Genomic DNA, 143,134 nt, shown 5'->3' on the forward strand with positions numbered 1-143,134 from the left:
TAGAGAAAGACAAATATTGGTATAACTTACATACGGAATCTTAGAAAAAATTGATACAAATGAACTTATTTACAAAACAGAAACAAACTCACAGACATAGAAAACAAACTTAAGGTTACCAGAATGGAAAGGGATGGGGAAAAGAGATAAATTAGGAGTATGGGATTAATAGAGACAAACTACGAGCGACTTCACTACTTGCTGCTGCTGCTGCTGCGTCGCTTTAGTCGTGTCCGACTCTGTGCGACCCCATAGACGGCCACCCACCAGGCTTCCCGTCCCTGGGATTCTCTGGGCAAGAACACTGGAGTGAGTTGCCATTTCCTTCTCCAGTGCATGAAAGTGAAAAGTGAAAGTGAAGTCATTCAGTCGCGTCCGACTCTAGCGACCCCATGGACTGCAGCCTACCAGGCTCCTCCATCCTTGGGATTCTCCAGGCAAAAGTATTGGAGTGGGGTGCCATTGCCTTCTCTGTACTACTATACATAAAGTAGATAAGGAACAAGGATTTACTGTATAACACAGTGGACTATATTCAATGTCTTATAATAACCTATAATGGAAAATAATCTGAAATATATGTATCTGAATCACCTTCCTGTACACCTGAAACTAACACAAAATTGTAAATCAACTACACTCCAATTTAAAAAGAAAGAAAATCATATAACAGAAAGAATGAACAAAATCAAAGCTTCATTTTTAGAAAAAAAAATATTAAAATTTTTAAATCTCTGGCAAGATTGATCAAGTAAGGGCGGGGGTGGGGGTGGGGGTCCAAATAGTAATAAGTATAAAAATGACAGAGATTAAGTAGGTAACAAGAGTATATTATGATAAAAAACAACATAAATGAAAACTTGCATGAATTGAACCAACTTCCAGAAAAAAAATATAGCTTTCTCAAACAGACACAGGAATAAACAAAAACCTTGACTAATTCTATAATTGTTAAGTCATTGAAACAATAGTTGAAAATCTTCCCAGATAGAAATCAGGTCCAGATTGTTTTACCAGTGAGTTAAAATACACATTGAAGGGCCAAACAATTTCACTTGACATAAGCCAATTCAGAGTGTGGACAAAAATAAATTACTCCCCAACTGATGAAAAGCAAAATCCCGGCACCAAAACTCAACAAGGACGTTATGACAAAGGGGGCTTCCCTGGTGGCTCCGTCGGTAAAGAATCTGCCTGCAATCCGGGAGACCCAAGTTTGATCCCTGGGTCAGGAAGTTCCCCTGGAGAAGGAAATGGCTACCCACTCCAGTATTCTTGCCTGGAGACTCCCATGGACAGAGGAGCCTGGCAGGCAGAGGAAGATTGTAGGTCAGACTCACTCAATAACATAGATGCAAAAATCCTAATAAAGTATTAAAAAACTAAATCCAATAATGTGAAAAAGGGCAATACGTTATGACCAACTTGGGTTTATCCTAGAAGTACAAGCTTGTTTTAACACTAGAAAATCAACCAATATAACTAACCATAGTCATAGTGTTGTGTCACTCAGTTGTGTCTGAATCTTGGCAGCTCTGTGGACTGTAGCCCACCAGGCTCCTCTGTCCATGGGATTCTTCAGGCAAGAATACTGGAGTGGGTTGCCATTTCCTCCTCCAGAGGATCTTCCCAATCCAGGGATCAAACCTAGGTCTCCCCCATTGCAGGCAGATTCTTTACTGTCTGAGCCACCAGGGAAGCATAACTAATCATGCTTTTATATTAAAGAATGATAATATGTTCACTCACTAGATGGATAACATTCATATAATATTCAACATCAATTCATAATTGTAAAGAAATCTTATGAAAGTAGAAATCAATGGGAACTTCCTTAATCTGATAAAGCTTCTACAAAATCTCCCTGCATGTTATTCATTTTATACAGTAAATTACCCCCAATGTTAATAGCTTCATTCAATAATAAACATTCATGCTTTCATGTGATTTCTGTGGGTTAGAAATTCAGAAGCAAGGGTTTCGCACAAGGTTTCAGTCAAGAATGTTGGCCAGTACTGCAGTCTCCTGAAGACTTGACTAGGCCAGGAGGGCCCACTTCCAAGGAGGCTTACTCACAGAACTAGCAAATTGATGCTGGCTGCTGACAAGAGGTCTCTGCCACACTGACCCTGCCATTGGGCTGCTTGAGTAGGCGCCCAATACAGCACTTGGTTTCCAAAGTAGAGCAAAGTGGAAGCAGAAGTATCTCTTATAATCTAGCCTCAGAAGTCGCACATGGAAATGACACCCTCATTTCCACAATATCTTGTTACACAGGTCAACTTTATTCAGCATTGGGTTGAATATATCATTAGGCAGAAATCATTTGAAGGCATCCTGAGGACAGGTTATCACAAAGCTATGACAAATATTTTGTGGTGAAGCATTCAAAGTATTGCAATTTCACAAACAAGACAAAGGTTGCCACTATCATCACTTCTATTCAGTATGGAACTAGAGGTCTTGGCTGATACAGGAAAACAAGAAAAAGAAACAGAAGGAAGAAACAGTCACTATTTTCAGATCATATATTGTATCAAAAAAGAAACAAGAAACAAATACACCACAAAATAATAGAATTAAGGTGAATAATATTATGTTTCTAGATACAAAATCAATTTATGAAATTCATTTTTAAAATTTTAAATTAAAAAAACATTTGTTTTATTTATTTGACTATATCAGTGTCTAGTCGCAGCACTCAGGATCTTTGATCCTCACTTTAGCATGCAGGATTGCAGGATTTTTTTTTTAGCTGCCACATGCAGGATCCAGTCCCTGACTAGGGATCAAACTGGGATCCCCTGCACTGGAAGTGTGGTGCCCCAGCCACTGGACCATCAGGGAACTCCCAATCAGTTGAATTTTTACACATTAGCAACAATGTTAGAAAATTCAATTTAAAAGATGATTTAACTTACAATAGCATAAAAATTATGAAGTACCTAGGAATAAACCTGACAAAATATATCTGAGACCTTGGAGGAGAATATCATAAGACTTCACTGAGTAATATTAGCGATCATCTAATAATGGAGGGATGTATCACCATCATGGACTGGAAGACTCAGTGATGCAAGGGTGCCAATCCCCCCAAATTAATCTGCAGATCTGATAAATTCCAATCAAAAGCCTAAGAGAATTTTGGGAGGAGGAGAGAATTCACAAAGTGATTCTAAAGAACTAGATAGGAGGACTTGCCATACAAAATATAAAGAATGATTATAAATCCCAAATAATTAAACTCTATCTTACTAATATAGAGATAAAAATGTAGCCACTGAAATAAAATGGCCCAGAAACAGACTCATGAATAAACGAAAACTGGACTTATGATAGAGCTGGTAAAAAAGGGCAGAGGAAAAAGGATAACTTTTTTTGATAGGTACTTGGTTATCCGTATGAAAAGTAATTAAATTGGACCCCTATCTTACACCATAAACAAAAATAAATTCTTAGTGAATTCAGAATCTAAATACAAAGGGTAAACTATAATATTTTTATAACACAATATCAGAGATTATCTTTATAACCTATGGATAGGAAATAATTTCTTAAAGAAGCAGAAAAGTTACAAGTTGTTGATAATAATGATAATAATGACAACAGAAACACTAAATTTCATAGAATGTCAGATGCCAACGATTATACGATGCACCACTACTTTTAAAATAGGAAAAATATATCAATTAAACTATAGGACAGTTTTCTTATTAATCAGGGTTTTTAACCTTATATTTTATAAACTTACGTAAACATAGATTTTATTTACGTACATGCATAAGAAAGACAATTTGAGAGAAACAGACTAATTAAAATATTCAATATCCAGTATATACAAAGAATTTATGTACTTCATTAAAAGAGGAAAGACAAATAAAGCCAATAGAAAAAAATAGGTTAAAGATTTGAAATTACACATCATAAAGTACCCAACAGAGTATAAAATACTGCTGCTAAGTCGCTTCAGTCGTGTCCGACTCTGTGTGACCCCATAGACAGCAGCCCACGAGGCTCCCCCATCCCTGGGATTCTCCAGGCAAGAACACTGGAGTGGGTTGCCATTTCCTCCTCCAATGCATGAAAGTGAAAAGTGAAAGTGAAGTCGCTGAGTCTTGTCCGACTCTTATCGACCCCATGGACTGCGGCCCACCAGGCTCCTCCGTCCATGGGATTTTCCAGGCAAGAGTGCTGGAATGGGGTGCCATTGCCTTCCCCGATAAAATACTAGTTGGAATGTAAATTAGTATAATTGCTTTGGGAAATAATTTAACATCGTCTCCTAAAGTGGAAGATGAACTAGTCCTACAATCATGGAATTTCACTTTAGGTATATATTCTAAAGAAACTGCTGTGAATGTGTACAAAAGAATCTATAAGAACATTCACAGCACCTCTGTAATGGACTAGCAAAAGATAAGACACAGCCCAAATACTATCAACAGTAACATGGATAAATTGTAAACTATATATACAATTAAATAGTCTATCACAGTGAAAATGAATGCACTACAGCTATACATTAACAGCATGGATAATCTCAGGAATGTAATGTAATGTTAAGTTAAAAAAGCAAATTGCAGAAGAATACATACAGTATGATTTCATTAGTATAAGTTCAAAAACACAAAACCAGGGGACTTCCCTGGTGGTACAGTTAAGAATCCGCCTTGTAATGCAGGGGATGCAGGTTTGATCCCTAGTTGGGGAGCTAAATCCCCACATGCCACTGAGCAACAAAGCCCCTGCGCCACAAGTTCAGAACCTGCATGCTGCAACTAGGAACTGACGCAGTGAGGTAAACAAACACTAGAAAAAACAAAACAAAAACACAAAGCAAACATTGTTTAGGAATAGAACATGTGAACAGCAAAGGCATGTTAAAGGAAAAAATTCAAGATATTATCTATCTCTGAAGGGGGAATAAAGGAGATAAGCTTGGGATGAGATATAAAGTGCATTCCAAACGTAATAGAATTAGTCTATTACTTGTATTAAGCTACATAGGTGTTCATTTTATCTTGTCTTTAAATTTTTAGTGTATACGTGTAAATTTTATTTTCATATTAATTAATATCTAAAGACAATTTTTAAAAGCTAGATATAATAGTACATATAAGATTTACACCTACTTTGCAAACACAAATGAAACAGTCACATAACTTGAAAGAAAATCTCAAGGAACTTCAAAAAGTCATGATTATACAAGCTATATTTTCTGATCACAATATAATAAAGTTTAAGATTAACAATAATTTTTTAAATGCATCCATTCAGAAAATATAAAATGCCTAATTAAAAAAGATTAGAGCTGAAATCAAGACAGAAATTTTAAAAAAATATGGGATGTGGCTAGGCAGTTCTCACAGAAAAAATTTAAATGAATATACTAGAAATTAATGATCGAAAATGAGTAAAGCATATAATGCAAGAAGTTCTAAAAAGTAAAATAAATTCAAATGAAGCAGATGAAATTAGTAAAGTTAAAGTCAAAATGAAATAGAAAACAAATGATAGGAAGAAGCAACTCATGGAATAACAATCTGAATAACTGTCATTGGTAATCAATAAAATGCAAATTAAAATAAGATACCATTTTTACAAAAGAGATACCATTTCACATCCAATACATTGAAAAAATGTAAAATGTGAAAATAACCACTATAGAATCTAAAGAATCTTTCATTCAGTAAAAATGAAAAAGAAAAAATTGTGAAAACACCAAATGTGGATGAAGATGTGAAGAAACAAGAATTTTCATGTTGCTTATGGGAATATAAATTGGTATGAACACCATGGAAAAATATTTGGCAGAATCTGGCAAAGCCAAGAAAGAATATTTTGGGGACCAACAATTATATTTATAGTTATATAATTTATAGAAACTTTGATATAGGAGTTCCAGGACACATGAATATCTGTGTAAAAAATTCTTAAATATTCACCAAGAAAGAATGGATAAATGAATTTAGTATATTCATGAAAGGTATGTTATGTGGTAGTTTAAATGAAGAAACTAGGTTACATGAATCTACATGAATAAATAACTACAGAAGAAAAAGAAACAAGGAAGATATAAAACTATGTGGCATATGATTGCATTTGTAGAAATATTGAAAACATCCAAAACAATACTACACATTATTTAAGAATACATATATATTAAAGTATAAAACTTGCTTGGGAATTATAAGCACCAAATGCAGAATAATGATATGCCTGGGGAAAAAATGAAGGGAAGAGAATTGGGACGTAGTATGTCAGAGACTTCTAGTATATCTGCTATCCTTTATTTCTTTTTCTAAAATTAAGCAAATAAATTATGACTTCCCTCATAGCTCAGTTGGTAAAGTATCAGCCCGCAATGCAGGAAACCCAAGTTCAATCCCTGGGTCAGGAAGATTCCCTAGAGAAGGGAACGGCAACCCACTCCAGTATTCCTGCCTGGGAAATCCCATGGACAGAGGAATCTGACAGTCCATAGGGTTGCAAGAGTCTGACACAACATAGCAACTAAACCACCATGAAGCAAGTAAAACAAAATGTTTGGATTTGATGGAAGCAAGATGAATACAGATGTTTGTTATGTTTCAGTTCCAAATGATATAGTTTATAATATTTTAAATACTTTCAAATGACTCAAGAATATGTAGAAAACCTGAAAAGACTGATATTTACAAAAGATATGAATATGGTCTACTCAAGACAGCAGCATCTGATTCACATAATTTTATATGAGTTCTAACAAGTCTTAAAGAAATGATAATTTTTATGTTATTTGTATCAGAATTTAGAAAAGGATGAAAGTCCTTCAGTTTGTTCCAAAAAATCTAGCATAATCCTGCTACCAATACCAAACTAGGATGACATTTAGCATTTTATTTATTTATTTATTTATTTATTTTGCAATGTTTAGTTAATGTATTTATTACAGCAGGTCTTTAGTCATTATTGCCATGAAACAGTTGTCATGAAATTTCACAAAATTCTTTCAGCTATTAGTATTAGCTTTTTTTTCTTTTTATGGAGTGACACTTTGTTAATTTATGAAATATTTACAGCGTTTACAAAAAGCAAGAGACTAATAAAATTTCTTATACATACAAAATTTATACATTTATACTACTGCATTTGAGATGTCTTATTTGGTAAACCATTAAGCTATGACATAAAATAATTTACAAAGATATATTTAATCTCTCTTAATTTATTGAAAACAAAACCATATTAGCTATAAATAGACCTTTACAAATCATTGTAAAACACATTAATTGCTTTTTAACTCTAGCCTTAACTTTTACAAATATACTGACTAAATGAATTAGTTCAGATATCAAATAGAACTGCATTTGAAATTGCATTTAATACTACAAAAAAAGAAAAAAACCTGAAAAAGCAAACTGCTGGGTACTTCAAGTAAAAATCTGTAGAACCAGTTTTTATGCACTCCTGGGTGGAAAAGGGTGTCAAACACCATTGAAATTCATAAACACCATACTTTCAAGAATACGCTCAACAAATGTACATCTGCGGCTTTTATTTCAGAGGCTGCTGCTCTAGGGACAGCTCACACATCCAAGATGGTCAACCCGACACTTTGGCAGATAAGCTAGTTTGACTAGAGCAACATTTGCAAAAACATTCACGTAAGCAGCATAATGCATCCAACATCTTCAAACAGTGCTAGAGAAGGGCTTTCCGACATTTAGCATTTTAAAAAGGGAGGCAGGTAGGGCTAAATTTACTTACACTCATAGATGAAATATCTGAAATGATATGTTAACAAATTAATCCAGCAATGCAGTAAAGTAATAATATATCATGAACCAGAAAAGTGCATCCCAGAAATCCATGAATGATTTTGAATTATGAACTATATTGATATAATTCACTACATTAACATAGTAACGGAGGAAAACCTATCATCTCAATAGATACCACCAAGATAATTTAATAAGATCAAAGCCCATAACAGATTTTTTAAAACTCAGCAGAAATATTAAGAAAATTTCTCAGTCTCATGAAGGATACTAATCTACAACAAAAATCATATTTATTTGATGAAATATTTAGCAGCATTTCCACCTAAATAGAATAAGATAAAAATGACTACTTTCAACATTACGTTCAAGTTTAGTCAAAGCAATAAGAAAAATAATTGAGAAATACAAATATTGAAAAGGAAAAGCAATTTGGTAGTATCTACCAGAAAACTAAGCATGTATATACACAAGTTTTAGATAGCTTTGAACACATAGTTTTCCCCATTCCCTACTGGCACCACACTCCATTAAAATGGTGACAGGGAACTTATGGTTGCCAGGGAGAAGAGATAGTTAGGGACTTTGGGAAGGTCATGTACACAGTGCTACATTTGAAATAGATAACCAGCAAGACCTATTGTATAGCAGGTGGAACTCTGCTCAATATTATGTGGCAGCCTGAATGGGAGTGGGGTTTGGAGGAGAATGGGTACATGAATATGTATGGCTGAGTCCCTTTGCTGTTCACCTGAAACCACAACATTGTTAATCAGCTCTGCTGCTGCTACTGCTGCTAAGTCACTTCAGTCGTGTCTGACTCTGTGTGACCCCATAGACGGCAGCCCACCAGGCTCCCCCATCCCTGGGATTCTCCAGGCAAGAACACTGGAGTGGGTTGCCATTTCCTTCTCCAATGCAGGAAAGTGAAAAGTGAAAGTGAAGTCGCTCAGTCGTGTCCGACTCTTCACGACCCCATGGACTGCAGCCTAACAGGCTCCTGCGTCCATGGGATTTTCCAGGCAAGAGTACTCGACTGGGGTGCCATTGCCTTCTCCGTAATCAGCTATACACTGATACAAAATAAAAAGTTTAAAGTTTGGGTTAAAAAAAATTATGACAGAGAAATACACATAAATTAAATGGTACAAATACTGAGGGAGTCTATAAGCAAAGGAAAGATTTCAACCAATATTTGGAAGTTAGAGAATGGATAAAGAAAGGGTAATTAATGAAGCCAGTAAGAGGAAGTTACTGCCCAGAGTACGGAGAGAGGGATACAGCCAAGGGCACTAACCAGTTTGTCAGAATCCCAGAGAAGCTCTTAGCTGGGAAGCACCGGGTACAACAGAGGGAATAAGTGAGATGTGGTGCTTATTAATTAAAAGTCTATTTACACAAGAGTTAAGCCATCAATTTTACTCTCCCTCTGTCAGTCAAGTATATATCTCTCTGGCAAATAAATGAAGAGTTTTCAAAATAAACCAAAAGGTGCAAGGAGAAAAATGGCTCAAAGGCTCAATATGAAAAATGCAGGCTCTAGAGTCACAGAATTCTCCCTCATCTGATATGTGGGATTTGATCACCCAAGAGAAAGGGGCCAAAGAGTTAAATACGAGATTATTCATTTGAATAAGAGTTGGAGGCTTGTTGGAGTCAGGTGTGATAGGCTCAATTGTGATCCCTTAAAGATGTTTTGAAGTCATAACCCTGAGTACCTCAGAATGTGACCTTATTTGGAAATAAGATCATTGCCAATGTAGTTAGTTAAGATGAGGTCATCTGGGGTAGGGTGGGCTCTTAATCTAACAGCTGGTATCCTTAAAAGAAGAGGAGAAGAGACACAGAGAGGCAGACACACAGGGAGAGCACCATAGAAGGACACAAGCAGAGACTGGAGTAATGTGCCTACAAACTATTGTTGTTATTTAGTTGCTAAATTGTGTTTGACTCTTTGCAATCTCATGGACTGTAGCCCACTAGGCTCCTCTGTCCATGGCAAGCAAGAATACTGGAGTGGGTTGCCATTTCCTTCTGCAGGGGATCTTCCTGACTCAGGGATCGAACTCGTGTCTCCTGAGTCTGTTGCATTGCAGGTAGATTCTTTATTTCTGAGCCACCAGTGAAGCCACCTACAAGCTATTACAGCGTTTCTACTTTCACTTTCCACTTTCATGCACTGGAGAAGGAAATGGCAAGCCACTCAGTGTTCTTGCCTAGAGAATCCCAGGGATGGGGCAGCCTAGTGGGCTGCCGCCGTCTATGGGGTCGCACAGAGTCGGACACGACTGAAGCGGCTTAGCAGCAGCAGCAGCAGATTCCCTAAGTCATCTGCTTTAGAAAGCATTTTGCTATCCCATGCTTTTCCTTTCTGTTCTCAGCATTCTTCTCCTTTTGGGGGGAGGCGGGGAAGGACTATTCAGGAGACACTGAGAAGTTCAACTTGACAGAGGTACTGTTTCCTCTCTTCCAAATTTCCAGGGAAGGAAATGTGACTGGCTCAGCTGGGGTGAGTATCAACTTAGTTATGACCACTGAGGGTGTTGGGGAAGGACTGCTACATGGTACAAAATCACTGCTGGAGGTCAGCTATTAGAAGTAAGATAGTCCGTAAAAGCAGTCACCATGAGCTAGGTAGAAATTGCAAAAGTTTTCTACTAAAACTATTATTTATAATAACTCAATAGATATCCTTGTAGGTATGTCCTGATAGAGATTATCTGATTACTTCCTTATGATAAATTCCTAAAGGTAGAATTATTGGGTCAAATGTATTATTATGATTAAAGTTTTAAATTCATGTTATCAAAATTGTTTTTCGTTGGGTTAATTCATACTCCTATCAGCAGTATTACAAAATGACCACTTGATAAAATGCAATTCCTTTGTCAGTACTGGTTCTCATTTTTCTTAACCTTTGACAGTGTGATAAATGAAGCTGATGTCTCACTGTTTTTATCTATCTTTTATAATCAAGAAAGCTGAATATTTTTATTTGCTTTGGGGATATTTTTACTTCTATGTTTTTGAAGCATCTGATTATATAAATCAGCCATTTTTAAATAGAGCTCCTTTTTTCATCCTAATAGCTCTTTATATATTAATATATAAGAAATGTATTTTTTAAGATCTATGTTGAAAATATTTCTATTTTTATTTTTGTTTATAGAGAGGGTTTTTTTTTTTTTGGATGGCAGGTTATATCTAAGAAGACGATTTTACTTACATATGAATTGTCTTCAGATCAACTTTAATAATTGATTTTTAAAAATACTGTGGAGAACAATACAGTAAATATTAACAAATGAATCTTGAATACTTAATTAGTATGAGGTGCCAAGCAAATATGCACTCACGGAAGTCTCTGTTATATTAATGGCGATCTAATTCCATCCTCTTTTAATCATTGTGATAGTTCAGTCTTTGTCTCTTCTCACCTGGATTTCTTCAACTGGCCCTACATTGTCTCTGCCACTAGTTTCAGTCAAGCCATCTTTCATCACTGCCCCCAAATAATCTTTCTGATATACGCATTTCATGTCACACATCTGCTTAACCCCCTTTGAGGGGTTCTAGTTGCCTTCATTATAAAACCCAAACTCTTAGCACAAGGCCCTTCCTCACCTGCATCCTGCCAAATGTCTCTGGCTTTCCTTCTGTCTTCATGTCACAAACACTTCAGCCAGACTAATTATAGTTCTCCAAACGTACCTTGTTGCTTCACAGATCTGCAATACTGTCTGTTATTTCTTCTATATGAACCCCCTTACTCTCAGTCACTACTGCTGAACTCGTTCATTTTTTTAAGACCTACACAAGTCTGTATACTCTCGGAAGTCTTCCTACCTCTCTCTCCTGTTCCTGTATGGAGACCTCTAGGCTGCCACAGCACTCTTCTGGGTCTAAGTCTGCAAGTCTGTTTCTCCCAGAAGACCATCAATGTGGTGAAAGCTTCCTCTCTCCTCATAATGCATGGTCTTACACAAAGCGAGTGTGTATGTCAAAGTTTTAAATGGGGATTAAACAATACAGCAGAGCGTCAGGACATGAATAGCAATCATTTGTACAGTTCCTATCATTTACAGTACTCATTATATTGCTTTTTTTGCATATGCCTTAATTTCCATACTTTTAGGTTTAAAAGAATATTATCAAGCAAATATCTTCAGACAATAAGCTAGAATTGAAGGAAATTAAGAAACTTAGTTGTAAGATGCTTCAATATGTCAGGTGCTGCTACAAAATTCCAGGAGACCTAAGAACATCTTATTTTCAAGTATCTATCATATTGAAAAGTTATGGAATAATGCAATATATTTTATTTTTAGAGGAAAATGCAAATGTAGTTCATTTTTAACTCAGACCCCTGATTTGAGGGCATCAAGTGGATACTCCAAACCTAAAATTTGGAGAAGATGAGAGGAGATTAAGAAGGTAATATAAACCTCAAAATTTCTAAAAGACTAAGATTTGTCCTCACAATAAAATATAAATGATAATTATGTGACATGATAAAGCACTAACACCTTAATGGTAATCATCTTGCAATGTTTCAAATCAGCATGTATCAGATCAACTTACACAATGCTGCATGGCAATTATATATCACTTAAGAAGATTAAAAAGTTGAACACAAACACAAAAGTACTGTGAAACTCATAACCTTATGTATAATCCATTGTACCTCAGATGTGGAGATAACTCCTTTTTCCAGTGTCAAAGTGATTAAAACAGCATTGTGTGTGTGTGCGCTAAGTCGCTTCGGTCATGTCCGACTCTGTGACTCTATGGACTGTAGCCTGCTGGGCTCCTTAACTCCAAATTGAAATAAATCAGAAAGTTGCCAGTTTCTCTGCTAGACTGAAAACAACCCAAAGATTCAGCAAAGTAAGAGTGATGACAATTTATCTTATCATGGTCTTAAAATAAGCGAGAGGTCTTTAGGCCCTAGCATAGGGAGCTGTATAATATTAAATGAGGAAAGCAACTTGCAAAATATAATCTATATAATCTCCTTTTTGTGAAAAATGTTAATATACATGTTTATATTCATATATATATATATATTTAAAAACCCAAAACACCATCCAAAATTTAGTTATTATCCTGGAGTAGGGAGAAGGCAGTTCAGCAAAGGGACATATGCTCTCGACTTCATATGTTTCTGTTAGGCTTAAGTTTTCACAATGAGAAGGCATTAGCCTTGTTCAAAACAATATGGGTATGAAATCTTTACTTTGTGGGAAAAAATTCTGAGGGAGTGGGACAGCACATCAAAAAACTTGTTTTAAACCAGGTCTCCCTCTTCACAGAAAAGTCACCTAAGTCTGTTCTACTTCCTACGAGTTTTTTCCCTCCCCTGGGAATTTCCTAGTCAAGTAACTGTAGAGTACTCTGTCCCTGTTGTCAGGGAAGAAGTTAGGATTGAAATTCATGAGTCATTGTGCCTTGTTTTCCTAGGACTTAACTCTGGGTCTTAAACAGACTCCGTGGCTCCCTTTCTGAAAGATGAAAGAGAGAAAGATTACAAAGGGTACAAACTTTCAGTTACAAGATGAACAAGTTCTAGAGATCTAATGTAGAGCATAGTAACTATAGTTAATAATACTGTATTGTACACTTGAAATTTGCTAAGGGAGTAGATATTCAGTGTTCTCATCACACACATACACACACTGTTACCATGTGAGGTGATGGATGTATAAATTAACTTGATTGTGGTAATCATTTCACAATACAGACATACAACGAACTATCATATTGGACACCTTAAGTACATACAATTTTCATTTGTTAATTATACTTCAATAAAGCCTAGGAGAAAAAAAGAGAGTGTGAAGAACCTAAGGCTATTTGTGTGGGTGTCAAAACTGACTGAGCTTATCTCACTGAGATCCCTTATCTTAAGGGATCTCAAATAAAGAGCTGGAAGATTCAAAATGGACAGCAAAGTTCATGGTCAAAATATTTAAGAGTCCTATGTCTTCTGGCCTGAATAATCCAATAATGAATGGATCTAATAATTCTTTATTTTCAGTTCCCTTTGTCAGTGTAGATCTGGCCAGAGAGGGTTCTGAAGCAAGAGAAATAAAGATGAAGGGAAGGAAACAAAGACAGACCATTGTTTCTGGGGAGCCCTGAGGAAAGGGTGATGCAGACGCTGAAGCAGATGTGGCCACATGGAAGTGTGTTGGGGGCCCTTTGGGTTCCTGTGCTGAGACTCAGGTGACCCTTCCTTTCTAAGTGGAACAGAAGGGAAAACAGCTCTGACATGTGAGAACAAGAAGTTTGGGTGCCCTCTTGGCTTCACCTTAGGGACTTGGTTGCCTTTTGAAATCTCGTCCTTTCTTTGAAGCTCAAATTCTACCTTCTTCAGAAAACCTTCCCCAAATAAGCCTACATGATTTATACTCAGTTTGTAGCAATTTAATACCTTATTAAATGACATTCTTATATTATCACCTTACTAGGTTGTAGGTGTCTTTAAGGCAGAAATCTTATTTTGGTTTTAAAAAATGTCCACGATGTCTAGTGTTGGGTTGAAAAAGTAATGTGTTCAACAAGTAAGTGTTTAATGGAAAAGTTGAAAGGAAGAAACCAACAGGCTCCTAAAGGTGCCCAAGCTTCATTCTAACTTGAAGAATACAGAGGGTTGAGTAATATCCCTGCATTCTCAAATCAGAGCGCTGAGGTTCACCCGGTTCATGGTATATTTTTCTCTGAAGAAAGCTACACTGAATGCAAATGAAGTCTCAAAGCCCTACAAAGTACAGTCAGGAAAACACAGTTCCTTCTAAATCCCTTTGGGGACCAGGCTCCCCTCTCCGTGTGTCTGTGTCTGCAGTGAGTATGCCTGAGTGGGGGAGGCTGGGGTGGGTGGGAGGAGGCAGAGGGAGGAGAGACTCCTTGCAGTGATTATGTGGAGGGGATTTGCTATGTCCCTTCCCCCCCCCACCCCTTTTCTTTGTCCTCTTTCTCTGTGTTCCTCTCTTTGTCCCCTTTTCCTCGTCCCCTTCTTCTGCATTTGTCTGGGAGAGGATCCTGGAGTGTTCTTTTGATCGAATCAATCTTTCTCTGGCACTTGAGTTCTGATTGGCTGAAGGACTTAGGGAGGAAAAAAAAACTTTAATTAAGGAGATAATCTCTTCTTTGGAAGTTTGGCAGCTCCATTTCACCTCCCCTTAACTCTGTTTGGGATCACTTACACACCAAGGAAGTTGGGGTGTGAGGGGAATTCCACCCCACTACCACTGAGGAGGATACTTTTCCGTCTTGCCTCTCTGTCTCCCAAAGTTTAGAATTCCCTATCCTTATTACTCCGAAGGATTAGGATGCTTGTGAAGCCTTCTGTGTGCATCTTTCTTTTCACCTGTGTCTTCCAACTCAGCCATACCTGGTAAGTAACCTGGACTCTTACCTGGAACTGGGAATAGGTAATTGTGTATAATCTGTTGGAGAGAGCTTATTTTCATTTCTAGAACTGGAGGAAGCCTTGGGATCTCTCCGAGGGAAAAAAAAATTGTTCCACGGAGTAGGACTCTTTCTAAATTTACGGTCAGTTTTAGTAAATCTTTAAGATTCTTGGCAATATAGGAATGGATTATAAGATGGGGGGTCCTTACTTTTGTAAATTGCCGGACCACATATATTCAAGTCATTTTGGGGGAAACGGACAGTAGCTCTTTTTACCAAATTCTGATGTCAGCATTGTGGTGAAGAAGAGGTGGTTCAGAGCAAGATCTACTGTAAGCTGAATCTGATCTTTGAGGTGGAGGCGGGAGACAAAATTCAATGGAATCTTATTTTGCACTTTCTGACTTAAATATTTTTTTCAGAATATTCTAAGTAACTGCTCATATCAACACTTCCTAGACACTGAAAAATTTACTCAAGCTACTGAGTTGGTACCAGGTTAACAAACATGTTTGAAATAAACTGTTTTAGAAACATAAACTTCTCTACAAATGTATTTAATTTATTCCTTTTACACATATTTCTAAATTGCTCAGAAAATGAGAAAACGTGTCTGAAAATGCTTTGTAATCTATAAACCATTACACAAATCATAGATGATATTATCATCCTGTTCATTTAGCTCTTGGAAACCATATAAATATCTATATAAGGAAATGTTAACAAGCAAGTATCCAATAACATACAGAAGAAAGACCTGGGAGATACATGTCACTAGGTGTTTGGAATTTCTCCCCAATTAAAATATAAACTCAGTTTCTCTCTTTATCAATTTTAGCCTTGCCCATCTATGTAATCAAGATATAAATCCAATTGCTGCATAAACTATTGAGAAAACAAAAATAGGAATTTCATGGCTAAAATCAGCTTCCTATGCTGGTTGAGAGTGTATTCTAATTTTAAATGAGTAAATCCATCTGTATTAGAGAGTCGATCAGAAGTGTGTCAAATGAGTACAACAACTTGCAAGCTAACACAATAATTTGTAACATCGATGATTATAAACTGAACTACCAAATAACTGGTCAGTTTTTAATTGGCATTTTAATTAAATATGTCATGTTAAAAAAAAAAATCTGTCTTCTCTCTCCATGAGAACAAAAAGACAAAAGGGAGAGGAGACTATTTCAGAGCATTTCTACTGACGTTCATGGTATTCTTCAGCTGATTCAGTATCAGCAAAAGAGAAACACAAGATTCCTTTCCCCAGTCACCAGGGCAGTGTGAAGAATTGTTCTATAAAAATACCTTTACTGTGTGTTCCTTCCCTGCTGGAGGGGGTCATGTTCATTTCATTCCGATACTGACACAGCCACGCTGAAAGGTGGCTGGGTTGCTTGTCTGTCCAAATTCAAGTGTCTGGATTCAAAAAGAGACAAGAAAAAAAGAGATGTGAAAGAAAGTTCTAATTTAAAAACAGGGTTTAAGAACCCCTTCTTGCCTCGCCTGACTTTGAGGAGAAAATGTACAAATCTCCTGTATAATGCAATTAGATTTTAATTGCCTTTCCCCTATAAGCCCCAATTTGAATGCAACATTTATAGTTTGCCAAGAGTCTGATTTGGGTAGCATTTGAAAGTGATTTTTAAGCTTCACATTAAATCTTGATTATTCTTATAATGGAACTATCAGGGTTTTACATAAGGTCATCCTTCCCTTTGTGCCATGAAGAAAAATTTGACCAACCGCAGCCTTTCAGAGTTTCTCTTAATACTTCATTATCAACCTTTTATGTAAGGATCCCAAAAGCATTTAACAAATAGAGAACCACAATTTCTGCTTGGCTGTTCAATTGTAGGCTTTCCTGAAATTGCTGTCTAAAGGAGTCTATCAACAGAAATTCCTGAGCTTGAAAAGGAGAGAATAAAGATGACATTCACCTACAATCTGCAGTTTTACTAGATATCTCAGGGCAAGATAATTAGGAGGAAAAAAGCATTCTCCCCAGTTCCTTTTTGTTGGGACTTATCTGAGAATAATTTTCTTTAATAACTTGAGAATAATATTTTCTTTGAATTTGTTTGTCTTAATCCTAATGGCTTAAGAAAGAGAGAGAAGGGGACTGTATGAGCACATAACACAGCCAAGCAGATGGTGATGGCTATAATGGTGGCCAGAGATAAGCCAATTTGACTTTTCACTTCCAATACTTGTATTTATCTGGAGTGAACAGGCCTAGAACATGTTTTTTCTTAACTTTTACCTTCATTTTACTCCAAATGATGTCTCATAATGATACTAGGTCTTGCTCAGTACTATCCACTTCTCTTTCTTTCTGCTCCACTCAATCACCAAATCAGAAAGATGCACTGGGGGGTAGATGCTAGCCCTGGCTCTGCCCTCATGCTTTAAGGGGGATTTTTAACTACCTCTCCTTCTTTACAAAGGAATTAAACAGGGTCAGTCTCTTTTCTGCAGGAGAGAAAGAACTTATCTGAAAACTTAGGGTTTTAAGGCAGCTTTGAAATATATATTTCCTTGGTTCTCTGCATGTGCATTTTTTTGGGTAACCTTTCTATGGCTCTTGAAATTTCATCTGATAATGACATGCAAAACCCCTGATTTGAGATTATGTGTGTGTGTTGTCAGGGGCGGGGGGGCTTGAGTCCATATTCTCACTGAGTATCATCTATAGTTTATTATTTTTTGCATGTATGTGAAACTATTTTTCATATAAATTATGAATAATAAAACACACTCATTTAAAAATGATTGAATTCATGGTGATTTGTTGCATATTAAGATTTTGTTGAGTCCTTCCCTCTGATAGATATGAAAAGAACAGATGCGATCGGGTGAGAATCCATTCCATCTCGTCAAACTAAGAGGATTCTCATCCCCACAGAGGTTGGGGATTTTCAAAGTTGAGGACATAAAAAGTAAGGTGTGTGAAATTGCTTTGGAATCTGGAAAATAATATGCCAATATGAAAGATTCACATACCTAATAGCTTCCCTGCTCAATAAAAAAAGGTTTATAGCCCATTAAAAAAAAATGGCTTGAGATTTGTGGAGTAACTTGGAGGTGGATTAGGTTGGCAGCTGCACAGTAGGAAGTCCTTCTAAGGGCTTGCGACACGATTACTGAAATTTAATTTCCATTTTGTCGTTGATTTCTCAACAGTGGAGCCATGTATTGTTTCTTTCAGAGTCTCGGTATCTCTTGCCACATATAATAATATTAATATAATAACTATTATATTTACAAAGACTGTGAGGTCTGGAGGAGACACTTCATTACAGCTTTTCTTGCAAAACCAGTTTGCAGAAGCGATGACGACACTGCTCCATGATACATCTTCATTTTTGTGTGTGTGGATGATAATGTGATACAAAGAAAGATCTTCTTTTTATGACATTATAGAAAGAAAATTGGGCTTTCCTGGTGGCTCAGTGGTAAAGAATTTGCCTGCCAACGCAGGAGACGAGGGTTCGATCTCTGGGTTGGGAAGATTCCCTGGAGAGGGAAATGGCAACCCACTCTGGTATTCTTGCCTCGGAAATCCCATGGACAGAGGAGCCTGGTAGACTACAGTCCATGGTGTCACAAAAAGTCAGACACGACTTACTGACTAAACAACAATAATAATAAGCAAATTGGGATATTTTTTAAAAGGATCAGAAGAAAAGAGATTTCAAACCAAACCCTCCCTCTTCCATGGAAAGAGTTTACTTTTTCCCCTTTTTCTCAGCTGGAACAATTGGTTTAATGCTACTCTATATTGGGTAATGCTATTATCTCTGGGACTATTAATAAAATCCCTTTTTCCTGGACTCCATTTGCTCTTTTTTTTTATCCAACTCATATAATCAATTTCTCTTAATCTGCTGGCTGATTATTATTATTATAAATCAGGGCATTTCTAAATGATTTCATCTGCTCACATTTGGATGAAATGGGTTTTTGGCTAAAAGATTCCAAAGATTTCACCAGAGTCTTGCCATCTACTCATCCTTAAAGACTTAGCTCAGGTATTCCCTCCTCCAGGAAGTCTTCCTAGATTGAATTAGCTACCTCTGCCTCCATTTTTCATATTTTGTAGTTTAAAAATAGAAAGTTGCCTGGCTTACTGAAGTTCTTAGTGCTGTATAGCTATAGGCTCCTGAGAAAGAAGAACTTATTATTAGCTTTGGCTTTGTCCCAGATTTGTCTTGGGACACAATCTATACTCAGGAATAATAATGATGTGAACCAATAGTTAGTGAGCATTCACTCTGTAACTTCGCCAAAGACACATAGCTTGTTAGTAATGAGACAGGAATTTGACTCAACATCACTTGCTACACTGAGCCACCAAACCATCCCGTGTCAGACAGGACTGCTTTGTCTCCTCTGCCCATGATTTGTAGCTCAGTAGCCAGAATACTGGACCGTGCTACTTCATACTATGGCCAGACTTTTTTCTCTGTCTGGCACTCCAATTCTTCTGGGAATTTTTAATGATATTAAGTTTAGTCTGACAAACATGCAGAAGTCTGGCACTGAGAAACAAAAGCTTATACCTGGCTAATATTTTAATTTTTAAAAGTATTTCTTCTGTTAGCTTACTTAAATTGTCTCTTACATTAATTATCCATAGAATGCACTTTTATTTCATTCCTTTCATCTCATTGAAAACTATCTTCTACCTCTTGATTTGGATTAGATATATGAAGTACTGGCTTTTGTCCCCAAACTCAAATTACCTGTTCTTTTCAAGACAGCAGGTTTGTGTTTGTATGGAGATCAGTGCAAAAACTTCTGTGCTATCTGTACTGCCTCTGATGTTAAAAGTTTACTTGTAACATAAGGGAGCTAGTTCTGACTATATTCTCCTAAGAATAAATACATATATTTGTAGCATCTGTTAGAATTTCCAGGAGTCCAAGAATGATTATGGGTATCCTCCATTTCATCATTTTTCATTTAACAGCTTTTAAATAAACACTTGGGAATCTTTAGAGCTCTTTTGCCTTTTTGTTATCAAAGTAACTAGCCAATATAAAAACAAATTACCCAATATTCCTAATTTAATTGCACGACAAGGAGACATACAGAATAAATATATAGAGTTGATCTTAAACCAGACACACCCAAAAAACTCTTCCCTATTTCCATCAGAAAGGCAGAGGAGATTTCATAGAGTTTAGAGAGATGGGGCAATACAATTTTTCTTAGGATAAACTCTCATTTTTCAGAAAGCAGATTTTTCTTCCTAGGTAAAAGATCAGGCAGGGTTAATAGTTGGGGGAACTCTGAGCCTGGTTCACATAAACAACACTCCCCACTGCCTCCCATTTGAAATATACCTACACTCTGAGGGCCTCTCGAAAGAAACTACCATCCACTTTGGACAGACTCTCTAGTCTCATTATGAGCCAAACTTTTACGGTTTGTTTTTCTCAATCTTTATTGTTGGCTCTTGTTATTGATCATATCATTTCACTGTATGCTTCTAAGATCAGAGCTTTCTCCAGACCAAGAGAAATCAAACCATAAGGGGATCATTTAAATCCACTATTGTCTGACCAGTTCAAATTCACCTTTCTTAATAGGATATTTTCCCAACTTCAGCATCCTCCGGTACCAGCACAGTGTGAGGCTATGTGCCAGCAGCCTCAAAAAGACCCTGTAAGTGAGACAATAGCTCAATCTTTCTATGTAATTCCCTAAATGAAATTCTTATGTTTACTAGGTCAAGCTTAACCCATCCTTCAGAATGAGAAATTCCCCTTCATTCAAAACTGTAATTCTTTTTTGCTACCATAAATCATAGTCCTTTTGCTTTACTCGGGCCCTCCATGTCAGACTTTGAAGATTTCATTTCATACTAATATCCAACCTAATAAATAGTGATAGTTGAACCATTTTATCCTGTCTGGTATTTCTTCATGTTAATCTAAGGCATATGGTAGAGACTAGACTGCACAGATGGTTGGTTCTGTTCAGACTATTTATTCTGTTGTTTAATTCTATATTATAAACATTTTCTTAGAAAGATAGAGTAGCATATAGAATGACCTGCCATAGTTCAGCTTCAACAGTTATCAACTGCTGGCTCATCCTGCTTCATCTATACTTTTTGTATTATTGTCAACTGCATATATTTCTCTTTGTCTAAACCTTCCATGGTAAATACTACCATGGTTCAAAATAGGCAAAAGAAGGATAGGAAAAGGATTCTTGTGCCTGAGAGATCTTGATAGCCAGTAATTAGAGTGAATCTTAGGGAATATCAAATAGATATGACTGCCCTTGGGGGAAAATCAAGAACACAAATTAGTGAAAAGAGAAAATTTACTCAAACAGATATTTGAGTTTATTTCTATTTGAGATGTGGCTGGTTAGCAAAGGCAACAGAAATTGATAATTGGGTCAGTTGAGGAAAGAAAACTTTTACCATCCATTTGGATTTAGTTCTATTAAGTAATGAAAATGGTACCAAAGTGCCAACGCTTGTCAATTTTCCCACCTTGAACTGGTCACCGAATTGTGTTGTAAGATAATTCTTACAGTTACCATACATACCTTCCTCCTTGATCCTGACATAAACCAATTGACTGATCCATCAATGCAGCTGAGAACATGAATATTTTCTAAAGTCTATACTACAGGGACGAATGTTAAAGATCATAAAACAAAACAAAGTTTTCTGCCTTCGTAACAATCCTAGAAGAGGTTCCTGCAATCCCAGGCTTTCTGGGAAGAGTGGTTTGAGCTGTACCTTAGCAGCTTTCACTTAGAGACCACAGGACAGAGAATGAGTTCAGTTTATTCCCAGTTAGAGTCCTCATTTACATGCTAAGTGTTGAAGTGCTTTTCTGTAGCTCAGTGTTTCTCAGCAGAGTTTGCTACAATACATAAAGAAGGAGGGATATGAGGACAGAAAGACCGCTCTATAAAATATCCTGGAATACAAATGCCTTTTCAGTTTCAAGGGAAAAGATTATCCCTTGAAATTTGCGATTTCCTTGGGAAAGGAATCTGCCTGAGATTGTTTTGCAGAGCTGCGTGATACATCGTCGCCTGTGGGCTATTACTGTGGGCTATTATATATTATCTTTGCCTTTGCCGGTAGTTACTTGGCAAGGGCTAGATCTGAGATATCACGGGATTTTAATATAAGCGTTAAGGACAACTGTTAAAACTGAAGCATCTGTTTAACATTTCTTTCTTTATAGCCGAGTGATGTATAACACTTTTTCCTAGTATTTTAGGGCACTGCATTATAATATAGAAAATTCACATTTATATAAAACAGCTTGAGAATTATTTTTAGAGTTGACTTCCTTTTGAAGAATGAGAGGGAGTTTAAAACCATGAAAGAGATAATGGGGATACGGCCAAAACTACACATTCGTTACTTTTTCCTTTCCTACCGATCTTGAAAAAAACCCTCACTTGGCTCCAGTCTTCACCACAATCATTTCTCTTTCCTTTCACATCCACACTCCTTCAGTGAATCTATGCTGGTTGATTTCATTTCACAACTGTTTACTCGCTGTAATCTGGCCTCTGAAATAGATCTATTTCTCCACTGAAATAGATCTCTCCATTGATATCACCTCTGTTCCCTCCTGACAAATTTTTAAGTTGGAGGAAGCTTATCTTTGAAATACTGAATCCTTCTCTTCCCTTCAAGACTTTAAATATCTTGGGCCTTCTACTTTCTAATCCCATCCAATGACTAAATCGGAAAAAGCCTGATTTCAATTATTTCTACTATACAATGTATAAGAATTAGTCATGCTGGTCACTCTTGGAAAAGCCTGCAATTTAAACTTAACTCTTTCTAGTTGTACAGTGAATTGTTTCTAGCTCAAATCTCCTTAGGTACTATCAGCAAACATAGTAAAAATGTTTGGATCAATGAGATATTATTTCAGTCACCAGTAAGGCTTGCCTTCTACGTATATAATTGTGTGTATGTACATATCTGTGTCTGTGCTCTGCAGGTCCGATGTTGCAGAGGCTAGAGTCACAATAAAATTTGCTCAGGAAGAGCTATCCTTGGGTTTTCCCCGGCCCAGTGGATTTTGTAAATTCCATGAGGTGAAACACCTGGCCGTTAGACATACATTCTAAGAGAAAGTTTTCCACTGTGGCATCTGCCAGCAGCTCCGCTAGTCTGGACCCTCCCCTCAACCTTTCTCCTCCTTTCCCCTATAATCTCTCTGTACCAAACCACCAGCTCCAGCTGAAGATCTGTATCTACATTCATTTACCACCACTTCTCCTCTTCCCTGGGCTTCACCCCAAAGTTATTATTACCAGACTGTCTTCTTGAATCGAGCCAACTAGGGCTTCATGACCCAGAGACTCTCTGTGGACCTCAAAGGGCAAAGAGAAGCCAAACCTGTTACTCAAGGACTTGTGGGGAGAGTGAACCAAGGAGGGGATCAGAGGGCATAGAGATGAAAGTCCTGGGCATTGAGAAGAAAACACCAAATCCTGGAAAATTCTGTTTAGAACCTTTGTTTTAAAAAAAACAACAAAAAACAAACGTGTGTGGAAGGGGAAAAGGGAATCCTAACTTAGAGTGAAGCTATATCAACCACTGGAGTTCTAATGTATCTGGTTACACTTGCCAATCAGTGAGGCTGGCCTGTTAGCTTTGCTGCATGAGACTGAGTTCTTTCCTGGGAGGGACTCTCGTACTGAGGGGATAGCGAGTCGTGTCCACAAACTTAGTGCAGTAACAAGGTCCTGGTCATGCAAAGGGATGAGTAAGTCTGCAGGTAGCATGCTCAGTGCTCCTTCCTGGGCCTGCGCTGGTCTGTGCTGTGGGGCTGTACAGAATCAGGCATGTGTCCTCACGAGGGCTGCCACACCACTCAGAGCACGAGGTGATGCGCTACAGACCTCCTCACGGGCTACGCTAGTTTGGAGAAAGCCTACAAATAAGGAGAAATAAGTAAAACTAATTGGATAGTGTTTGCCCACAATTAGATACAACTAAGAGTGGGCGTGCTGCGACTTTTGTGATTCATGGGGTTGCAAAGAGTCGGACACGACTGAGAGACTGAACTGAACTGAAAAGAGTGCCCAGGTGGCACTAGTAGTAAAGAATCTGTCTGCCGATGCAGGAGACATAAGAGATGTGGGTTGGATCCCTGGGTTGGGAAGATCCCCTGGAGGAGGGCATGACAACCCACTCCAGTGTTCTTGCCTGGAGAATCCCATGGACAGAGGAGCCTGGCAGGCTCTAGAACTTCTGAGCAACTGAGCACGCATGCACGCAGAAAGTTCTACAAAATTGCAGGTTCCCATTCTCAATTAGTTATGTCTGCATGCATGAATGCTAAGTTGCTTCAGTCATGTCCAACTCTTTGCAACCCCATGGACTGTAGCCTGCCAGAGTCTAATACTTAAAAAAAATTTCCTATTTCCTTGCAAAGATGGCACCCTTTGAAAGGGCCACCATATGAAGGGGCTCCAGGCTGGGATCACTGCTTGGGTTCGGCATACTGCAGGCAGATCAGGAAAACTGGGCGGGCTCAGGCCCCAGAAGTTTATCTAAAGGAGTAACTGTGGAGTCTTCCTAAGAGAGCATTCTCTCTAAAGGAAAGGAATTGAGAAGATCAGCTCTTAAATCTTGTCACTGGAATTTGTTAGCAAGCCCCTCAGTTTCAGTCCAGTGGAGGAGGTTGGAGGGTGACCAGGAGGGGGTTATAAGCAAAAACAAAAGAACAGTTTCATGAAACCCTGTAAGACTTGTACACAAACAGCAGTTTTGATACGAAATGGAAAAGTAAAACTCTAAAAGGGGTTAAAAGATATTTGCCCTGACATTTAAAAAATAGACTTTTAAAAGGAGAAGTTTTAGGTTGACAGAAAATTAGAGCAGAGAGTACAGAATTCACACCTATTTGCTCCCCTCCTCCCCTGTACAGTACTCCCAATTATTAATATCTTGCATTAGTGTAGTACATTTGTTTGTCCCTGTTTTTTCATCTCTTGAGCCCAATGTGAACAGCAACAGTGCCCCAAAATGTACTCAGGGGACTTAGTGGTAGATAAAGCAGAACCTGGCAGATATGGGTGCCTGGTGGGCATGAAGCCAAAGAAAGAGTTAGAGCAATGGAATAATAGAAAGTCAGCAGAGACGAGGTGATAGTTAACTGAACCTTTTATGACTGTGGGCAAAACACCCCTAAAACCTCCAAGAAATACCAAGAAATTTTCGGGGATTGGGAGTCCTCAATTAGCATGTGGGAATAAGAGCAAGAGAAATATGAGTTGCAGAAAAGCACAGCAGTAGGGAGTACATGCTCCAGAAATCAGACCGACTAGGTTCCAACTCCGTCTTTACCATTTAACTAGCTGTGGGACACTGACCAACACTCTGCTTCTGTTTCTGTGGCTGTAAAATGGAAGACATACTAGCTTCTACTTCATATAATTGTTGTAATAATTATGTGAGCTTAAAACATGTAAAGCACTAAAAAGAGTATTTTGTGTGCACAGAATAAACACCCAATAAGTCGTGCAGTAACTACTCCATGGGGTTGTTATAAAAAAATGGAAAACGATGACACAGGTAGAGCACCCAAAAGAGTTCCTTATATATCTAAGAGATTCTTATTACTTGTGTGATAAAAATTAAACTTTATATGGGATCAGTTTATATACCGGAGGACTAACCAAAGGAGAGGAAACAACTGTAAAATTTTTATTTGGCAGCGTAAAAGCAAAACTAACTACAGTTATTTATGTAAATTGCTTGCTACTTATGCCTAATTGCTATGAAGCACAATAACAATTATACATAGCATTAAGTGTGTCAGATTAACGTTGCTAAAAGTTTTGATTATAACATCAACCTCTGTGTACATATGCTCAGTGTTCATTGATGCTCTTGTGGAATGATCTGCTAATGTACCACGCTCATCTGCTCACCATGCTAGAAAATTAGTGGGAGCACAGGCTTGCCACAAACTTCTTTCTCATATCCCCACAAATCTTTTTTCAGTCCTTTTTATCCTAGAATTTTCTATTGATTCTGATGATCCTCTCATTATTTTTGCAAAATCTTTTAATTTATTTTTATCGGGTACTTGCTATGTTCAAGGTACTATATTAGGAGCTGGAGGGGATACAATGATAACTAAGACAGCCTCTACTTCAAGTTGAGTATAAGGGAATACAGAAAAACCTTTATATGAGGCAGAAAAAAGTTGCTGTGAATCTTCAAGAAACTGGTTGTGGCTTTTGAGTTAGATACTAATTTAAGAATAAGTAACATTTTTAAAATATTCAGTTCAGTTCAGTTCAGTTGCTCAGTCGTGTCTGACTGTTTGCCATCCCATGGACTGCAGCACTCCAGGCCTCCCTGTCCATCACCAACCCCCAGAGTTTACTCAAACTCATGTCCATTGAGTCAGTGACACCATCCAATCATCTCATCCTCTGTCGGCCCCTTTCTCTCCTGCCTTCAATCTTTCCCAGCATCAGGGTCTTTTCAAATGAGACAATTCTTTGCATCAGGTGGCCAAAGTATTGGAATTTCAGCTTCAGCATCAGTCCTTCCAATGAATAGTCAGGACTAATTTCCTTTAGGATGGATTGGTTGGATCTCCTTGCTGTCCAAGGGACTCTGAAGAGCCTTCTCCAACACCACAGTTCAAAAGCATCAATTCTTCAGTGCTCAGCTTTCTTTATAGTCCAACTCTCACATCCACACATGACTACTGGAAAAACCATAACTTTGACTAGATGGACCTTCATTGGTAAAGTAATGTCTCTGCTTTTTAATAATCTGTCTAGGCTGGTCATATGTTTTCTTCCAAGGAGCAAGTGTCTTTTAATTTCATGGCTGCAGTCACCATCTGCTGTGATTTTGGAGCCCTCCAAAAAATAAAGTCTGTCACTGTTTCCACTGTTTCCCCATCTATTTGCCATGAAATGATGGGACCAGATGCCATGATCTTAGTTTTCTGAATGTTGAGCTTTAAGCCAACTTTTTCACTCTCCTCTTTCACTTTCATCAAGAGGCTCTTTAGTTCTTCTTTGCTTTCTGCCATAAGGGTGATGTCATCTGCTATCTGAGGTTATTGGTATTTCTCCTGGCAATCTTGATTCCAGCTTGTGCCTCATCCAGCCCAGTGTTTCTCATGATGTACTCTGCATATAAGTTAAATAAGCAAGGTGAAAATGTACAGCCTTGATGTACTCCTTTCCTGATTTTGAACCAGTCTGTTGTTCCATGTTCAGTTCTAACTGTTGCTTTCTGACCTGCATACAGATTTCTCAAGAGGCAGGTCAGGTGGTCTGGTATTCCCATCTCTTGAAGAATTTTCCACAGTTTATTGTGATCCACACAGTCAAAGGCTTTGGCATAGTCAATAAAGCAGAAATAGATGTTTTTCTGGAATTCTCTTGTTTTTTTGATGATCCAGTGGATTTTGGCAATTTGATCTCTGGTTCCTCTGCCTTTTCTAAATCCAGTTTGAACACCTGGAAGTTCACGGTTCACATACTGTTGAAGCCTGGCTTGGAGAATTTTGAGCATTACTTCATTAGCGTGTCAGATGAGTGCAATTGTGCAGTAGTTTGAGCATTCTTTGGCATTGCCTTTCTTTGGGATTGGAATGAAAACTGACCTTTTCCAGTCCTGTGGTCACTGTTGAGTTTTCCAAATGTGCTGGCATATTGAGTGCAGCACTTTCACAATATCATCTTTTAGGATTTGAAATAGCTCAACTGGAATTCCATCACCTCCACTAGCTTTGTTTGTAGTGATGCTTCCTAAAGCCCTCTTGACTTCACGTTCCAGGATATCTGGCTCTAGGTGAGTGATCATACCATCATGATTATCTGAGTCATGAAGATCTCTTTTGTATAGTTCTTTTGTGTACTCTTGCCACCTCTTCTTACTATCTTCTGCTTCTGTTAGGTCCATACCATTTCTGTCCTTTATTGTGCCCATCTTTGCATGAAAAGTTTTTTGGTATCTCTAATTTCCTTGAGGAGAAGGCAATGGCACCCCACTCCAGTACTCTTGCCTGGAAAATCCCATGGACAGAGGAGCCTGGTAGGCTGCAGTCCATGGGGTCGCTAAGAGTCGGACATGACTGAGCGACTTCACTTTCACTTTTCACTTTCATGCGTTGGAGAAGGAAATGGCAACCCACTCCAGTGTTCTTGCCTGGAGAATCCCAGGGACGGGGGAGCCTGGTAGGCTACCATCTATGGGGTCACACAGAGTCGGACACAACTGAAGTGACTTAGCATAGTGTAGAGTAGCGTAATTTTCTTGAAGAGATCTCTAGTCTTTCCCATTCTATTATTTTCCTCTATTTCTTTGCATTGATCACTGAGGAAGGCTTTCTTATCTCTCCTTGCTATTCTTTTTTACATATTAATCGAGATATAATTCATGCATTGTAAAATTTACCCTCTTAAAGCGTACACATCAATGGGTTTCAGGATATTAAAAAATCTGTACAACCCTCACCTCAATCTATTTTAGAGCATTTTCATCACCTTAAAAAGAAATCCTTTATCCATTAGCAGCCACGTCCCATTCTTCCACTCCTTAGTCCTTGGCAACTACTAATCTACTTTAAGTTTATATGGAATTGCTTGTTCTGGACATTTGCATAAAAAGAATCATATAATGTATGGCCTTTTGTGTCTGGCTTTCATTTAGAATGATATTTTCAAGGTTCATTCATGTAGCATTAGTACTCCATTCCTTTTTATGGCCAAATAATATTCCATTGTATGAACAGACCACAGTTTATTCACCCATTCATCACTTGATAGACATTTGGGTTGTTTTCACTTTTGGGCCATCATGAATAATGCTGCTATGAACACTCATGTATTACAAGTTTTTGTTGGACACATGCTTTTAATTCTCTTGAGTAAATGCCTAGGAGTGGAACTGCAGGGTCATATAGTCACTCTATGTTTAACCTTTTGAAGAATTGCCAGACTATTCTCCAAAGTAGTTACACTATTTTGTAATCCCACCAGCAATGTATGATGGTTTTGATTTATCCACATTCTTGACAATACTTGTTATAGTTTTTTTAGTTTAGTAGGTGTGAATTCTTGTTGTGTATTTTATTTGTATTTTTATGATAACTAACAATGTGGCTTCCCTGGTGGCTCAGTAGTAAAGAATCTGCCTGCAGTGCAAGAGCCACAGAAGATGTGGATTTGATCCCTGGATTGGGAAGATCCCCTGGAGGAGGGCATGGCACCCACTTCAATATTCTTGCCTGGAGAATCCCATGAACAGACTATTGTTCATAAGGTTGCAAAGAGTCAGACATGACTGAAGTGCCTTAGGACGTGTGCAATGATGTTTGGCATCTTATCATGTAGTTAGTGGCCATTTGTACACCTTCTTTGGAGAAATTTTTATTCAGATCCTCTGTCCATTTTTCTTTCAATTAATTTTATCAGAGTATACTTGCTTTACAATGTTGTGTTAGTTTCCAGTGTAGAGCAAAGTGAATCAGCTATGTGTATACATATAACTCCTTATTTTTTGGATTTCCTTCCCATTTAGGTCACCACAGAGCATTGAGTAGAGTTCCTTGTGCCATACAGTAGGTCCTTTGCTCATTTTCAGATTGAGCTATTTGCCTTTTCACTCTTTAGTTGAAGTGCTCTTTATATGTTCTGGGTAGTGTCTAACTAGATATATGACTTGCAGACATTTTCTTCCATTCTATGGGGTGTCTTTTTACTTTCTTGATGGTGTCTTTTGAAGCATAAAAATTTCTAATTTTGATTAAGTCTAATTTATCTATGTTTTCTTTGGTGACATGTGCTTTTGGTATATCTAAGAAACCGTTGCCCGATTCCAGGTCATGAAAAATTAAAACTGTGTTTTTGTCTAAGAGTTTTGTAGTTTTAGCTCTCACACTTAGGTCTATAATTCATTTTTAGTTAATTTTTATGTGGTATGAGGTAGAGATCCAACCTCATTCTTTTGTATGTGGCTATCCAGTTGTCCCAGCACTATTGGCTGACAATACTAAGAATAGGTAAGATTAATGGAACAGCATAATCAAAGGCATAGAGGCATGAATGCATGGATTTCCAAGAATAGCAACTGGTTAGGCCTGACTAGGGGCTTCCTGGTGGCTCAGACAGTAAAGAACCTGCCTGCAATGCAGGAGATTTGGGTTTGATCCCTGGGTTGGGAAGATCCTCTGGAGGATGGCATGGCAACCCACTCCGTGTATTCTTGCCTGGAGAATCCCATGGACAGAGGAGCCTGGTGGGCTACAGTCCATGGGGTCACAAAGAGTCTGACAGAACTGAGCAACTAAGCACAGCAGAGGCCTGAGTAGAGGACTAGACAAGTAGGGGTGTTTAATGGGAAATGAGGCTGGAAAGGGATGTCGGGTCAGATTATGGAGGGCCTTAAGTGGCCAGAGTTGGAGAACTACAAAAGATTCTTGAGTAGGATGCCATTGGAATCAGGATTTCGGAAGATTGATCTAGCTCAAACCGTACCTGACAGGAAGTGGATAAAAACTGTTAAGTAGAGAGGTTAATCACTAGAGTTCTACAGTGGTTTAGGTCGGGGGCCACAACTCAGGCTGCAACAGTGAGAGTCACTGAGACAATGAGAAAGAAAAGAGGGAACTTGTATGTGAAAAATATTACAAAGGTAAGATACACTCGGGTTTTAATAACTGGTTGGATGCCGAGAATGGATTGAGAGAGACTGGGCGGTGGGGGTAGTGGGGTGGGAAACAGTGAGGTCAGAAGTGGCTAGTTGGCAGGGAAGATGAGTTAACTTTTAAATATTCTGTCCTCCATTGTTTACTGGCTATTTCTATTTCTTTTGGGATTTATGTTGTTCATGTCCTTTTTAAAAAAAAATGTTTTTTTAATATGTAAGAGCTCTTCATGTGTCATATATTGTAAGCATCTCCCCCAATTTGTCATATGTCCTATACAAGTATTATCTCATCTGACCATCTCAATAGCCTCTGAAGTTGCCACATCATAACCCCATCAGTTATAGTTGAGGTTAACTGAGCACAGACTAGTCTCTTTCCCAGGGCCACATAGTTAATAGGTAGCAGAGCTGAGACACCAACCCTCTGGCTCTAGAACTTCCTCTCTCAGGTTTTCTGCCTAATAATAAGGCAAATTTAATAATAGTTTCCTAGAGAATCATCTGTACTTTAAATAAATTTTAAAGAAAATAGGATATATTTAAATCTTTTATAGTATTTTCTTTGCACACACCAACTTAATTGTATGTATTTGTTTTTCTCTTTTCTTGATGGCTCTAGAGATTTGCTGTCTTATTATCTTTCAAAGACAGCCCTATAAAACTGGCTTCTAATTCTTTAACTTTTGCTCTTATCTTTTTTATTTTAGTTCCCTATTTTTCTTACCTTCACTTTGCTGATTTCAAGAACACATAGCAAAATTTTTTTAACTCTTAAAAAAAAAAAAACTTAGAGTTTTTCTCTTAATATAATAGTGACTTTTAAACAGCATGAGAATGGGGAGGCAGGCTAATTATAATCTCCAGGAGGACTTTTTCACAGATAATCTACTATTCTCTTGTCCCTTGTACCAACTGCCCATCCCACCCCAACCTGTGAAGAATATACTGTTTTGAGAGTGCTTTCTAATAGCTGTGTGTTTCCCCCTGTAAGAAAAAAACTCAAGTTTTAACCCATGAGTTAAAACTTCCCATGAGTCTTCATCCCATGAGTCTTCATATGATATTCTCATTGTTAATATTTAAATTGAAGTTATTTCGAAGGTGTGCTTTTTCATATTAAATGGTAAAAATTAAAAAAATAAACATATTGCCCTCACAATCTGAAGCATTCCCAGTAGAGAAGTCTAGCATTTGTTTGAAAACGTAGCTCTGGATCTCAAGATGGAATTCAGGGTTGGAGGTAAAGATTTGGGAGATATTGCATATTCATGGGGTAAGACCTTGCGCATGAATGAAGGATTCTCTCCTTTCCCCATCTCTCTAGATTGCTGTTCCTTCTGAGTTTCCTCAGATGATACTTCTTCCTGCTCCCACCCCTAAATGTGAGTTCCTTTGTTCTTTCATTCAACAAATATTTATTAAATGGTTACTATCCTCGGGCACTGTTCAAGGCATGGATAATATCTGGTGAACAAAACAGACCAAAAGAAAAAAACAAGAGGGAAAAAAAAAAAAACCCTTGCCTAATGAAGCTTACAATCTAGTGGAAGGAGAATATACAAATAAAGATGTAAAACACGGCATTTAGATGATGAAAAGTGCCCTGGAGAAATATGGAGCAGAGAGAGGGAGTGGAAGAAGTTGCAGTTTTTAAATAGATGATCCAGGAAAGCCTCAGAGAAAATGACACGTTTGATTAAAAGGCCAGTGCAAGTGAAGGAACAAGCTATATGGTTATATGGGGAAAGCATTCCAGACAGGAAAGATAGCCCATGCAATAGCCCAGAGGCTGGAGAGTACCTGTTGTGCTGGAAGAACAAGAGGACCAGTCTGGCTGGAGCAGATTAAGTGAAGGGAGAGTAGCAGGAGATTAGACCAGAGGCATAACTGGGTACCAGATTGCACAGAATCTCATAAACCACAGGAAGAATTTGGCTATCATTCTATGTGAGATTTAAGAATCAAAACAAAACACTAGAGGATTTTGAGCAGAGTGGCAAAAATTTGATTTATATTTTAAATGGATCACTTTTTTTATGTTTTTTTTTTTTAACTTTACAATATTGTATTGGTTTTGCCATATATCAACATGAATCCGCCACAGGTATACACGTGTTCCCCATCCTTAAACGGATCACTTTTTAAAGGGATCAATCATTTTGAGCATAGATTATGAGAAGAATAAGGGTAGAACCAAGGGGTTCAGTTAGCAGGCTATAACAACAGTCCAGGCAAGAGAAATGACAGCTTGGACCAGGGTGACAGCAGTGAAGGTGTTGGGAACTGGTTAGAGTCTGGATATATTTTGAACTGGAGCTGGCAGGAGTTGATGACAGACTGAACACAGGATGTGAGAGAAAGGAAGGAGTTAAAGATGACACCCAGCAGCTGGAAGAAAGAACTGTCCTTTCCCTAGACGAGGAAGACAATGGGAGGAACGGATTTGAAATGGTGACAGTGAAGATCAAAACTGTCTGGACATGTTAAATTTGAGCTGCCTATTAAAGCCTGAAGTGATGTCAAGAATATAGTTGGGGGAATTCCTGTGGTCCAGTGGTTAGCTCTCTGAATTTCCACTGCAGGGGTCCCAGGTCCAGTCCCTGGTCAGGGAAGTAAGGTCCTGTAAGCCATGCAGCATGGCCAAAACATAAATAAATAAATAAATTGTGCCTCAAACCCTAGTTCCTTTATATATATATATATATAAAGGAACTTCCCTGGTGGCTCAGTCAGTAAAGAATCTGCCTGCCATGTGGGAGACCCAGGTTCAATCCCTGGGTCAGCTGGAGAAGAGAATGGCAACTCACTCCAGGTTTCTTGCCTGGAGAATTCCATGGACAGACGAGTCTGTTAGGTTGTAGTCCATGAGGTCACAAAGAGTCAGACACAACTGAGTTTTATATATTATATGTATTTATGCAAGTCTGGAGTTTAACAAAGGCCTGAGAAGAGCTGAGAGGGTCCAGAAAGACAGAAACCCTTTGACACCAGCCTGGGTCATGTCATTAGCAACTGTATGTAAAGGGAATGGGAAGCTTACACCTCCATGTAGTAGTAGTATGTTGCTTGAACCACATTCTGTAGAGCCGTCTCCATCTTCCACTGTCTGTTAGCGTCTTTCCTTTAATCATATTACTGTCCCTAGGTGGCACACATATACACTTAAATTCCTTCCTCTTTGGCTCTCCTCACATTACACACTCACTATGCCTTCTATAATCCATATTCTATGTCACTCCCTAAAAGGACATATAAGACTGCAAACTTAATCAATAAATGTGTGGGTTCTGACTGATCTACCCACCAGCCCTTCTCATCTCTCCCCCTCCTAGGGCTTCCCTATTCCCTGACACAACAATATTGGCATTAGGTCAGTTGAAAATACCACAATGATCTCTAAGTGTTCCAGTGAAAACATGAATCACTCACTCTAAATCAAAAGCTATAAATTACTAAGTTTAGAGAGGAAGTTAGGCTTCTTTCCCAAACATTGTGAATGCAAAGGAAAAGTTCTTAAGGAAATTTAAAGTGCTGCTCCAGTGAACACAAGAATCATTCTTATCAACAAGAATGATAAGTGAGGGGCTTCCTTGGTGGCTCAGTGGTGAAGAATCTGCCTGCCAATCAATGCAGGAGACACAGGTTCGATCACTGATCCAGGAAGATCCCACATGCCATGGAGCAACTAAGCCTGTGCACCACAACTACTGAGCCTGCGCTCTAGAGCCTGGGAGCCACAACTAGTGAGCTCCTGTGTTGCAACTACTGAAGTCCACACACACCTTAGAGACTGTGCTCCACAGCAGGAGAAGCCTGCACCCAGCACCGAGAGAATGGCCCCCGCTCTCTACAACTAGAGAAAAGCCTGCACAGCAATGAGGACCCAACACAGCCCCTCCCCCCAAAAAAAAGAATGATAAATTAAACAGTCTACATGGAGACAGGATTAGTATTAGTGGTCTGGATAGAAGACCAAACCAGCCACAACATTCCCTTAAGCCAAAGCCTAACCCGAAGCAAGGACCTAACTCTTTTTAATCCTGTAAAGCCTGAGAGAGGTGAGGAAGATGCAAAAGAGATGTTTGAAGCTATCAGAGATTGGTTCATGAGGCTTACGGAAAAGAAGCCATCTCCATAATATAAAAATGCAAGGGCAGACAGCAAATGCTGATGTAAATCTGCAGCAAATTATCCAGATTCCAGATCTAGTCAAAATAATTAATGAAGGAGGCTAAATTAAACAACAGATTTTCAATGTAGATGAAACAGCCTTCTAGTGAAAGAAGATGCCATCTAGGACTTTCACAGCTAGAGAGGAAAAGTCAATGGCCAGTTTCAGAACTTCAAAAGACAGATTGACTCTTGTTAGGGACTAAGGCAGCTCGTGATATAGACTGAAGTCAATGTTCATTTACCCTTTTGAAAATTCCAGGGCCCTTAAGAATTATGCTAATTCTGCTCTATAAATGAAACAACAAAGCCTGGATCACAGCACATCTGTTTACAACATGGTTTACTGAATATTTGAAGCCCAATATTGAGAATTACTGCTCAGAAAAAAAAGATTTGGTTCAAAATATGACTGCTCACTGACAGTACACCTGAGAACTCTGATGGAGATGTACAGTGAGATTAATGCTATTTTTCATGCCTGCTAACACAACATTCATTCTGCAGTCCATGACTCAAGGAATAATTTTGACTTTCAAGTCTTATTATTTAAGAAATACATTTTTTAAGGCTATAACTGCCATGAATGAGTCCTCTGTACAAAGTTAATTGAGAACCTTCTGAAAAGGCTGCACCATTCTAGATAACTAAGAACATTCAGGATTCATGGGAAGATGTCAAAACATCAAGTTTAACAGGGGTTTGGAATAAGTTGATTTCAATCCTCATGGATGATTTTGTGACGTTCAAGATTTCAGTGGAGGAAATAACCGCAGGTGGAAAGAGAACTAGAATTAGAAGCAGAGTCTGAAGATGTGACTGAATTGTTACAATTTCATGATAAAACTTGAATGGATGAGAAGTTGCTTCTTACGGATGAACAAAGAAAATAGTTTCTTGAGATGAACTCTACCCATGGTGAAGAGGCTGTAAAGATTGTTGAAATGACAACAAAGTACTTAGAATATTACATAAACTTAGTTGATAAAACAGTGGCACTATTTGAGAGGATTGACTCCAATTTTGAAAGAAGTTCTACTCTGGGCAAAATGCTATCAAACAGCACTGCATACTACAGAGGAATCATTTACGAAAGGAAGAACCAATCAATATGGTGAAATTTATTGTCTTATTTTAAGAAATTGCCATATCTACTCCAGCCTTCAGCAACCACCACCCCGGTCAGTCAGCAGACATCAACATCAACGCAAGACCCTCTACCAGCAAAAAGATTGACTCAGGAAGCCTCAGGGGATGGTTAGCACTTTTAACAATAAGCTATTTTTTTTTTTTAAGAAGTTCCCTGGTGGGCCAGGGGTTAAGAATCCACCTGCAGGGGACTTGTGTTCCGTCTCTGCTCGGGAAGATTCCACATGCCATGGGGCAACTAAGCCTGGCCACCATAACTACTAAGTCAGCGCTGCAGAGCCTGTGCTCTGCAACAACAGAAGCGGTGGCAATGAGAAGCCCACACTCCACAGTGAAGAGTGGCCCGTCCCCCAACAACTAGAGAAAGTCTGCATGCAGCAACGAAGACCCAGCACAGCCAAAAATAAATAAATAAATGTCAAGGTTGTAAAGTCCACTAAAAAATAAAGTATTTTAAAATTAGGGTACATACATTGTATTTTTTTAAGACGATGCTATTGTACACTTAATAGACAACAGTATAGTGTGAACATAGCTTTTATATGTACTGGGAAACCAAAAAATTCATGTGATTGGCTTTATTGCAGAATTTGCTTTATTGCAGTGGTCTGAAACCAAACCAGGAATGTCGCTGAGGTATGCCTATATATTTGCTGAAGTAATTCTTAAAACTCTTGGCATCATAAATGAGTCAGTGTATCTCTATTACGCTCTGTGGTTTTTCTCTCTTCTAGGTCAGTGAACAATTTCCTGATGACTGGTCCAAAGGTAAGAAAAAAATTCCTTTGATTTCTTCGGACTTAGCTTAGCTTCTTGACTGAAGACTATACATGTCAATATCTTTTCATTATATCCACATCTTTTATTATACTGTGTATCTTTTAGGCAGAAAAACTGTGGCACAGAAAGGGATACACCCCAAATCACACAGAAAACTAATGTCAGAGCCAGGTTAAGAACTCAGGAATATTGACTCTGAATTTATGGCCAGAATAAAAGTTTTCCTTTGTAGTGTCAGGCTATAGTTAGCCATCCTTCTCAGCACACAGCGGGCAGGCCGTCCTCCATCCTTAAAATGCTGGCTTTCTACTATATGATCTCTAAGAATATTTCCAGCTACAAAATGTTTTCTTCATAGGATGAGAACAGTTGAAAATTCATAAATCGTGTAACTGAGTCTCATTTTGAAGTGAGTACAGTGAATAGAGGTAGTGAGGTCTAGAGTCTAACGAAACACCAGTTTCATTCCTACTTCCACCATTTGCTAGTGGTGGGACCTTGAGCAAATTGTTTTACATCACCTCTCTGAGCTTAGGTTTCTGTTCTATAAAATGGTACCAATTTCACAAGGTTATTTGTGATGTTACATGAGACAGCATATTGAAAGTGCTTACTCTGTAATTAATTTGGAGGAGTGGGAAAGTGGGCAGGAAAAGATGTGCTTAGCCACTTTAAGGCAAATGCCTACCAAGTTCAGCTGCTGTGAGTCTGAAGTTTGACCCCTGTGTCCCTGCAGGCTTACCTGATCTACTCCAGCAGCGTGGCAGCTGGTGCCCAGAGTGGAATTGAAGAATGCAAATATCAGTTTGCTTGGGACCGCTGGAACTGCCCTGAGAGAGCCCTGCAGCTGTCTAGCCATGGTGGCCTTCGCAGTGGTAAGGAAAGCTTCAGCCACAGGTCCCTGGACCACTTGGCCATAGGTTAGGGCCCCACTCTCCAGGGATGGAATCCAGCCCCCTCTTTACCTTTGTTGGTCTCTGCTCTCAGGTCATCTCCCTCTCTAGTATCTTCTCTGTTTTTTGCTCCAGCTCCTCTTTTTCTTTACTGACACCCTCTCTACTCAACAAATGGCCCTTATCTCATCCCCAATCCTATACCATCTGCAGCCTCCTAGCCTCCTCAAAATAGGTAGGTAAGTAGAGGTCATATATTTTCATGCCTCTTAGCCTCTTCCTTTAGCAGGCTCAGTAGAGAGGTACAGAGCAAATGGGAATTGACTTGGAGACCAGATTCCCATACAGAAGATTAAAAAGTGGCCATGCCAGGAAATGATTCAGGACTAGCTAGCACCTCTCAGAAGCCTCTCAGACTTCCATGTTCCAAGAGAAAGTGGGGATGGGTTCTTTACAATCTGACCTTCAGATTCTTCCTCATTTCTTTCTTGGTCTCTTTCCCACTTAAATGCCACCCATATCAACAATACTCTAACCACTAAGTCGTAAAATCTGTAACCTGAAAAGATGGGAAGAGAGAAGAGCTGAGGTGAGACCAGGACTGGAGCAGATCCTGGAAGAGAGTAAGGTACATTATAAAGGTGGCAAGATATTGGGTTCGCCAAACAGTTTGTTGGGGTTTTCCATAAGATCCTGTGGAAAAGCCTGAACTAACTTTTGGGCCAACCCAATAGAACAGAGCAGTGAGGAGGGTATATGATGGTATTAAAGGTATGTCTTTGGGGCTGTAATTCCTCCAACTCACTCAATTTTTGGTTCCTGTCAGCTAATCGGGAGACAGCATTTGTACATGCCATCAGTTCTGCTGGGGTCATGTACACTCTGACTAGAAACTGCAGCCTTGGGGATTTTGACAACTGTGGCTGTGACGACTCCCGCAATGGGCAACTGGGTAAGTAGTGATCTTGGGGGTGGGTAGGGCAGCCCAATGAAGTTCATTTAGGCCATGAAAAGCTTGGCAGGTATTTGGTGGAGTGAAAAAGGGTGGTAGTCATCTAAATCTGAGGAAAATCAAGGTGGACCACTTTGAGCCCAAGCGCTACAGTGACAAACACGGCTGTAGGTAGCTGGGAGCCCTTCTCTCACTGGGAGGTTCCCTTAATTTAAATACAATAGTGATAAAAGAACAGTCCCCTCAACCATGGGAGGGGGGCCCTTCCACAGTGCCTAAAGAAGGAAAGCTACAGGGCTCAAAATAGCCTGGAGTTAAAACTCCCCTCCAGGTCCTCCCCACCGTTCTATACAGAATAAAGCACTTTCTTCCCGGAAGAAAGGAATGGACATTAAGATTACGTTCAGCTCCCAGCCGATCCCAGTCTCTGGCTGGTCTCAGGAATTCCTTGCCCCAGTTGTTGAAAGCTAACTAGTCAAAAATAATCATGAGGAAAAACAGACCCCCTCAAAATAATGTATCTCCGCATATATATGTTTTCCTATATATACCTACTCTCCTTGACTTAGCGCAACAGCCCACTAATCTGACTGCTGCCCCTTCTCGCCTCATTAAAGGTGATCAGTTCCTGTAAAGTGCCAGTCTTTTTTTTTTTTTCTCGAACCTCACCTTCTCTAACTCCCTTACCTTACACCCTTCCCTATCTCATTTCCCCTGTTTACCTCCAGTGTCCTCTGCAGGCCTCTGCCCTCCACCTCAGCTGCCAACTGCTGTTCCATATTACCTCAACTGGCCTCTCTCCCCCTCAGTGTCTGCACCTTCCTCGCCTTTTCCACACTATTTTGTGCCTTCTGGACGTCAACCTCTGGCAGAACATGTGTACACTCTGCCCAAAGGCCAGAAACACAGCCCGTGAAGCAGGCACCTGCCTCCCCTGGTAGCTACTTACATCATGGAGTCCTGAGCAGGGGATGGGCTGAAGTTAGGAGTACAAAGGTGTCAAAAATAAATCTGGGGTGAAACTAATCTAGAGCGAGGGCACTAGCCCCACCTGAATCCTTCCTCAATCCCCCTAACCCACTTAGAACCAGCAGCCCAGGAGGCTCTCTGCGGCCTGCTTAACGGCCTTTCTTCCCACTATGTTTTCCAGGGGGCCAAGGCTGGCTGTGGGGAGGCTGCAGCGACAACGTGGGCTTCGGAGAGGCAATATCCAAGCAGTTCGTCGATGCCCTGGAGACAGGACAGGATGCTCGGGCAGCCATGAACCTGCACAACAATGAGGCAGGCCGCAAGGTGAGTCCTGCAGCCCCTGGAATCAGGCACCTGCTCCATCCACTGCCAGGCCTAGGTGCGGACAGCCTGTCAAGTCTTATCTGACTGGGCAAACGTGGTACCAAGCCGGCTGGCCAGGTAGACTTGCAGGAAGCCTCGCAACTCGACAGAGGGCGAGACTCCCCAGGGGAGCAATCCCTGGCCCGCTCACTCCTGGCTCTCTCCCCAGGCGGTGAAGGGCACCATGAAACGCACGTGTAAGTGCCACGGGGTGTCTGGCAGCTGCACCACGCAGACCTGCTGGCTGCAGCTGCCGGAGTTCCGAGAGGTGGGCGCGCACCTGAAAGAGAAGTACCACGCAGCTCTCAAGGTGGACCTGCTGCAGGGTGCAGGCAATAGCGCGGCGGGCCGCGGCGCCATCGCTGACACCTTTCGCTCCATCTCCACGCGGGAGCTGGTGCACCTGGAGGACTCCCCGGACTACTGCCTGGAGAACAAGACGCTAGGGCTGCTGGGCACCGAAGGCAGAGAGTGCCTGCGGCGCGGCCGGGCCCTGGGCCGCTGGGAGCGCCGCAGCTGCCGTCGACTCTGCGGAGACTGCGGGCTGGCGGTAGAGGAGCGCCGCGCCGAGACCGTGTCCAGTTGCAACTGCAAGTTTCACTGGTGCTGCGCGGTCCGCTGCGAGCAGTGCCGCCGGCGAGTCACCAAGTACTTCTGCAGCCGCGCGGACCGGCCACGTGGGGGCGCGGCGCACGAACCTGGGAGAAAACCCTAAGCGACTCCTCTTCCCTCTTCTCGTTTCCCCGTTGGTCCTTGGCCTTTTTTTAGAGACCCCAGTAGTGAGGAATCTAGGGAATAGGGACCCCACACTACCAAGGCCAGGGATCCCGAGGGGAGAGCTGCTGCATTCTCTGCGGAGCTCGCCACTTTCCAACCTGTTTCCAAGTTTCTCTGCTGTCGGCATCGTCCGCCCACCACACTGAGACCTGACAGAGCTCTGTTCTGAGACTCTGAGCCATTGATCTTGCCAGGACTCCGAAGAGAATGGGCGTTCCTTCTCCCAGTCGTACCTGCCCTAATGCCTGACCTAGCTTGTGGAACTTAGGAACTGGAAGAACCCTTCTGAGATATGCAGGGCCCAGAGAAAGCATGGCTTTTTTTTTTTTTTTACCCATCTTCCCCCCTCTACCCCTACTCCGCTATTTTCTGCTGTCAGCTCTCTGCCACAGCCACACCTTCCTTGGGCAGAGGCCCTCCTGTGCTTCTGATTTCCTAACTACTGGCATAGACTCCCCAAGAATCTCTACTTTTCCTCCCCTTATCCTTCCTTCTTTCTGTGAAAGAGATACTGCGGAAACTGACCCAAGAAAAAGCATGTTTTTAGGGGTTGGTTCCTAGAGGTGGAAGTTGAAGATGGAGGAAGTGATAACGCTTGAGTGCTGACTTGATGAAAACGAAGGGTGCCACTCACCCCCGTCATGTCTCTAACGGACTTTGCCAGTGGGGCAACAACCTTCTTAGACAATCATCCAAGGTGCCCCAGACACATACCCACAACATCCAGGAAAGAGGTAAGGGGAGAGTGCCAGTTTTTTCCTACCCTTTCAAATAAGCTTCTCTGTGCTCCTAACCTACATTCTCCTAGCAACCAACTTTACCTCTACTCTTCCCCAAAGGGTCTTATTCCCCTGAGCCAAGACTGAGATAAATAAAGCTAATTTCCCTTCAGACCCTGGTTTGCACCTCTGAAGACAGGTCATGAGGAATGAGAAGCTGGGATCTCTCCTTTTCACTAACCTGATTCTCAAATAGGCAGGATTCAGAAATTGGATACTTTCCTTCAATATATAAACTTTCTGCAATGAAACTGTTAATAGGAAGTTCAGTACCTTGAACCTTAATTTACTGCAGTCACTGTGACATCTGTTTTTTTTTTCCAGGTATTGAACTTATTCTTGGGGCTATGGGGAAGGGTACATGGAAGATGTAACCTCTACGCCCTCTCCTCCCTCCCACCTTGTCTGGATACTATTCTCCTGTGGGCCTCACTTCCATGATGGCCTAAGTAGTTATCCTGGCCTGACTGAGGTTCATCTGCCAAGTATTAGGAAATCATGCCCATAAATCTTCCACGGATACAGTCACTCAGTGGCTAAGACCCTGCTACTTGTGGTGCTTCTCATTCTCTTCTCAGAAGGAAGCAGTACAGCAGGGACTTGCTGATGGAATGGGGCTCGGGAAGGGGAGAACTAACTCCTGACAGACCCTCTACAGCCCAAGGAGCCTCCCAGTCATCTCCCTCCCCTAGGCTGGTCCTGGATCTGGGTGCCAGGCAACCCTCTGGAGCAGAATGGGCCAAATGCTAGAAGACTTCATCTCATCTCTTGTAGAGGAGAGCACCGAGGAAGAGTAGCTCCAGATCAGCGAGCGCAGAATGGCTCCCATGCTCCAAACTGAGACAACAGCAAGGGCAGAGCTCAAACCCCTGGCCTCACCCCTACACGTCTTCTGGTCCCACTGACACCTACTGAGGAGAGAGGCTCACCTTCCCTCCCTACAGGGTACATGCTGCCCTTCAGGGTGTTGGAGTGCTTCACTTCCAGTTCTATCAGCAAAGGCCTTTTGCGCCTTTCCTCAGCTTTGATCTGGGCCTCCTGGATCTCCCAACTAGCCCTTTGTCCCTAATCAAGCAGCAGCATGCACTAACTTGGCTGTCCCACTTGGCAGAATTGCTTGACAGTGTTCAGTAAGAAAATCTGGAAAGGCAGCTAGAAAATATAAAAGTAAAACCTTATAAAGGAAAGCGACATTCCCCAGGAGGTCTCTCAGCATACTAGTAGGAGAACTATTGTGCTTCATGTGTGACAACTCCAGGTCGGTATTTGAAACATGTCATGCTGCCAGAAAGTTCTTTCACAGGTTATTGTTTTACATTCCCAAATGGCTATGATTGACATCACATTCATTTGTGTCTATAAAGAAAACAATACTGAGCTACCTTAGATCTGGATGGCTTTCCCCCTGCCCCTTACATTATCCACAGATTCATTTATTCATTCAACAAACACCACAGTAGAAATACAGTGGTGAACAACATACTGACCTCCTGCATTCATGGAGTTTAAGTTCTCTCTTATAATCAATCGCCAGTACTGTGTTCCCCTTTATAAATGTGGACAACCAGACTGGCTGCTTGGGAAGACAACTTCAAGGTCAGCGAGTGAAAAATATTTTGTTTTATAGATTTAAATTGATGCTGAGAAAGATGTCTGGCTTGTTCCACCAACTTGTAAGGTACCATGGGGTGAGTTCTCGAACCCAGGCCCCTCCCCTCCTCTTGTGTGCTCCTTAGGAGTCCATCTGTCTCAGCCAGGGGACAGAAGCGGAGGGAGGTCCTGAGAAGTGACAAGGATGCTGGGTGGAGGGTACAAAACACTGTCTCCTTCCTGTCCCTGGCCTGTGAGCCTACACACAGGCAGGGCTTTCTTTCCTTGAAAAGAATCTCAGCCTCAACTGGCCTTAGCAGCAGGTTAGGGCAAAGACATAGACAGGGTCGTGCTCGGTGCTGGCGGTGCTGGGGGTGGTGGGAGGGAAGGGCAGGCCAGGGCACTCGCCTATTGTGGGTCTGGATTGGATGCTTCCACTCATTCATTTCCTTTTAATTAACCCGCATTCCTGGAGGAGAAATATTTATGTTGGCTCCCATAGAGGCAATCTGCAGACTGGAAAGAAGGGGGAAGAAAGCCCGCCTTAGCAAAACAATATCTCTAAAGAGCTCAAGAAGAGAAAATAAGAGAACAAAATGCCATTAAAATAGCCTTCTACCCCCACCGGAGTCAATGAAAACTTCATTTCACATGCTAATCCCCCACTCCGCCCCCTTCCCTTCTCACAACACCTTTCCGAAAGTGTTTGGGAAAAGTCTTCACAGTCAGTACACAGCTCCCCGCAGCTCAGACTTCTCCTTGTGTTAGTTCAGGGCCCCAAGTGGGGCTCTCGCTCCAGCAGCGGCTTTTTTCTCCCCCCCTTTAATTTAAACAAAGACTTCGGAGTTCATCAACCTCCCACTGAAATTCACAGCTGCTGAACAAACTAATCCCCTCTCCCGGCCTTTCTTCCCTTCAATGGGCTCTTGGCTTCAAAGACACTTTGGGAAAGGACTTTGCTGGGGCTCACACTGCTTCATCAATAGAAGTTAGTGCAAGTATTATCTGAAGAGCAAGTGGCTTTACAAACAAATACTGCCTAACAATCCCTTCCTCCCAAACACACACATCTAGCCCGCAGACATGATGCGATCTACAACAGGATTAGAGATCGTACCCCTGGCTTCACACCCGGTCCCTTTGTGTAGCTGAGCTCAGCCCTGAAGTGGTGTGGGGAAAACCCTGGAGCTGAATGTCAGGCACGGATGGAGACACACACACACAGACACACACACACATACACACACACAGAGTGGTGTGGGGAAAACCCTGGAACTGAATGTCAGGCACAGATGGAGACACACACACGAAGTGATGTGGGGAAAACCCTGGAGCTGAATGTCAGGCATGGATGGAGACACATGCGCGCACACACCACACACGCACACACCTCTCCGAGTGGCCATAAATGCTGCAAGGAGAGCACTTAATTCAGTGCCACCTCCTTTCTTCAACTCTCCTGACTTCCTATCTGTCCCCAAGCCTCTCCCTTGCCTTACTGAGGTACAGGGAGCCAGAACAAAGGACTGGGAAGACAGGTAAGAGCAAACTAGGACCCAGAGAAGATAAAAATTGGGAGATGACTGAGGAAACCAAACTAAAGCAGCTTTATTGCACATAAAGTACATCAGGGCTTCAGTGCAGAGTCCAACCATGAAAGTGCAGCCAGAGAGAGAAGGCAGCCCTGAGATGTGTGTGGGGTGGGGAAGAAGGGCCTCCAAGTCTTGAAGAAGAGTGCCAGAAGAGTCTTTCATTAATATGGCTCCTATTCAGAACCAGGCTTCTAACCAAAGAATGAATGGGTCTATATCTTGCCTGGGCCAGGACTCAGGCAGGCTGAGTCAGGGGCTGCTCCCAATGGGCAGTGGTCCCTCTGCTCCTATCCCATAGCTTAAGACAACTCTCAGCAAAAGGCAGTGCACCCCCTTCCACCCTCCACCTCACCTAGTTCACCCTTAACAATGCTGGCAGAGAAGTCCCTTCTTAAAAGGGCCTGATTTCTTTCTCTTGGTTCTGCTCAGCACCCATCACTCATGTCTAGGATTTGTTGAAAGGCTGAGTAGCAGTCAACTCTACCCCAGTCTCTGGGGCTCAGAGAAGTATGGAAACATGAAGTCAGAGGCAAGGAGAAGGTAAAGTCAGGCTCATAACCCACAGAAGGGGAAAGACAAAAGACCCACATGATGGGTTCGGCAGAGGTAGACTTGAAAAAGTGATCCTGCTCACCCTCTCAGAAACCACCTGGACAGAATACCCCTGGGGGAGAAGGCACACTGTGCCAGCCCCTGTTGGAGGATAGTTTTAGGGAAAGTGAAGGAGAACAGGCTGACCGAGCTCTGGGCAGATCCCAGAGGGCCAGGCATAAAGGGGTAGAGAGCAGGCACTCTGCTGGTTCGGAGCCAAGTCTACAGCATCATATACCTGGCAGCAAGGGAGGAAGGCTGGGAAAAACAAACAATCTGTTCCAAAATTCCCTTCCTGCAGGAAGGAATTAAATAACAATAAAAGTGGTCTCCTGGCAGGCGGAGCTGCCTGGTTTAGACGCGCAGCTTATGAGCAATGGTGAGGACAGACTTCAGGACAGGCATGAAGCTGGAGACCTCACTGAAGCTGCTGCAGCCCACCACCTGGGCATGCATCGCAAGGCCCTGCTCAGGGCTTCCTGCATCCACACATCGGGCAATCTCATGGAGCCCGGCCAGCACAGGAGGCGAGAGCTGTGGAAGGATTGGCCCAGAGTTAGTAAACCCAACTCCACCCCTACCCTGGAGGCATGGAAGGGAGAAGCGATGACTCCCTTCTGGAGTTCTGGAGCCCAGTCCAGGCAACATGTCTATATTCTGTAGGGAACCCAGGGTCAGTGAGGCTTATGGGAAGGGACACTGCGTGCCCTTTGGCCAGGGGTGAGGGTGGAAAAGCAGGAGGCAGATGAGAACCACTGAGTGTACTTACTGTCCCCTCGCAGAGCTTGTCATACAGACATTCTAGACGTTGAGCAGCTTCATCTAGCTTCCGTTTTGTCTTCTGCAGGGAGGGAAATGGATTCTAATTCCAGCCCCTAAGCCTAATACTACACAGGACTGTAAAGAATCATGGTACCTTAGAGCTAGAATGACTCAATGCTCTTTCTTTCATTTGACAGAGGACAAATGGAGGCCTGAAGAGGGTAAGTGACTTGCTCTAGCTGACTCAGCAAAGAATGAATGGCAGGTCTCCTCACTACTGATCTCACCCTCCTTCTAGTAGTCCCTGCTGCCTTTCCAAGAGCTAAGTCTCAGTGCTGTTGGGTCCTGCTATCAAGGAGCTAAACTCCAGACCAGACAAGTCTTCCCCAACTCCACACCGACAATATCAAATAAGTATAAGCTACAGACAGCATGTCCAGAGACGGTAAGAAGATTCACACAAGGAGCTGGTCTTACAGTTAAGGGATCCTGGGACCAGCTGGGGTCGGAAGGGAGCATCATGCGGAAGGTTTAGACTCACTAAATCAGTGGCAGATAGGGAGCAGCGCTGCAGAAGTGCCTCAAAGCTGATCTTCAAAGACTGGTGTTCAGGGGGAAGCTCCTTCCTGTTGATCTTGTCCAGTGGCTGCTGACATTGCTGAGGAGGGAGCAGGGAGACAGGAGAGATAGGCAAGCTGTCCTGCTTATGGCTCCCCTCAGGACTAGTCCTCTGTGACTTGGGGTCATGCTGCTCCCACTGGAGCAGAGATGGGGAGGGCCATCCCCCTTCTCTGTAGTAGGGACACTTGGTATCTGCCCCCCATCCCATCTCTTTCAGCCCAGAGTCTGCCTCCAACTTGAGGAATGAAGCCATCCTTCATGCTCCCTGCTTTTCTACACCCAAGAAAAGAAGGTTTCCGAGGGGAAGGAAAACATCATTCCTGTCATCTGCCGGCTGAGTTCTCGTGGGGCTCCGGGGGGAGCATGACTCACACTGGGGACAGCAGGTTGTGAGGAAAGGACCCCTCGAGGCTCAGGGGTGAGGCACATAACTGGAGCAGTAATTGGTGCTGGGGGCATAAATGTCTCTGGCAACTAAAGAGAGAGAAAAGAAAGGCACATGAGTCTAAGCTGAAAGACCCCTTCCACCCTGCTTTGAGGGAGTGGCAGAAACTATGAATGAACAAGGGCACAGAACTGTGAGTGGGGAACCTAGAAGTCAGGAGATGGTGAATAAGAAGGAAGAGGAGGTGGCTGAGGGGAGAAGAGTAAGTGGGGAGAGAGAGGGGACAGAGTGCCCGTCTGAGCATGGGAAGGACCAGGCTGCTTCTGTAAGGAACTAGAGCGTGGCTCATTGGTGAATGTATGAGGGTTGAGTGGGGAGAGATGTATTCACCTTTTTCCTCTGGAGGTTTCCCTTGGGCACTGGAGCATTTTTCAAGGAATCCTGAGGTCCTGCATAGTATAAACACAGGGGTATTTAGGGGCATGACCAGAAACACTGAAATTTTTGGTCTGAAGATCAGTAAAATTGTTTTAGTTGGAGTCTTCCACACACACCCTCTGCAGACCAGCCACACTCTCAGTTGACACTCCTAATCCTAGTTCACTGGCTTGAGGAAAGAGACTCCCAAGGTGGTAGTGGGGAGGGGAGGAGAGGGAGGCCATGGGAGAAGACTGACCTGGGTGAGGAATCAAGATGCCAGTGGTCGGGAGGATACCAGCGCATGGAGTACCTGGCCCTCCTGGAGGGTGGGCCGCAGGGAAGCTGACAGGAGGGGCTGGTGGCTGGGAGCTCATAGGGCTGAAGCCTGGTGCTCTCACAGGAAACAGAGGGTGCACTGGAGGAGCCCTAGGCAGGGGGACAGAGCCAGGCTGCATAATGTTTGGGGGTGCCATGGGTGGAGCCAGGAGAGGCCATGTTCCAGGGAATCCCACGGGATTAGGAGCTTGTGCCCTTTGCCCTTCTAACAGCTGAGGCTGAGATAAAGCTGAAATGGGACAGAGAGGAGATTCAGACCACATCAGAGAGGAATCATGGAGGAATTAAAAAAAAGAAACTGTAATAATAATTAATAATATAAGTGTATTGAAATCTACCATTTACAAACTATTTTTAACTATATTCCTTATTTGACCCTCAAAACAATCCTGTGGGGTTGAAATGAACAATATAACAATCACTCTCAATTTTCAAAAGAAACAAAGTGGCTAGGTATAATGCCCAAAGTACAAAGCCAAGTACTGACAGTATTAAGAATTCAGACTCCAAGCTCCTCCCACTATATGGACATGCTGCTGTTGCTGCTGCTAAGTCGCTTTAGTCGTGTCCGACCCTGTGTGACCCCATAGACAGCAGCCTACCAGGCTCCCCTCTCCGTGGGATTCTCCAGGCAAGAACACTGGAGTGGGTTGCCATTTCCTTCTCCAATGCATGAAAGTGAAAAGTGAAAGTGAAGTCGCTCAGTCGTGTCTGACTCTTAGCGACCCCATGGACTATAGTCCACCAGGTTCCTCCATCCATGGGATTTTCCACTATATGGACATATTACTTCCCAAATCCATGCTAGCCATGCCAGCTATTTTTCTCTGCACTCTGTCTAGCCAGATCTCCACTCAGTTGGTCACTCACCAGGCCTTACCCCAGGGCCCAGAGGCAAAGGCTGTGCTTCCTGGACCCCAGATGGCCTGTAGTCACTTGTATTCTGCATTCTGGAGCCCTGATAAGGGCTAGGATGGGAAGGTGTCAAGGGCATCATTAGTGATGACTGAGGTGTAAAAATCCTTGGCCTTGGAGGTAGAATTGGAACCTGTAGGAAGAGAAAAAAGGATCAGCATCTTGGAAGGGAAAAGAAAGTACTAAGTAACTGAAAATGGAAAAACAACAGGGAAAATGAAACCAAAGCCTAATTTTTTAAAAAAATCAACAAAATGGATAAATCTTTATAAAGACTGACAAAGATAGAGAAGACACAATTCATCAAGATAGAGGATGAAGCAGAGAATACTCCAACAGACCCTGAATCCATGAAAGAGATGATAAGGAATGTTACAAATAACTTTACAAATAATTTGACAACTTAGAAAAATGGACCAATTCCTCAAGAACCACAAACTACCAAAACTCTGCCAAAATTAAACCAAAAACCTGAATGTTCTATAACTATTCAAGGAATTAAACTTGTAATTAAAAATATCCTCCCACCCCCTTCCCCCAAAAGTTTCTAGGTAGACCTAGATAGTTTCACTGGAGAAATTTTACCAAACGCTCAAACAATTGACACAAAGGTTCCAAAATCTCTTCTAGAATATAGAAGGACCATTTCCTAATTTACTTTATGAGGTCAGTACTACCCTGATACCAACACCACAAAATAAAACTACAGATCAATATTTCTCATAAACTTAGGCACAAAAATCTTAGGCACAAAAATCCTCAGCAAAATTTTAGTAAGTCAAATCCAGCAATGTATATAAAAATAATATACCACAACCAAATAGGATTTATTCCTGGTCATGGGACGTGTATCATGATATATTTAAAAATCAATCAACGCAATCCACCATATCAGAAGAAAAATCATTTGATCATACAAAATGATGCAGAAAAAACATCTGACAAAATTCAGCACTGATTCATGACTCAGCACATCAGGAAAAGAAGGAATTTCCTTAGCTTCACAAAGAGCATCTACAAAAACCTAGAGCTACCATTATTCTTGGTTCTGGAAAACTGAATGTTCTCCCTCTAAGACTGGAAACAAGGTTAAGGTGTTCACACTCACCATTCTCATTTTAATACTACAAAAAGGCAAGAGAAATTAAAGGCATGTAATCTGGGAAAAAAGGAAGAGGGACAGCCTTTTTAATAAATGATTCTGGATATCCACTGGCAAAAAAATAAACCTTGACTCAAATTTCACACTTACACAAAAATTAATCCAAAGTGGAACATGGACTTAAAACTACTTCTAGAAAATAACAGTAGGAAATTTAGGGGACCTTGTACTAGGCTAACAGTTCTTTGACTTAACATGAAAAGCATGAACTACAGAAGGAAAACTTTACAAATTGGACCTTATAAAATTAATTTTTTTTGTTGCTCTGTGAAGGACTATTAAAAAGATGAAAAAAAAATTCTTACATAGTTATACACACACAGACACATATGAGGACATGTAAAACCAGTGAAATCTGTGGATAATACTGTCAATTTCCTGGTCTTGCTATTGTATTGTGGTCGTCTGAGATACTGACATGGGATGTGGTGGGTCTGGTATGCATGAGACTTCCCAGTACATTTCATTGTGCCTTCTTGTGAATCTATAATTATTTCAAAGTAGAAAAGAGAGAGGAAGGTTGGGGAGGGAGGGAGAGAAAATGAGCAAGTAGGATAATAGAAAGAGGTGGAGCAGAGGGAGGGACAAAAATGAGGGTGGAAATTAACAGATGGGACAGGATAAATCATCAGAATTTTCCTGCCTAATACCTTTATCTACAATCTCCCTGGATTTTGCTCCCTTCTGGTAGGCTCCTGGTCTCACAAATTAACAGCATCCTATCCATCTGGGTACTGTCCTCTACACCATCATCAGTTTCCATCAATTCTACCTACTAAATATCTCAAATCCAACCTCACTTTCTAGTTTTAGATCACTTCATTTCTTCATCATCTCCTGCTATGTCCCTAACGGTCTCTAGCTTTGCCCTTTCTAGACACATAGCTAATCCTTCCTCTGCACAAGACCACTCAATAGCTCCAGAATGCCTTCAGGGTCGACTCTAAACTCTTGAACACAGAAATACCAGGTCTCTCTTGATCTAACTATACATACTGTTACCCCAGCCTCAACTAACTCATTCCACTGCCACAACACCTGCTTTGTAAAGTCATTAAAATGTTCGTCATTCCTCAAACAGGCTTTGCTTACTTTCCCTTTACTGCCTTGGCAGATGCCATTCCCTCTGCCTGAAATAATCTTTCTTCCCTCCTCCTTTGCTGAAATAACTTTTAATCTTCAAGACTCAGATCAAATATCAGTAAATTGCTTTCCGTGTGATCTCAGGGCTCTTTTATCATATCCCAATCAGGGCATTTATGAATTTTACTGTAGTTAATTTTTACACATCTATCTTTTTACTAGACTATGAGCAAATTAAGGGCAAGGATCATGGTTTGTATACTTTTCTGTTCTAAGTGCCTAGCCGTTGTTCAATAAACAGCTATTTAAAAATAACTGAATCTATGCTTTATGACTGAGGTTCGTGACATTGTACAGGAGACAGGGATAAAGACCATCCCCATGGAAAAGAAATGCAAAAAAGCAAAATGGCTGTCTGAGGAGGCCTTACAAATAACTGTGAAAAGAAGAGAAGCGAAAAGCAAAGGAGAAAAGGAAAGATATAAGCATCTGAATGCAGAGTTCCAAAGAATAGCAAGAAGAGATAAGTAAGCCTTCCTCAGCAATCAATGCAAAGAAATAGAGGAAAAGAACAGAATGGGAAAGACTAGAGATCTCTTCAAGAAAATTAGATACCAAGGGAACATTTCATGCAGAGATGGGCTTGATAAAGGACAGAAATGGTATGGACCTAACAGAAGCAGACGATATTAAGAATATCTTAATATTCTTGCCAGAATATTAAGAATACAAGAAGAACTGTAAGAATACAGGCAAGAATACACAGAAGAACTATACAAAAAAGATCTTCATGACCAAGATAATCACGATGGTGTGATCACTCACCTAGAGCCAGACATCCTGGAATGTGAAGTCAAGTGGGCCTTAGAAAGCATCACTACAAACAAAGCTAGTGGAGGTGATGGAATTCCAGTTGAGCTATTTCAAATCCTGAAAGATGATGCTGTGAAAGTGCTGTACTCAATATGCCAGCAAATTTGGAAAACTCAGCAGTGGCCACAGGACTGGAAAAGGTCAGTTTTCATTCCAATCCCAAAGAAAGGCAATGCTAAAGAATGCTCAATCTACCACACAATTGCACTCATCTCACACGCTAGTAAAGTAATGCTCAAAATTCTCCAAGCCAGGCTTCAGCAATACGTGAACCGTGAACTTCCAGATGTTCAAGCTGGTTTTAGAAAAGGCAGAGGAACCAGAGATCAAATTGCCAACATCCGCTGAATCATCAAAAAAGCAAGAGAGTTCCAGAAAAATATCTATTTCTGCTTTATTGACTATGCCAAAGCCGCTGACTGTGTGGATCACAATAGACTGTGGAAAATTCTTCAAGAGATGGGCATACCAGACCACCTGACCTGCCTCTTGAGAAACCTATATGCAGGTCAGGAAGCAACAGTTAGAACTGGACATGGAACAACAGACTGGTTCCAAACAAGAAAAGGAGTACGTCAAGGCTGTATATTGTCACCCTGCTTATTTAACTTATATGCAGAGTACATCATGAGAAACACTGGGCTGGAAGAAGCACAAGCTGGAATCAAGATTGCCAGGAGAAATATCAATAACCTCAGATATGCAGATGACACCACCCTTATGGCAGAAAGTGAAGAAGAACGAAAAAGCCTCTTGATGAAAGTGAAAGAGGAGAGTGAAAAAGTTGGCTTAAAGCTCAACATTCAGAAAACTAAGATCATGGCATCTGGTCCCATTACTTCATGGGAAATAGACGGGGAAACAGTGGTAACAGTGTCAGACTTCATTTTTTTGGGCTCCAAAATCACAGCAGATGGTGACTGCAGCCATGAAATTAAAAGACGCTTACTCCTTGGAAGGAAAGTTATGACCAACCTAGATAGCATATTCAAAAGCAGAGACATTACTTTGCCAACAAAGGTCTGTCAAGTCAAGGCTATGGTTTTTCCAGTAGTCATGTATGGATGTGAGAGCTGGACTGCGAAGAAAGCTGAGTGCTGAAGAATTGATGCTTTTGAACTGTGGTGCTGGAGAAGACTCTTGAAAGAGTCCCTTGGACTGCAAGGAGATCCAACCAGTCCATTCTGAAGGAGATCAGCCCTGGGTGTTCTTTGGAAGGAATGATGCTAAAGCTGAAACTCCAGTACTTTGGCCACCTCATGCGAAGAGTTGACTCACTGGAAAAGATTCTGATGCTGGGAGGGATTGGGGGCAGGAGGAGAAGGGGACGACAGAGGATGAGATGGCCTGGTTGGCATCACCGACTCGATGGACCTGAGTTTGAGTGAACTCCGGGAGTTGGTGATGGACAGGGAGGCCTGGCATGCTGCGATTCATGGGATCGCAAAGAATTGGACACGACTGAGCAACTGAACTGAATTGAACTGATACTTTATGAAGATAGGAATTTTCATCATTTTTTTAATTAATATATTGCAATCATGCCTGGTACTTGGTAGACACTTAATAGGTATTTTTGAATGACTGAATAAGCAGGGTCTTACCTGGTGAGAAGACTGGAATTTCAGTCTGGGAGAGGATGTCTCTTGAGAGTAGGGGGTAGCTCCCACGACAACCCGGGGAAAAGGGAAAGGGGGAGACTGTTGGCCCAAGACACCAGAACCCTGGGCGTGAAAAAGTCGATCTCTCAGCTGCTGAACTGGTAGCTATAAAAGTTACAATAATGAAAAACTGTGTTAAGTAAAATTAAAACAAGCAAACATCCTCTCTTATAAGCCTAGCCCCACATAGCTTTCAAACCTCAGCTGACCCTCCACATTTTGCCATCTCAGAGAACTCAAAAGATCTCTAACCCCTGCCAAACTTACATCTGCTTTACTAGTTATTTCTCTTTGAAGGTCCAACTCAGCTGTTTTAAACCACTGAGAAGCCTTCTTCAGCTTCTCCAAACAAAGCCAGCCCCTTGCCTGTGAAGTCCCACAACGCTTAGTATAAGCTTCTGTTATGGCAGGATAAATTATTGACATCTGGTTTTCCTCCAAGAGACTGTGAACTTCCTGAAGGACTAGGTCTTATTTATCCTGGGAGCTTTAGCATTTAGCATAGTGCCCATAACACAGAAGTGCTCAGCTAGTGTTAAGATGACTGAAAGAAATGGTTTGCTCTCTCCACATGCTCCCACTTACCTGAGCACAGTCACTGGGTAGGTAGCTCATGGCAGTGGCCAGGCTGCCCTGGGCTGCCAGGAGGTTGGCATACTGAGTGATTCTGTAGGTTGTGGCAGGGCCTGGGCTCACCCCATCAGGACCCCGCAGTAGCTCCAAGCTCCTGTTAAGGACCATCACTTTCTCCATCAGGTCCTGGAGGGACAAAGAAAAGGGCAGTCAGTCCTCATCAACCCACACCCTGCTCTCTTAGTTCAGGCAGCTCAACCAAGAACTTCCCTGCTACGGATACCAGGTGATGATACATGATATGTAAGAGACATAACAGCCAGAGAAGGGCCACTTGGCTTCACTTCCCAAGCTGTTTGGGTCTTACACTCTTGTACATTTCTGCCTCTTCATTTTGGATTCTTTATCTTTTATGCTAATACATCTCAATTTCAGATTCTGTTATCCTTTTATTTCATGTGTGACTTTGTCTCCCCGTGACTGTGATCACCATCTTCTCTGGGCACCCACAGAGTATCTGGTACAACTTAGATTCATAGGACTTTTCATAGACGCTAATAAAAGGCCCAAACTCAGTATTATTCAAATATAGAGTAAACTTATATACCCAAACCTGAAGTGGGAAAAAATTACGAAGTTAATATCCAAGCGGCTGCTACTCAATCTCCCTTGATTGAGAAGGAGGGAAGATGACAGCTTATCCATGGAAAAGGTCCCAGACTTTGAGGGCCCTTCCCTCTTCCCTAAAACTCCTGATTCTATCCTGGATACCTAGAAGACCCGCCTCTGATGTCCCTGCAACCTCCACTGCTAGCCTCTCCTGAAGGCCTGGTATGGAGGGACCAGGGCCCTGAAGTGAAGGGGTACCTGTAAAGCCATGGGGGATGAAGCCGGCTGGCATTTTGCCCAGCACTCCACCAGCCGCTCCACACTCCCTGAGCACACATAACAGAGTCTGGCTTCAGAGGTGAGTGCCCAGCCACTCTCCTGCTCCATACGAGTTCCCAGCCTGTCTGCAGAGAGATAGAAGCTTCTTAAAATGGCACAGCTTCCCTGTCCTTCTCCTCCTTCTCCTGTTTGAAAATAGGTGGGGGACCATGAGCTATGGGACAAGTAGCCACAGTGGCTTTAAGACAACACCAAGGCTAATCCTGCTCTGCAGTGAAGGGCAAAGCTCTTGCACTGAGATTTGACAAGAAAAATTAAAAGAGGACAATTAATGCCTTCCACAGAAAGTAGAGATGCACTCTAGTCCCTGACAACATGGCTTGGCTTCCCAGAGTTCAGGCTGTGCCTCTGTCTCCTCCCTCAGTGTGTCCACTGACTCCATGCTAGAGTCACACCACTCCACCTTGGAGCCAAGGGCCACCTACCACAGAGCTCGGGGAATTTCTCTGGCTCTGAGTATGTCAGCAGCAAGGCCAGAGCCTCTCTCCAGTTCTTCAGGCTACAGGCATGCACCATGTCTTTCCAATTCTTCTGTATAATGCAGGTTAGCAGCTGTAATGGGCAGTGAGGGAAGGAGGCCATCAGCTGCTCATGCAGCATAGGCAGCAGGAGTCATACACAGGGATGTGCTGAGACAAGCCTCTCCTAAGTAGCCTTCCTATTTGACCACTGACTAGGGGCTCGGGGTAAGGTAAGGGTGGTTGAAGTAGGAGGAGAGAGAGGCAGATCCTCTAAATGCCAGTCCCGTAGTGCGGACAGCCACTTGACAAAGTCCAAATAATCCCCTCCTCCTCCTCTCTGCATGGTGGGCAGTTACCGGGGCGATTCCGGTTTTCTTCTTGGCCAAGTAGCGCTCCTGTGCTTGCTTCAGCAGATCTGAGCCTCCAGCCTGGGCCAGGATGATGGCATCAGCAAAGCGCTCTTCCTTCAGACACAGCTCTACGGCAGGGCCCAGTTCTCCAAGCAGGAGAGCCCGGCTCAGGAGTCCCTCCGTGTCTGCAGGCAGAGCATCCCCTCTGCATCAGCCTGCCCTCAGACCGGTACTTTCTGTCCCCACCTCCTATACCCTGCCTCCCTGAGTCTCCCTCACCCCAAACTCCCAAGATTCATTCCTTCACAACAAAATGCAGGGAGGTGTCCAGGGGTGCCCAGGTCCAGTGGTAAATCTCTAAGGACAGAACCCAAGACAAGGGAGGGACTCATGGCAGCATCACAGGTGTACCGTGTGTTTGCTCAACAAGAAGAGGGTCACAGTTCTTTAAGCAGAAAGACAGAAGGATGAAGAATACCTTGGTAGAAGGCCTTCCATATGAAGGATCCATCCATGAAAATCTTTAGCCAGAGAGAGCTCTGACTGGTACAGGACCACCCAGCATTTGCAATCATGAAGGGAAGCAGGAAGCCGGGGACAAGAAGGCAGCGTCCAGGTCTCGAGAATTCTGAGCCCACCTATCCCCACACAGAGGGTTCCTCTCCCTCAGGGTCAGGGTACCTTCTGTGATGGGGATCTCCCACAGAGTCATGTTTTGAGGGATCAGCTCATCAAAGAAGTCTGAGGAGGCCGAGGCTTCCCAGGTGGTATGTTTGGAGGTCTGTACAAAGAAGGACAAAAGTGGCTACTTGGGAAATGAGCCTAGAAGACAGAGAGCTGGCTTAGTCGCTCTCTCTGGGAGTGCTATTAAGAGTTGTCCCTTCAATAGAAATAAAAGAAAAAATAAACAAATGGGATGTAATCAAACTTGCAAGCTTTTGCACAGCAAAGAAAAACAAAAGACAATAAACAGAATAGAAGAAAATATTCACAAATGATGTGACTGACAAGGGCTTAATTTCAAAATATACAAAACAGCTCATATAATTCAACAACAACAAAAAACAACCCAACTGAAAAATGGACAGACAACTTAAACAGATATTTTTCCAAAGAAGACTTACAAATGGTCAACAGGCACATGAAAAGATGCTCGATTATTGAGAGATGCAAATCAAAACTACAGTGAGATATTACTTTACACTAATCAGAATGGCCATCATTAAAACGTCTACAAATAAATGCTGGAGAGGGTGTGGAGAAAAGGGAACCCTCCTACACTGTTGGTGGGAATGTAAGCTGGTGTAGCCAAAACAGTATGGAGGTTCCTTAAGAAACTAGAGTTTCCATATGATCCAGGAATCCCTCTCCTGAGCATATATATGGACAAAACTATAATTCAAAAAGATACATGCATCACTATGTTCACAGCAGCACTATTCACAATAGCCAAGACAGGAAACAACCTAAATGTTCACTGACAGGTAGATGGATAAAGAAGAAGTGATACACACACAACGGAGTACTACTCAGCCATAAAAAAATGAAACAATGCCATTTGCAGCAAGATGAAGAAAGACAAATACCATATGATATCATCTATATGTGAAATCTACATTATGACACAGATGAACTTCTCTATGAAACAGAAACAGACTCATGGACATAGAGAACAGATTTGTGGTTGCCAAGGGGGAGGGAGGTGAGGAAGGGATGGAGTGGGAGTGTGGGATTAGCAGATTCGAACTAATGTACATAGAATGGATAAACAAGGTGCTACTGTACAGCATGGGGAATTATATGCAGTATCTTGTGATAAACTATAATCGAAAAGAATATAAAAAAGAATGTGTATATATATATATATACATACACATAACTAAATCACTTTGTAGTACAGCAGAAATTAACACAACACTGTAAATCAACTATATTTCAATTAAAAAAAAAAGAAGAGTTGGCTCTTAATGGGTAAAGCTAAAAGAATAACCAGGTAAAGTTTGGGAAGTGCTATACTTCATGGTTAAAAGAGCTCCACTCCTAGCTCCAAACCTTGTGGGTTCTGTGTCTCTCCCTGGTTCTAAATGAGTGAGTTTGAAAACTTCCACAGAAGTTGAGCACTTATTGAAAGCAAAGTGAAGGGCTAGGAAGGGGAAGATTCCTTAAGGGCAGGTTTTCTATGCTACCCTAGATGGGGCTGGCTGGGCTCCTTCCATACCTGTATGGAGAAGGCCTGTTGTCTGTTACTGTTGAGGTCATCTCCCTTGGACTGAGGGCTCTCACCCAGCCTCAAATCACTTCTCAACCATGTGGCCACCTGCAGGGAGAAACATATGAATACCACTCTTTCCAACACGAGATCAAATGAATATTAAGCTTTTCTTCCCACCTTCATACTCCACCAACTGGACTTACTGAGATCTTTGTACTATTTTCCTGGGAATCAGAATAACTCCAGGAGGTAAAATCCTCATATATGCATTATTGAAGCCCAGGAAGAGGTATTCTGAGATGGTTTCCACCGGCAGGATTCTCTTTTTCTACAACAAACATGTATTTCTGACGTGAAGGCAGCTTACCTTCTTCTGAAGTTCATCTTTACTGTATCCTAATAGCTTCAGGAACTTCATCCTGGCGTCCTTCTCTAAAGTCACCTAAAAGCCGCAGAACACAGAAGTGTCCATTATATGAATGTGAATGACTCTCTCCTGCACCAGCTGGACGGGGTGCTAGTGTACCCTCAAATGTAGCTCTACCAGAAGTGCCCCCTGAGGCCAACACCATCTCTCCACTCTTTTCCGCAGGCTTGATTCCTGTGGGATTATGGGTAGATGTGTTAACAAATCCTTTCTCCCTTCTGCATGAGAACTGGACCTTCAAATTGACTTCCTAGATCTATTACGCTGGTACCCTGATGAGAGTAAAATGTCAGCTATGTTTCTGCTTGTGACCGATAAATTGCCTCTGGACTGGAACTATGTAAACTATTAATAATTGACGTGGACACCATGCTATGGGCTTCCCTGAGAGCAAGGACTCTTGACTAAACAAATCCCTTGCAGGAACCCTAGAAGTTATGCTTCTGGAGTTCATAAAAGAGATATTGGCCCTTGTGGGCCTGAGGCTTCTAAGCCAGGGCAGCTAACACACCAGCTTGATGTATATCTCATCTCCTTGCACCTGAGCTGTCTTCTGAGGAGCTGAAGGGGAGAACCCTAAGCTGCTGCATGGACTGCAACAAGGGCTCCCGCAGAAGAGAACCACTTGATGCAGTCTTGTGAATCTAAATGGCTAGGTGAGAAGACTCCTTCCAGCTGATCTTCTTCCCTTTCTACTGCCCCATGGCATGGCACTGGAAAAGCCTTCACCTTGGCTCTGGTAAAGTACCCAGGACATCAGCAATAGTAGAAAAAAAGGCCAATGTCACTTGTATTCCTCAGTTCCCCTAGCTACAGAGAGTCTCTGAGCCTCTGGTAAAATGCAGATTTTGTTCCCAGGATGGGTGCTGTATAGGAAAAAACCCAACAGGGTTAAGGCCTCTGTAATCTGGGCCAGAGGGTGGTTGTTGACAGAGGCTGAGGTATCTGGCTTTGGGGAGACACTTCTGAGCAGCCAGCCTTCAGGCTTCCTACCTTCAGAAACTGCCAGAGCATCTTTTCACTTTGCAGTGATGCTTGGTGGATCTTGTTCTGACAGTAATTCAGGAGATTTCCTGATCCGAGGGCCTCCTGCAGCTCAGCTGACTGTGCCAGGAGTTCAGGTTCTGTGGTGACCTGACTGATAAAGACTAGGCGGAGGCAAGGCTGTGGCACCTGATGGACAGGGGTGCTGGGGAGGCCAAAGGTCACCAGCTTGCCCCCAAACTGATAAAGAAAAACAAGAAGGGTAGGGCAAAAATTAACACTAAGTCAGGATTACAGGGGAGGCTATCTATTGGTCAACCCTAAAAGATAGGAAAGCAGTTAAAAAAAAAAAAAAACTCCTGGGGGTGGAAAGAATCAGGAATTGAGTAGTGAATGTGCCCACATCCCAAAACCACCCCTGCACTTTCAGCACCATTAACTTAAAAAGTACAGTCCATGGTACTCATCCTTTTCTCACCTGTTCTGGTACCATCATTCTCCTAGAGTTATATGATAGTTATCACTATCCCAGGTAGGGGGCTTCCCTGGTGGCTCAGATGGTAAAGCATCTGCCTGCAATGTGGGAGACCCGGGTTCGATCCCTGGGTTGGGAAGGTCCCCTGGAGAAGGAAATGGCAACCCACTCCAGTACTCTTGCCTGGAAAATCCCATGGACGGAAGAGCCTGGTAGAATACAGTCTACGGGGTCGCAAAGAATTGGACACGACTGATAGTTATCACTATCCCAGGTAACTCTGGACTAAACTCCTTGTCATTATCACAGTCTTTTTACCCACTGTAGCTGAGCAACAATAAAATCTTCCCCCTTCTTGTTCAGTGTCTCCCATGCCCTGTGCTAGCATTTTCCTCCTTCATCCCAAGCCCTAGACTACCACCTTTTTCCTACGGCCATCCAGGAGCTTGTACTGGTTTCACAAGGCCACAGGAGAGAGTTTAAGCTCCTCTGCCTATAATGCACAAAATCTTTCAAAATCAGGACCAGACCTGCCTCTCTAGCACCGTTCTCTCTGTTCATTCATGTGATCATTCTGTGCCCAGTACATTCCTGCCTCTATGCCTTCATCCACCACAACACTCCCACCTGAGCATCCTTCTCACCAAATTAGGTACTTTATTATTATATAAAGCACCTGGCCCAAAAGCAGAGCCCAGTCAAGCTCCTTTACTCCAGCAGTTCTTCCCCTTGGCTGCACATTAAAACCACCTGGGGAGTTATCCAAGGTCACCAGGCTATACCCCAGACAAAAAAAAATCAGAAGCTCTGGAGGTGGTACCCAGGCACTGGTAACTTTTTTAAAGTTCTTCAGTTTATTCCAATTGTGGTCATGTTAGACAACTACTACTCTACTCCCCAACCATTCACTACTCTCCCTCTTTAATGAGTGTTTTCAGCCAGAATTCTTCTCGTGACTCTTATAGCACAAAATCTACACTACAGGTCAGTGCTAAACACAGCCATCTTAACTTCTGATTTGTATAATACTCAATTGTTCTACAAAGTGCTTATATGTATTCTTTTTTGAATGTTGGATGGCATGGACTGTTTGCTAACCTCTGTTCTCCTAGGGCAGGAGACGTGGGGGGTATCAAATTCTCTACCCTCTTCCTCCTGTTCTTCCTAAGGAGAGATTTCCATTTCTCCTTGGCCCTAGTCCCTAGCTGAGTCTCAGTGGACCACAGACAGAGGGACTGAGGGTTAAGAGGTGATGTTGGTGGGAGACATGCAGGAAAATCCTTCCCTCTGCTGTCCCCCACTGGGAGAGGGGTTGGGTTTGGAATGTGAGAACAGTACATAAACAACGTTTAGGGTAGTGTCCCTCATCCCCCATATATTGTCACGCTGCTAATTTAACTTCTATGCAGAGTACATCATTTGAAATGCTGGGCTGGATGAATCACAAATTGGAATCAAGATTCCTGAGAGAAATATCAACAGCTTCAGAAATGCAGATACCACTCTAATGACAGAAAGTGAAGAGGAACTAAAGAGCCTCTTGATGAGAGTAAAGGAAGAGAGTGCCAAAGCTGACTTAAAATGCAACACTCAAAAAACTAAGCTCATGGCATCTGGTTCCATCACATCATGGCAAAGAAAAGGGGAAAAAAGTGGAAGCAGTGACAGATTTTATTTCTTGGGCTCTAAAATCACTGTGGATGGTGACTGCAGCCACAAAATTAAAAGACCCTTGCTTGTTGGAAGGAGACCTATGAAAAACCTAGACAGAGTATTAAAAAGCAGAAACATCATTTTGCCAATAAAAGCCCATATAATCAAAGCTATGGTTTTCCAGTAGTCATGTACAGATGTGAGAAATGGACCATAAAGAAGGCTGAACACTGAAGAATTTATGCTTTCGGATTATGGTACCAGAGAAGACTCTTGAGAGTCCCTTGGACTGCAAGGAGATCAAACCAGTCAATCTTAAAGAAAATCAGCCCTGAATATTAATTGGAAGGACTGATGCCAAAGCTCCAATGCTTTGGCCACCTGATGCAAAGAGCCAACTCATTGGAAAAGACCTTGATGCTGGGAAAGACTGAGGGCAGAAGGAGAAGGCGGTGACAGAGGATGAGATGGTTGGATGGCATCACTGACTCAATGGACATGAATTTGAGCAAACTCCGGGAGATAGTAGAGGACAGAGGAGTGCCTGGCGTGGTACAGTCCATGGGGTTGCAAAGAGTCTGACATGACTTAGCAACTGAACAATAAGAACAACCCCCACCCGCTAACCATCCCTGGAGGTAAATGGGGCTCTGTGTACATTTGGCCTTGAGTCTATAGGGCAATGGCAGTGGGAGGGTCAAAGGTTTTGAGCAGAGGAGAGGAGGAGATTTACATTCTTTCTCCTCTGCTTTCTATTCATTCTGTTCTTGCTTTGTATTATAACCATGCCTGGACTCTCTATCAGTCCAGGTATGCGGGAAAATCAGATGGAAATGGCAGGCAATTCTCCATAAGTGAGAGTTCAAAAGCAACCAATTCTTTTAGACAGGACTGGCACTGCAAGCAGGGTGAACGGGTTGAGAAGGAAGCTTAGCAAATCACTGCTTGAGCAATAAAATGGAACCTGATCTGAGACTCAGGCAGTGAGAATAAACTTCTTATAGAACACAGCTCCATGCTGGGGACACGGTAGGCTATACACACACACCACACTTACAGCAAATGAAACACCTGCTGGCCTCCTCATCCATTTGGGGGGTTTTTTCAGGGGAGGTATCAGTGATGCTTGGGCCACTTGCTCTGGTACCTGCAATGGTGGGAGAGGCTGGCCTTTGCTGAAGGAAGACGAGATCTGGGGACAAAAGGACACCTGCATCACCGGTGTGGGGTGGTGGCTTAGCAGGAACTCTACCTACAAAGTCCATTTTGGGAGGGATCCCTGAGATACCCAGTCTGGCCCACAAAAGTCAGGACTCTCATATTTCAGGGGGCTGGTAGTAGGATGGGATGCCCATGCAGCAGGCTCCTGGAAGGCCAACTATATTCGATGTCTACAGTGAAGTGTGACACAAAATGTATCTATAGGAGATAGGGAGGTAAGTTCATTCTTCAAAATAGTGGGGGTCCCAGCATGGAAGCCCAATTCCCCTGAAATACCACAAGGAACATCCAAGAACAAGAGTCAAGGTAGAGGCCTCCTTTGTATTTGGCAGGAACTGACATCCTTCCAGGAGGATGGACACTGGTGCAAAGGTTCACAAACCCGGGGTTCCCAAACCCAGGGCCCTAGTCTCCCAAGTCTTCAGGAGTCCCCACTTCTCCCCAGGCTTATGTCCTTTGTTCTCCCACTGAACAGAGACAGTCCCTTCCCTCCAGCATTTTCCACCAAGCCCTTCAAACCTTGTCAGCCTGTCTCATCTGCTGGACTTCCCAGCTCCTACCCATCACAGAGTATAAATTGATCCAGCCATCAAAGGAAGCAGCAGAGAACACCAGAGGGTCCCGAGGGCACCATTGCACATCAAAGCACCAGCTGCTCAGCATGGGTAGTTTATACACCACCTATTGTGAGGGAACATAACCAAGAGGGAAACCCTGACTTAGGTAAGGCAGCTAGAGCACAGAGGTGCAGCTGAGACTGCCCTACCACCCCAGCACACCCACAGAAGGGCCAGCCTACCTCACTGCTCCCCAGGTTCCAGCACAAGATCTGGCTGTCCTTGGCACTACTGAGCAGCAGCTCAGCATCAGCCTGACTCCATGACACTGACAGGATCCCCCTGAAAAGGAAAGGGAAGAGGAACTAACATTTGTTGAATGCCTACTACAAGTAGCGTGCCTTATGTATCTTGGGTAAATGTCATCCCCTCAAAATAAGTAGTGTGGCTTCATTTTACAAATGAAGAAAATGAGGCTTGGGAAGAAATTGAGGAACTTGCAGCAGTCATGCAGCCAGAATCCAAGTCAAATTTCAGAGTGTGGGCACGATGTGCTATAACCACTCTGCCACCCACAGGTCCCTGCAGGATGGCCTGCTTCTCTTCCCTGATTGTAGAGTGGGTGGAAATTCTGAATCAGCATGAATCAGGGAAGCAAGCATTCCTATGGGTGCTTTTAGCCCAGGAGGGTAGTGAGGACCTAACTCTCCGAAGTCCCCAAGGAGTTACAAAGGCATGATCCTTGAGTTAGAAAGAACAGACTATGGGGCTGCTGCTTCTGCTGTAGGCCCAAGAGCTAGAGCTTCAGAGGCAGGCCTGTTCACAGGAAAAACAGGAGCCAATGTTCTTTTATTGAGAAGTCTTGGAGGAGGCAACCTAATTACCTAAGAAATGAGCATGTCCTCAGATCAGAGACTGGGGGCTCTCCCAGAGGAACTAAACATTGGCTCCAATATTTCTCATGACCCTACCCCCACTCGTATGTCTGGAGGTTACATGGAATCTCAGGCTCTTTTCTATAACCTCAGGGTCTACAGGAACTCCTCTTGATTGGAGGTGGGGCTAGAACTGCTTAACTGTGTGTTCACCAGGACGGCTCTGAAGCCGGGGAGAACGTCTGCTAGCCAAAGTGAGGCACGTATTGCCCTCTACCCAGGTCAGCTATGCCCTGCCCTCCACCAAGGATGACATGCTACCTGCTGTGACTCTCCAGCACCTTTAGGGGTGAGGAGGCAAAGCGCAAGTCCCACAGCTGAATTACTGGAAGACGATCATCTTCTGAACAAAGCACCAACTGGGTGGCGATGTCTGGGTGCCAGGCCAGGCCTGAGCAGTGCATCTGTGAACAAAGCAGATCCCAATGGGCAATAGAACCTGACTCTTCTTTTTATGAACCCTTTTTGTCTAGCTGAAATGGGACCTCTCTGAGGGTTTTGTGTCTTTGTGTTTTGTGTCTTTCTTATGTAATTGGGAACACCACAGCCATTGGGGAACAAGTGATGACCGTAAGCAAGGAGCTTCTCTGAGCTTTCACTCTCAATAGGAAATCTACCACAGGGCTGAATCCACACGTGTAACAGCTGAAAGCAGAACCCTGGCCTGGGGAAGAGCAGCTCCAACGCTAGGCCTGAGAGAGACAGCAGAGCGCGAGCCTATATTCTGCCTGTATTTAACTCACCCGGTTGCTGTGATCACTGACTTTGATGATAGGCTCATTCTTCCTGAGATCCCACACGACTGCCTTGCCGCTGGGGTGAGCAGAAGACAGAATGTGTTGAACTTGACGGTTCCAAGAGAGAGCCTTGATATCTTCCAGGGGCTGCTAAGGCAGAATGGGGCAGGGAGTGGGATGAGGACAACCTGTCACCCCTGGACCAAGAGACAGCTGGTCTGCCACTGATCCCAACCACCCACAGAAAAGCCAAGAGTAGACGTGGGGCTACCCAAACCATGCCAGTCTCAGGAAGCTGGAAGGGAAGTTTTCCAGAGAGGATCCTTTAGAAAGTGATGTAGAAGCTGAAAGAAGGACAGGTGCACCTGGGTTTTACTCCTATCCCAAGATGCTCCTGAGAGGACAGAGTCAAGATTTTAAAAAGAGCTTTCTCAACTATGACAAGAGAAAAAGGGAGAGGAGAAAGGTGAGGGTAGGAAGGAGGGAAATATAGACACCCAAGACCCCCAGGGAGAATGAGGCAGACAGAAAAGCCATTGATACTTTAGGGCACAAAATGCTATCAAATTCATACTGAACTTACCTCACGATACTGTATGCATAAGACAGAAAAGCCAGAAAGAAAAAGATGGGGGCCCAGTTACAGACTGACAAGACATGTACACTCAGACACAGAGATACAGGAGACCCCCAGCTACATGGGGGAACAAGACACAGGGACAAAGCTGACCTCTCCACAAAAGGACAAGGGTGTATCTGGGTGTCCTACTCTTGCCCCTGGTTGGCTAAACCCAGGGCCCGGCCTTGCTTAAATCATACTATGATAAACAGTACAGTCACCCCTTCTCTCGGTGTCTTTTACTCCCCTCACTCTTCTTGCCTTCCAGAAACTTCTAGGACAATCAATGACCACAAGCCACTTCCACCCCTACCCCTATTCCCCAACCTCCCACCAGTCCCCACCCACCTCCATCCCTCTATTATCTGGCTGGTAGGCAACATGTTAGTCTGTGGAGCTTTACTGCTCTCCAGTGGTGAGACTGAAATCTGTGCGCTGGCTGCCTCCAGAATTTAATTCTCTCTGGGAAAATCAGCTGCACACTTTTAAGCAGCAGCACCAGGAGCCTCCTCACCTGTGACTTGGATCCTGGGGTCATTGGCACACTCAGGTTATTCAAATCCCAAATGAAGATTTCAGAATCATTGGCCCCTGAGGCCAGGAGGTTGCCCTGTATGAAGGAATATGCCTTTGGAGACATACCATCCCAGGAAGAGATGAGAGCAGAAAAAGGGGAAAGAGACCCACATTTGGGTTCAAAGCCACCCCCGTAACAACCTGGGAAGGCTCAGAGTTACAGACCAGAGGTCACAAGTGCTTCCCTTCAGATCTGTTGCTCCGTGCCTCGCAGGTCTGATCTACTGAGATGCTAGTACCTGGAAAGGATTAAAGTCAAGGGCTCTGACAGCCCCAGAGTGCTTCTGTCTCTGGGCAATCACAGGCTCCTTTCCCGAAGACAAGACGTGGGTCACATTGTACAGAGTAAGCATGCCATTGTCCCCGCCGCCTGCAATGACCCCGGAGGCTTCCAGAAGCCCACTGCCAAAGCTCCCCCAGATCAGCTTGTGAAACCTACAAAGAGGAAGAACTTGCATCAGCGACAACTCAGGTCCACATCAGTCAGTAGAGAACGGGCATCTTTGTCAGCCTCTGCCATTATGCAGGCATCCCCAACTTTAGGGCCTGCCTGTCTCCCTCATTTCCCAGATGCAGAACTGAAGTCTCCTCTGCCTGGCCCTGCCCTTTGGCTGAAAAAAAATACTTCAAATAGATTACTTCACTTAATCCTCCCAACTCAAATAACAATACTTATTGATAAGTTCCTATGTACTAGGCACTGCTTTAAGTGCTTTACATGTATTAGCTGATCAACAATCCCATGAGGTATTTACCTTATTTTCAATTGAGGAAAATGAGGCACAGAGAAGTTACAAAACTCCTGTTATACAGCTAGTAATTTTACTCCTATTTGATGGGGAAACAGTGGAAACAGTGTCAGACTATTTTTGGGGGCTCCAAAATCACTGCAGATGGTGACTGCAGCCATAAAATTAAAAGACGCTTACTCCTTGGAAGGAAAGTTATGACTAACCTAGATAGCATATTCAAAAGCAGAGACATTACTTTGCCAACAAAAGTCCGTCTAGTCAAGGCTATAGTTTTTCCAGTAGTCATGTATGGATGTGAGAGCTGGACTGTGAAGAAAGCTGAGCGCTGAAGAATTGATGCTCTTGAACTGTGGTGTTGGAGAAGACTCTTGAGAGTCCATTGAACTGCAAGGATATCCAACCAGTCCATCCTAAAGGAGATCAGTCCTGGGTGTTCTTTGGAAGGAATGATGCTCAGGCTGAAACTCCAGTACTTTGGCCACCACATGCGAAGAGCTGACTCATTGGAAAAGACTCTGATGCTGGGAGGGATTGGGGGCAGGAGAAGGGGATGACAGAGGATGAGATGGCTGGATGGCATCACCAATTCGATGGATGTGAGTTTGAGTAAACTCCGGGAGTTGGTGATGGACAGGGAGGCCTGGCATGCTGCAGTTCATGGGGTCGCAAAGAGTCGGACACAACTGAGCGACTGAACTGAACTGACAGCTAGGAAGGAGAAGGCAATGGCAACCCACTCCAGTACTCTTGCCTGGCAAATCCCATGGATGGAGGAGCCTGGTAGGCTTCAGTCCATGGGGTCGCTAGGAGCCGGATACGACTGAGCGACTTCACTTTCACTTTTCACTTTCATGCATTGGAGAAGGAAATGGCAACCCACACTCCAGTGTTCTTGCCTGGAGAATCCCAGGGACAAAGGAGCCTGGTGGGCTGCCATCTCTGGGGTCGTATAGAGTCAGACAGGACTGAAGCGACTTAGCAGCAGCAGCAGCAGCAACAGCAACAGCTAGGAAGTGACAGACTCAAGGTTCAAAGTCAGACCCATCTTATGCCAAAGCCTGAGCTCTTAACCATCATAAAATATGGTCTTCTACTGAGAGGAAGATCCGAACTCTTCTACACCTGAATAGAAGCAGGTTCCCTAGGCCAACAGTTGCTGTCCCCTCTTAAATAGGAAGTGAGAAAAGATCTATAGACCTGCCCTTCCCATGCCATGCTCATGTGACTAGTCTACTGGAGCTGCCATATGTATTCTGTGGGCCAGCCTTAGAGAAACAGAGGCATGAAGAATAAATGCACTGTTTGGGAAACACTTTTCTGGCTTTCTGAGCATCTTGCATTCTGGCACACTAGAAAGAGATGGACCCTGGGCTTCCTGGTCAAGAATAGGGTCCCCTGAAAAGCCCCTAGGGAAGGGATGTGAAACCCCCAATGCCTCACAGGTCGTCTTCCCTCCATTTCACAGCTGTTAGCCAAGGATATTTCCACACCCCTTCTGAGAAGGCAGATTTCACACTGAATGATGTCATGTAAGATCCCTAACTGAAATTAAATGTTTCCACACTCTGGGAACAGTCAGCAAAGAAAGTAAATGGGGAAACCAGGCAAGAACCTGTCTAGCCAGTCCTTAGATCAGAGCCAACCTCTCAGAAGTGAAGAGCTGAACACTAATTCAGACAAGGCCAGCATCTGAACAGAAACAGCACAGCTGAACAAACAGTGGGTCTAAAACTACTGTCAGAAAGGCTGCTTTCTAAAGTTACGCTGATGTTACCATGGCAGAAGAATGGTTCCATGCTGGCTCCAGAGGATGCCATGTCATCCAGGGGCTAGAGCTCAGCACGGGCAGAGAACAAGACAGCAGATTACCCAGAGAAGCCTGACATAGTCCACACAAGAAGCAGAGGAAGGTGCACCCAGAGAAACTCACATGGGAATGCAGCAACCTCAGTATGGTCATAGCACATGACATACGAATCAGAGTAAAAGGTACCCAAGACCTCAAAGGAGTCACCACAGGGTTAAAGAAGAGGACCCAGTTACTTTAGAGTGGCTGAACTGCAGAATACAGGGTGTGACAAAATCATTATCCTTTGTGTAGGCATGTAGAAAGTACATTCCTATTGTTAACACTTCAATGAGAGTGGAACTGGAGCCTGAATGGCTGTGATAGACAACACCTGGGAGTAGGGAACACCTGGGAGAGTCTGGCAAAGAAGACTTAGTCGTGTGTGTGTGTGTATGTACAAAGAGAGCACACAGCATGTGAGCAAATGTGATGTCTGTTAGTGTTAAAACATTAACAACTGATGAGTCTAAGTGAAGGTATGTGGGCTTAGTCACTCAGTCATGTCTGACTCTTTGCAACCCATGGACTGTAGCCTGCTAGGTTCCTCTGTCCATGGGATTTCCCAGGCAAGAAGACTGGAGTGGGTTGCCATTTCCTTCTCCAGGGGATATTCCTGACCCAGGGATCAAACCTGTGTTTCCTGAGTCTCTTGCATTGCAGGTGGATTCTTTACCATTGAGCCATCAGGGAAGCCTTTATCATTGTAATATTCTGCAACTTTTCTATGTTTGAATATCTTGAAAACAAAAAGTTATAAAACAAACAAAAAAGATGACCTGAAAATAGGAACTAAAAGATTTAAGGAGAGGTATAGGGAGAAGAGTTTGTATAGGAAAGTGGGAACTTTGAAAACATGAAAATACAGGTGGAATTCTTTGCTAGAGTTTCCCAGGATAATGATGGCAGTGATGGAGACTGTACAGCATCACAGAATGAGAGGAGGCACCTGAAGAAAATACAGCTTCCTTGATTCCCTCCCAGGCCACCTGAAGCAGAATGTCCAGAGTCAGGTCCTTAGAATCTACATTGTTAACAAGCGCCCCCCGTGATGCTAACAAGTTGCCAAGGTTGAGATCCATCAGGCTGCATACCAGCCTAGAACAACAGGAAGTAGCTGAATTCATAAAGAACGAACTAGCCTATTGGGGTAATGAACTCATGGCTACACTTTTGGTAAAAAGGAAAAGACAAGGCTGGAGAGACTTGTGAGATCAGATTATCATACCGGCTAAGCTCATCAGAGGCCAAGCTTCAGCTGCCGTATGATTAGGAATACATGCTATATAATTTCTTGTCCCCATGATTTCTGTACTTCTGTATTTTGGATTTTTATTTTATTTGCTTAGTAACACTCCTTATGAAAAACCTCAACCTCATGTTAGTGGGTTAGAGTGAAAATGAGTTTGTCCACATCCTGGCCAAAATAACTGAGGAAATCCAAGTTTCCTTAGAAGCTAAACAGAGCAATGAGGGCAGTGCTCCAAGCTGGAGAATGAAGACAGTGGGGTGGAGCAATGGCTGTTTGAGAGGAGAACTACTTTTCTGACTGCCTAGTATGCACTAGGCTACAATGTGCTGACTATATATCTCAAATTTACAGTAGAGAAAATAGAGTCAGAGAAGTTAAAATAAGGTGCCCAATAGGACAGAATATGGTAAAGCTGGGATTTGAACCCAACAACAAAGCCATGTTCTCTCTACTCTGTGATCCTGATGTCTCTAAAGAGAAGGCAAGTCTTAGAAACAAGAAAACTAGGAGTGGTAACAAAATGATCTCTTACCTAAAGAGGGGTCATACTGCCAGCCAAGGAGCTGAACTGACATAACTGTATTGGAAGATAGATTACTTACTTTCTCCATGTTACTAGAAGATGAGTCAGACATAGGCTACAGAAGCCACTCAGAGATCTAGAACCTCAGTATAGACAGAGGTAGAGAGCAGCAAATCACCCAGTGACCTCTGAACTCATTCAAGCATAGGCAGCCGTGTCCCTAACCCAAAAGTCAATACATAAACAATGTATTATTCTACCAGAAAGCTTTCTTTTTGAGTGGGATTCATCTAACAAACCAAACATCACTTGCATCAGCGCACATGCTAATCCATTTTGATGCTGATTGCATCCAGCGGCATTTATCCATACGCTCTCTTCACTCTATTTATAGCTTTTAGCTATCTCTTATCTACACTCAAACACTCATGGTTTTCAAAACATTCCTCTTTCAGTCAGGTATTTCTAAGTAGATAATATTTCTCTGATGCATCATGGATTGAGTATAAGGGGATCTTCAGGATTCAAATGTAGTTGAGGCCTGGGTCAGGTAAAAAGGGCTGGCAATGGAAGAGGGAAGATTTTGAAAAATGTTAAATCAATAATAAGAGAGATACAGAGAGGGGTTTTTTTGTTTGTTTGTTTGTTTTTGTTTTTAGGGAAAAAGGAAGGAAATTAAGCTAGAAAAAGGGAAGAACATAAGACCTAAATTTGGAGCCCAGTAGGTTCTTAGACTTTTGGCCACCTCATGCGAAGAGTTAACTCACTGGAAAAGACTCTGATGCTGGGAGGGATTGGGGGCAGGAGGAGAAGGGGATGACAGAGGATGAGATGGCTGGATGGCATCACTGACTCGATGGACGTGAGTCTGGGTGAACTCCGGGAGTTGGTGATGGACAGGGAGGCCTGGCGTGCTGTGATTCATGGGGTCGCAAAGAGTTGGACATGACTGAGTGACTGAACTGAGGTTCTTAGAAGTCATCTTATACAACCTCTTCTTTATACATAAGTGAGGAAACCTAAGATCACTGATGGAATTAAATTTGCTTGAAGTCATATAGTTTTAGGCAAGGCAGCAATCCAACACAACTGTGCTTTCCATTTAACCATGCAGAAGATGACACAGAAAAGAGGAAAGCATAAAGCAAAGGGTGGGTTGAGCTTTATCTACCCTGATCATTTTGGTCAATTGTTTGTGATGCTGACTTTTGAGTAAGTGGCCTAACCTAGGCTAGAATGAAAAGAAGTGAGTGCCTTAGACCCTGGAGCATCTAAGATGATTTCTTCAGAAAGGCCGCAACAGAACTGCATCAAAGGTAACCCCCTAGGTCTTCGAGAAGGAGAATCAATCTTTAGACCCAATTACAGAGGCGAAAAAAGGAAGCCTTTTCAACCTAGTTGGCTGCAAAACAGGTTGTTACCCTTGAAAAGCTCTTCAGGCACTAAGACCAACAGAAGACTGACCATAACTAACTGAAGTGGTGGATATGAATGCTCAGGTTGGTAATCCAGAAGTTTCTAATATCACTCATTTATTCCACAGATATATTTTCAACTACCTAATGCCAGGCACTATTCTAAGATGTTAGAGATAAATAAATAGCGATAAATAAATAAATAAACAGCGATAAATAAAACAGACAAAAGTCTCTGCCTATGTGGTTCTCAGAATTCAGTTTCAAGGTTTCTTAAGCAATTAGCTCTTTCTTAAGAACTCTTGGCCTTAAGGAGCCACTACTGTGCTGAAGCTGCTACTTGCCTGGTTTAAGAAAAGAGCCCTTGCCCACTGCCCCTTTTCTTATCTTCAGGAGTATAAACATGATTAAATTAGCTCTCCTCTTTCAGCAGCCCTTTCTGAAATGCCTACTTACAGGTTAAGAATATCTCATCATTACTGGCAAAATTGCCAAGGTCTCTCTTCAAAAGGTACAGGTACTGGAAATAGAAAGAAATGTAAAAAACTGCAAAATAAGAGATACTGTAATAAAGTGATAAAGGAGTTTTAAATAATAAAGGAGTGATAAAGTGATATACGAGCTCAAGAAAGTAAGAAGAATAACTTATTTTCATTATTAAGTCAAGCCATGAAAAGAAAGAGGAGGGTACTTCTATGTATCTTAATCACTCAGACGAACTAAAAAAGGCGTAAGATGAAAAGTTACATAACAGACCAGCAATCTTTTAAGGGGGATGGCAAGAAAATCCTCTGGGATATAAGAAAAGGATTTATATTTTTATATTAAAAAATAATACAGTAATACATGTATATTATTTATATTGAAAATATACTTGAGTGCAATGAATATTCACATTTCTCCTGATGGTGCAAAAATCCGGGGATCACTGATTCAGACTATAAGCCTCATCTTTACAAAATTAATAAAAGAACAGTTGAATAATAGAAAGCAGGTCTTGGAGTCAGCTAGGGCCAGACTTAAATTCTAGCTTCCCGGGGTTTTGGTTCCCTCCTATGTAAAATGGGAATAATGGTATTTATTGGCTAGACTCATTTTAAGAAATGAATACAATATACAGAGCCCCAGCATAGTGCCTGGCATGTGTACATAGGCTCAGTGAATGCTCATACCCAGCCCTGTAAGTCTGCCAGAGCCATGAGATCCATGAGTGCCCAATCAGTGCCTGACAGCAATGAGGAGAGGATCATTCATTTGCCTCTCATTGGCAGAAAAGGGAGATACTGTGCAAGGCTGTTATTTTCACAAGAGCCAAGGGAGGAAGAAGCCAACATCTCTGGGTTCCAGAGAGAGATCAGGTACTCATGGGTCCAGGCTTGTGTGAGGCGTCTCTATCACATCATTCTGCCTGATGCTGCTGCTCCCCACAAAGGTGTGAGTGGGAGTTTTCAAATTCTTCTTGCAAAATAAACCCAGAATTAACTTCTCTCCAACTTAAAGATCATTCTCCCCTCACTTGTCCCCTCATGAGCCCTGAGAAACACACACCACTCCTGAGATTCCCCATCAAGGTTTGTATTAGGATCTGTCCTGCATACCCATCAACAGTTCAGACATAGTACCTGCTGGAGGCAGAAAGGACTCCCTTGCGTTTCAAGTCCAGAGAGGGGTCCCTGAAATCAACCTCAAAGATTTCCAATGTGCCATTTGTACTAAAGGAGGCATCTAGCTGCTGGGCAGATGTTCCTAGGCACAAGAAAAGTCAGGAAGAGGCAGCATGTGAGCAACAATATATGCATGGATTTGGGGTATAAATGGTTAGGTAGTAGAGAAAAGGAGGAATGGGGGAAAACTGGATATACCCTTTTTCAAGTGGTACCTCCAAAAAAGAGCAAGAAAGCATGAGGTGCTTAGCCTTGAGCCATAATTGAAGATTGTCCCCAGGGACTAAAACTCCTAATATCCCCTTGCTTATGCTGCTAGACAACCCCACCTTTCCATGACTCTGAAACTTTCTCTGAAGCACAATCAAGAGCACTGGATGCTAAGTTTCCCTTTAACCTATCCAGCGGATCCTCATCCACAGTACCACCATACCTGTGGCCAGATACACAGGGTACTGGCTGGCTGGGCTCCACACTTGGACAGCTTGTCGCTCAAGCTCCTTCAGCTTCATGGTCTGTCCTGTAGGTGGCAGAAAAGTGACATGATCCTCAGCCTACTGAAAACAACAGTAGAAACCACAAGCTTTTGGGCCAGATAAAGGGAACACCTGTGGACACGAGCACCTGTTTTCCTCGCTCCACCACAGGATGGAGTATTTGGAGGCAATACAGGGTGACAAATACATGATCGACTGCAGATCTGTAATGACAATTCATTTACCCAGTTGGACAGGGAAACCTGGTGTGCTGCAGTCCATGGGGTCGCAGACAGTCAAACACAACTGAGCACTGAACTGAACTTACCCAGTTACTGAAATCTAAGGCTTTAAATCCTAAAAGATACTGAACCACACTGGTTGCCACAGGCCCAATGGTGATGATAACCATCAAACCAGAAAATCTCAGCCACTCTATCCATTCCCTTGGTTTTAAACATTATCCATATGCTGATGACTGCCAAATTTCTATCAGCAACACAAATCTCTCCTCTGAGTTACAAGTTCTTATATACAACTGCTAATCAAATATTTCCACTTGGGTATAGTAAAGATACCTAAAAGTTAGTCTGTCTAAAATGGAATTCTCCATTCTACCATCTCACCCCTTCATCTGTTGTTCCTTCGGGCTTCATTTCAGCAAACAGCCAACTGCTCAACCCCAAACCCTGCAAATCACCCTAGATCCCTCCTTCTCCTTTCCCTTCTAATCTATCATTAAGTCTTCCAGATTTTACCTCCAAAATATATCTTAATCTATTTTTCTCCGTCTTCACCACCACCACGCTATTTGAAGACCCTATCATCTATCACCTAGATTACTGGTCATCTCCCTGCTGCTCATCTCCATCACCCAATTCTTTCTTTGCATAGAGCAACAGTAAACTTTTAAAATAAAAAATAGGATTTTGACATTCCATGCTTAAAGTTTTTCAGTGGCTTCTATCACACTCAATAAAACACAAACCCCCTTGAGCCCTGCTCAAAACTACCACTTCACTTCAACAATGAACTTGATGGAGTAAACTTGGGACCCGCTGTGACCTGCTTGAGCAAGCCCACAGCCAGGTTAGTCTTGACCAACAAAAACAAAAGTTTTATTACTTAATCTCAAATGTACTGTCCAGCTTGAAGAAAGCTTAGGGCTGCCAACTCAACCAAGACTTCCCGGGCACCTCTAAACACTTGAGGCTACAACAGGACTCCTCTGACGAGATTGCACATCATACTATACGGTCACCAGTGCCACCTGCTGGTCAAGATCATTTTCACGTTTCTGGAGAAAGGTCTCTGAAGTGGGAGCTACAATTAGCTCAGTGCTCTTAACGTGCACCTCCCATTTAATTCTAATAATGGTTCCAGGGTCAGTAGTTACTATCCCCATTTTACAGGGAAGAAAACTGGCTAGGCCAAGCTGTGAACCCCAACCAGCCTTCAGAGCCCGTTGCTTTTAACCATTACACCAGTCTAAAGTAAACTCCATAGTGCTTAAATACCAGCCTACAAATTGAGAAGATAGGCTTGTCATCTACTTTGTTCAGAGACAACTGTTGGCAAAAATGGTCCCCGCTGCGGTCAGAATGGCGGGGCCTAGGAGCGTCAAAGGTGGGGAGAGCTATGATCATGCAACCAAGAGCTGGACACACTGGTGCAGTGAAGGGGGAAAGCCAGCCTCCTTAGCTGTCCACTCGCTCTGGAGGACGGTCGGCCTTCCCCGCGGTTCACCGGCGTCAGCACCGACGGGCGTTTTCGCCCGGGCGGGACGCACGGACCCGCGGCCGACTCTGGGCCCCGGACAGGTCAGGGCCCAGGGCTGCTGAGGGAGGCGCGAGGGCAGCGCTGGAGAGAGATCGTCGTCGGGCTGCGGGGCCCGGGCGCCGCAGGGAGAGTGAGCCGGCTGCAGTCCGACAGCAGGGCGGGCATCGTGGGGTCCCCTGAGAGGCACACCGGCCGTAGCCCCCGGGCGGGAGCCTGGCGGGCCGGGGTCTCCGCCGAGGATGAGCGCCTCCTGGCACTCCTGCTAGAGAAGAACCGCGCTCTGGGTCCCCGGCGCGCCTTCTGCTCTCAGGAACCCCGGGACAGGCGGGGAAAACCAACCTGCGCGGAGAGCCCAGCTCAAGGGTCTGGGGCCGCAGAGCTGGAATCGGGAGCCGGTTCCCTCAGGGCTTTGGAGCTCCGCGGGCGCTGTGGACGGCGGCTGCAGAGGGCCAAAAGTAGTGCAGGCCGCCCGCACCGCCACAGGCGCCCCCAGATGCCAGGCCCGGGACCCGGACAACCCACGGAGAACGTTCCCTCATAGAAATGTAGCTTTTAGTGGGGCTTCCCTCACCTGTCCTGTGATTATGCAGTGGGTCAGATCCCGCGACTATTAAAGTTCTGGTGTATTTTCCCTCAAAGGGAAAATACTAATTAAGCGGAAAAGACCTGGTCCTAGCTCCAGGAGCGCTCTGTGGAATCCACTTAGCTGAAAAGGTGAAAAGCAATCTAGGCCAGGTGGGGCTAGCGATAACCCGCCTACCAATGCAGAAGACGTAAGAGACGCGGCTTCCTTCTCTAGGTTGGGAAGATTCCCTGGAGAAGGGCATGGCAACCCACTCCAGTATCCTTGCCTGGAGAAGCCTGTGGACAGAATCACCCAGCGGGCTACAGTCCATAGGGTCACAAGGAATCGGACACAATTGAAACGACTTAGCCCACACAGGCCTTAATAGCAGAGTGACTTTGTGCGGCGAACCAAAAACTGGTGCTCCCAAATGTTGAACTAATTAAGAGCTGTAGATGGTTGGAGAGCGAGGGACCGTAGACCAGGGGCTGCTGCTGCTGCTGCTAAGTCGCTTCAGTCGTGTCCGACTCTGTGCGACCCCATAGACAGCAGCCCACCAGGCTCCGCCGTCCCTGGGATTCTCTAGGCAAGAACACTGGAGTGGGTTGCCATTTCCTTTTCCAATGCATGAAAGTGAAAAGTGAAAGTGAAGTCGCTCAGTCGTGTCCGACTCTTCGCGACCCCATGAACTTCAGCCTACCAGGTTCCTCCGTTCATGGGATTTTCCAGGCAAGAGTACTAGAGTGGGTTGCCATTGCCTTCTCCGAGACCAGGGGCTACCCGGAAGGTATCAGAGACGAGACAGGTGTTGCACGTTGAAGTTTCAAGAAGATAGGTGATGTCCCAACAAAGAGAAAGGGGCCCAACAGACTGATAGGCGCCCTGGCATTTCCCATACTGTGAATGAAAGCGGCTACAGTTGGGGAACTGGGCTGACTACAGATTGTGGAATACTAATTCCACTCTGCAGGTAATTGGGAGTTACTGAAAATTATAGGTAGATATGGTGGCTCAGGGGTAAAGAAGCTGCCTGTTAATGCAGGAGACTCTGGTTTAATCCTGAGTTGGGAAGATCCCCTGGAGAAGCAAAAGGCAACCCACTCCAGTATTTTCTTGCCTGGAAAATACCATGGATAGAGGAGCCTGGCAGACTGTAGCCCATGGGGTTGCAAGAGTCGGAACCAACTTAGTGACTGAACAACGTGCAGTAAGATTATATCACTAGCAATCTGGATCCCCTTGCAGAGAGAACAGAGCTGGAGGCAGGGAATCAAATTAGGAGACTAACAGAACAATTCAGGTACCAGGTGATGAACTCTTGGATTGACGGATTGTAACAGATTGTAATAGCTGAACAGGCTCTTGTGACTGATAGGTAAACAGTTGGCAGGGATATCTATGATCATATATATCGATTGAGGGAATTATGGCATTTCCAAGTAAAATATTCTGTAGGCAGCTGAAGATTTTGGACCTAAGTTATTTTGATTCAGAACTTTAATGCATGAATTCTACTGTAGTCCAGTCTGATATACCTCCAAAGATGGTGAGCTGATTATGACTGGGCCCTGTCTTTGTGACACAGCTCTAGATTTTCTTTTCACATGGATATGGGAGTTTTGAACTCAGAACAGAAAAGAATGTAGGGTACTGGTGAAGAAACAGGATTGAAAACTGAACCTCAGGCAACACCTTAAAGGAGGGAATGAGGCCAAGGTGTGTGTTCTGAAAGAAATCTGAACCAAAGGCATAAGGTTAGTTTCAAGTAGGACATGATTTAAAAAAGAACAAAAAACACACTCTTCCTGCAACTGGGACATCTTAGAAATTCTTTTCACCTTGTTTTATAAATGCTAGTTTTCTTTTCTAGGTAACTCACCGAAGGCAATTATTTTCTTGTTCAACTTTATATCCCCAAGGCCTATCAGGGTCATATATATTAGGCAGACAGACGTTTGTTAAATGATTATCAAATGCTTTAAAGGACAGAGAATGAAGACATAAAAAGCAGTGGAGACCTTCAGAGAGGCATTTCAAAAAAGAAGAAAAAAAAAAAGAGGCATTTCAGCAGACCTACTCCCTGATCTCATAAACGTCTTTCACTGTCTTCACACCTCCAAAGGACCACTTATCTAATGTGAATGCACTTGCTTCCATAGATCATGCTGAATGTACACTTTTTTATGGGACAGGTTTTTAGGCAGTATCACTGTAATTTAAGAAAATGTCCCTAAAGGGAAGAACAGAACATAAATTGGTTCTCTTTAACAGATGCATTGAGATAGACCCTTAAAAACATGGTTTTTCTCTTTCTAAGGCTATTATAGGAGCTTGGATGAATCATTAAGGTAATGAAAGCCATGCATAGGTTCAGTAATAACTCAGTGACTATCCTCTAATTCATAAATATAGGTAATGTCAACTTATAACAGTCTAGGATTCAGAAGCTGCTTTGGAATACATATTCTTTTTTTAAATGAAGTATAGTTATTTACAATGGTGTGTTTTTAATAAATACATATTCTTATGAGATACATACAAAATTAGAGGCAATCACAGCCCTAGGCCTGTCCCAGAACACCTATTTATCCTATAGTATTTTGAAACACGTAAAAGTACACTTTTTTTAAGCTAACTACTATTATTAAAAGTTTTTTTATGGGAAATAAATCTGTTCCAATTTGAAAAGTCAGAAAACCCTGTAAATGGGGAGCTACCCGTAACTACCTGCTGCACAACTGGAACCCTCAACTACCTTTCCCAGCGAAATTAACAAATCAACATCCTCTTATGCTTCAGTTCAGTTTAGTCACTCTGTCATGTCTGACTCTTTGCAACCCCATGGACTGCAGCATGCCAGGCCTCCCTGTCCATCACCGACTCCCGGAGTCTACCTAAACTCGTGTCCATTGAGTCAGTGATGCCATCTAACCATCTCATCTTCTGTTGTCCCCTTCTCCTCCTGCCCTCAATCTTTCCCAGCATCAGGGTCTTTTCAAATGAGTTATGCTTAAGCAGTAGCTATTCCCAGAGGAAATGAGGCACAGATACCACAGCACTAAGTTTTATTAGGGATTTCATTAAAGTTAAATTTCTAGGATTGAAGGAGTCAGTTAGGGAACACAAAGCTCATGAAGCCTCCTCAGATCTCATAGTGAACCACTGGCTCAGGTTCTTTGTTGGGATCGCCGCCTCGTTCCAGGTACAGATTATTGTAAGGATACTGCTTTGGCCCCTAAGGAGAAAACACAGGTCAGCAAGAACAACATGTATCCAGCCAACACCTGGCTACAGCCTACCCTGAGCGAAGAATCACACACAGTAAACAGGTACACAGTAGCTTCTGGTGAGACCCAGCTGGGCCAGAACAGCAGGGACAGCACTCTTTTTCCCAGCTCAGCCCAAGGCAGTGAGAAAGCCTAGACTGTAAGAGAAGTGGTGCCGAGAGAGAGAGAGAGAGAGAGAGAGAGAGAGGGAGAGAGGGGGAGAGAGGAGGAGAGAGGGGGAGAGAGGGGGAGAGGGAGAGAGAGGGGGGGAGGGAGAGAGAGGGAGAGAGGGAGAGAGGGAGAGAGGGAGAGAGGGAGAGAGGGAGAGAGGGAGAGAGGGAGTGTGTGTGTGTGTGTGTAAGAGAAGGGGTGCCTACAGAGAGAGAGTGTGTATAAGTGAAAGGGTGCCTACAGAGGTAGGGGGAGAGAGAGAGAGTGTGTGTGTGTGTGTAAGAGAAGTGGTGCCTACAGTATATGTGTGTGTGAGAGAGAGAGAAAGAGGAGGGAGAGGGAGGGAGAGAGAGAAAGGGAGAGCATGAGGGAAGCTTTCTAAATGAGATGATGCATCCATCCATCCCACTCTCTCGGGGTCGAGACAGACTCAATCTCCTTTAAGTCACTCAGCCTCTAATGGCTCCACCACTAAAGTGGCCTAGCAAATGAGGCGTGCAGGAGCAGCAGTGGGGTGAGCACAGAGGAAACGTGGCTTGGACGTGCTTTAGGGGCTGCTGGCTTTACCAACAAACAGCTGTCAGAGAACAGCTCAAGGGGAGGAGAAAAGGGTGATGTGCTTACAGAATTGAAAAATGGAAGAGCCACACTGCATTTCTTGCTCTCCTGAAGTGAAGTTAGTGCTCACACCAGCCCTATGTGCACTCTGCAGCCTGGGGCCCCTGGGGCTCGGTAGGAAGGCTTGTGTCCATGCACAGACATGCGCGCTACCGTTAGGACATTGCCTATCTCAGCAGAGGCAGCACTGTGCAGCCAACTGGAGACACAGCAGCCTCCCGCTTTTAGTACCTTTCTCACAGTCCACCCTGTAGACTATTCCCAGGTTAATCTTTTAAAAACCTAGGCATCATTACAGCATTCTTCTGTTCAAAATCCCAACATGGCTCCCTGCTTCCTAGAGGCAGGCCAAGTCATCAATGTATTCCCAACCCTTAGCACCTTCTGTACCTGGTACATGACAGGAGCTTCATAAACATTTATTCAACTAATGCATTACTATACCATCAAGTCCACATCCCTCAGCCACGCAATAAAAGGTGCCCAACCAAACTGATCAAATGCACTTCACAATATTTCTAACACAGCAGTTTCCACACCTGATTTCCCAGCACATCAAAATTACCTGGGAACTTGTTAAATATTGATTGTAGAACCCCACTGTAGAGTTACTGAATTAGGCTCTCCAAGAGCTAAGGAATCTGACTTTTTAGCAGTTCCCCAGGTGCAGCTGGTTGTCTGAGAGCTATTTATAAACCTATTCCACTCCAGCTAACTCATTGTCCTCTTCCTCCATTCTGTTTTCTTCCCCCAAATGTTCTCTTCAACTTCTCTCCATCATCTAAACATATATGTTTTAGCATCTAGCATAATCCTCCCTAACAGCACAAGCACATATATTCACTACACACATATATACACAAAACCTGTGCCAAATTCCTATGTATGTTCCAATGTTGCTCACGTCACATATCTAAATTTTCTTATCCAAATTAAATGTCCTCAAAGCTAGACAGTATATTTTCATTCTTCTTTTAGTTTATTTAAGTATAGTTGATTTACAATGTTTGTTAATTTCTGCTGTACAGCAAAGTGATTCAGTTATGTGTTAACTGAATCAATCAGTTAACTTTTTCATATTCTTTTCCATTATGCTTTATCACAGGATATTGAATATAGTTCCCTGTGCTTTATAATAGGACCTTGTTGTTTATCCATTCTATTTATACTAGTTTGCATCTGCTAATCCCAAATTCTCAATCCATCCCTTCCCCACCCCCTTCCTGGCAACAAGTCTGTTCTATACAGACAGTATATTTGCTGTGTCCTTCATGTTCTTTAAATTAACTGTCCATGCTTGTAGTAAACATTTAATTGCTTCCTATAGAAAATGCCCTTCACACCAATAAAGGATAAGCTTTCAACTTGAGATTCCTGGACTCTACCTTAAAAGATCACTTGCTGAAATACGGTGGTAAGTACAGTTCTCCAAATGGCAACTCTAAAGACTAGCTGGCTTCTTCATTCTCATTCCTCATCTAGTCCTACATAGTTTCTTCTCACTCAGACTGACCCAAGATACAGGCAAAAGCTGTGCTCTGGTACTTATTCCAGGCCAGTAGCTAATAGCTAAGGCCCTCTATAGGCCTCACCAGGAAGCCAAGCTTGGTATCGGGTAGATCTCTACTCCAGAGACTGCATTCCCTCAGGAAAGTGTGCCTGAGGGAGCACTCATCAGATACTCACCACAGGCTGGTAGGCGGGGTAAGTTTCCCCTACCCAAAACATGAACAGCATGAAGGCGACGAAGCCGAAGAGGTGCTTACACATGAGGTTCCAATTAACAGGAGTCGGGGACGTGTCCACACGGTTCCTGATATACATGTCCAGGTCCCAGTGCATCTGAGACAGAAAGGCAGATCACCGTCACATACTGCTCTCCCTGCAAAAGGCAGGCAGTCCAGAGTGATTAGAGCCTCAAACAAGACTTGAAAGGCATTCTCTTGCCCTGGGCAATATTCTGAGAGCCACATCTGAGATACTCTGGCCCACAGGACTGGATGCTGGCTTATGTCTGGGTTTGGTTGATCAGACACAGTCCCAATCATGAACATTCACAACTCAAGAGCTTCAATTATTCTCTGAAGTCCTTTACACACACACACACAGGGAACCTCAGATCTCAGAGCACTTGACCCTGCTTCCTTGGGCAGAAAAACCTTAGTGTTGTTGATGTTTAGTCGCTAAGTCATGTCCGACTCTTTGTGACCCATGGGCTGTCCATGGGGTTCTCCCAGCAAGAATGCTGGAGTGGGATGCCGTGTCCTTCTTCAGGGGATTTTCCTGGATCAGGGATCAAACCTATGTCTCCTGCAGTGGCAAGCAGATTCTTCACCACTGAGCCACAGGAAAGCCCACCTGGGCAGAAAAGTGCCATCTGATCTACAGAAGACATACGGAAAAGGAAGAAAGGGCAAATGGGACATGGTTCTCTCACCGGTTCACCCCAGTTCAACCGCAGGTCTGGGTGGTCCCAGTCATACCATGGATCCCTCTCCTGCTGTGAGCGGTCAGGCAGTTTCGGATAGTCACCATACCTGAGAGACAGCAAGAACTTCTGGACACGGCTTTGAGAGCCTCCGACAATGCACAGCCTTCTCATCTCTGAGATGAGAAACCAAGTGACAAGATAATGGCCTCCCCCTAAGGACAGAGGAACTAACCTTCCAATCAAGATCTCAGTGTTTTCCTGTGGTGCACATATTGAGAAATGTTGGGTTAAAGGGCTGCTGGTAAATATCCCAAATATCCCCCCAGAAAGACTGTGGCAATTTACATTCCTACAAATGGTACAAAAGAGATTAATTTTCCTGAATGCTTTCCAGTATCAAAATTATTGTTAATAAAATATTTGCTATTTTGTTTTATTAAATCTCAATTTTTACTAAGCACAGCACTAACTGCAGAAGTCCAAATTGTTATTAAAAATTCATGTCAAACTCCGAAACATTATTTAACATATGTAAGCTTTTCTTATCTTCTCTCAACAAAAAGAAAAAAAGTCACACCATGTTATAATGTTAGCAATGGAAGGGAATTTGACAATCAATCACTCTGTTTTCCTCAGTAGACAGAAAAAGAAACTGAAGTTTAGAGTCTGAACCTAAGGTTGCCCAGTTAACTGGAATAAAAACAAAAAGGTACAGATGAGAGAAGCACTCTTCCTAGCAACTGTGTTTCTCAGCCACAAAATTGACACACATCTCGAAGCCTCAAACACCGTATGGGTGTGATAGGCTGGATTTTTCACCAACAAGTCCAGGTTCAACTTATACAGACTGCTACGGAGGCTGCTCTTGTCCACAACACAATAAAAGTCATAGGAAATGATGACAACTAGACATGTGTCACAGAAAGTGATTGGAAAACAACAAGACGAATAGGAGCTGCTGAAATCACCGCTGAAAGAGTGATGCTAGGGAGAAAATGAGGATGACAGTAATCAATTCAGGTAATTAACCACAGAGATGGTGTGGGGGAAAATCATCAACTGGAGCAAGAGTTAGCCATTTAACCTTTTAAAGTTGCTAAGATTTTCAAAACGCTAACAGCAACGATTAAAAAAGAGAAATATACACATATTAAGACACAGTACTCTATCTACAAATAAGGTTCTCATGACAGCAGTCCAGCTCCAGCCTGGTCACGTGCCTGGATGACACCACCTGAGCCCAGCAGATGCTCAATCTAAATGAAACCTTGCGCTCTGGATGGACCAAGGAAGGTTCCCGCTATTCAGGGGTCCTCAGGGGAGCTATTAAAAACCTCAGCTTCCTCATCTGAGAAAACAGCCTGAGCCAAGGAGAAAATTAAAGTCCTCTCGTCTGCAGCTGCTCACCCTTCCCCTCCCACCTCTCTCCACCGAGAAAAGCACCCACACCACTGACTCTGAGGGGTCACGAAAAGGTTCGGGGAAAAGGCTCAGAGTAGAGCCACCCACCCAGTCCGAACTTCTCCCATTACTACCCGGGTGCGAGCAGACCCTATCTCACCCCGTGCCATCATCTGGGTACGGCTCGTAGTCTTCCACCCGCATATTATACTTCTTGGCGGCGGCAGCCCGTTCTTCTGGGGTCTTGGGATAGGGTCCCGGGAGCATGTCCTTGGTAATGTGGGAGGCTGGAGGGCAGACGAGGGCAGGTCAGAAGCGACCTCATTTTTCCTGCCACTCTAAAGGCTTCAGGCTTCAAGGTCAGAGCCCGAGGCTTCGAGGGACCAGCAGACCTTCCTTCTGTTTTTGTGGATATCCCAACTCCACCTCCGCCCTTCCCCGGACTCGGCGGCCGTGGTACCCCACCAAATCCACCCTGCGCCCAACACAATAAACCTCAGGCACTCCCCCCTGCCACCCACACTGAGGCCTCGACCGTTCTAGCGGACCTGTCCGTGCACCCAGCGGCACCACGTTTCGGGCTGCCTTTTGCAGCCATCGGACTCCCAGGACCCCCGCCCTGGCCGCCGCCATCTTCACCTTCTTTCAGTTTCACCCCGCACATGCGCAAAGACCTTGTCACGGCGGCTGAGCCGGGCCAAACGCGGTTAGGGAGAAAAGTGTTAAAGGTTCACTAAGGGCGGGGCTTAAACGGTGCTGGGAAGCCAGACGGAAGGTCCGCGGATCTGTAGAGGCTGAGAGGCAGGGAGGAAAGGACAGAAAAACAAGCGGGTCACTGCTTTGACATTTCTGATTGTTGAGTCCCATTTCTCCCTCTGCTGACTCAGATGCATCCCGGAATAGCGGGCACTCGGAATCTGAGTATCTTGGGTGGACAGCTGACTCGCCTCCCCCAGGACCTGTATAAATAAAATGAGCCTGTTTAATTTCTTTTTTAGGGCTTCCCTTATAGCTCAGTCAGTAAAGAATCTGCCTGCAATAAAGGAGACTCAGGTTCGATTCCTGGGTCCGGAAGATCCGCTGGAGAAGGAAATGGCCACCCACTCCAGCGTTACTGCCCGGAGAATCCCATGGACAGAGGAGCCTGGCAGGCTACAGTCCATGGGGTCACAAGAGTCGGACACGACTTAGCGACTAAAGAGAGAGAATCTCTTCTCTGACTGCTTGCCTTGTTCCTCTCCTTCAGTGGCACTTCCTCTTTACATATTCAAACGTGATCATTCTTCAAATTTAGTGCTTGGTTTTGTTTGTTCATGTTTTGTTTTCCACATTAATTTTTCCTTCAGTTAGAGTAATTTTTTTCTTCACTTAGAGGCACGATGCAACACATAAATTGGCCACAAACCGGTTGTTTTGTTTCAGCCGCGCGGCTGGGGGAATCCCAATTTCTCGACTGGGGACTGAATCCGCACCCTTGGCCTTGAAAATCGATAAGTCCCAACCACTGGACCACCAGGGAATTACCCCCCGCCCCATAAACGGTTCTTCAGTTTCAGTCCCGTGTTTACATCCGAATGTCTCAGTTACCTCAACCCAACAAATATAAAATCAGTCCTATTATTTGAACCCGCCTCAGATTTACTACGGAGAAGGCGATGGCACCCCACTCCAGTACTCTTGCCTGGAAAATCCCATGGACGGAGGAGCATGGTAGGCTGCAGTTCATAGGGTCGCGAAGAGTCGGACACGACTGATCGACTTCCCTTTCACTTTTCGCTTTCATGCATCGGAGAAGGAAATGGCAACCCACTCCAGTGTTCTTGCCTGGAGAATCCCAGGGACAGGGGAGCCTGGTGGGCTGCCGTCTATGGGGTCACACAGAGTCGGACACGACTGAAGCGACTTAGCAGCAGCAGCAGCAGCCCAACAAAAGAATGGGAGGGGCATTATTGTTCGAATATGAATGTTTTTATTTACACAAGTATGATTTGCATAATTTACAGTATATACATGCACATATTTCCAGGAACTTTTAGGGTGATTACTGTTTTGGAGTAGAATCCATTATTATAGACATTCGCAAATATATATCAGAGCAATAAAAATTGATACATACTCTTCAGTATATGAAATTTGGGGGAGAATTATAGCAACTTGCCTTCTTGCAAATGAGCAACTAATTGATGTTCAGAATGGTGGGATGACATCTGCACTCGATCAACAGCAAACCCTGATCTAATTCAGTCGAGAAACAGAGTTGGACTAAGAAAAAAATGCCTTTTAAGTAGGTGAGATAGCAGAGAAATCAAATGGTGCCGAGCAAAAAAAAAAAAGAAAAGAAAAAGAGAAAACGCCTTTGATTTCGGAATTCAAGTTGCCATATATTTTTTTGCAGAGGACTTCAGATGAAACTTTGCTCAACATCTATGTATTGGACAACTGCTTTTCCTTCTGACTTCCTTAGGTGGGTCAATTTTGTGTCTCTCCCCATCTGTTAGGGTAAAATTTAATGCCTCACCAGAGGATGAGATGGTTGGATGGCATCACCGACTCGATGGACGTGAGTCTGAGTGAACTCTGGGAGTTGGTGATGGACAGGGAGGCCTGGCGTGCTGCGATTCATGGGGTCACAAAGAGTCGGACACGACTGAGCGACTGAACTGAACTGAAACTTGCCTTCTTCTTTGCCTGTTGTGTAGGCCTGGACGCACTGAGCAATAATATTTTATGAACTGGTTAGCCCAAATGATTACCCGTGTTCAGTGAAGTAATTGTCTAGTCCTAGGTCTACAGTGTAGAGCTATAGGTTACCATTAGGAGGCACTCCCCAAGGGCTCGGGCCGGCGTTCTTAGCGTCTCTGGGCCGCTCACTCTTGCCGCCTATCTCTATGGTTTCCGTTGTATTTTTCTCCGGAATAGGCGCAGCTTCCGCTTCCGGTGGGGCCATCCCTAGCGGTAGAGATGGCGGCGACTGCAACGGAGGCCGCGTCCTCGGCCTCTGCAGAACCCCGGGAAGAGGCTGAAGGCCCTGGCCCCGCCTGGGATGAGTCCCAACTGCGCAGTTACACCTTCCCGACCCGGCCCATCCCGCGTCTGAGTCAAAGCGACCCCCGGGCGGAGGAGCTTATCGAGAATGAGGTAGGGGGCGGAGCCGCTTTCGAAGTTGGAGGGGGAAGGGACCAGGTTGGGAGGAGAGGTCAAAGGGGAGTGGTGGTAGAAGGGAGGGACCCGCTGGGCTGTGGACAAGGGCCTAAGCGGGGATGGAGAGGGAAGCAAGGAGAAATGGAACTTGCGGGGTTCATGCTAGTTAACAGAAGTTATTTTGAAGTTGGAAAATAATTGTAATCTTGGGACAAGAACCCACCAGCTCCTTGGGACAACTTGATTTTTTCCATTTAGGAGCCTGTGGTGCTGACGGACACAAATCTTGTGTATCCTGCACTAAAATGGGACCTTGAATACCTGCAAGAAAATATTGGCAACGGTGACTTCTCCGTGTACAGTGCCAGCACCCACAAGTTCTTGTACTATGATGAGAAGAAGATGGCTAATTTCCAGAACTTTAAGCCAAGGTCCAACAGGGAAGAAATGAAATTTCATGAGTTTGTTGAGAAACTGCAGGATATACAGCAGCGAGGTGGTGAAGAGAGGTAAGTTCCAAGATCATGGCTTTTTCTATTGAATCTAGGGCATCCATTTTTCTTTCCTGTATTTATTTGGGGCTGAATTTTTTAGCTTGAGGGATGATGGAATGACTAGACTTGAAGTGTGACTTTCAAATTTGTTGTTTTCATAAAGTGAGAGTCACACTTGCCTAGCAGAGTCTGGTAGGTGAATGAAATGAGTGGAGGTTTGGGTGAAAGCTATGATGAAGCTGAAGGCATATGCCCTGTTCAGAGTGAGAAGTCATTACTTAACTCTTGTTTCCATTTTGGAGTGCAGCCCCAGGGTTGCCAGATAGTCTGATCCCACCCCTCCCTGCCCCACTCCAGCCCCGAGAAGCTAGAAATCAGGATTTCCATTTTAAAACATTTTTAAGCTTTAAGTGTGGGCAGCTAATTCAAATTTTTTAAAATGCTGCCAGAGGCCAGTTTAAAACATCAGTGAATTTCCTGAGACTGCAGGTTTGCAGCCTTTGTCCTAAAATATTTGAATGGGGGCAGCACAGGCTGAAAAGTTGAATAGGTGAGGGTAGGGAGAATATTGATGTTCTGCATTGTATTGACAATAGCAAACACAGGACACCCACACACATAGGGGAGTGACTTACCTCTCCCTTTTAACTCTCTTTATGAGGACCTTCTCTTACGTAGTTCTCAGACAGCATCCAGTCCTGCTTTAACTTTGCTCCTGGGGAATTGCTGTCACTGAGTACTTGATGGTGACTGACTATCTCCATCTCACATTTGGTGCCCAACCCTGGGCTTTTCTTCAGTTTCCAGCCCCATTTGTCTTTCAGACTCTGTTAGTAGTATGTGGCAGAGTGAAAGGATTTGAAATACCCACCTCCTTCCCCTCCCCCCCTTTTTTTGTTTTCCTAACTCTTAGCTATTGTCATAATGTTGGGACTTTTACCAAAAGAGTTTCCAGAATCTGAACTACAATAGATTCGTTCTTTATGTCTTATAGAGACTGTTGCAGTTGAATCCGTTCGTGCATTAATGTCCTCAAATTTACCACAGTGTGCACTGATGCACGCACAAACACACACACACAACCAACATTGAGAAGAAAGATTGATTTGAATGATGCTGGTGGAGTGTAAATCTGTTGGGTGAACATATGCTCTAGAATGAGCTTGAGATAAGATATGAGTCTTTTGATTTCCCAGTCATTTTAAGGTTCTTGTTTCCCACAGTGAGAACATTTTGCCTAAATGTGAGCTAGGAGTGTAGTCTGTACCTTATGGATGACTTAAGGAAAATTTCTTTACTGTTTGCAGATTTTCCCCTACAGGCTGACTTTAGCACCAACTAACCCCATTGTATAATGATGCAGGTTGTTATGATTCTGAGGTAAAGGGATCCTCTTTGAGCTGTTTTGAGTATTTACTGTTAAGGTTTCAGAGGAATTGTTTAGATTCCTGTTTGGGAAGTGTTTCTGACTCTTTGAGAGTTACTTGAGAAATATTTGTATGAATATACGTACTTCATAATCTCTGGGGAGCATTCCAAGGTTGTATTCAAGTCCTGAGGGTTCCATGTCCCCACACAGGTAGCTCTCTTCAAGTTAGCAAGATTTTTAATTAGGGTTGCTTTAAACATCATGGTTATCATCAGGCACTGAGATACCTTTGAGCCTTTTGAAATAATGTTCTCAGCACCATTACTTTTTTTCCTTCATGTTTGCCGCCTAAATAATATTTCTTTGGGGACTTGAGCAACTGTGTTTGGGTTTTCATATGTATTAAGTAATTTCTTACCTTCCTCAGGCGTCTTAGGGGCCCTGAGTCTGCAGAAAGCTTAGTGAGGTTTCTTCCTTCAGCTCCAGATGGCTGCTATAGATAGGTGGCTGAATCAGTTAAGATAAACTAGGCTTCATTCCAGGACTCAGCAATGTGAAGCAACAAAGGTTTATTTTTCACACATGCTACATGTCCATCTCAGGTCACCTGGAGGCTCTGCTCTTAGGTCATCTTTTCCACTTTGGGACCTAGATCGCTCCAGCAGTTGCTATCTGAAACTTTGCAGTTGCTGTGGCAGAGGGAAAGTAATGTGGTGGTAATGTGTACTGGTTCTTAAAGTTTGGAAGCAGCACCAGTCACTTCTGTGGACAGCTTGGTGGCCAAAGAAGTTAAATAAGGAAGCCTTACTTGAAGGAGGTGCAGAAGAATAACTCTCACAAGGAGGGAATATGATCTGCCACAATGGCTGTTGGAGGCCAAAGGAGACCTCTCAGGCCCTGAGAGTTTCTGGAACAGGCTGAATCATTATTCTAGGGTTCCTAGTGGGCTGCCATCTCTGGGGTTACACAGAGTTGGACACGACTGAAGCCACTTAGCAGCAGTAGCACCAGCAGCATGGGTAGGCTTTGAGGAATCTATGAAATTAAATGAAAGTTCGGTGTATGAGCATTTTTATGGGGAACCTCCCTTGGGTACTTTTTTCCCCTCTTAGATTCATGAAAGATTCATAATGTGACCCAGAAAAGCCAAGAATCACTTCTTTAAAATACAAAATTTGATGTTGAACAGAGCTCAAAGAAGGATAGGAGAGGATTCAGCTCTGTGAGAGTCCCATGACTGCAGCTGTTTTTGTTAGAAATGTTGGTGTGGGCTTGGGTTTGAATTTCCAGGTGTAGGGAGGCCATGCCACAGACAGTGTGTACATGCACTAATCGGATTTTCTTTTTGGGGAACATAGGTTGTATCTACAGCAAACACTGAATGATACTGTGGGCAGGAAGATTGTCATGGACTTCTTGGGTTTTAACTGGAACTGGATTAATAAGCAACAGGGAAAGCGTGGCTGGGGGCAGCTGACCTCTAACCTGCTGCTTATCGGCATGGAAGGTAAGAAATCTTTCAGAAAGCAGCACGACTTGGGGTCACATGAACTGATTTCTAATCCTTTCCCACCACTTACTCGATCCATGACTTTAAACAAGTCATGTAACTTTCTTAAGCCTCAGTCTCCTCATTTGTAAAACAGACACGGTAATACCTTAAAATTGACTATGAAGGTTCAATGAGATTAATATATGTTACATGTTTAAAATAGCTTCAGGTACTCTAAAAAGAAAGTTCCCTTTTCCCTTCTTCAGCTGCTTTGTGAATACATATACTCAGTTACTGGAGATCTCTCTAAAATTCTGCTGTTTTCTGTTGGATATGTCTGCAGATTTTTATCCTAGTAGAAGAAAAATATTTTTCCAATATAAATTGAACTTATCTTTTGAACAGATAATATATTTTGGGGGTTAAATTCAAAAGGTATAAATAGGTATGTAGTAATAAATCTCTCTTACACTCCAGTTTCCCAGCCTCTCAGTTTCCATCCCTCCCTGGAGGCACCAAATGTTGTTAGCTGCTTCTGTATCCTGCTAGAGGATTTTACACGTATATAAGCAAATACTTGAATACTACTTTTTTTTTTTTTTTATTAAAAAGAGACACCTTTAAACTCCAGTGAGGAGAAAGAAAGCTACTTACCAACCAGGGTCATTGTGTCAATTCTGTCACTAGCTCAGTGCCGGCTCCTAGTAGAGGTCCTTAGTAAATGGTGAGTAAATTGAGTTGAACAAGGAAGCGGAGTAATGACTCATTATCAGTCACCACCAGGCTCTGGAGTCTCTTCTTCCCCTTTGATTGTCTTTTCTCCAGATTTGTATCTTTTACCACTAGTATTAATGAAAGCTTCTAGTATTGCAGCTAATGAATTGTCCCTTAGCCTGCCCCTTTGAAGCCAACTCTTGGTTGACCTACCAGGAGCCAGTTCTTGTTTACTTGACTCTGAATTTGTATGTTGCCTTTCTATCCTGTAGTAGAGGGCAAGGAAGTAGATCCAGCAGGCAGAGACGAGAGAACAAGTCTTCTTCAGGGATGCACATGGACTCTGCACCTAGTAAAGTGGCTGTCTTGGCCCACTCAGGCAGACTGGGGAATGTTTTCTAAACTCCATGCCTTGCAGAGGGCCTTTGAGCTCTTAAGGACTGTGCAGAGAAACAGTGGGGCTCTTTATAACTGTCAGATGCAGCCCCAGTTATAAAGAGGAGCATGCATACACAAGGGCAGATAATTCAAGATGGCATTTTAGATAATTTGCATTATTCGGTGTACGCAACACTCTTCAGGAATTTGTTATGTCCCCCTGCCCCCACGAGAATCAACAGCTCCAGTGTTGATCTAAAGAAGTGTTGCAGTCCAACAGGTGTGTTGAAGTGGGAGCAAAGGTTGAGAATCTTTGAGCTCCAGAAAGTGTTAGTCACTCAGTTGTGTCCGACTCTTTGCAACCCTATGGGCAGTAGCCCACCAGGTTCCTCTATCCGTGGAATTCTTCAAGCAAAATTACTGGAGTGGGTAGCCATCCCCTTCTCCAGGGGATTTTCCTGACCTAGGGATTGAACCCGCGTCTTCTGCATTGCAGGCAGATTCTTTACTGTCTAAGCCACCAGGAAAATCCCTGGTGAGCTCCAGAAGAGCTACCCAAAGTAAGTACATATATACAACTTAAAATGACTGGTTAACTGCATCAAAGAAGAGCATGCATGCATTGCTGATACCATCATTTCAACTGTTTCTAACTCTTTCTCATGTTTCCCTTGAGTTTGTGCCATTGTCAAGAGTTCAAGTGCAAGTTCCCTCTAGCTGTCTGAAAGTAGACCATCCCTGTGAAACCTTCTATAAGCCAAGATGATGTAAAACAAAGAAGCAGTTATCCTAGGGCACATCTTGCTAACGGATGCACAAAGTAAATAGAGAGAAAGCACAGATGCTCACACAATCAGAGCTGTCGTGGCTTGATGCTGAGTGTAGTTTCTAGGGGAGGAGGTTGGCAGTGCTACTCTTACTGCTCGTGCTCACTGCCTCTGTAATGGCTCACTCCAGAGCAAACTCTGAGTGATACTTCTGCCTTTTTCTTTGTAAAAATGAAAATTCTCTTTGAATTTCTTTCAGTTAGCAAAATAGGTGTAAATATAGGTCTCCTGTAAAAGCAAAGTGATATAAAGCGAACTTCTGAAAAGCAGGGCATAGCTGTATGGAGTGTATTTTGTCATGCTTGTATCATTTTGATGTGCAGTTGTATACAGTAAGGGCAGCAGCTGTCATATAAGGAAGTCTATTCTGCTGATTGATGGTGAACCCTTAGCCAGCGATGTTTGCTACTAGACCTATCACCTATTAAAAGTGTAACACCTAATTGAATGAGAGTTGTGATTATAGTCTCCCTGATTTTGATTTGGACCCTTTTGCTGAGGGGGCAGACTAGGTTTCTCTGTAACACTGAAGCCTGTGTTCCATCCTGTGCAGTAGAGCTACTGTCTTGAATAAGAATGTCTTTTTTCCTACAGGAAATGTGACACCTGCTCACTATGATGAGCAACAGAACTTCTTTGCTCAGATAAAAGGCCACAAGCGATGCATTTTGTTCCCTCCGGATCAGTTTGAGTGCCTCTACCCGTATCCTGTTCACCATCCCTGTGACAGACAGAGCCAGGTGAGCTTGCGTGATCCGAGGAGGGTATAGAACTCCTTAGAGATCCAAGATGGGCATGGGTCCCCCTTCTCTGTGGCAGTATGCCAGGTTTCGATAAACTCAGAGGACAGTTTCACAATGTAGCTTACGTATTCCTGGCCCCTGTGGTGGTCCCCAGATGGTCCGGGCAAAGCCCTCACTGATGCTGGTGGGCTCTAGTTATTCTATTTGATTGGATTATAAATTCATGAAACAAAATGTGTATGTCTCCATTAGATTTTATGATTGTTTACTTTTGTCACAGATGCTACTTTTTGATAAAGAGAAGGATGAATAGAATTGAGATATGTCACTTAAGGTCTTTTCTGGATCTCAGTGAGGTATGTAGTTGACTTTGTGGCCAACCAGAGAGCTCCTCTTCTTCCTTGAGGAGAAAGCTGCTTAGCTGCCTTGTGTAGGAGTCTTTGCTGGTTCGAATATGTGTTTGGGAGAAAGTTTCTGAAAGTTCGGCTGAAAGATGAGTCCTAATTCCTCAAATCTGCAGGCCATGAGTAGGTTTCTGACCTGTAAACCTTGATGATTGGCTTTTGACCTCAGGATCACGAGGCCTAGTATTCATTTAGCATTCAGCAGTGCCCATCTTCTTATGTCATTCTCTGGGAGAGTTTGCGTATGTTTAATGTGTGTTGTGTCTTTTGCTGGATTAAAAAAAATAATTCTCAAGACTTTTTAAGGGATCTTTCTTGATTACCAAAGTAACAGATAAAAATTTGGTGATTGACTGATTTTTTTTTCCTCTTGAACCTCTCAGGTGGACTTTGACAATCCTGACTACGAGAGGTTTCCCAATTTCCAGAACGTGGTTGGTTACGAAACAGTGGTTGGCCCCGGTGATGTTCTTTACATCCCAATGTACTGGTGAGGACGGGGCTAGACTGGGGGCTTCTGGGGAGCTTTCTTTCCCATTCCCTGGAAAGCCTTATCCATGTCACTTCTTTTGAGTTGTGGCAGGATTGGACTTAATGTGATGTACAGGAAGGTTGGCATATCCGGATGATGAGCGTACTTAACCCGGGGGAAATGATAACATTGTTTCTACACAAGATAACAGTTCCTCTGGTCCAAAGAGGCCCCAGAGGCTTGAGGCTTGGCTCTTTGGTATTTGAAGACCAAACACCACTCCCTTTAGCTCCAGGGTGTGTTTGATAGGATGAGTGTGAAGATACTGTTTTCCTTATATAGGACAGCTATATAAGGACTTCCTAGTTTCAGAGGAACCATCCCTCTGAAAAGTACTGGTGGCAAACAGCAACCTGTTTGTTTTCTTGCAGGTGGCATCACATAGAGTCATTACTAAATGGGGGGATAACCATCACTGTGAACTTCTGGTATAAGGTGACTATGGTTTTTTGTTCTAGATGGGAGTGGGGTGAGGTAGGTGTGATGAATTATTTGGGGGTGGGGCAGGGAGGTTGGCTGTCTCTGGAAGTGATTGCCGGGTCTTTGGGGGAGATGAAGAGGGTTGGGGTTGAACTGGGTTTCTTAAGAGAGGATGGTGCTTGGTATAGTGCATGACACTGAAGCCTGCTAAAGACATTTCCTGAGCTGCTGCTTCCTTTGCAGGGGGCCCCAACTCCTAAGAGAATTGAATATCCTCTCAAAGCCCATCAGAAAGTGGCCATAATGAGAAACATTGAGAAGATGCTTGGAGAGGCCTTGGGGAACCCACAAGAGGTATGTGGCTGCCCCAAAGTGGTACTCCTGTGACTCTGGGCAGAGTGACCAGGGAAAGTCAGGGTTGGTGTCATGTTCTCTGTAGCTCGTCTGTTTCAGTATCTGTTGTCCTCTCTCTTCATAGAGGTTATGGATATGTTCAGAAAATTCTAATTTTTTGGTGAGAGCTGGGCTTGACTGGCAGATCAATTATAATCTGTTCCATGCTAGTAGTAATGTTCCTCATGGGGCTTGTGTGCCAGCTGGGGACCCCTGAGGGGATTCTTCTGGAACGGAAAGCGAGCAGTAAAGCATCTTCTCGCATGCTCCCAGCTATGCCAAGGCTGCTCTAGGTAATGTTGAGACCTGCTTCCCACCCAGGTGTGCCAGTGGCCCATTGCATAAATGGGGGAGATTGGTATTTGTGATGCTCTTTACCTCTGTCCTGTGGATAGCCTGTGCGTCCATAGCACCTGTGGGGAGAGAGCACCAGCCCCAACTGCAAGTGATCCTTTCAGGATAAAGAAGCATTTAAGATTCTTAAGACACATTTACGAAACACGCAGATAGACACTCTGAGGTGTCTGGGGAGTGTTAGCTCCTCTGACCGTCTGTCTGTCAGTTTGGTGCTGCTTATGTGTATAGGGTGTTGTGATAGGGAAAGTAATCCAGCATGGACCCAGAGGAGGGGACCATGCCCCAGAATACTGGGTTGACCTCCAAGAAGAGAGTTGATTAGAGGGTTTACAAGATTGAACGAAAGCCTTGTCCTTGCCCTTGGCTGGACGTTGATGTCTCCAGACACACCCCATCCTGCTCTGGGGCTAGAGGACAGACAGTTCTGACTGGCTCCCCATGTCTTTCCACAGGTGGGGCCCTTGTTGAACACAATGATCAAGGGCCGATACAACTAGCCTGCCAGGAGTCAAGGCCTCCTGCCAGGTGACTGCTAGCCCGTCCACACCGCTTCATTGATGAGGACAGGAGACTCCAAGCGCTAGTATTGCACGCTGCACTTAATGGACTGGACTCTTGCCATGGCCCTGGAGGCAGGTGTTTGGGGCAAGGCAGGGTGGTTGGCACTCCACTCCCATTCGGAGGGACTTCTTACCCTTGCCTCTGTGCCCCAGCACCTTCCCTCTCTGCCCCTCAAGTCCTGCATTCAGTGTGTGGAGTCCCCAGCTGCTGGTTGTCATCATGTCTGTGTGTTGGTCTGTCAACCTCGGGGTGTGTGTGCGTGTGTGTGCCTGCATACGCGTGTATGTGTTTCTTCCTCACTCCCTCCTTCTGGGTCAGGATGCCACTTCTGGCTCTCAGCTCTGTCTCCTGCAACCTCAGTGCCTCAGCCTGAGAGAGAGGAGATGCTCTTGGATGCCCCCACATCTGGGCTCCAGGGCCACAGCTGTCCTGTCCGTGAGGTCAGTCTGCCCCCTCCCAGTTTTTACAGAGTGAGGCTCTAGGCTGGTAGGAACACTACGGGACTCTAATGGGAGAGAGAGGGAGGGGGAGGCTTCCCTCTGAGAGCCTCAGTAGCTTCCTCGGAGAGCGAATTAGGCAGGGTTCCAACTTGGACCTTCAAGCTCAAGCCATACACAGAAAAGCACCTTGGGACAAAGGAACCAAGGATTGTGCAAAACGTCCAAATTACAGGAGTTTTTACATACAGCTGCTTTCTTTCAGCACCAGCTCTTGCTCTCTGTCCTGGGTGCCAGGGGAGTCCTCCAGCAGTGGCTTCTGTAGGTTCTAAGGGTGCAGGCCTCTTGGGGATATGTGTGTGTGCATGTGTCTACACTGGCCTGCCTCTCTGCTGACCAAGTTTCTACTGCTTAACCTTGTCCAGTGGAGCATGCAGCGGGAACTCCAAGGCAATACTGCCTGAGCTGGTCTAAAGCTTTTAAACTCATTTTTAGCCATTGGATGTTTGTCAGGCCTCACTGCAACAACCTGCCTGAGACCGACTGGCTAGAGCCTCCAGATCCTACGACCCTCCCTGCCCAGGCCAAGTCCTCGGCTACGTCTATGGAGCTTCCTGGCACAAGTAGACTAAGTGGGGTCAAGCTGAGGCAGCTAACTCACCACCTGTCATCCACCTCATGGCAAGGGCAGAAATGTAGCCTTGCCTCTTGAAGCCAGCACCTCTGCCAGACCCCACTGTAATGTTCCACAAACACCTTCAGAAGTCAGGGCAACTGGTGGAGCATGGAGTGGAATTCCTTTTCTGTTCATAGTTACTTGTGGGAACCACTCTCAGGGCTGCAGCTCACAGCTGGGTCACTGGGCACTGCACAACTCAAAGGGCTCGTGTGGTGAAAGTGGGGCCCTTGGAATCGGCAGTGTGGGAGCCCTGCGTCCTGTCGCCTCCACTCCCATCTAGACGCGCCTTCTCTCTGGAAGGAAAAAGGACTTGGAAGTCTCTGGGTTCATTTTTTTCCTTTTTTTTTTTTTTTGCCAAAGGTTTACTTCCAGTGTCTGAGCTGTGGCTCTCACCCCCAGAGCTCAGTTTATAGTTAACAGCGCACTGATGGACTGAGAGGATGCGCGTGTGTGTGCATGACCGCACCTGTGTGTATTCTGGGGTGGGGTGTTTATTTTTAGTACCCCATGCTGGGGTTCTCTGATGCAGTGTGGGTGTTCAAACACGGTACCTTCTAAAGTGTAGTTCTTTTAAATATAGCCAATGCTGGAAAATGTGACCGCAGTGGTCTCCATCCCTCCATCTCTTTTGGGAAAAAGGAACGCAGCAAAGAAAACAGGACAGAGGAAGGATAAATTGATCACATTCACATTTTGAAATACAGCACATTCTTTTCATTCTCCTCAGCATGTCTGCAGCCTTCCTGGCTCATTCCTTAAAGATGTGGGTGCTGGCTTGGTCCTCTCAGCTGATCGTCTCTGGGTGCTGTGCCCACCCATGTCTGACCAAGGTGGAGGGGCCTTCACAGGTTGGGTCCTGATTCTTGGGTAATACAACAGGGACCCCTGACTATTAAGACACCTAATGTCAAGTGCTTTTGTCTTTGTTCCTCACTGTCCTGCAAGGTAGGTATTTTCATTTTACAGCTCAAGAGTAAGTGATTGGTGGCAATCAGGATTCCAGCCTAGTACTATTTGGCTACAAAGCCCCTGCTGTGCTTCTCTAGAAAACTGTTGATTCTCCTACTGTACCTCCTCTAAACTACAGGCCTTGCTCAGATCTCACCCACTGGGCAGTATCTAGTACAGACAGGCTTAGCCCAAAAGAATACAGCTCAGGGTAAAAGCTCTTCTGGGCTCCAGCAAACACTTCTTGGGGAAAATGCCAGGAAGCCATACTATGGAGTTAAAAGAGTTCTGAAATGAGTTACAGGGAAACAGTTCTGGATCCCATTGATGACGTGTATGTCCTTGAATAGGTCCGGTCACTTCTCCCAGCGTGCTTGTGCACGTGGAGCATTGAAGATCTAGGTCTGGAAGTTCACTGAGAACTGTAATTCATGTTCTGCTGCCTGCATTTTCCCTGATGAAAAGATTGAGGCCCTTCCCTTCACATAGCTAGGCTAGGGCTGTTCAGGCAAAAATTCTGCTTGTTGCAGAGGAAGCGTCTCTGCCCTATTGCTTAACACCTATCCTAACTAGCAGCATGAGGGCAGACACAAGAAGGAAAGGTGGGCGTTTGGGCTTGTATAGAGGTCAGCCATGTTGCATGCTCCTATTTTTCAACCAGCAGGTACAGAGGAAACTACTCTCTCATGAAGTCTAATATTTGTTGGGGGGTTGGAGTTGGGGGATGGAGGAGGGGCTGTTCTGGGCATCAGTTGAGCAGATGCCCAGGATGCCTGGGGGAGACCAGCTTCTCCTACAAATCAGAGCTCTAAATTACAAGGTTTTTACCAGCACGAACAGTTGGGGGAAGTCGTCTGCTCTCATTTGCGTAATGGTTTCTGTCACTGGTGATTAGACACAGGATGAAGGAAAAGAAATTTGACAATTAGGAATGAGCAATCATTAATCTGAATCTGTTAGGAGACAGAGAGGGGAAGGATCCTTATCAATGGCCAACCCAATGTGACGAGACCCTCCCTCTGTCCCGCAGAGACTCTTGGGCCACATACCCTTTCATTGTTTCCTCCACAGGCTGAGCTGTTATTTCTTAACAAAGGCTGGGTGGGCCCCTTCCCCAGGCTGAGGTAGATACAGGAACAGACATCTAGAGCTGACAAGGAGTGTCAAAGAGTGTCAAACGCAAGCGATAGGGCAAAGAATAGCAATAGAATGGTTTTGACATGTGTTTCTTGTTTGTGGAAAATGTTTTTGTAATCAACACTACAGATACCCCACCTATGACAAGAATTTGTTAGATTCCAACACCGAAGGATGTGGAGAAAACCTGCTCTTTTATCCTCCCGGAGCCTCTCTAGTTGGAGAGGAAAGCACACGAAATACCCAGAGGTTATGAAGCCATGTGTCATGCACCCTGTGAGGACAAGATTAGAGGCTGTTGAGAGAGGAAGAAGATGAGTGGAGAGCAAAGCTCAACCTCCAGGTGCTTGGGCTCATCAGGGAGCACGCTTCACCCTGGGCCTTCCCCCTCACATATCATTGCGGCTGTAGTTACGTGGAAGGCCCTGATGTGTGAGCAGGTGACGAGATGAACTAACAGGCTGAGTATTAAAGTGTGAAGAGCCCCTACTTGGATCTTATGTCTCCATGTCACCTTGTCTCTCATCCTTCTGATTCTTCGAAGATCATGGACAGTATTTGCATCAGTTGTTATTTCTCAGTTTTGTGACTTACATGTTGGTGGTTCCTTAGGTCAGAGGCTTCCTCAGGGATTGGAGGCAGGGATGGCAGAGTTGGTGGTTCGTTGTCTCCTTAGAGTGGGAACTTCCTGTGGATAGGACTCTCTCTCCCCTTGGTAACTTCCCTACCTCTGGGTCTTCTACCGTTCAAAATCCAATGCAGAGGTCAGTAGGACTGCAAAGAGGGGTCCTCAGTGGTCAGTTTTACCCAAACAAGTTGGATATAGGGATACACCTAAGAAATGCTTGTAGACTTCCAGACGCCCTGGCCTTTCTGCCCGTGTCATCTTCCCTTTTCCTGGTACCTCTGGTGCTTCCATCCAGCCCCAGCCCGCTTCTCTGGTATCCTCTCAAATTGCCTGCTCTAAAGAGATATTCCAGCTTCCTTTTCCAGAGTACCCCTTCCCCCAGTTTCTCCTACTTGTCCTCTCCCTGCCTAGTCTCTCCAGCAGCCCCGTCACCAAGGTCCTTTTTGTAAACAGTCACTTTCGCAGAAGGTCCCTGGCTGAGGTGTTTGGATTGACTTTCTCTAGGGTCCCTTCATCTTCCGTTTCTGGTCTGCAGTAGTTTTGTGTACCTGTTGTGTACCTGCTCTGTTCTCTTGCCATCCAGTCCTTAGTCATGTCTGCACATCCTGGTTTGGCTTTGCTCACTCTGGGAGCCCTTTCTGCTAGTCTTCAGCCAGTTCCATTCAATCCTCATAGGGTTTAGGGTCCTCTTCAGAGCCCTGCCGAGCACTTTTGGTGTTATTCTGGGGGACAAAGCCTCACACGTGGGCAGCCTTGAGTCCCAAGGGCCTGTGGTTAGTGAGACCTCCAGTGAGGAGTGAGAGGAGGGAATCCAGAGTCATGGACAGTGGAGGACCAGTGAGAGAGATTGAGCAGGAGACTCCCCAGGAGTAGAGTCAGCTGAGCCTGGCAAGCCTGGAGGGAGGAACTGAAGTTTGTGCTTCTGTCTACATGCATTGGTGTGCCTCGGGGTCCGGCAGTTGAGGTTTGGTGGGTGTTCTGCGAATGTCCCCCGATTTCTCTCAGGTATCTTTGGTGATGCTCCGAGTCGCCAAATTGGCTCACTTCTGCGTTTCAGTGTTTGCTGAAAGGGAGAAGCACACTGAGTAGTCATGTGTTAGGAATGGAGGGTCTTAAACAAGAAAGACCCTGGAAGCCAGGGTAGCAGGAGACAGGGTTCCAGTGGTCAGCTTATATAACCAGACTGTCACTTCACTCCTCCAGGTGTATAGTACAATAGCTGGTTAGAGGAATTTAAAAAAAAAATTGGGCCTTGCCTTCCCCATCTAAATCTGGTCTTCAGGTGATGTTTTAGGAAGGAGCATGTATCCTTTAACTTCCAGCGAGAAACAGCGTAACAATCTAGTGTAGCGTATAAAAGCATGGGTTTGGGAATCAGATGTATTTGGTTCAGATCTCTAGTTCTGCTACCTTCCGGCTGGGCTGGATCTTATTGATTGAGTAGACCTTTGTGAGCCTCAAGTTTCCTCAACTATAATGATACCTGTGTAGGGAGAGGGAGTGGGTGTTGAAAATATCTACCTCAGGGCTGATGAATCGATGGATACAATGTTTGTAAAGCTTTAGCACAGGGCCTGGCAAGCACTTAATAAATGGCTGTGGTAGTTGTGGTTGTATTTTTTTAATGTGACTTATTCAGAAACTCAATTTTAGTGATACCTTCACTCAAGAAAAGTGTAAGGAAGAATAAATTATGCTGGAGAAGTTCATATTGAGATGGGACAGACAGAAGAGCCTTGGTATCTTAAACCCACCTTGGAGGGAAACGGTAGAATTTGATGCCTTCTGCTTGGTCAGCCAGATTTTTCCTCTCTACACCAGCCCAGGGCCGGTGTGAGAATCTGTTAGGTGCAGGCTCCCCTTAGACTCTGAGGGCTGAAGGCAGCTGGATGAGTGTCCATTATACCCAAAGAAGCTATTGCCAACCTTATACCGTGAAACATGGCAGCAGCTAAGTCAGGCCCCCTCGGTGCAATGTTATTTCATGTATTTAACTTGATTATTCTAGGACAGAAGGGCATTCAGAAGAGAATTCAGAAAAAAAGACTGGGATCTTTACTAGCTACCATTTGTGGAGCCTCTGGAGCATTTCTGTTCCATACTCAGGGCCCATCTCTACCCACTTGTGCTCAGTTCATCGCAGCCATCAAGCAGGCAGTTGGTGTCACAGGACTGCAGAGGAGAAGCACCTGACAGGCTCAGGTGTTCACAGGCTTCCTGCAAGAAGTCACATAGTCTAAGCTGATTCATGGAAGACACCAGGGTTTGGGAGAAGTGAAAGGCTTAAGTTTCTCCTCTGGCTTCTCACTCTCCCAGTTCCCAAAGCAAACACTCTCTTCTTCCATGTTTAAGTGTTTTAGGAATCACTTCTAGGAAGGAGCTAGACAGTGGACCCCCAAAAGAAGAAAACCCTTTGGTTGGCCAGAGAAACCTTTGAAAATCGTTTTGGTTGTCAGCCCAGGTTTGTCCTGGAGTGCAAATGGATTTGACTTGCTCAGTTGTAACCCCATCACTGCCTTCTCAGAAAGACTGCATTCTGGCCTTTGGAGTTACACTCTGCCTCTCTGCCCAGAAGAGATGCTGGATCCAGTACTTGAGCATCAGCCCGAGATGTACTCTGATTGCCTGGAATGCTCAGTCTTCCAACTGAATACCCATTTATCTCTTAGCTTCTGCCTTCACCCCCTGCCACTCCCCTCCTCCCCACTGTGAGCCACTCATATCCCTATGCAACTGACCCTGGCTTCCAGCCCTGTGGGTGAAGAAGACCTCTCTAGCAGGTGCCAAGCCATCTTTGGACTGCAGGCCATTCTGTAGTCACTTTGCAGTCACATCTAGATGTCTTTCACCCTGGACCTTGGCACCCTTTTCTTTGGCCACAGAAAATGTTGCTGTGTTTTTTTTTTCAGTTTGCTTGAAACTTACTTGGTCATTGAGATCAGTCCTGCCCTTCAGGAAAGCTCTACTACTTATCTCCAAATCCAAGCTACTTCTGAGTCAGGTTCTGTTACCTCTTGAATGTGTAGTGAATGGTGCAGTATAGGGTCATGGTTGAGAATGAGGACTTGGCATATTTGGCTTTGAATCCTAGGTCTGGTATCTTATGTGACCTTGAGCAAAGGACACTGCCTGAAACTTCATATATATGGGTATAAATTACCTACCTTGTCAGGGTTACATGAAATCACGTATGTAAAGAAAGGCTCAGGAGGGTGAATGTTCCATAGCTCAGACTCATCTGTCATTGGACCCAGCCTTGTCTCTCAAGGCCTTTATTTCTCTTCCCATCTCGCTTTCTGACAAAGGTCCTGCTTCTACTCCCAGAGCAAGTCTGGTTGTCAGGTCATGAGCAGAACAGAGATAGGAGCATAAATTTCCTGCTCATGTTACCATTTCCTACCCCTTCTTGGGTTTTCCTGGTGGCTCAGACAGTAAAGAATCTGCCTGCAATGCTGGAGACCTGGGTTCAATCCCTGGGTTGGGAAGATCGCCTGGAGGAGGGCATGTCAGCCCACTCCCGTGTTCTTGCCTGGAGAATCCCCCCATGGACAGAAGAGCCTGGCAGGCTACGGTCCATGGGATTGCAGAGTCGGACACGACTGAGCAACTAAGCACCCCTTCTTGGTGATCTCCAACTTATTTTTTAAAAGGACTCTAATCTGTACTGCCATTGCTGGGGATTGATCTTCTGAAGTTGTTTTCAATTATATTAAGAATACCTGAAACACTCTTTCAGTGAAAATTAAAAACCTCAGACCTGCTGCCACCAAGGGTATCAGAGGCACTGAAAGTGTGTGGGCTGCTGGCACAACAGGTGTAAGGTGGGTGTGGCAGGGGCATGGGGGCAAGGAGGTTGGCACAGAAGCTGCCGTGCTCATCTAGAGGCAGCACATGGGCTTGTTAAATTTCCCTCCAAGTTTTTGAATAGTGAGCTTTTGATTTGTTGGAGCAAAGCCCCACCCACTTTACAGTCAGTACAGTCATTGTTTTCATGGGCCTTATGTGATGTTTTGACAAGAATGGAGGTGTTGGATGTGACTTCTGGGCTTAAATCCCTATTGTCCACTTCCTAACTATAATCTCTTAAGTCTCTGTCTCTGCCACTTCACCTGGGAGGGGTTGAAAATAGCACATGGCTTGCAACATCGTTAGGAGCATTTGTGATGAATTTTTTTTTATTGGAGGATAATTGCCCCACAATACTGTGCCAACCCTTGCCACACATCAACACGAATCAGCCACACAGGCACACGCATGTCCCTCCCTCCCAAACCCTCCCCCACCCCTCCACTCCCATCCCAGCCCTCTAGACCATTACAGAGTACCAAGCCAAACTCCCTGCATCACACAGCAAATTCCCATTTGCTGTCAGTTTTACATATGGTAATGTATATGTTTCTGTGCTACTCTCTCATGATTTAAAAAATATGTATATATTTGTTTAAATGCACTGGATCTTAGCTGCAGCATGTGGGATGTAATTCCCCAACCAGGGATTGAACCTGAGCCCCCTGCATTGGGAACGTGGAATCTTAGTCTCTGCACCACCAGGGAAGTCCTGTGTGATGATGTTTTTAAAACACTCAATTCAGTATGGGCACTCAGAAAATGGTTTATTATGTAGACTCAGTATTTAGTTAGTGCTTGGAGGGCTGGGATTTTTTAATCCTGCCCTGACCCTCAAGTTAATATGTGAAGTGGAATCACAGATATATTGGGGTGGGGGAAGCAAAGTGGAAAAGATCAGGTTGTGAAAGAGACAAAGTCTGTGAAAGGCAGAGATGGGGACAAAGATGGTTTGGCTAGGATGGGGTCTTAAGGAACAGAAGCAGAGACCTAGGCTCTAGATTACCATCTGATTCACTCTACCATTCCTGTAGAATGAAGGAAATGGGGCAGGAGGGTGTCTGTGGATGACACGGTGTGGCTAAGTGGAAGGACCACAAGGCTCAGGGGCCATGAACCTATGTGTGACTCTTAGATGCTTTTCATAGGCCGAGTGACTTTGGGCACACTTGTCTCCATGCTTCAATCTCTTCCTTAATGGTGGTTAGTATGACTACTGCCTCCTTTACAGGGTTGATGGGACAATATATGTGAGAATGCTGTCTAAACTGAGCACTATCTTATTTGGGTGGTGGTTGGGATCGGGGCTTAGAGAGCTTTCCCAGAGTGGTGGGTCATAGAATTGCAGGAGTTCACAGATAAGAGCCTCTCGCATTTTCAACAGGAGACAGAAAAGCAATGTTGTTTCCCACCTAAACACTGTCCTTTCACCCTGCTAACGTTTGTCTGGTAAGGATCTTCTTTTGGTTTAAGAAGGAAAAGCAGTGTACTGAGAAAGGTTGTGAGCTTTGGAGTTCCATGGATTAGGTTTGAATCAGTTTCACCACTCCCAGTGCTGAGATGGTCAGATTACTTATACTGTCTCTGAACTTAGCTTTCTTAGCAGGCCCCTTTGAGTGGCTGCTTATTCATTCCCCTTATTCATTGGGAATGAATAAGACACCTCAAGTAAACAACTCGATTAGTACCTCCCTAGTAGTTAGTGAACAGAGAAGGCGATGGCACCCCACTCCAGTACTCTTGCCTGGAAAATCCCATGGACGGAGGAGCCTGGTAGGCTGCAGTCCATGGGATCGCATGGAGTCGGACACGACTGAGTGACTTCACTTTCACTTTTCACTTTCGTGCATTGGAGAAGGAAATGGCAACCCACTCCAGCATTCTTGCCTGGAGAATCCCAGGGACGGGGGAGCCTGGTGGGCTGCCGTCTATGGGGTCGCATGGAGTCGGACACGACTGAAGTGACTTAGCAGTAGCGGCAGCAGCAGTAGTTAGTGCAAGTCACTCAGTCGTGTCCGACTCCGTGCGACCCAATGGACTATACAGTCCATGGAATTCTCCAGGCCAGGATACTGGCATGGGTAGCCTTTCCCTTCTCCAGGCTATCTTCCCAACCCAGGGATTGAACCCAGGTCTCCTGCATTGCAGGCAGATTCTTTACCAGCTGAGCCACAAGGGAAGCCCAAGAATACTGGAGTGGGTAGCCTTCCTGACCCAGGAATCAAACCAGGGTCTCCTGCGTTGCTGAGCTATAGCTCCTGAGCTATCAGGGAAGCCTCCCTAGTAAGTGCCCAATACATATAAATTCCCTTTTCTTTCTCTTCCTTTCAGTTCAGTTCAGTCGCTCAGTCATGTCCAACTCTTTGCAACTCCATGGACTGCAGCACCACAGGCTTCCCTTTCCATCACCAACTCCCAGAGTTTGCTCAAACTCATGTTCATTAAGTTGGTGTTGCCATCCAATCATCTCATCCTCTGTTATCCCCTTCTCATCCTGCCTTCAATCTTTCCCAGCATCAGAGTCTTTCCCAGTGAGTCAGTTCTTCACATCAGGTGGCCAAAGTATTGGAGCTTCAGCTTCAGCATCAGTCCTTCCAGTGAATATTCAGGAATGATTTCCTTTAAGACTGACTGGTTTGATCTCACAGTTCAAGGGACTCAAGAGTCTTCTCCAGTACCACAGTTCAAAAGCATCAATTCTTTGGTGCTCAGCTTTCTTTATGGTCCAACTCACATCCATACGTGAGTACTGGGAAAACCATAGCTTTGACTAGATGGACCTTTGTCGGCAAAGTAATGCCTCTGCTTTTTAATATGCTGTCTAGGTTGGTCATAGCTTTTCTTCCAAGGAACAAACGTCTTTTAACTTCGTGGCTACAATCACCGTCTGCAGTAATTTTGGAGCCAAGAAAAAGTCTATGTCACTGTTTCCACTGTTGCCCCATCTATTTGCCATGAAGTGATGGGACTGGATGCTATGATCTTAGTTTTTTGAATGTTGAGTTTTAAGCCAGCTATTTCACTCTCCTCACTTTCATCAAGAGGCTCTTTAGTTCCTCTTTGCTTTCTGCCATAAGGGTGGTGTCACCTGCATATCTGAGGTTATTGATATTTCTCCCAGCAATCTTGATTCCAGCTTGTGCTTCATCCAGCCCAGCATTTCACATAATGTACTTGACATATCATTTAAATAAACAGGGTGACAATATACAGCCGTGACATACTCCTTTCCCAATTTGGAACAGTCTGTTGTTCCATGTCCAGTTCTAACTGTTGCTTCTTGACCTGCATACAGATTTCTCAGGAGGCAGGTAAGGTGGTCTGGTATTCCCACCTGTTTAAGAATTTCCCACAGCTTGTTGTGATCCAAACAGTCAAAGGCTTTGGAGTAGTCAAAAAGCAGATGTTTTTTAGAACTCTTGCTTTTTCTATGATCCAATGGATGTTGGCAATTTGATCTCTGGTTCGTCTGCCTTTTCTAAATCCATCTGGAAGTTGTCAGTTACCTACTGTTCCTTTAGGAAGCATCTAGTTTACCCAGTGTAAAAGGAACTCAGTTGTCCATTCCTTAGTGTGAACAAGTAATATCAGAATTCCCTTTTCTAGGATGAAATCAGTTACCCTAAGGAGTGTGAGAAAGAATTTAGGGAGAAGAGTGCAGGGGTCTGCTATATTGGAGCTGGAGTAGGGGTCCTTTGGTCATCTCATTGGCATGGGGGTGGGTGAAGAAACCATGGTGTTGAGAAATGAGTTTGAAGAAAGAATGTGGGTGCTGAATGCTAGAGGGAAAAGTCAGTCGATGCGGAGGCTGTGAGAGTGAAAGACAGGGACAGGTCGGTGAACTATGGATGAGAGCAGAGTTCTGCAAGGAAAACCTTATAAATTGTGACTTCAAATCAAAGTTGTGAGGAAAGTCTTACATTCAGGCTGCTGTCATCTTAATACGTCTAAAACTTGTGGTCTTTCCAGAAAGGAAGACTATAAAAAGAAAGCAGAAATCTTCAAGATGGAAAGCCTTTTAAGTGTTTTCAGAGCCGAGGAAATGCACGACTTAAACAAGGTATCTGACAGCCTAGGTGGGGTTCAAAATGTCTGAGAAAATGTAGTAGGTGCTGAAGCACACCAAACTCAGGGATATGAGTTGGGGACCAGCTCACTAGGTAATGGAGGCCCTGTGATAAGACTTTCAGAGACAATAAGGAATTTCTGGGTCCCTTTTTAGAATATAGTCAGTAGCCCAATCGGTGTTTCTGGTAGTTTTACCATCTTGACCATCTGAGAAGGCAACCTCCAAAATAATGGGGCCGTATCAGTTGTTTCCTTGACAAGAAAGCATCTTTTAACTCTGGAGAACTTAGGATGAAGGATAGGCATGTTTAAGAACATGGAACCTGCAGCGTTACTGTGTTTACTTGAATCTGTGCAGTTTGTTTTTAAATCCTTTAACATAAGAGGGAGAATTTGCCTTTTAGTTTGATAGGCTTACCATATAATACCAACTAAAGAGTGTTGAATAATTTATTTAGGCTTGAATTTTAAGTTGGAATCTTGCCAAGTCTCTGTTTTGGAAGATTTGAAATGATTTGAGATTTGCTGTATTAGTGTGATTTATTGGTGATATGATAAGTACTTGGGAAGGTTTGTTTTAGTCAGATAAATGAAGTACTTAAGGAAAAAATAATATTAACCTTACACAACTCCTTTGTTGTATAAACAATAAGGTTTGCAAGCTGAACTTAACAGCTTAGGCAAGAACTAGAATTTTGAATATGAACTTTGAGTATGACTCTTAGAATTAATTTCTGGATAATTATTTTCTACACACAAAAGCATCCCTAAACACAAAAGCATCCCTAAACACAAAAGTATCAGACACCTCCCAGGGAAACTGCTGTAGCATTAGTATTATAACAGACCCACCCACTCAGCCTCTCCAGGTACCAGTCATTCTCCGAGCAGCAGTTAAGATGGCCACCGTGGGTCAAATCATAGCTACAGACATGGGTTTTGAAAGTTTTTGAAGTTGGTTGGCAACATTTAGGATAAACGTAAAAAACAAAGACTTGTGGTTTCTCTGCAAAATTAGAAGATCTGGCAACAGTTAAATCACATTTCCCATTTGACAACAGTTGGCTCAAGCTGAGTATCTACCACCACTTTGGGCACATTCCTTCCAGTTTGCCAGTCACCACTCTTCATTTTGGAACCTAATACCTGGTTTATCTCACCTCTGTGACCTGTGTGACTGACTTTTTTGCATGTCACCTCCGAACTAGAGATTTTTCAAGGTTCCTAATAGCTGATTGATAGCTGAGGAAAGGGCTCAGGAAAAGTGCAGTCCCAGCCCGCCTCTCTATTCTCGTCCCTACCGTGGCTGGGCCATCTTTTTCCATTCATGTGGCCCTAGGGCTGGCTTCAGCCCGTGGAGGAAATATACTAGAAGTTCCCTGGCTCAAACTTCTCCACATTTGCTGCTCTTGTCTATAACCAGACTGCTTCCAGATATTCTCTTGCCCTATCTGCCTGGGCTCTGATCTCACATCTCAGTTTGGTGTGAACTTCCTGCTTACCTTGGTCATTTAACCACAGCCTTGCTTTAGGGTTTAGGGCTCCCAGGCTCTGCTTTATGAAGCTCCCATAGCTGACTAGACCTGGTCTGTCAGGCTTGGTTGTGAATCTTCCAATTTAGACTCCAACATCCCAACCATCTCCACCATCACTGCTAACTCACTGGGCAGTGTGGTTACTCAGCAGAGGAATGGAGGACTGTTGAGGGTTCAGGAGACATGGGAGGTGAGGTTGGAAGTGTTTGCACTTTCAAGAGAAGGATGGAGGCTGAAGCCAATCACAGTGTAAGGAGGTAGACAGGAGAAGGCTTTTTAGGTGAGGGAGGCCAGCAAGCCTGGTTGTAGACAGAGGAGAAGGCAGCAGGAGAGAGAGAATTCAGGTGTGAGAAGAAAGTCACAGAGGAGGCTCAGAGTGATAGGATAGGAAATAGCAATAGTTGGTGACACCCAGGGAGATTCTGAAGCTTAGGTGCATCTTAACACCTCAAGAGTGGCAGGAGTGGGCACTGTTGGAATTCTTCGGTCCCCTAGAGTTAGGGTTAAGTAAATGTCAGAGGTTAGGAGAGTAGAAAGAGGGCATGACTATGGTGGGGCCAGACCTGGGACAAGAGAAATTTCCAGCGGTGCAGCCAGCAGCATCTCGCAGTATCTGTAGACATGGTAGAAACATCTGAACCAAATGCTCATGAAGCTTGGTGCAAACGAGACCCAGTGAAGTTTGATGTTGGATCCACATCAGCCTAGACTAGAAAGATGTCTGCAGCAGTATGCCTTAGGGCTCAGTCTGGGCCTGTGTCCTGTCTGACATTTTTATTGACAACTGACCGAGGCGGCAGGCTCATCAAGTTTGCAGGTGGTAGAGCTAGGAGGGGCAGCTGATACTTTGCATGAAAGAGTCAGGATTCAAAATGATTTCAACAGGCTGGAACACTGGGCTGGAACCAACAAGATTAAATTTAACAGGGATAAATGTAGAGTCCTGCACTTAGGTTAAAACAAAATCAATGACATAAGTACCGGGTTCGGGGGTGGACCAAGCTTGACAGCGGTTCATGAAGAAAAGACCTGGGGGGTTTAGTTGACTGCAAACTCAATATGAGTCAGCTGTGTGATGTGACTGCTAAAACCTCAAATACAATCACGAACTGCATTAACCAAAAAGGAGCAGCCAAATAAAGGGAAATGCTTACCCCACTGTTTTCTGAGACTGTCAGGCCACCTCTGGAATACTGGGTCCAATTCTGAGGTCCATTATCCTAAGGAGGTCAGTGACAAGAGAGAATATTTGAACAAGCACCCAGTGTGGCATTAGGCTTGAATACTGCCAGAAAGTTTCCAGAAATTATGTGGTGCTGAGGTTCTGGGATGAAGGGCAGGAGTGACCCCTGGCAAAGACGGTTGTATCTGGAGCACTTTTCTGCTATTTGGGAGGCTTCCCTAGTAGCTCAAATAGTAAAGAATCTTCCTGCAATGCGGGAGACCCGGGATCAATCCCTGGATTGGAAAGATCCCCTGGAGAAGGAAATGGCAACCCAGTCCAGTATTCTTGCCTAGAGAATTCTATGGACAAAGAAGCCTGGTGAGCTACAGTTCCTGGGGTCGCAAACAGTTGGACATGACTTAACAACTAACACACACATGGGGACCTACTTTTCCTCGCTTCCTATGGGTACCCAGAGGCATTGGCCTGCAAATTTCATCCCGGATTTCCTGAAGTCAGACAATTGGGGATCACTTAGAAGGGATCTAGGATGGGGATCAGTGTGAGAGCAGGTAGAGAAATGGGGCAGTGTGGCAGTAAGGTATCTGCACACTTGGACCTCAGCAACACCTTCCCAGCGTCCTTCTCCAGGACATGTAGTCCCCACTTCTGTCACAGCGTGGCGCCCTCACTCCATGTCGAGATCCCTAGTCCACAGCGGGGAGCCAAGTGGGCCGCAAGGCCGCAGCTGCCCTTCCCACACTCCCCACTGCAGGGAGCCTGCGGGGCCGCTCTGCTGATGTGTGACTGGCCTGGGGCTCCCGTGTGGCAAGAAGACAAACAGACGTGGAATTCAGGTGTGGCTCCTGTTACAGCTGAGCATTCTGGCCTGAGCTACTGTGCACGTGGCCTCTTGTCTGCCCTGGCACAGAGCCCAGGGTGCAGAGAGATGATGCTCTGGCAGGAGGGTTCCTTGGCACCAAGAGCTTCATCTCTGTGGGGTCATTTACCATCCCAAATCCCCTGCCATGGGCTGGCTAACTGACTGTTCGCAGTTTACCTAAACCAAGTTTTGTTTGTCTTGAGTTCCTGAACTATTTGAAGTAGAATAACACTGCCAAGTTCATAGAGTTGTTAGGACTGAATGAGTCAGGCATCTAGGGCAATGATTCTGAACAGTTACAGGAATCACCAGAGGCGCTTGTTGAAAGTATAGATTTGTGGCTCCATCAGCAGTCATTTGGTAGTTCTGGATGAAGCTCAGGAATCTTTTTAGTCAGCTCCTCAGGTGATTCCGATGTCCATGGCATTTTGAAAAACTGACCTAGGACATACAAGACTACCTCGTATGCATTAGTTCTGTTTCTCAGAGCACACAAGGACAGTGTGGCGATCAAGAGTACACAGTCTTTCTCTCTAGATTATTTAGCCAAGATGTTGGGAGGAGGAGGATGGGTCTCGGGACAGGGACACAATGTTTAAGCCCAGAATGGGTGTTTGAGACCTGAGGAGGCTGATGTAAGGAGGGCCATAGAGAGCTGGGCTGCTGGCACTGTTGGAGAGTGATGGGGGTGTGTCAGTGTATTGTAATGCTGAATGCAATGTGTTGTTGAAGGGAATGAGATCAGTGTACTGGGGGGAAGGAGCAGAGAGGGTGGGTTGGGGTACATTGGCGTTTTCTTGAGGAGCTGGAGGTTTGTTATATCATGATGGGGCCACAAAGATGAAGTGGTGGAGACTGTGATGCTCAGTGAAGCCCCACGGGGGCAGTCATGCTTCGTGATTTATGGTGAGACATCAAGCCCAGGCTTCAGACTATTCTCTCTTTGGTTCTCAGAGGGGAGTTGAATGCTCCTTAAGCTTCTGGGGGAACTTTTCTGCTCCCAGAATGTACCAGCAATTATGTGTGTGACAGAGAGAGAGAGAGAGAGCGAGAGAGTGGGGAGGGGAAGGTGAGCTTATGTGATGAGATTCTGAAAAGTCTTTCCCTGAATTTCCTGACTGACTTGAGGAGAGGGAGTCAGTCTCTACTCAGTCAGTTTCCTCTCCCCTACCTTCACAAAATAATGTTTGACCTGCCTGGTTTCTCTTGGGATTCAACTCACCAAAAGGGGGCACTCTTGTCAGCTGCTCATGAACATGAGGATGTCTGCTAACTGAAAACACCTTCCAGAAGCTCTGAAGATCTTCCCAGAGGAACATTCTAGAAAGAATCCTCAAATTTCAAATCCTTGAACATTGGAATTGGAAGAGATCTTAGATGCCACCTGATACAGTCTCCCTCAGTTTGGTCCTGGAAGGACCTTGTGAGAACACCCTACTTTCTAAGCCTTTGGATATTCCAGAGCATGGTGTGGGAGACAAATCATACGTTACCTAGGGAAAGGGGGGCTCAGTAGAGTCAGGTAGGGGTTTGTGGGTTCTGCTGGTAAACACCTAGGAGGTCAGAGGTAGGTGAGAGCCTATAGAGGGCTCCTTAGAGCCAGGCAGTTGGAGCTACACCTTAAAATGGGTGGAATTTATTTTTAGTTACATTTGTTCGATGATTTTATGAAAATTAAGGAAACAAAAAATACCGGGATGAGAGGGCGAGGCATCTGTCTATAGGGGAGCCTGAATCCATCTGAGGTTTGGAAGACAGTAGAGAGACCACCTTGCTTAGAGAGCTGGGACCACTGTCAGAGCAGAGAAAGTGAGGAAGACAGAGTGGTCTGGCTGTGGCGGGAGGGGTGAGACTGGAAGCCAAAGGAAGGACACTGGGGGTTGGGCTCTCAGCAGGGATGGTGAGGGTTGAGGCTTGAAGAGCAGTTGAGAACACCCAGGAGACAGAAGAGAGAAGAGGTTTCCAGGGCCAGGTGTGAACATACTTCCCATCCAGAGAAGCACTGCTCAAGGAAGCAGGAATGGAACCCAGAGAATAGAGGTCATTGAGCTGGAGAGAACACAGGAGCGGCAGTCACAGCCCAAACTCCAGTAGCCTCATTTGGTATAAGAGGCAGGGGTGAAGATCAGTGGAGGTCCTTAGAGTTGGTGATTAAGAGGTTAGCGGAATAGTAGGGGTTGAAGAGTGAGTTTGTGGATAAGAAATGGGGCAGTAAGTGTAGACCACTCTAGGTTATTCTCTGAGAAATATACAGAGGGCTGGAGATGGGCTGTAGTTTGAAAAACAAGCTGCAGCAAGGCTTTATTAGCCTGGGGGAGAGGAGTAAATCTGTGGACAGAGGACAGGGGAGAAGGAGCTGTTGGAGAGGAAGAGATTGAGCAGACACTGGGAAGAGCCGAGTTGTAGACAGGGATCAAACCTGCATCTCCTGCATTAGCAGGTGGATTCTTTACCACTGAGCCGCCAGGAAAACCCATCCATGAATTAGGTAGATGCTATTATTATTATTTTATAAATGAGGAAATTGAGGTTCAGAGAGGGGAAGTAACTTAGTTGAGGCCACACAGCCAGTCGGTGTCAGAGTTAAGTGTTTGGTTTTGCTGATTCCCAAGCATGTGCTTTCTGCTGTGCCTTTTAATCACTACTAGGTAAGTGACCGTGAACAAATTAATTTCTTCCTCACTTTCTTCATCTGAAAAGTAGGGATAATAATAATGCTACCTCATAGATTTTTGTGAGGATTAAATAGATTAATATATGAAGAGGACTTAAAACACGGTCTAGTACGTAGAAAGTGCTACTTAAGAGGATGCTGCCATTATTATTATTATTTGTAATTAATCCTCAAAGCCTCCAGCCAGAAGCTAAGGACTTATAGAGAAGTGAAAGAAGATCTTGGAACATACAGGTAATTTAGAAAGGATCAAGTAGTGGGAGAAAAGTGAGAGAACCGTGTCGTACAAGCGGTTCTCAACCAGGGATGTTTTTGTTGATGTGGCCGGGAGGAGCTCCTAGGTTTTGGTGGAATCCGGAGTGTTAACAGTGTGCAGTCATTTCCCAGTTGAAAATGTGCAGGAGAAACTTAGGTAGAAAGGATGCTTGGTATTAACTCCTCAGAAGAGGAGTTAATTCCAATTCCAGACTGGGAGCAGCTCGAGCAAGTGTCGGGAGGAGCTTGAAGATCTGCCTGGCTGGAGAGAATTAGACTCTGTTGGAGGCAAGTGTTCCTGGAGGGAAGGGAAGGGTTAGGGCTGCAGAGGAGGCTGGGAGCACATCCTAGAATGTCAGACTGAGGGCTCTGGACACTGAGCAGAGAAATGGAAACCCATGGGGTTCTGGGTGAGAGCATGGCATACTTAGGGAGACCACTCATGCAGTCAGGGAAGACAGTGGCTGAGAGGGGGAGAATCTGGACTAAACCCTGGAAGAAAGACTCATGAATTGGACTAGATTTGGGGCTGGTTTATGCGAATAAGCAGCAACCTAAGGGACACTTGAAGGAAAACTCCCAGTGTGAAGATGCATGAATGGAGAGTGGGCTGAACCTGACCTAGCAGGCACATGACCTAGGAGAGAATTCTGGGAGAGGTGAGCTGGTTTGGGACTCAGGTGGTCACAAGTGAATTTAGTGTGTAGTGATGGGGAATCTGGAAGGAGATATCTGGTGAGGAACTGGGGATGCTGGTTGAAAGTCAGGACTGAAGTACCGATTTGGGAGTCATTAATCCACATTATTGAGTACGCTCAATACACATATAAAAGAGGGCCCCTTTGAGGGTCATTCCTATGGGGTTGCTAGTTGAATTTAAAGTCCTGCTTGTAGATAAGTTGGTCATGGGAGAGAGGCCCGTTCTGCAGGTAAGAAGAGTTGCTGGGAGAGAATCAGAGAGGTTGGAGAACTAGGAGAGGGCAGAAAGCGTCCAGGAGGGCATCACCAGAGCCAGATACCCCAGAGAAGAGGCCTGGGGCTGGCTGCTTCCAGAGCAAGTGACTTCGGGACAGCAGTAGGGTGGAGGCCAGAGACAGGCAGAGGGGCCACTAAAGGAAGGAGGCAGTGTGTAAGGATAGCTGGTAGGGTGGAGATGTTTGGGAACTCAAGGAAAAAGAGAATTGAGGTTCCCAAGGCAGGTTGTAAAGCGGGTATATGAGAGGAAACACTGAGACTGATGGAGTAGGAGAGGAAGCACTCCTCTGAGCTGAGGGGTTCCCTAAGAACCACCCCCGCCGTAGGTACGAAGTAGCAGATTTCTCTTGGCTCCATTCTCTGGCCTTTCTCTGCTCCTCTTTTAACCCCTAGTTTAGGCTATTATTTCCTCTCTCCCTGCCTCAAGAAACAGAGAAAAACAGCTATCTTGATTTATCTGGCTTTTCCACCCTGCCCTCCAGACTCAGCGATTCTCACCTCCTGTGCCCTCAGCCTTCCCTTCTCCAGGATAAAGTTCAGTTCCTGTAAGGTGACTGGACTATAGAGTTTTTTCCTGTTTGCCATCCTCAGTGCATGTGGGCTTTTCAGAAAGCTTGTGGGCCACCCTGTGCCCTTCTCCCCCTCCCCCCTTGTCTTCTACTAGCCCTATTCAGGCAGGACTTGCCTTTTTTTGTATGTTGCTTTGATCACAGTCCCTTCTGAGAAATGGTTCCCTGATCCCTCCCCCACCAACTCCCTGGTCTCAGTCTGTCACCAGACTTAGGAGTCAGCAAAGGATGTTGAAAACTCCTCTCTTCGAGGAATCCTCCAGCAATTGGGCTCATTCAATTCTTATTGCTACTTCCTCTGTCGATTTTGCAGATGGGGGTCCACTTAGATAACTTTGCAGATAAAAAGCAGCACGTGCTCTGGCATCTTCCTGTTTTGGAACTATTCTGCTTCTGTTGTATTGTAATATTCCAGAAGGCAGCTAGAGATCGCCTAGTTCAGGGATTTCAAAGACTATTTTAAATTTTAGAAACTTCGATTCTAAATACACACATACACACAGATGAAAGCAGAAATGCTGTGGCTGAAGTTTGCTCACCTTTGCTCCCATCCTTGCCCACAGCAGCGTGGGTGCTCCTGAGCCCCTGGAGCTCCACAGAGCACATTCTAATGTCTTCATTTACAGGTGAGGAAATGAGGCCCAGAGAAATGAAGAGACTTGCCCAGAGTCACACAGCAAGAGCAAACACTCAGGATTTGCCCGTGATCTTCCCAGTTCTGGCATTCTAGGACTTACTAACGAGCCAGGCTGTCCCTCTAGTGTTCTTTATGTACTTTGTGTTTGTCATTCAGTCATTTGGACGTTTATTGAGCACCTGCTATGCGTTGGGTACAGAGTAGGCCCTCAGGACTATTAGGTAGCAGTCCTGGGAGTCAGTGAAAGCAAAAGCAGACACTGCTCTCATAGGGCCTTCAGTCCAGTGGTGGAACTGAAAAACTGTATCTGTGAAGAGCACCATAATGGAGAGATCAGCAGTTTAATAAGGAGGGCTTATACGTGGCATGTCAGTCCTTTGGGGCTTTTAGAACAAAACATATAGACTGAGGCGCTTATAAACAACAGAAATTTATTTCTTACTGTTTCAGAGGCTGGGGAGTCCAAGATCAAGACACCAACAGGATTAGTTTCTGTTGAGGGCCCCCTCCTTGTTCACAGATGACTGTCTTCTCACTGGGTCCGCGCACTACAGAAGGGCAAGGGAGCTCGCTGGAGCCCCTCTCATAAGGGCACCAATCACCACCCAAAGGCCCCACCTCCAGATACCATCATGGTGGGGATTAGATTTCAACATATGAATTTGGAGGGACACACAGACATTCAGTCTATAGCATGAGGGATTTAACCTAGTGAGGAAGTGACCTGAAGCCAAAAGCTGAACCTAAACTAGAAGAACAGAGGAGAGAAGAGTTCTAGGTGGAGGCAGCAGCATAAGCAAAGCCCAGTGGAAGGAGGGAGCCGAGTGGGATGAGGAATGAAAGGAGGCCAGGGTGACCTGAGCGTAGGAAGTAGGGCTGTGGCCGGGCAGGCACACAGGGGTTGTGTATAAGACGGCAGTGCAGGCTGTTGAGAAGTACTGGAATTAGATTTGTGTTTCGGAAACTTGTCTCCAGTTGCAAAAGTAACTGAATGACTTGTGCCCGACTCTGTCCCAGCTGGGTTCCTTTCATTCCATCTCCTTCTATCTGCTCTTCTGACCTCAGTTACATGCTGCTTGGGTGGTACTAGCAGAGTTTGTTTCCATTTTTTATGGCATATGCATTTCAGCTCTAAGGTATATGTGTGCAGTGTAGTGTGTGAATGTGCTATGACCGTATCATTTATTCATTCAATAAATATTAAGTTATTGAGTGCCAAAGAATCTGCCTGCCAAAGCAGGAGACGCCAAGAGATGCAGATTTGATCCCTGGGTTAGGAAGATCCCCTAGAGTAGGAAATGGCAGCCCACTCCAGTATTCTTGCCTGGAAAATTCCATGGACAGAGGAGCCAGGTAGGCTACAGTCCACAGGGTCACAAAGAGTTGGACACGACTGAAAAACAGAACACGCACACTTGAGCCAGGTACTATTTGATTATCATTACGGGCAACCAATAAGCTGAGTGATAGCATGTCCTAGTGTGTGATGTTGGTGTGTCGTGTCATCATGTGTGGGTGCCCGTGTGTGAATGTGTGCTCTTAATGATGCTCACTGCAGGTGGCTGTGTTACCACGTGGCTATTGGTGTGTGTCTCCCCTAGGTGTCCTTGTATGTGACTGTCATTATGGGTGTTGTGTGTCGCTCAGTATAACAACAGTGGGTGTGGTTGAGGGTATGGGTGTGTTGCTGTGCAGTGTGAATGTAGGACTGTCAGTGTATGGCATGCATGGCCTGGCCAGGTGAGGCTTGGTGTGTGATGTGTGTGTCTCGGTGGGGGCCATGGGAGACCCCCATCTCCCGCCGTAAATCTGGAGGAGAATGAGCTTCCTGGACTGTTGGAGGCTCTCTTGGTGGCCCCCGGATGATTGATGCAGGAATGGAGCCTCCGCCTGGCACGGCGGACGCTGGGGAGCTGGAGCCTCCCCCACTGGCGCTGGAGGGAGAGGGGTGATAGGGGCGACCAGGCGGCTCTGGACTGGCCAGACGAGGCCAGATTAATAAAAAGGGACCTGGGGGAGGGAAGGCCAGGGCGGCGGCTGCCGCAGGAGACAGCTGAGATGAAAGCGGCCCGACTGGTGAGCAGGCAGGTGGCCTCTCCCCTGCCCTGTCAGCACTTTTTAATGTCCCCCTGGTTAGAGTGTGCGGGAGGACTGGGGCGAGGGGAGCCAGAGCTCACCTTTCCCAGGCCCTGGGGGAGGGACTGGGGTGGGAGGAAAGCGGTCAGAGATGTAACTGAGAGGAAGAGCCTGGCTTATGCCCTAAACGCTGTCCCCTAAACACTTACCTTGGCTTAGGCTATCCAGGGATGGCAAGGTTAGGAAGCAGCTGGAGAAACAGAAAACCAGAAAGGGGGGTAGAAGGGGGTGACTGTGTGTACAAATGTGGGCACAGCACATGCAGATTACGGTCAGGTGGGAGTGTGTGTGTGCGTGTGTGTGTGAAATTGAACCAGCTACGTAAATGAGCGTGAGGCTGAGTTCAAGGGAACGTGTGAGCAAGACCAAGACCCTGTGTGTTTGTGTTTGTTCAGCTCTCTGCTGTTGGCAACTAAAATTTTTAAACAGGGCTCTCCTCCTGGCTTGGCCTGTTGCTGGTACGTGGTTTGGGGAAGGTCGTTTAATCTCCCTGAGCTCACGTTCAACTGTAAGTCTCTCTATAAATGTTTGGGGTCATTGTTAATAATTGCACATGGGTGTGTTGGGTGACTGTGTGTGAAGGTGTGGGTGTGTCTGGAGGCCTGAGTGTCATGGTGGGTATCAGCCATAGTGGGTGCGTGGGTGAGAGAACAAGTGTGTTAGGAAGTGTGAACTTTATTTGCAATGAACTGTTGTGGGAGGGAGTATACAGGTGTTTGAAATGTATTTGCTAATCGTAGTAAAATATACGAAAATACCTGTATGGGCCCAAGAGTGGGGAGCGTGTCTGTGTGTGGCCGTGAATGTGCGTGTTTGGGTATCCACATCATCCCGTGTGTCCGTTTGCAGTAGGTGATTTTGTGTCTCAGGGTGTATCTGAGTTAGTTGTCCTGGCACCTGCGATGAACGGGTGCCTCTTGGAGCATACACTGGCCGTGTGGGGGTGTGCGGGGATGGGTTTGCATGTCCGTGTGTGTCTGGGTGTGTGTCCCAATGCAAGTGTGGTTGAATGTGCCTTTGTCTCAGTCGCCTGAGTGTGATGGCAGTGTGTGGTGCCTTGGTGTGGCTGTGTGTGACAGTGTATGTGCGTGTGTGCGTGCGCGTGTGTGTTTGGTGAGCGGCTCTGCTGCCTTAAGCACCTTTCGAATACATTGGCCACAGCTCATTGAATCCTTTAACAATCTGACTCTGCTCTTCCTTCCCCGTTTTTTCTAATTCAGTTCCTCTTATTACAAAAATAAAAAATAAAGCGCTGCCCCTTTCCAGTGGCTGGCCCCGCGGAGCCCCTGCCTCGGGACCAGCCTCGTTTCACTCCATTTCGGAGAAAACGGGAAGTCGGTAATTTTAAAAAATATTTTCTACTTTATTTGGGATTTAATGTTCTTACAGAATCCTGCTGCCTCCCTCTGTCCCCCCTCCCCACCCACCCCCAGCCCCACATGCAAGAGGCGTAATGGCCCGTTCAGCATATTAGGGGAGCCAAGTGTGCGCCCTTGTGTGTGTGTGTGTGTGTGTACATACCCACACTCTTGGAGAAAAACACGCAGAGACCCACAGCAGACACACGTAGGAATACACAGCAGCTCAAATGTATACTCAGACATAAATTCAAACACTCTTTCCTAATACTCAGACACCACACAAAGAGACAGTCACACTCTGAAGGGAAACGCAAAAGCAGGAGCACTGTCGGTGAAGACTCAGCGGAGACATGAAGGGAACCAGACAGAGAGGGGAGGAAGGAAAGAGATGTGCTCCCAGTGACAGATCAGAAGCAACTTTTACACCATAGATGAACATGAGTGGTTCAGGAGAACCAGAGGGTGTAGAGCATCCCTGGGCTAGGTCTTGTCCCTTTTGTACCAGGGGATATTGATGGTCAAAAAGTGATTACTCAAGATCAAGACTAGATGTGGGGACAGAAGTAATTCTGTGCCACTTCCCTGTATCCTCCTATCAGGGTCCCAGGGCAGTAAAATGCATAACTGTATGCGTGTGTGTGTGTGTGTGTGTGTAAGATGTGCTTTTGAACAGGACTAACTTAAGTGCCACATACATATTAGGCTCAACAAATGTTTGCAGAGGCTAGCAAGGCCTAGGTATGGCTGTGTTTGCCTTTAAATGTGTATTTGAGAACCTGTGTCTACACAATGGGAGCACCCATCATGGTGTGTAAGCCTGTGTAAGTGTGGCTGTGTATGGCCGTGTCTGCACATAGACTGTAAGCCCCACAGGGGCAAGACCAAGTGTCCTCTCTATAGCTCCATCACCTAAGAAAGGGCCTGGCACATAGTAGGTACTCAATAAATATTCATTCAAGAACAAATGAATGGACAAATTCACTCTGGAAGATCAGATAGCTTAGGAAGGACCTGATCATCATGGATAGAGACCATGAGCAGCCCAGTCTCTGGGCAGGACCTGGGAAGAGGGAAGATGGTATATACCATGAAATGTGGAGGGTGGGAACTCAGGCAGTCTCTCCCTGCCTCTGTCTCTTTTGCTAGGAGATGTGGGCCCTGTGCTCAGTGCTTTGTCCAGAGTGATGAGTTTCAAGAGTTATTTCAGACGTTCTGTAGTGAAAAAGAGAAATGAGCTATCCATTTTAAAAATATGGGACAGGTGAGGGAGAGAAGGGCAGAAGTGGACAGAAATTCAAGATGGATGGATGGACAGAGACAGATAGACACACTGAGTAAACACATGAACTCATTAATAGATTTATTTATAGACAGACCAAAAGACAAATAGAGACACAGATAAACAGGTGTACAGATAGACACACACACTGACATGGATAGGCAGGCAGTCTCCAGGAGAGACTGACAGATCAACAGACAGGCAGACCAATCGATGCACAGCTAGATGGACAGGTGATTGCACAGAGAAGATGGATCTGTAGCTCAGCATATAGAATGGGCCTCCTCAGTGGCCATGCCCCATATTCCATCCTCCTTCTTGGCTAGTGGAACCCACTCTTTTGTTTGGTGCTCGGAGACCAAGTGCTTTGGGGAAGGTTGAATCTCTCCCTTGCCCCAGAGGTGACTCTGAATTGGTCCAGGAAAGTCATGATAATTCCATTCCCCTTGCTGGAGATTGATTAAGAAATGGACATATGATACAAGTCTGACCATTGAAATGTGGGAGGAAGTCTGTTAAGGAAACTTTGGGGAAATTTTACCTCAAACTTATACAAAGACCCATGGAAGAGATGTGCCCTCTTCTCTCCTGGATTTTGGACTTTGCTGTGTGAAGATGTAACGTGTTGAGTTGCTGCAGCCTTTTTGAAACCCTGAGGCTTCTCCTGAGTCAAAAGCCGATGTGCCAGAGATGGCGGAGGATAGCTGTGAAAATCTGGGTGCCAGACGATGCCCCCAGAGTCACATTAACCAATTTAGGAATCTCCCTGCCCCCAAACTTCTTGTTATCTGAGATAATATTTTTTTTATCATCTAAGCCACTTTTGGTAGGACCATCTGTCACTTGCAGCCCAAAGCATCCTAGTTGCTACAAAAATCAACTGAAAAATTGGCAGACAAATGGTTAGGTCAAAAACAGGTAGAAAAACAAATGGGCAGGTGGACAAAGATGGGTAGTCAAACCTCAGGCATGTAGCTATATGGCTGGTTAGACAAATTTAAAAGCAAAAAGAAATGGGTACATGAATGGATGGATAGACAGAGATGGACAGATAAACAGACAAACTGGGCAGCAGACAGTTGGAAATACAATCAGACTCTGACCCTCATGTTTATGTTTATCACTTATTAGATACTTCATTGTTCCTATAACTATGTAATTTTCCGTTTTGGGAGAAACTCTCTCTGTCCCTCTACCCTCTCCCTCCCCCTCTCTCCCGCTCCCCTACCTCTCTCCTATCTCTTCCCTCTGTCTCTCTTTTTCTCCCTCTCTCTCTCTTTTCTTTTCTTCTCTTTTCCTTTTCCCCATGTCCTCCCCTCTGCTTTCTCCTCATGCTTCATGTGCCTCCCCTTATATACGTGCACACTGACCTCCAACTATGTTGACAACATCATCAAGAAATTCCTCCACCATGTCTTATGCTTTCTTCTCTGCTCTGGTCAAAGTCCAGGCTCCTGCAGGCTCTTGGTTCATCCCCTTGACCTTTCATATTCTCGGTTCCACTCTTAACAAAGAGGCCCTAATATGTTTTTTGGGTTATGGCCCTTGAGGTGTTCCCTCAACCTTGCTTGTTATCTGCCCAGACAGTGACCCTTCCTTTCCTCCTCTCCTCCACTGCCCTTCCTCCTCCTCTTCCTTCTCAACATCAACAAGCTTCCTTGAGAGCCTACTGTGTGTAGAGTGTGTTCCTTCCACCCGTAAGGCAGAGATCTGGAGCCTGACTGCGCGGGTTGTAATTCTGGCTCCACCTCTTCCTAGCTGGGTGACCTCAAGCAAATTTCTTAGCTTCTCTGTGCCATATTTCCCCATCTACAAGATGAGATTAATAATGGTATTAACACCTGCTTCACAGGACTGTTGAGAGGATTGATTTGGTATGAGAAGGGTGCTTAGAACAGTCCTGACATATAGTCAGTACTATAAAAGTGAGAGTTCTGCTTCTCACTTTATTATGCTTCTGACTCTAGGAATTCAGAATTCTCAAGTATAGAGGAAGATAATTATCAGCAACAAAGCAGCCCCTGTATGCTGAGGGTCTTATATGTGGTGTCTCAATTAAAACAAAACAAAACAAAAAACCTTGTGAGATGGAACTGTCACCACATATGTTTCCTGAACAAAGCAACAAGGCTTTAGGTGGCTGAAGTGACTCGCAAGAGACCTCACCACCCGTAACGGGGAAGATTCAGGAGTTGAACTCAGATTTAGTTGATTCAAAAGCTGTGCGTTTTCCAAGACACTGTGCTGTTTCTTTAATTTGTGGATCAAGAGTTTAGGATTTGGAGTTAGCAATTCAAAGATATGAGGTCTCAGAGTGCTGGTGCTTTGGGTGTCCTCTTACCTTGACTGAGAGCAGTTGGAATATGAATAGCTTGTTTTCAGAGTGGTTAGAGTGTGTGACATGGGATTGCAGCCTCCCTGCCATATATCCCCATTCTCTGCCTTCTGAAATCAGTGCTGGCCTTACAGTATGATTTGGGGGTTTCCGGAGGGTGAGGGTCAGGTGAGTACTGGAGGACAGCAAGAGTCACCAAATTAATGCCTTGCCTGAGGTCAGGAAGTCCAGGGCCACCTGGAGATGAATTATCTGGTTAAGAGGCCATGACCAGGTAGATCAATGGAGACAGAGGGTTTTGCCACTTATCGCCCTGCATTTAAAGAGCTGTACTGCTGGGGCTCATGAGGACTGTTGCCTTTCTCCAGTAGTGCCCCCGCCCTGGACCACTGAGTCCTCAGGGAGCCTAACTGGGAGACCTAAGAACTGAGGGCTTCCCTGGGAAGCAGACTCTGAGATAGAGATTAATACACAGGGTGTTATCAGGAAGCTCTTGGGGTCAAAACATTTGGAGGGAGAGGAAGGAATCAGGACTGGGCAGAGGCCAACCCTTTGGGCCACTCTGGGAATAGAGTGGCCCTTGAACTTTTCCCCAAGTTGGGGCCAGATTTTCTGCCCTTTTCTATCTTTTCTACCCTTGGGTCATGGAATACAAGTAGTCCCGGAAGTGGGTGTGACCTTAGGCTGGGCTGCTCTCCTCAACTGAGGCCAATTCCCCCATGATAACAGAAAGCTGAGGACTGTCTGCAGCACTCCCAGCAACTGGGGTAAGTCCTTCACTGAAGGGGATCGGGCAGCACATTACAGTGTCCGCCAAGTCACCTCCCTGAGCTGGGGAGGACAGAGCACTCACACAATGAAGGAAGGCTTCCATGTGTGAGACAGTGCCTGGGCTTTGAGAAGTGTAAGTAGGCAAAAAAAAAAAAAAAAGTCAGGAAGGGGAACAAGTAGGCAAAGGGGAGTTTCTAGTTGAAAGAACAGCATGTACTAAAACCCAAAGACAAAGTGGACACATGAGAGGTAGGCAGGACTCAGATCTGAAGCTCTGCACTGCTGTGCTAAAGAATTTGAGTTTTTGAGGACTTCTCTGGTTGTCCAGTGGTTAAGACTCTATGCTTCCAACGCAGAGGCACAAGTTCGATCTTTGGTCAGGGAACTAAGATCCCACATGCCGTGCAGTACAAGTGGTGGTGGAGGGCAGGGGGAAGAATTTGAGTCTGTGTATTAAGGAGGTGGGAGCCTTTAAGGACTTTAGGACAGCGTGTGGCATAATTAAAATTCACACTTTAGAATAATCTTGACATGCCACTTACTAGCTATGTTCCTAAAAAGTGACCTAACCTCTCTGTGCCTCAATTCCCTCCTCTGTAGAATGGGGCAATGGTAGTGCCTGCCTCTTGGAGTTATTGTACGAATGCAGTGAGATAGTATGGATAGAACTGGGATGTGGCAACCCTTGGTGAAGATTAGCTGTTGTTATTAGCTATTATAGGCTAGATTGGGATGGGCAGAGACCCATAGAAAGAGCAATGAGATGGCCGTGGATGGAACTGTGATGGAGCTTGGGAGTGAGACAGAAGAGATCTCAGCGAAGCAGAAGAAAGAAAGAGGTGCTGATGTCAGGAAAGCTAAGGGAGGAAAGAGACCCCCAAGGAACAGCCAACACAGCTCATTGTCACAGAGAAAGCATGAGCAATCAAAGTGGCAGAGTCTATGGTGAGGGGTTCCTGTGATGTACCCTGAGGAAAGCATATCATCAGAGTGGTGGGTGGAAGGTAAGTTGTGGTAGTTTGAAGAGTAAAGATGAAGCTGAGGGTTGTATATCTCTGAATGAACAGACATATGGATGGAGAGATTCACCAAGGTCCATGCTGAGGCCATCCAAATACAGTCTTTCCAGATGACCTATGCTTGTGCCCTCCTCTCATGTTTCCCACCATAGACTGTATCTATCATAGTTATCTCTATTCCTTCCTATGTGTCTACTGGACCAGAAGCTCCTTCAAGCTAGGATCCTCAGCCATGTCTGGGTCCTTCTCTGTACCAGATGAATGGTACTGACTACAGGGGCAGGAAATCAGCAGCTCCTTTTGGAGAGAATGAACCATCTGAGGTGAGACCAGGAAACAATTTTCCTGGTTTGTAGACTGGTCAGTCAGCAGAGAAGTAGTGAAACTATGTCCTGAAGGAAGATGTGTGAGGGCAAGAGGGTTAGCTAAGTATACAGGGAGGCATGAATCAAGGGATTTAGAGAAAAATAAATACAACCGACCTTTGAGCAGAAATTCTTAGCCTTTTTAGATCCTAGATCCCTTGCAGATGCAATGTAAATAATGAACACTTGCCCCAAGAAGAACATGTGTCACACACTCATATTCAGTCTACATGTGATTTCAGGAGTTTGATAGCCACTGACGCTCATCTGTGAACCTGTCCAGTGGTCCCATGGGTTTCAAGTCAAGAAAGTGCTTCCAAATGAAGTCCTATGACCTGGGGTATATCACTCACCCACTTTTGGCTTCAGTTTCTTTATCTGTAAGATGAGGAATCATGAGATGGAGACCATAGAAATGAACAACTTTGCAAGTCATCTGAAGCAGGTATTTTATTATACAGACCCACAAGTATTCTACCTGATTAGTAGGTAGAATTATCTCCATTTTGAAAACAGGGAAATGGAGACTTGGTTCAAGAAACTTGACCAAATTGACACATGAGTAAGTGAAGGAGCTAGAGAATCTACCCAGATCTGTCCAGCTCTAAATCCTGGGCTCTTCCCTGTAAACTGAGCTGCCTACCAGGGATAGTACTATTGATGTCTGTCTGCTCATCCCTGGCATGGTTAATGCACTGAAAATACGTGAAAATTATTTAGAAACTGAATAGCACTTTTGCAAATATAAGATACCACATTGATATCCTCATTACTGATCACCCTGTATCTAAATCCCTTCCTTGGCATCTGTTAGTTCTTCCTCCAACCTCAGGCAGCTTCTTCCTTGCTTCTGTCACCTGTTCTTTCTTTCCCTCCCACTTCCTGCGGGTAGGTTTCTTTAGTCCCTCTTGCTTTCTTTTCTTTACTTTCTAAATCCTGTCATCCTACAGCTTCAGCTGTGACCTCCAAGTAGTGAAGTGAAGTGAAAGTCACTCAGCCATGTCTGATTCTTTGTGACCCCATGGACTATACAGTTCATGGAATTCTCCAGGCCAGAATACTGGAGTGGGTAGCCTTTCCCTTCTCCAGGGGATCTTCCCAACCCAGGGATTGAACCCAGGTCTCCCGCATTGCGGGCAGATTCTTTACCAGCTGAGCCACAAGGGAAGCCCAAGAATACTGGAGTGGGTAGCCTATCCCTTTTCCAGCCAATCTTCTTGACCCAAGAATTGAACTGGGGTCTCCTGCATTGCAGGCAGATTCTTTACTAACTGAGATATGAGAGAAGGTGACTCTCAAGTCTATACTCCAGTCCAGAGCATTATTTCAAGCACTTGCTGGTAATTTATTGCCTAAATTATGGGTCTCAGGCTTTGCTGTGCATTAGAATTGCCTAGTACTCTTGCCTGGAAAATCCCATGGACTGAGGAGCCTGGTAGGCTGCAGTCCATGGGGTCGCTAGAGTTGGACACGACTGAGCGACTTCACTTTCGCTTTTCACTTTCATGCATTGGAGAAGGAAATGGCAACCCACTCCAGTGTTCTTGCCTGGAGAATCCCAGGGACGGGAGAGCCTGGCGGGCTGCCATCTTGGGGTCGCACAGAGTCGGACACGACTGAAGTGACTTAGCAGCTTAGCATGCAAGGTATACTTGATATGCAACAAACCACACATATCTAAAGTGAACAATCGGATAAGTTTTATATATGAGTACACTCATGAAACCAGCACCACGATCAAGATAATGAACATATTTGTATCCCCCCAAACTCCTTGTTTCCCTTTACAATCCCTCTTTTTCTCTCCTCAACCTCCATTTCCATCCCCAGGCAGCCATTAACCTATTTATGTCAGTATAGATGAGTTTGCATTGTCTAGAGTTTTTTGTAAATGGAATCATTAAATATGTACTCTTTCTTGTTTCTGGCTTATTTCATTCAGCATAATTATTTGTTACATGTATTAACAGCTCATTCCTTTTTGTTACTGAATGTTAGTCAATTGTATGAATATATAGCAGTTTGTTTCTCTGTTCACTAGTTTATAGACATTTGGTTTTCCAGTTTGGGGCTATTACAGATAAAGCTGCTGAGAACATTTCTATAAAAATCTTTGTGCTTTTATTTCTCTTAGAAGTGAAGTGAGTCATATAGTAAGAGTATGTTTAGCTCTTTAAGGAAATGCCAGACTGTTTGTCAAGTTGGTTGCACCATATTACACAGCCATCAACAGTGTATGAGAATTCCAGTCATTCCACTTCTTTACAAATGTCTGGTATGGTCAGTCTTTTTAATCTTAATCATTTGAGTGGGTATGTAGTGGTATCTCATTGTGGTTTTAATTTGCATTTTCTTAATAACTAATGATGTTGAGCAGCTTTTCAGGTTCTTATTTTTCCATTTATCTTCTTGGGTTAAATATCTGTTCATATCTTTTGCTTATTTTAAAAATTGCATTGTTGTCTTCTTACTATTGAGACATGAAAGTTCTTTACATATTCTAGAATACATGTGCTTTGTTAGATATGTGTTTTACAAATAATTTCTCTCAGTATATGTCTTACATTTTCATTATTTAAACAATATCTTTTGAAGAGCAAACATTCTTTTAATTTGATGAAATTTAATTTATTGATATTTTATTATTTGCACTTTTCTGGACATATTTAAAAAGTCCTTGCCAAATCCAGAGTCATTAAGATTTTCTCCTACATTTTCTTCTAGAAATTTAATGATTTTAGCTCTTACTAGGTATACGATTCTTTTCAGGTTAATTTTTGTATGTGGTGTGAGGTAAGGGTCAAGGTTAATTTTGTGTGTCTGTGTGTGTCTGTGTGTTGGGGGCTATCCAATTATTCCAGCATTGTTTATTGAAAAGATTCTCCTTTTCCCATTGAATTGTCTTGGTACTTTTGTCAAAAATCAATAGAGCATTTGTTTCTGAACTTTATTCTGCTCCATTGATCTGTTTGACTGTCTTTATACTAGTACCACTCTGTGTTACTGGATTTCAGAATCCCTTCACAAGGTTGAAAAGATCCCCACAGTTGATCAAGGAGGAGAGAGAGGCAGTGAGCACAAAGTAAGCCAAAGGACCTCCTCTGTCTGGAGAGGACCAGACTGAGGGAGTATAATTACACTTGGCCCAGCCTGCATTGTAACAATGACAACAACACCGACTAATATTTACTAAGTACTTGCTATATGCTGACACCATGCAAAGTGATGTACATGCACTATTTCATTTAATTTAATCCACCAACAACCTATGAGATTGGTACTAATCTATCCCATATTTTATAAGTGAGGAGACTGAGGTTCAGAGAGGTTTACTCACCTACCCAGGGGCACAGAGCTTGGAAGTGGCCGAGCTGGAATTGGGACCCAGTCCATTGGATTCCAAACCATGTTCCTAACTATGTGCCAGACTAAATAAAACATGGCTATCTATTCCCCTAAGTGGTGAGGTCCTGATATATAAGATCCATAATTTATACACTTCTGCCACACTGCAGTGACTAGATAGTCCTGAAGTTTCTGCCAATGGATGAGTATCGAAATTATCAAAGAGAAGTTTCTATCTTAGAATGGCAGAGTAGACATACTTTTCCCAGTTTCTTCCGGTCTTCCAACTAAAACTCCTGGACATAATACATAGAGCAAACATCAGAAAACTCTGAAAAGTAGAGATAAGAAGGATAGATCAGCTAGGGAACTTGAAACCTGAGGAACAACATAATGGTGAGTTCCCTGAGTTTTCTTTTTGTCTCACCTCATGTATCTCAGACTTAGAGCTAAAGAGGGCAGCAACCCAGAAATACTAATAAGTACAGATTTTTTTTTGTTTTAAGTTCCAATGAAAGCTTGCTCTCTTTAGTCAAAGAACTAGGAAAAGGACAGCCTAGGAAGGCAACTTATAGACAAAAACTGCTCAACTCCAGCCAAATGCCACAGAAAAACCTGTGATCCACCTCTCACCTATTCCAGCAAGGGCAATTGCTGATTCTATACCTCTACCTTCACTAGCCCAAAAGGTGGCATCCCAACCCTCTGCAGGATGGTGTCAGAGGAGACTAAGAAGGGAGCCTGGATGTTCATACTGGCCAGTGGTAGCAAGTGGTAGCACAGCACAGCATCAGTGGAGACCACATGAGGAGCCTGGACTTTCATCCATACCCAGCAGCAATAAAGCAACCCTTCTCCTCCACACTGGGGTGGTATCAGAGGAGGCTTACTGGAGAGCTAGAACTTTCCTGCCTCCATGATGTCAATGGAAGCCATGTGGGTGGCAGCAACAAAGTACCCCCTTGCATCCAGGGAAGTATCAGAGGGGCTTCACGGAGAGCTGGAACTTTCACCTCCATCCAGCAGTAATAAGATCAGAAGCAAAGTGGGGAACCTGAACTTCTACTCCACCTTGCAGTTGCAAAACAGTGTTCTCCCCCTTCTTCAGCTGGAGGAGTGTCAGAGGAAGATAGCAAAAACAGAAGATTTAAATAAAGAGTCTTGTAATACCCAAAGTGTTCAAGTTTGGATAAAAATAAATCACTCCTCATGAACAAGGAAGATGCCAAACTGAATGAAAGAAAAGACATTAAATAGATGCCAACGCTGAGATGACAAAAATGTTAGAATTATTTAACAAAAATTTTAAAGCAACCATCACAAAAATGTCTCAGTGAACAATTATGAACATATTTGAAACAAAGGAAAACACAGAAAATTTCATCAAAAGTATAGAAAGTCTCAGCAAATCAATAGAAAATATAAAGAACCAAACAGAAATTTTAGACCTCAATGAATAGGCTCAAAAGCAGAATGGAGAGCAAAGGAAAAAATCAGTGAACTGGAAGATAGAAGAGTAGAAATTACCCAATCTGAACAACATAGAGGAAAAAAACACTGAAAACAGACTGCAAGACTATAACAAAAGGTCTAACATATTTGTCACGGGAGCCCCAGGAGGAAAGAAAGAGAGCAGGGCTGGAAAAGTACTCAAAGATGGCCAAAACTCCCAGAAATTCAGCAAAAGATATAAACCCACAGATTCAAGAAGTTGGTACATTCCAAACAGGATAAACCTCAAGAAACCCACTGCAAGACATATCATAGTCAAACTTCTAAACACTGAAGACAAAACTCTTGGAAAAAGTGAGAGAAATGACACTTTACCTGTAGAGGAAAACCAGTTCAAATGCAGTAGATTTTTCATTAGAAACCATACAGACGAGAAACAAATAGCACAACATTTTTTCAAGTGCTGAAAGAAAAGAACCGTCAGCCTAGAACATCCAGTGAAAATATCCTTTAGAAATGAAGGGGGAATCAAGATATTCTCAGATGAAGGAAAATGAAGAGAATGTGTGACTAGAAGACTTATCCTAAAAGAATGGCTAAAGAAAATTCTCAAAATAGAAAGAAATTGATAAAAGAAGGAATCTTGGAACATCAAGAAGGAAGAAAAGAATATACTAAGTAAAAATATGGGCAAATATAATAGACTTTCCTTCTACTCTTGAGTTTTCTAAAATGTGTTCATTGAAGCAAAAATTATAACACTGTTTGATCTATGTAAAGGATATATTTAAGCCAATGATATAAATGGGAGAGGATAAAAGAATGTAAAATGAAGTAAAGTTATACAGTTCATTCGAGCTGGATAAAATGATGACAGCAGTAGACTGTGATGTTATGCAAATATAATGTAATACCTAAGAGACAAATTTTTTTTTAAGCTATGCTAAGAGAGACCCTCAAAAACATTACAGGAAAATAAAAGCAGAATTCGAAAAAAATGCTCAGGTAAACCATAGAAAGGCAGGGAGATGAAAACAGGAAAAGAAAAGACAAAATAAACAAAAAATCCTCAGAAAATAAAAAGGCAGAACCTAATATATCAATAATTACATTAGATATAAATGGTATAAATATGCAAATTAAAAGGTTGACAGAATGATTAAAAATCTTGACTTAACTATATGCTGTCTACAAGGAGCTCACTTCAAACATATCTCCTATATATAAAGGCAAATTGAAAGCAAAAGGATGGAAAAGATCATAAAACATAAAAAAATTAATCAAAAAATCAGCAGTTCATATGTACATCAGTCCATATGCCATGTTAACATCAAATAAAGTAGACTTTAGAGCAAATAAAATTACCAGAGACGGGGGTGTAATATAGTGATAAAAGGGTTACTCCATCAAGAAAATGTACAATCCTAAGTGTGTATGTACCAAGCAACAGAGCTGCAAGATATGTTAAGGCAAAAATTGATAGAACTGAAAGGAAAAAGACAAATGTAAAATTACAGTTGAAAAACGTAAACATCCCCTCTCAAAAACTGATGGAACAACTAGGAAGAAAATCAGACCTCAACACCAGCTTCAACCAAAAGAATCTGATTGACATTTACAGAACACTGTCCAGCAACAGCAGAATACACCTTATTTTCAAGTGTATGTGGGACATACACCAAGATAGACCATGCTGCTGCTGCTGCTAAGTCTCTTCAGTCATGTCCAACTCTGTGCGACCCCATAGACGGCAGCCCACCAGGCTCCCCCATCCCTGGGATTCTCCAGGCAAGAATACTGGAGTGGGTTGCCATTTCCTTCTCCAATGCATGAAAGTGAAAAGTGAAAAGTGAAAGTGAAGTCACTCAGTCGTGCCTGACTCTTAGTGACCGCATGGACTGCAGCCCACCAGGCTCCTCTGTCCATGGGATTTCCAGGCAAGAGTACTGGAGTGGGTTGCCATTGGCTTCTCCGAAGACAGACGATATCCTGGGCCATAAAACTAACCTCAACAAACTTAAAAGAATTGAAATCATTTATGGTGTGTCCATTGACCACAGATAAAATTTTTTATAAACAGAACTGATGATAACATAAATATAACAAGAAACTCTTCACTTAGAAATAAAACAACACATTTGTATATAATCCATTGGTCAAAGAAGAAGTCTCAAAGGAAACTTTAAAGATACATTGAACTGAATGAACATGAAAATACAATAAATCAAAATGTATGGGCCACAGCTAAAGTAGTACTGGCAGAAAAATTTATACACTAAAGTCATGCGTTAGAAAAGAAGAAAAGTCTCAAATCAGTTTTACAAGCTCTCACTTCAAGAATCTAGAGAAAGAAAAACAAGATAAACATAAGACAAACGAGAAGGAAATAGTAAGAGCAGAGGTTAATGAAGTTGTAAACAATAAAACTGAGAAAATCGTGAAACAACAATCTGGTTCTTTGAAAAGATCAACAAAACTGACAAGCCTTTAGCAAAAATCAACAAAGAAAAAAAGATAAATCACCAGTAAAAGGAATGAACAGGAGCTACCACTACAGACCCTGTAGACATCAAATGTATAAGGGAGTAGTATGAACAATTCTTACACACACTGAAGAACACAAACTGCCACAATTCATCCAATATGAAACAGATCATTTTAATAGCATTCTAACTATTGAGGAAGTTGAATTAATAATTTTAAAACTCCTATAAAGGAAATCTCCTGGCCCAGACAGTTTTACTGTGGAATTCTACCAAATGTTTAAAGAAGAATGTAGTGCTACACAATCTCTTCTAGAAAACAGAAGAGGGAGGAACACTTCCCAATTAATTTTATGAAGCTAATATTACCTGGATATCACCAACAAAGACTGTATCCAAAAAAGAGAAAACTACAAATCAATATCCCTCATGAATATATGCAAAAATCCTCAACAAAATACTAGCAAAGTAAATCCAGCAACATATAAAAAGAATTATATGACATAAGTAATTGGAGTTTATTCCAGTCATGAAAGGCTGGTTCAATATTTTAAAATCAGTCAATGTATTCTATGTACAGGCTAAAGAAGAACAATCACATAGACATATTAGTTGATGAAGAAAAGTCATTTGATAAAATTCTCTACCCATTTATGATAAAAAAAAAAACCTCTCTGAAAAACAGGAATAGCAGAGAACTTCCTCAATTTGATAAAGAGTATCCATTAAAGTCCTAGCACTAACATTATACTTAATGATGAAAGACTGAATGTTTTCCCCCTAAGACCAGAAGCAAAATGAGGATATCCATTCTCCCCACTTCAATTTAACATGTTCCTTAAACTTCTAGCCAGGATGATAAGGCAAGAGAAGAAAAGAAAAGAAAAGCTATATCGATGAGAAAAGAAGACATTATGTCTACTTAAGGAATCCCAAGAATATTTTTTAAAAATTTAAAATACCCTAGAATTAATGAGTAAATTTAGCAAGGTTGCACGATACAAGATAAATATATAAAACTCAATTATTTTTTATATATGAGCAATGAACATATGGACACAAATTTAAAATATTTATATAATTGCTCAAAAAGTGAAATGCTAAGTCGCTAAATCATGTCCAACTCTCTAAAACCCCATGGACTACAGTACACCAGGCTTCCCTGTCCTTCACTATCTCCCAGAGTGTGCTCAGATTCATCGAGTCAGTGGTGCTATCTAACCATCTCATCCTCTGCTACCCTCTTCTCCTTTTGCCTTCACTCTTTCCCAGCATCAGGGTCTTTTCCAATGAGTTGGCTCTTTGCATCAGGTGGCCAAAGTATTGGAGCTTCAGCTTCAGTATTAGTCCTTCTAATGAATATTCAGGGTTGATTTTCCTTAGGATTAACTGGTTTGATCTCCCTGCAGTCCAAGGGGCTCTCAAGAGTCTTGTCCAGCACCACAGTTTGGAAGCATTTAGTTAAAATAACATGGGCAGGATGTGTATGCTTGTATTTCTTTCTTTAAGAGGGTCTTTTTAAAAAATGGAAAGATGTATCATATTCACAAATTGGAAGATTTAATATACTATAAATGTCCATTCTTCTCAAACTGATATACAGGTTTAACACAATTCTTTTGAAAATCCCAGGAAGATTTTTTAATAAATATAAACAAATTATTCCAAAATTTGTTTGTAAAAAATCTGAGGAACTAGAATAATTAAAACATTATTAAAAAGAAGAATAAAGTGGGAGGAGTTTATCTGTGCAGTTTCCAGTTCTATTATATAGCTACAGTAACAAAGATTGTAAGGTATTCATAGAGGTATAGGCACAGATCATGGAACTGAGTAAACAATCCAGAAATAAACCACACAGTTGTGTCTAACTGATTTTTGACAAAGGTACAAAAGCAATCCAATGGAGGAAAGATTATTCTCTTAACAAACGTGCTAGAACAAGTGGAAATGCATAGGCTTGAAAAAAGAACTGTCTTAACCTAAGTCTCATACCTTATAGAAAAGTGAACTCAAAATGAAGCACATATTCAAATGTAAAATTAAAATATTTAGAAAAAAACAGAAACTTGTCAGAATCTCAATAAGCAAAGAGCTTTTAGACCAAAAGCGTGATCCATATAAGGAAAAATTGATAAACTGAACTTCATAAAAATTTAGAACTTTAGTTCTGTTAAAGACTGTTAAGAGAATGCAAATACAAACTACAGGCTGGGATAAAATATTTGCAAATCATATATCCAACAAATGATAGGTATATGAAATATATAAGAAACTCAAATTCTTGACATTAAAAAAAAAAAGTCAAGCAATCCAATAGAAATGGACTTAAGACCTGAAGAGAGAGATTTCACCAAAGAGGATATACATATGGCAAATAATTATATGGGAAGATATTCAAGATAATACAAAAACAAAAGCAAAACCAAACCACAATGAGAGATTATATACCCATCAACATGGCTTAAGATTAAAAAAAAAATCATGACACTGCCAAATGAGGGCAAGGATGCAGAAAAATGATCACTCATACATTGCTAGTGGGAATGTATTGTATAGTCACTCTGGAGACCAGTTTGGCAGTTTCTTTAAATTATCTATCTATCTATCTATCATATGACCCAGCAACTGTAATCCTAGGCATTTATCCTAAAGAAAAGTTCTCAGTCAAATAAATGGGTGAGCTGGTTTTGGTTGCTCTTGGAAAAAAAAAAAAAAGAAATGATAATAATTTATGTCTACACAAAATCTGTACACAATTGTCCATAACAGCTTTATTCATAATAACCAAAAACAACCCAGTTGTCTTTCGATAAGTGAATGTTCTTCTGTGGGGAAATGTAGTACATTCACACCGTAGAATACTACTCATCAATATAAAAAGGAATGAACTACTGATACATAGCACAATCTGGATGACTCACCAGAAAATTTGGCCAAGTTAAAAAAAATAAAAGCCAATCTCCAAAGGTGATTTCACCTGTGTGAATATTATATAGGTGAAATTATGTGATTTCACCTATATGTGAATTATGAAATCACATAATTTCACCTATATAATATTCTTGAAATAACAAAATGGGATAACAGAGTAGTGGTTGCAAGGGGTTACAGAGGTAATGAGAGCTAGAGGGAAGTAAATGTGGCTTAAAGAGCAAGATGAGAGATCTTTGTGATGAAAGTTTTCTGTACCTTTTCTTTATCAGTATCGATATCCTGATTGTGGGATATTATGTTACAGCTTTGTAAGGTATTACCATTCAGTGAAGCTGGGTAAAGAGTATTTGTGTTATTTCTTACAACTGCATGTGAATTACCTCAAAATAAAAAGTTTAATTTTAAAAAATGATCAACATGGGACTTCCCTGCTAAAGACTCTGGATTCAATCCCTGGTCGGGGAACTAGATCCCACATGCCACAACTTAAGACCCCATATGCCCCAACAAAGACTGAAGATACCGCGTGGCACAACTAAGATGGGGCACAGCCAAATAAATAACAAATAAAAATAAAATTTGTTTTGAAATAATCAAAGAAAGCAACTACTTTACACAAGCCCTTCATAAACCTTACCCTGGGAGATGAGGCACAGCTGGAAACATATACAGAATCAACGTAAGTCTAAATAAATGCCTGTATGGTAGGTCTGAGTCATTCTCTGATCCTTGGGGCTCTTCCTTAATACCAGGGAGGACAGCCATGTCCCCTGTAACACTCTGTGGGACTTTGTCAATATGGGGCCTGAAATTCAAGGAAGCATAGGGCAAAGCTGCAGGGTAAGTCTCTGGTTCTTATGTTGGAGGAAGATATGAAAAGAGTTGAGGGACAGATGTGAGGGAGGACAGAGCCAGCTCAGGAGCCACCCTCTCCAGAAACGCTCTGCACAGTTGCCCAAGTTAGGTATCCCCTTCCATCTGCTCCATTAACCTGCATCACAATTTACTATGATTAATAACTTACTTCTCTGTCTCCCCCTCTAGACCATACATTTCTTGAAGGCTGAGATCATTTCTTAGTTTTCCTCTGCATACCTTAAATGTTTTATTTTTGAGTTAAAACAAAAAGACTATTTACTCTCTAGTTTTTTTAGATGTATGGCTAAGACCTTTCTTTGTAGTTGGGTGTGCCAGCTAGCATTCCATCATCATCTTCCCTGCATGAACTATACCCAGAATGCATTGACTGCCATTTTCAGTTTTGATTTCTTTCACATGGATTGGAAACTTTAAAAAAAAAAAAACAATTGAGAAACAATCTGAATGCAGAGCCTTAGACTTTAAATAATTTTTCTTCTTCTTTTTCAGTTGCACCACCAATACAAAATTTGATAACAAAATTCTTTAGCAACTTACTGTTATGGAAACTTTCCAAACAGCAACACTAGTTTTTTTTTTTTTTTTTTTTTAATTACTTTGGCTACATTGGCTCTTAGTTGCAGTACGTGGGATCTTCCTTGCGTCGTGTGGAATCCTGCACTGCGGCGCACTGACTCTCGATTACGGTGCACAGACTCTCCATTACGGTGCACAGACTCTGGATTATGGTGCACAGACTTGGTAGTTGTGGCCTCCAGGCTCCAGAGCACACAGACTTCGGTAGTTGTGGTGCACGGGCTTAGTTGCTCCATGGCATGTGGGATCTTAGTTCTCCAACCAGGGATTGAACACACATCCCATGCATTGTAAGGGGATCTTAACCACTGGACTGCCAGGGAAGTCCCAGCAACATTAGTTTTGCACTCATGTTTTAATGGCTTATGTAATATTTATTTAAATCAGATAATAAGAATAATAGGCACAGCTGGCATAAATAAGCAGAGTTAAGAAACAAATGACTCTTGGTAAACATGCAGTTCAACCCAGTGGGGGAACGCAAGTGTACAGCATCCTAGCCATGAAGGTTTGATGAGCCATGAATGTTAGTATGTTTTACAAAAGAATTGATGGTGTCACTTAAGCCAGTGAGCCAGGTAAGTGCAGGTTGAAGTCCCATTTTAATAATATCAGTAATTTAGTAATCTCACTAATAACGAACACTTATCAAGTGCTTACTGTGCCAGGCATCATGCTAAATGCTTCTATACATATCTCAATTAATCCTACCTAAAGAAAGTACTATCCCCATTTTATAGGTAAAGAAGTTGAAGCTCAACGAAGTCCAACAACTATAAGTTCTCACAGCTTTTAGGTGGTAGAGCTGAGTTTCTGTCCAGTTCCAAAATCTGTGCTTTTTATGCACTACACTATATTATTTCTGTGTGCATGCATGCTCAGTTGCTCAGTTGTGTCTGACTCTTTGTTACTCCATGGACTGCAGTTCACCAGCTCCTCTGTCCATGGGATGTTCCAGGCAAGAATACTGGAGTGGATTGCCATTTCCTCCTCCAGGGGATCTTCCCAACCTAGGGATTGAACTCATGTCTTCTGCATTGGCAGGCAAATTCCTTACCACTGACCCACCTGGGAAGCCCATGTTATTTCTAGTATATGTCTAATGGATGAAGGAATGAATGCAGGAGCACATACAGAGGACAGGGTAAGGCTGGAAGTTGGGAGATATTTTTCTACAGTCAGGAAAGTATCCCTTAAAGACCAACTGGCTCACCCTTGGCATTTCTTAAGGTAAGAGGGGTTCTGAAGAAGAGGGTTAGCTGTTCGTAGAGGACTTGGGAGAGGGGGAGACGCACTGAGGGTGCTAGAGGAGGCCCACGCCCGGTGCTGGGTAATGTGGGGCACCTCTCTTTTACCTAGTCCAGATTTCTGACCACCATCACCAGTGGCCTCCCTTTAGTTCAGTTCTGCCTTTTATTTCAACTGAATCTGCCCAGAATTTTAAAATCTTAAATATGAAACGAAGGGAAAATAGCAAAGCTACACTCTCAATGCCTGGACTAGAAGCTGAATTTGGCTGCTATAGCTTAGGGGCCAAACACCTTCTTGTTTCTCGCCTCAGCTCTGGGTGGATCAAGCATGATGGATTCAGGCTGGCACTATGATCTGACCGAGGCTGGGTGTGTGTGTAGGGGGATGCTCAGTTCTTCCCCAGGCCTCCTTCTTAGCTGCTTTCCCTAAGCATCCGTCCCCTGGCCAGCTGCATACCTCTGCACCTCAAAGCCACTGGGCTCCTAGGGGCCTAGTCTCCTAGTGAGGAAGAACGGTCAAGGTTTGGCTCATCCTTGTATTTCAGTCCCCTCTGTCTTCCTGCTCCCCACCCATTGCTATTTCTTCTGCTTCTTGGGTGACTTATCCTAAGAAGAGGCTCTGCTCTACCTCCTCAGGCCCATTTCTCCCTGCCCTCTTAAGTCCCATTACCTAAAGCATACCTACTGACTGAAGTTTAAGCTAGCTTTCTTCCTCACTCAGGTTCCTGGCTGGTACTTGGGTTGGTGTCTCCTTTGCCTCGTACTTTAAAGAAGGCAGTGTGCTTGTTGGTGCCTCACTGTCTCCTGCTGGATCCCTCCCATGGTCTGGAACAGATTATTCACCTCCTGAAAGTAATTCCTTCTACCTGGAATGCCCTTCCCTCCTTTCTTACCTAGACATCTTTTAACTATGCTATGGATCACAACTCAGATGTCACAGCTTCCAAGAAACTTCTCCAATACATCTGTGCTGGGCGCCTTCCTTTCCTCTGTGTTGAGTGCCTTTTTAGCTTTCAAAACATCATACTGAAATTGACTTGTTATTTATATGTCTCTTGCTCTAGGCTCTGATCCCTGAGAACCTATGTCTTGTTCACTGCTGTAGTCCAAGCACCTAACAGTGTTTGTTATGAATTAGGTGCTCAGTGAATATTGTTTATTTATTGCTTGAAAGTCTAACCTACTACCCATCAACTTTCATCTCCTGTATAAGAGTGGTTCTGTCTCCCTGACCATGGGTGGGACAGAATGACTCTCACCTCCTGACCCTAGTGAATGAGCAAGTGCAGCTCACCTAGTTACTCACTTTCTCAATGGACTCATTCTTCCTGGGTTCTCAGAAACCTCCTGGCTTTCTATGTCTGAGGATCTTCCAATATATATATATATACATAAAAAACTGTATGTGGAAGTTGTATAAGTCAGGATAGATGGGTGTGTGGCTGGAGCAACCCCCCGTTTCAGTAGTTTAAAGCAAGGAAAGTTTATTTCTCACACACACCATATGTGCATCATGGTTGGGCTGGGGACTCAGCTTTGCACTGTTGTCTCTGAAGGATCCAAGCATGGTTTTAAGAAGCATTATGGTTTAAAGAAGTTAAAATCCTGTTTATATTTGTTTAACCTTCTGTTTCCCAAATTATTTGACCCCAGATTCTTTTTTGTTATGCAACAATTATTTATACCCTATGGACCTCATGCTCAGAGATGCCAGTCTAAAGAGGTTATAGCAGATCAAACCTTTATGGCACATCTAATAGGTGATAAAATATGAGTAAAGCAGTCTCTGTTCACATTTGTTGATTTTCAGAGTATGTTCAATAAATATCCATGAAGCCCTTACTTTGTGCCAAGTGCTTTGCCAGGTGCTGGGGATACAAGACTTGCTGAAATATATATGGTCCTTGCTCTCATCAAGCCTCCCTTTCAATGGGGAAGACACTATTAAACTGCAAACAGCCATCCTCACGATGCCATAAAGTAAATATATAAAGTAAATATATTCCTAAGTGACCTTGCATAGTCAAGTTAAGACTGTTGCAAGGAAATTAATCTGATATTTACAAGATGAGCAGTTAGGCAAAGTAGGAGTAGAGAGCAGAGGCTAGAGGTGGGAAATGTACTAGGCAGAGAAAACAGCATGTGCAAAGGCCCTGAGGTGGAAAACAGAGGGGCCAGTAAAGTTGGAATACATTGAGAAAGGAACCATGAACAAAGGGCCATGTCACACAGGCTTCACATGCCAAGTTGGCATTTTGAATTTCATTTGAAAAGCAATTGGAACCAATGAAGGGGCTCCCAATCCACCAGGAAAAATGCAGACACATTCAGCTAATTAATTATATGGCTTTTTATAAGATATTTCATTGATATAGCACTTTATGCTTTACAAAATACTTTCATGTCATTATCTTATGTCTTCCTTGGAGCAGCCCTCTGAAGGAGATAGTCCAACTATTAGTATAGATGGGAAATCTGAGGCTCAGAGAGGTAAGTAGCTTACCTAAGGACACAGTGACTTAGCCAGGAAACAGGCATCCACTTCTGATCATTTTATTTCTTAGGCTAGTCATGCAGAGAAAGCACTGGTCTGTAATAGTCAGTCCTGGAGTCTATGTCTTTACTGGCAGGGGTGGAGGAGCTTGATTTGAGGACTGTATGGAATAGTGGTTAAGTGCTCAGGACAAGAGTCTGCCAAACTGAAGTTCAAATCCCAGCTCACCAAGCACTTACTAGCTAGGTGAACTCTTGCAAGTTACTTAACCTCTCTAACTCTTACACTCATTTATAAAATGGGGATAATCATACTAACCTTATAGGGTTGATGTAAAGATTAAATGAGATGATGCATGTAAAAGTGTTTGACACATAGTAGGAGCTCAAAAAATGCCAGTCTGATTTTTAGAGATAACTGGCTCTTTCTCTTAATTGGGAACCTTGGAATGTCTGAATGTGCGGTTAAGTGAGGCTCAAATCCCTTCATTCCAGGGATCATTGTATATGAGATGGGTTGAATTCCTGTGTGATTTGCAGATATTCAAGATGGTACAGAGAAGGAACAAGTGCTGGGGCCTTTCTCAATAATGCTGATGCTCCAAACAAAGTCTTTACATCTGATACTTCTACCTTCTAGACTGCAGGGGAGTTCTCCAGATGATAATTTCCCTGGGAGTTGAGTGCAGGGGAGTATTGCCCAGTTGTCCTTCCAGGTGGATATTATATGGTGGCCTTGAGAACTACATTCAAGGAGCTGTCGAGGGTCATGACCCTAGAATAACTGCATTTAAGGGTCTCAAAGGCCAACTAAACATCAGCTGAAAGGCCTGTCCAGGCTTTTGATAGGAGTAGTGGCCTTCCCTGGTGGCTCAGACGGTAAAGCGTCTATCTGCAATGCAGGAGACCTGGGTTTGATCCCTGGGTTGGGAAGATCCCCTAGAGAAGGAAATGGCATCCCACTCCAGTATTCTTGCCTGGAAAATCCCTGGTAGGCTACTGTCCATGGGGTCACAAAGAGTCAGACACGACTGAGCAACTTCCTTTCACTTCAGTACAGGGCCCTGGAGCACAGAAAATATCTGTGATTCACAGGTCACACTGGGTATTCTTGACCACTTGTGGGGCTTCCAGTCCTGGGCAGTGTGAGCTTTTGTGAAACCTGCCCTTCTCGCTGGGGCAGAAGAACTTCATGTGGAAAAGATAGGTCTTGAATTGCCTGGCTTTGCAGTTAATTTTTGCTCTTGAAGAGGGGCCAGCTAGAAATGGGTGGTAGGTTGAGTGGAGGCTCAGAAAAGTCTAATCAATGACCCTCAAACATTTTCACCCTGACTTACAGATTGAAATACATTGTGCATGGTGATCCAGTATGTGTATATGCATGTGTGCATGTGTGCACACACACATACAAAAGTGAAATAAAGTTTCTGTAATCAGTACCTACACTTACATGTGAGGCACCTTGGTAATTTTTTTTCTATTTTATTGTATTTCATTAAATTGGTTTCTTGACCTACTAATGGATTGCAACCTGTACTTTGAGAAACACTGGTCTAATAGATGATGAATTGTCCTTGAAGGTGATTGAGAAAGATGTTGTTCATGAATAATGAAATTCAAA

General features: G+C 43.6%; 4 protein-coding genes across 56 annotated transcripts; 2 read left to right on the top strand and 2 right to left on the bottom strand.

Annotated features, from left to right (window-relative positions):
• Window positions 1–14,964: 14,964 nt before the first annotated feature.
• On the top strand, window positions 14,965–43,066 carry WNT8B (Wnt family member 8B). The gene is made up of 6 exons (XM_086377313.1): window positions 14,965–15,156; window positions 36,915–36,948; window positions 37,697–37,835; window positions 38,680–38,805; window positions 39,956–40,098; window positions 40,307–43,066. Exons 1-6 carry the CDS (start codon window positions 15,092–15,094, stop codon window positions 40,850–40,852), a joined length of 1,053 nt encoding a protein of 350 aa, XP_086233439.1. The 5' UTR covers window positions 14,965–15,091; the 3' UTR covers window positions 40,853–43,066.
• A 232-nt stretch (window positions 43,067–43,298) lies between these two features.
• On the bottom strand, window positions 43,299–76,805 carry SEC31B (SEC31 homolog B, COPII component). 50 transcript variants are annotated; one of them, XR_015155193.1, is made up of 26 exons: window positions 76,459–76,592; window positions 74,298–74,384; window positions 73,823–73,946; window positions 66,652–66,847; window positions 66,351–66,446; window positions 65,224–65,367; window positions 64,742–64,884; window positions 63,788–63,887; window positions 63,508–63,669; window positions 62,825–62,959; window positions 59,649–59,879; window positions 58,596–58,670; window positions 58,235–58,333; window positions 56,698–56,797; window positions 56,023–56,201; window positions 55,631–55,757; window positions 55,125–55,270; window positions 54,270–54,443; window positions 53,628–53,789; window positions 48,871–49,038; window positions 47,911–48,080; window positions 47,625–47,683; window positions 47,222–47,323; window positions 46,770–46,886; window positions 46,236–46,307; window positions 43,299–43,799 (listed from the first exon to the last, which is right to left on the bottom strand). XR_015155193.1 is itself a non-coding variant. In XM_086377282.1 (26 exons), exons 2-26 carry the CDS (start codon window positions 74,374–74,376, stop codon window positions 43,740–43,742), a joined length of 3,369 nt encoding a protein of 1,122 aa, XP_086233408.1. In that variant the 5' UTR covers window positions 74,377–74,384; window positions 76,459–76,592; the 3' UTR covers window positions 43,299–43,739. The 50 variants fall into 50 exon arrangements, 35 of the variants coding, with proteins under 35 accessions (XP_086233408.1, XP_086233409.1, XP_086233431.1 ...); XR_015155203.1 differs by having other exon boundaries at window positions 47,911–48,219; XR_015155200.1 differs by having other exon boundaries at window positions 48,861–49,038.
• A 2,927-nt stretch (window positions 76,806–79,732) lies between these two features.
• Window positions 79,733–85,239, bottom strand: NDUFB8 (NADH:ubiquinone oxidoreductase subunit B8). 3 transcript variants are annotated; one of them, XM_086377311.1, is made up of 5 exons: window positions 85,211–85,239; window positions 84,732–84,858; window positions 83,177–83,276; window positions 82,426–82,581; window positions 79,733–79,919 (listed from the first exon to the last, which is right to left on the bottom strand). In XM_086377311.1, the coding sequence occupies exons 1-5, from the start codon at window positions 85,233–85,235 to the stop codon at window positions 79,827–79,829; spliced, it is 501 nt and encodes a 166-aa protein (XP_086233437.1). In that variant the 5' UTR covers window positions 85,236–85,239; the 3' UTR covers window positions 79,733–79,826. The 3 variants fall into 3 exon arrangements, with proteins under 3 accessions (XP_086233437.1, XP_086233436.1, XP_086233438.1); XM_086377310.1 differs by having other exon boundaries at window positions 85,120–85,217; XM_086377312.1 differs by lacking the exon at window positions 83,177–83,276 and having other exon boundaries at window positions 85,120–85,217.
• A 2,278-nt stretch (window positions 85,240–87,517) lies between these two features.
• HIF1AN (hypoxia inducible factor 1 subunit alpha inhibitor) lies at window positions 87,518–98,111 on the top strand. 2 transcript variants are annotated; one of them, XM_086377309.1, is made up of 8 exons: window positions 87,518–87,709; window positions 87,971–88,221; window positions 90,934–91,082; window positions 93,581–93,726; window positions 94,517–94,623; window positions 95,037–95,100; window positions 95,329–95,439; window positions 96,288–98,111. In XM_086377309.1, the coding sequence occupies exons 1-8, from the start codon at window positions 87,533–87,535 to the stop codon at window positions 96,330–96,332; spliced, it is 1,050 nt and encodes a 349-aa protein (XP_086233435.1). In that variant the 5' UTR covers window positions 87,518–87,532; the 3' UTR covers window positions 96,333–98,111. The 2 variants fall into 2 exon arrangements, 1 of the variants encoding a protein (XP_086233435.1); XR_015155207.1 differs by lacking the exon at window positions 94,517–94,623.
• The last annotated feature ends 45,023 nt before the right edge of the window (window positions 98,112–143,134 follow it).

The sequence above is a fragment of the Bos grunniens genome, chromosome 26, assembly GCF_055505025.1.
Source record: "Bos grunniens cultivar Pamir isolate PY7600 chromosome 26, Bosgru_T2T1.0, whole genome shotgun sequence".
Lineage (NCBI taxonomy): Eukaryota > Metazoa > Chordata > Mammalia > Artiodactyla > Bovidae > Bos > Bos grunniens.

Excerpts from the sequence above, each read along its gene's own strand:
- SEC31B (XM_086377272.1), bottom strand. The coding sequence starts at position 74,376 with ATGAAGCTGAAGGAGCTTGAGCGACAAGCTGTCCAAGTGTGGAGCCCA. Across the intron at positions 58,671-59,648 it reads TGCTCTGGCAGTTTCTGAAG|GTGACTTTAGAGAAGGACGC; the intron begins GTAGGAAGCCTG and ends TGCGGCTTTTAG. Across the intron at positions 58,334-58,595 it reads AAGATGAACTTCAGAAGAAG|GTGGCCACATGGTTGAGAAG; the intron begins GTAAGCTGCCTT and ends TTCTCCCTGCAG.
- WNT8B (XM_086377313.1), top strand. The coding sequence starts at position 15,092 with ATGCTTGTGAAGCCTTCTGTGTGCATCTTTCTTTTCACCTGTGTCTTC. Across the intron at positions 36,949-37,696 it reads TCCTGATGACTGGTCCAAAG|GCTTACCTGATCTACTCCAG; the intron begins GTAAGAAAAAAA and ends GTGTCCCTGCAG. Across the intron at positions 37,836-38,679 it reads CCATGGTGGCCTTCGCAGTG|CTAATCGGGAGACAGCATTT; the intron begins GTAAGGAAAGCT and ends GGTTCCTGTCAG.
- HIF1AN (XM_086377309.1), top strand. The coding sequence starts at position 87,533 with ATGGCGGCGACTGCAACGGAGGCCGCGTCCTCGGCCTCTGCAGAACCC. Across the intron at positions 87,710-87,970 it reads AGGAGCTTATCGAGAATGAG|GAGCCTGTGGTGCTGACGGA; the intron begins GTAGGGGGCGGA and ends TTTTCCATTTAG. Across the intron at positions 93,727-94,516 it reads CCTGTGACAGACAGAGCCAG|GTGGACTTTGACAATCCTGA; the intron begins GTGAGCTTGCGT and ends TGAACCTCTCAG.
- NDUFB8 (XM_086377310.1), bottom strand. The coding sequence starts at position 85,204 with ATGGCGGCGGCCAGGGCGGGGGTCCTGGGAGTCCGATGGCTGCAAAAG. Across the intron at positions 83,277-84,731 it reads TACCCAGATGATGGCACGGG|GTATGGTGACTATCCGAAAC; the intron begins GTGAGATAGGGT and ends GCTGTCTCTCAG. Across the intron at positions 79,920-82,425 it reads ACCCCGCCTACCAGCCTGTG|GGGCCAAAGCAGTATCCTTA; the intron begins GTGAGTATCTGA and ends TTTTCTCCTTAG.